At 40.5% G+C, this 143153-nt stretch overlaps 10 protein-coding genes across 24 annotated transcripts; 5 read left to right on the top strand and 5 right to left on the bottom strand.

The window, feature by feature from the left end:
• Positions 1–24086: 24086 nt before the first annotated feature.
• On the top strand, positions 24087–50154 carry rorb (RAR-related orphan receptor B). Of its 2 annotated transcripts, none has more exons than XM_058069980.1 (10): positions 24087–24472; positions 39539–39624; positions 39714–39855; positions 41170–41601; positions 42722–42843; positions 43080–43212; positions 43294–43401; positions 43564–43674; positions 43784–43896; positions 45863–50154. In XM_058069980.1, exons 1-10 carry the CDS (start codon positions 24466–24468, stop codon positions 46025–46027), a joined length of 1419 nt encoding a protein of 472 aa, XP_057925963.1. In that variant the 5' UTR covers positions 24087–24465; the 3' UTR covers positions 46028–50154. The 2 variants fall into 2 exon arrangements, with proteins under 2 accessions (XP_057925963.1, XP_057925962.1); XM_058069979.1 differs by lacking the exon at positions 24087–24472 and adding an exon at positions 36770–39018.
• Positions 49245–71289, bottom strand: trpm6 (transient receptor potential cation channel, subfamily M, member 6). Of its 9 annotated transcripts, XM_058069971.1 has the most exons (42): positions 70807–71289; positions 67281–70425; positions 67098–67177; positions 66870–66908; positions 66435–66624; positions 66157–66370; positions 65320–65444; positions 65051–65222; positions 63803–63977; positions 63589–63712; positions 63434–63506; positions 63211–63311; positions 61979–62113; positions 61387–61440; positions 61084–61218; positions 60921–61004; positions 60141–60409; positions 59817–60045; positions 59468–59620; positions 58087–58242; positions 57791–57919; positions 57466–57717; positions 57209–57383; positions 56814–56928; positions 56536–56732; positions 56296–56428; positions 55214–55643; positions 54476–55112; positions 54258–54352; positions 54048–54150; positions 53874–53917; positions 53695–53759; positions 53591–53616; positions 53467–53517; positions 53315–53380; positions 52905–53197; positions 52666–52748; positions 52386–52591; positions 52270–52321; positions 52086–52198; positions 50578–50638; positions 49245–50502 (listed from the first exon to the last, which is right to left on the bottom strand). In XM_058069971.1, exons 2-42 carry the CDS (start codon positions 67296–67298, stop codon positions 50463–50465), a joined length of 5892 nt encoding a protein of 1963 aa, XP_057925954.1. In that variant the 5' UTR covers positions 67299–70425; positions 70807–71289; the 3' UTR covers positions 49245–50462. The 9 variants fall into 9 exon arrangements, 8 of the variants coding, with proteins under 8 accessions (XP_057925954.1, XP_057925953.1, XP_057925955.1 ...); XM_058069970.1 differs by lacking the exon at positions 50578–50638; XM_058069972.1 differs by lacking the exons at positions 50578–50638; positions 52086–52198.
• Positions 71290–72041: 752 nt separating this feature from the next.
• carnmt1 (carnosine N-methyltransferase 1) lies at positions 72042–76411 on the bottom strand. The gene is made up of 8 exons (XM_058071021.1): positions 75914–76411; positions 75339–75534; positions 74933–75099; positions 74617–74757; positions 74350–74528; positions 74104–74217; positions 72990–73093; positions 72042–72914 (listed from the first exon to the last, which is right to left on the bottom strand). The coding sequence occupies exons 1-8, from the start codon at positions 76048–76050 to the stop codon at positions 72729–72731; spliced, it is 1224 nt and encodes a 407-aa protein (XP_057927004.1). The 5' UTR covers positions 76051–76411; the 3' UTR covers positions 72042–72728.
• A 962-nt stretch (positions 76412–77373) lies between these two features.
• LOC131128308 (alpha-1-antitrypsin homolog) lies at positions 77374–80467 on the bottom strand. The gene is made up of 6 exons (XM_058071022.1): positions 80376–80467; positions 78335–78932; positions 78177–78247; positions 77908–78101; positions 77681–77828; positions 77374–77613 (listed from the first exon to the last, which is right to left on the bottom strand). Exons 2-6 carry the CDS (start codon positions 78924–78926, stop codon positions 77419–77421), a joined length of 1200 nt encoding a protein of 399 aa, XP_057927005.1. The 5' UTR covers positions 78927–78932; positions 80376–80467; the 3' UTR covers positions 77374–77418.
• Positions 80468–80599: 132 nt separating this feature from the next.
• Positions 80600–82250, bottom strand: LOC131128310 (dual specificity protein phosphatase 26-like). The gene is made up of 3 exons (XM_058071024.1): positions 81989–82250; positions 81422–81633; positions 80600–81320 (listed from the first exon to the last, which is right to left on the bottom strand). Exons 1-3 carry the CDS (start codon positions 82165–82167, stop codon positions 81118–81120), a joined length of 594 nt encoding a protein of 197 aa, XP_057927007.1. The 5' UTR covers positions 82168–82250; the 3' UTR covers positions 80600–81117.
• Positions 82251–82540: 290 nt separating this feature from the next.
• bag4 (BCL2 associated athanogene 4) lies at positions 82541–86560 on the bottom strand. Its single transcript, XM_058071023.1, has 5 exons — positions 86276–86560; positions 85753–85872; positions 84890–85111; positions 84478–84747; positions 82541–83952 (listed from the first exon to the last, which is right to left on the bottom strand). The coding sequence occupies exons 1-5, from the start codon at positions 86276–86278 to the stop codon at positions 83488–83490; spliced, it is 1080 nt and encodes a 359-aa protein (XP_057927006.1). The 5' UTR covers positions 86279–86560; the 3' UTR covers positions 82541–83487.
• A 509-nt stretch (positions 86561–87069) lies between these two features.
• On the top strand, positions 87070–88920 carry lsm1 (LSM1, U6 small nuclear RNA associated). Its single transcript, XM_058071025.1, has 4 exons — positions 87070–87237; positions 87351–87419; positions 87560–87675; positions 88375–88920. The coding sequence occupies exons 1-4, from the start codon at positions 87192–87194 to the stop codon at positions 88543–88545; spliced, it is 402 nt and encodes a 133-aa protein (XP_057927008.1). The 5' UTR covers positions 87070–87191; the 3' UTR covers positions 88546–88920.
• Positions 88921–90553: 1633 nt separating this feature from the next.
• On the top strand, positions 90554–124790 carry grk5l (G protein-coupled receptor kinase 5 like). Of its 5 annotated transcripts, none has more exons than XM_058070096.1 (16): positions 90554–91064; positions 108848–108943; positions 110669–110784; positions 114482–114559; positions 115309–115406; positions 115529–115621; positions 117349–117412; positions 117889–118029; positions 119909–120099; positions 120173–120210; positions 120496–120585; positions 120658–120866; positions 120943–121080; positions 121361–121498; positions 121725–121852; positions 121946–124790. In XM_058070096.1, the coding sequence occupies exons 1-16, from the start codon at positions 91013–91015 to the stop codon at positions 121992–121994; spliced, it is 1719 nt and encodes a 572-aa protein (XP_057926079.1). In that variant the 5' UTR covers positions 90554–91012; the 3' UTR covers positions 121995–124790. The 5 variants fall into 5 exon arrangements, with proteins under 5 accessions (XP_057926079.1, XP_057926078.1, XP_057926082.1 ...); XM_058070095.1 differs by having other exon boundaries at positions 121725–121856; positions 121946–124788; XM_058070097.1 differs by lacking the exon at positions 90554–91064 and adding an exon at positions 91121–91142 and having other exon boundaries at positions 121725–121856; positions 121946–124789.
• Positions 124791–127589: 2799 nt separating this feature from the next.
• On the top strand, positions 127590–130203 carry star (steroidogenic acute regulatory protein). Its single transcript, XM_058070507.1, has 7 exons — positions 127590–127767; positions 127883–127990; positions 128061–128188; positions 129011–129169; positions 129246–129430; positions 129519–129612; positions 129680–130203. The coding sequence occupies exons 1-7, from the start codon at positions 127704–127706 to the stop codon at positions 129797–129799; spliced, it is 858 nt and encodes a 285-aa protein (XP_057926490.1). The 5' UTR covers positions 127590–127703; the 3' UTR covers positions 129800–130203.
• Positions 130204–131397: 1194 nt separating this feature from the next.
• Positions 131398–142400, top strand: elmod3 (ELMO/CED-12 domain containing 3). Of its 2 annotated transcripts, XR_009129679.1 has the most exons (14): positions 131398–131520; positions 132528–133278; positions 133775–133840; positions 133940–134014; positions 135673–135742; positions 136008–136070; positions 136157–136245; positions 137040–137163; positions 137240–137362; positions 137480–137610; positions 138602–138678; positions 138766–138893; positions 139144–141001; positions 141079–142400. XR_009129679.1 is itself a non-coding variant. In XM_058071728.1 (13 exons), exons 2-13 carry the CDS (start codon positions 133243–133245, stop codon positions 139392–139394), a joined length of 1233 nt encoding a protein of 410 aa, XP_057927711.1. In that variant the 5' UTR covers positions 131398–131520; positions 132528–133242; the 3' UTR covers positions 139395–142400. The 2 variants fall into 2 exon arrangements, 1 of the variants encoding a protein (XP_057927711.1); XM_058071728.1 differs by having other exon boundaries at positions 139144–142400.
• The last annotated feature ends 753 nt before the right edge of the window (positions 142401–143153 follow it).

The raw sequence follows: 143153 nt of genomic DNA, 5'->3' as shown, positions 1-143153 counted from the left end.
GTGCTTGAAGTCCCATCAAGAAACCCAGAATTGTATTCGCAGACGTAGACATCCGGGTCGTGACCAAAGCGGCACGAGAGATGAACTCCGTGTAAAGCTCCAGAGGAGGAGCGAGGTCATGACCAGAGCAGCACTGAAATGAACCTTTGACTGCCACCAAGAGACTAGGAGGGTGTGCAGAGAAAAAGAGAAGAGCAGAGAAGTATATTGCTAACAAATTAGTTTTGGCTCCTCTTTAGAGATTGACCATTTTGATTGGCTCCCCGAGTCTCTTTGGCCCACAGCAATTAGGAAGCATACAACCGCTGCCCTCCACAGAGACCGGAGCTGGACTCGCCCCTCTTACACGGAACCATGGCTGGCTTTACCAAAGGGGAAACACAGGGTCTAGTTTACATGTCAGTCTTTTCAATTTTCACAATATTTTTTCCCATAAGAAATTGACTTTTCTATTATTTTTTTAAACATTCTTACATTAAAGTGCAGAAAGAAGTTTGAACTGTAAAATATAAAAAAATAACTTATTAACTTAATTTTTAAAAATATTTTGGGTCAAATCCTGAATTGTACAACCACGAGGGCTTTCCGTGGTAAATGTAAACTGATAAATAAATAATGAATTAATTTAAAAAAAATAATGGATCCAACCATTTTCTTTTCTGCTGGATGTACTCGAATCCATAAACATTAGTTTTATGCATGAAACATGCCACCCCCACAATATTGTGCATGGATGTCTATTTGTCTTGCCCCTGATTAAATAGGTTGAAGCATGATACTGACAATATGCTTACCAATGATGTTGTTTTTATCATTGCAACAATACAATTACAAGATCACTGTTGCAATGCAGCATTCACGGCCCTGCAAATTTGCTATATTTTTTGAAGTAAACGCCACAGTTACGCCACACACAGTCTGCAAACTCACTTACTTTGGCTTTGCAGCATGTTTTGTAGCTTTTTCTTATTCGAAAATGAAAATAATATCACCCAGTTGCTGAAATGTGGACATAGTGTGCGTGTAGGTTGAGGCACCATTCTAATGTAATGCTAAAATAAAGTTGAAATGTTGCTGAATGGAGGCTTGCATGAGATTGTTTTGCAGTATGAAACATATGCTATGTTGAAGGTGACTATACTCCATGCACGCAGTAGCGTGTGTACTTGTCTGTGTGGGTGTGTGTTTGTGTTGCAGTTGTTGCTCATTTCCAGTCAGAGCCCCCGAAAGGCATCGCTGTGTGGTCACTGCAGGGCGTCCTCCTGTCCTCCGCTCACTTCAGCCACAGAGCCTCTAACCTTGTCTGACATATTCACTGTCCTGCTCTCGTGGGTACACTGCTTGTGTGTGTGTGTGTGTGTGTGTGCTCAAGCGAATGTGTGTGTGCTTGTTCACATACACTGTAGTAATAAAAGGAATTGTTGTCTTCTGATGCAAGCATTTTTAATTAATCACAATGAGTTATAATCTCTTATTTCTAAATTGATCTGAACTTTGGCCATGTCCACCGGAAAAAGGTCCTGTTTTTTTTGTTTGTGTGTAGAAGGGTAAAATTGAGCTTTATAACAACAGAACGTGACATTAGGGTCAGAATTAGAGGCGTTTGCATGCACTTTATAACATAATAATAACATTCATGATGTTTCCTTAGCTCTGTGTAAGTGTGCGCTGTTTTTTAAGATAATATGCACGTAAATGTACGTCTAATAACTTACTATATTGATGGTTGATGCGTTATAATGCATGACCAAGTCAGTTGTGGTTGATTTTTCAGGCTTCTGATTGGCCAAATTGAGCATGCCAGCCAGTGAGTATGTTTTTATGCGGATATATATATATTTTTTAACACCAAAGTTAATTATCCCTGCAAAGACGGCTTGTTCTTCCATCTGTGTGGTTAATAAATGACCCTCTCAAGCTGCTGTCCAGTGAGGTTCCAAAGTTGCGGGCATGACGTCACATATCAGCTGATATAACTCACAATAGGATTCACACTGTCTGATAATGTCTGTAAATACAACAGTATTTAATATAACACACTACACAATAATCCCTTCCACTTTTTATAATTATATTTATTAAGAGCTCACTTCAAGGTTAATTCCATCTAATGATGCGGCCATCATTAACGTTAACTTAGTCAGACATGATCATTGTAATCACTCACTGTGCTCTTCCTCTCAGCGAACAAGGAAAGTTCCGGAGAAAGTTTGCACAACTCCTGCGGCTTGGGTGGCTTTTAAAGTGTTCTTTATTAATGTGTTATTTGTTTATGTGGTTTAATTATTAAAAATTTGGTGCCTTGTACAAAGGTTCATGTCTGCAGATAATAATTCCTTTCCATTCTGTCCCAATGGGTTGTGTTTGTAATTTTCTTGAATATAGCAGTTGCATAATTCATGCATATCGACGGGCCACATCTATTAATTATGTCAGTCTTTTAGGTGTTTGCGTCTACCGTGCCTTCTTTTCCGTTCTTCCTCTCATCCTGTCTATCTTCTCTCACAAATTAAAAGAGCGCTAAAGAAGTGCTGTGCAATTTCTCCCTCCCCGCTGTTCATGAGTTTACAAGGGTCAAATGGACTGTGTCCAAGTTAAAAGGAGAAAAGATGAAAAGAAATTGTAGAGAAAAGGAAAAAGTTTGCAGTGGTGCTGTGATGTAAATGCCCTTATTTAGTAATTTATAGAAGAGGGAATTGAGCACAACTCTGTGGAGATTCATCAACTATTGATGTGTGTAATCTTTCAGATCCTGCCAACATGATGATCATGATCTGTGTTAGTGCGGGAACCCCCCCTCCCACCCCCACTCCACCCCCCTGCACACACACAGAGACTTGCAAACCTCAACAACAATTCTTATTACTTTCACTTTCCACCATCACTTTCACTCACATTTCAATACCGTTGGTCATCATCACATCTTGAAAAGGCCCATAATGTCTCTGCCATTTGCCATCCATCAGTCCCTGTTGAAATCAGCACAGATGGTACAGAAATTTGGCAGGAATCGCGCATGCAAAATATGACATTGGCAACATTTGCGATGAAAGTGATAAAGCCTCAGCTGTGTGGTGTACATGCTCCACATGCTATGTTTCATCTGACACTGATGCTATTTATGTAACATTTATCCTGTGAATACGATAATAAAACCAAATTTAGCCCTTTGGCTTTATCTGTATCTGTAAGACCACCTCGTTCTCACCTCGTTATTTGTGGTGACCAGCCACTAAATACATTTAGACCATTAATAAACACATTATAAGGGAACTGTCTGTGAATGTAGCTTGTTGTTAGAACTTGGTAGGTGGCATCGTAACTCTGTGTCATATGCCCTGGTCTGCCAGAAAATAAGAAGATGTAGAAGGAGGGAGCAGTGTTGCCAATGTTGCTATTTATATTTGGCAAGTGTTCAGATTGTGATTGTCAAAAAAGCCACTCGTGATTTTTTTTGGTGTTATTGGACACTTTTGGAGATTCTAACATGAAAGCACGTATCACTGTTCTCAACAAGCAGCGGGTCCTGCTGTGGCCCCCACCCTGGGCAGCTGCCTTTTTCTTGTGACATAAAACAAAACTACAAAAGAAACGACAGAAGAAAGTTAATCTGTATTTCCAAGCCTTTGTTTTGCTTTTTGCTATGTTTTTGCTCTCTCCCACAGCACCCACAAAAATGAACGTGCATAGGTGTCATGGCAGGTTATGCAAATTAGATGATGACATCACCTAAACCATATACAGATCGCCATCCTGTGGGAGACACTGCGATTATTCTTATTATTTATTATTATTACTACTTAAATGACCTTCTCAATCACCCAACTTAGCAGTTTATTCTACAAAATTCCAGCTGGCAATTGAAAAACAGAAAGTTATTGCACCATATTTAATATTTCACTATTTCATACACAATTTAAGCTTACACTGAGGTTAACCATGCTCACTAGAAATTCACTTTACAGCTTGAAAAAAAAAAGAAACAGATGCTACATAAGAATAGAAGAATCTATGCAATCTAAATAATACAACCATCAGTAAATGCCAAATCTCCCCGGCTACGATGTCCTCCCTAAGGGCGAATGCCTGCAGCTGATTTGTATACAAAACAAATCTAATGTATGCTTTCAACACATATTTAACATATGCCACTCACTGATACATTATTCAAGAAATCATGTTTTAATTTTTAATCATCAATGTTTCCTCATCTAAATAAGTCGTGAAGAAATGAGAGGACAAAGGGTCCAATAGAGGGAAGTGAAAATATTTTGTTGACATTAATGAAATGCAATAGTGATGTTAATGTAATATACGTGTGCCAATTGAGATGACTCCTCTGTGTGGATGTCTAATGAAGACAGACAGAGTATTTTGCAGTGAGTCTCCTCGTGATGCAGGAAATGAACAGCCAAATGTTGCAGATTAATGTTGCAAGTGTGCAATACACGCCACCCATTTACACAGTCGGGGTCAACACATGAACTCACCCATAAGTTGAATCGTGAAGGTTAGATGTGTTCACGAGCGGATTTGTAACACACAGATGAGTCAGAAATCAGCCATGCACACTGCTGTTCAGCATAATAAGCATTTGGATGCATGGCACTGAAGAAACACAGGCGGACGGGATGCATATTAGATAAATGCCTGTACATACACTACATATACGCCGCACATATGCATACACACACATGTGGAAACACACTCCACCCCACTGCCCCACCGTGTGAGTCAAATTGTCGTCAGTCCATCTTCTCCTGGCCATGAACGTAGTGTTTGAGTGGCAATGTCTTTGCCAGTGGCATGTTTACTCAGGCATATACGCTCCGTAAAGCACTTTGACAGAAAATGTCTCTCACACGCACACACACAAACTGTTGTGCGTATTTTGTTTTTGTTTTTTTGTAGTCATGGGGGGGCTGTTTCAGCTGTTATCTGCCATTGCGATCATCTCACAGTCAACAATGACCGGGAGGCCCTTATTCTCCCAATAGTCGTGACAGTCACATGATCCCATCTGAAACTGGTATTTAATGATTTGGATTTTAATACACAATTATCATGTGTCATGATACAACATTTTGTGTTACTACAGTACTAACAATACTAACCTTGTACTCGGAACGGGCAGGGCATAAACCGGATGTGAGTGTTTTTCTCTAAAGTGGGCGGGGCTAACGGGATATGTACGTTATTTTAATTCTGAAATTAACATGAGAAGTTGCTATATAGTTTATTAATCAGCTGTTTATGTACTGTGTATGTGTGTAAGTGATCTGTCAGACTTGTTAGTTTTTAGTATCAACTCTTCTACAACTTTCATTTTTTTTCTTAGTTACTGTAAGATTTGAGTTGTAAAAATAGCCTCTTACTCGACCAGGATAGCCGTAGCATCTGAAATATACGCCGGAAGCTGATGTTGAGAGCTCTTCATATTATCTCTTATTCCATTGGGTTTTCATTTCTGTGTATGTTAACCCCGACATTATAGTTAACTCCCCTCTTCCAGGTCAAATTTGGAGTCCAATCAAAGTGATGACATGCACTTGGCCTCCATGCTCCATGGGCCGGCCTCCATGCTGGTGCTACAACCAATCACCTCAAAGAAAGGAGAAGCTGATCAGTGAGCGAGGGTTGGCAGCTCCTTCACAGTACCATTCACAGGCCTGATAAAAATACCGTCCACAAATGGCTCGTGGGCCACACTTTAGATATCCCTGGTTTACAAGGCACACACACACACCGTGTTGAGGTGTGCTTCATTGGCAAGCCTGCAACAATCCAGTACTATAGTGTATGCATCTGATAATAGCAACTGCTTGCCTGCATGCAGCCAAAGTTCCTCCTTCACTCCTTTTACACATGTGGTGTCTGTGTTCTCCCAAATTTGATCCACAAATTTTGCACATTTTTACAAGTAGACAGCCCGCACTTGGAAGTACGGCGGCATGTGGCCGCCGTGTACACAAACACAATGCATACTTCTGGCTGCGGGGGCGGTCGCTGTGGGTGAATGGCCAATCACAGAGCATGAAGAGTGAATCGTGAATGGGACATTCATTTATTCATTTTCTACCACTTATCCTCACAGGGGTTGCGGGGGTGCTGGAGCCTATCCCAGCTGTCTTTGGGTGAGAGGCGGGGTACACCCTGGACTGGTCGCCAGCCAATCACAGGGCACATATAGACAAACAACCATTCACACTCACATTCATACCTATGGACAATTTGGAGTCACCAATTAACCTAATCCCTGCACGGGGAGAACATGCAAACTCCACACAGAGATGGCCGAGGGTGGGATTGAACTCGGGTCTCCTAGCTGTGAGGTCTGCGCGCTAACCACTCGACCGCTGTGCAGCTGAATGGGACATACATAACCCAATTTGGTTTTTTTTATAAACTTTATTCTTAATAACTACAGAACAATATACAATACAAACCCCTACAGATACAGATGTAAATGGAACACTTTTAACAGTTTTTTTTGTAAGCACTTTAGTGTCAAAATAGATAAGGATTAAATTTCCAAAAATAGTGCAATTTTCCTTTAAATAAAAGGAATTAATAAGTGCGGAAAGTAGTTTTCATTGTATGTTTTTAGAAGAGGAAGATGATTTTGGTTCATTAAGGGTCCAGGCATAATGAAAAGGGACAAAACAGTCATTTCCGAAGTGAACTAGTCAGTGATTTGAAAATATTCGGCTTTCTGTGGCCTTTTCGGCTATAACCAGTGCCGGCCATTGTGCCCCTCATGAACCTCCACATCCACTCATGTCTCACTACAGTGTGACTCAGTCTGAACTCCCCACAAAAGCCAAAGAACCAAAATACAAAGGTCAAAAAGAGGAAGAGTGATACACGCTTCATTACTCATCTGTGCTTCTATGTTACTATTAACCTTCCTCCCTTCAATTGGTTCAAACATCCTCTTTCATTAAATGCTTATCAATTCTCTCAAATCTTGTCTTGCTTTTCTGTCCCTCTGTGTCACTCTGGTGTTCTCTCTCTCTCCCTCCTCTCGCTGGGGAAGAATAAGGAGCAGCAGTGCTATTCACACTGGTAATTATCTGTCTGTTCTTTGTTGGAGAGGAGTGTTATTTTCCATTAATGGTGCAACATATTATATAAGAGAGGCTTTATGCAGGTGATAATGGTCGAGGACAGAGGTGATGGCAAGCTGGTGAATATAACAGTGTTGTTCTTTTTCATGCAGGGGGGGGGGGGGGGGGGGGGGCACAGCCGAGCTTTCATTAATCCTTCAAGAGTACGCATCTGACCCTTCTCACACAGCTCCACACACGCACAATGAAACACACACAGGGTGAGCATACACTCCCACGTATGGATACCGCTCACATACGCAAATGCGCACGACCACACTCGCCATTGAGAAAAGCAAAGAAATAGGCCACAGCGCCCGTGATCTGCTGATGCAGAGGTTATGCCCACTTTCAAGGTATCATTTATTTATCCCATGTTTGCAAAATGCTATATGAAATATGGATGGTCTGACTTTGTCTTTAATGTTTTATACAACCATGACTCTGGGAGCAGGAAGGATGGATGGAAGGAAGGATGCATAAGATACAGGTGGACTGCGTTTTACGACTTTTCATAGTTACGAGGCACTCATATATTATTATTATTATTATGTCAAATGTGTTAATGTCAATCTTTAATTAATTGCCTTAAAATTTCTATTGCAATTAACGCATGGGCATCATGGCAGGCAACAGCATCATGGCGTCCCCACAAAGTCACACAAAGACTGACCTCAGCACATCAACAGCAATTCAATTCCATCTGAAAATGAAAGAAAGGTTACCGCACAGGCCACACAGCTAGGAGACTTGGGTTCGATTCCCCGCTTGGGCATCTCCGTGTGGCGTTTGCATGTTCTCCCTGTGCATGCGTGGGTTTTCTCCGGGTACTCCGGTTTCCTCCCACATTCCAAAAACATGCTAGGTTAATTGGCGACTCCAAATTGTCCATAGGTATGAATGTGAGTGTGAATGGTTGTTTGTCTATATGTGCCCTGTGATTGGCTGGCAACCACTCCAGGGTGTATACCGCCTCGCTGCATTACTGTTTGTTTGAATTTTGCTATTGTAACAGTTAACATTTATGAAAAGGATTTTTACACATTTATAAGCTGTGTAATGTTTTGCAGCTCCCGACTATTTTTTTTTTTTACTGGAAAAAAAGGCAAAATGTCTCTTTTGATGCTAAAGGTTGGTGACCCCTGGTCTAAGCCCTTCAAAGAATAAAGATGGTCTTTTTGAACATGTGAATAGTGACTTCCTTCGCCCAATAATCCTGTCTGCACACTGTAAGGGGCGTAGCAAGGGAAGGCCCTTGCAATTTGGAACACCTACTACTAGCCAAATAATTATGAAATTATGAAAAATAAAAGTTTCATCCACATAGCATGACTAGCATCCTCATCATACTGTATAATCGCATGAAGTAATTGTGCTCAGTACCATACCATGCTAATGTACTGTATATCAGTGTTGAAACAAATGACAAATGAATCATAGTGTAATCTATATGATACAGATGAATAATTAGGTGCACTGATAAGGGAAATGAGTGTGATACGCAAGTCCTGCTTCAACGGTAGGATGAATAATGGCTATGGTTGGCTTGTAAATTGACCATCATTGATTGTCTGCAGCTGTGCTTTTCCCATGAGGCCTACTCATGAATGAATGGATCAATGTGCTTTGGAACAAGTTAAAAATATAAAGTTGCTGTTTGATGTGCACTAATGTGAATTATACTCTGACCACTTCACAACATCAATTGTGTGTTGGATGACAAAATGTTTTGAGTTCATATTTGAAATGATTGTGTTGAAAGATCACTTTTAAAAAAAGGGCTGATGCGCATCAAGAGATAAAACAATGTAAATAACCTTGCCCTGTCAGTAAAGCATACACCATCGACCACGCTGACACGTCGTCATGTTTGTTGCTTAAGCAAAGCATGATGGGAAATGACATTGGTGCCTGGAGCAACGTGAGAGAGGAAGAGGCGGCAGAGATGGAAAAGTGATTTGGAAGCGGGGGATGATTTGTACTGTTACATCAGTGTTGTGCATGTAGCATGCCCATTATACATTACATGTATGACTTCCTGCAAAGTCGAAAGCTTGTGACATTTTGTGTTTGGTTTATTAATGTGGTATTATTAAAATAGTTTTCATTGTACATTTGACATATACATATATGAGTATGTGAATCATTTAATTTTAAAAGTCAACTTTGCCTCACTGGGTCTCACTTAAACTTACAATAAAGTAGTACAGTAATTACTGAGGAACTAATGAGGAACTAATGAGGAACTAATGAGTAGTGGTTAGGGTTAGGCATATCCGTTTCTCATGAACTATTATAATTCTAATATAACTAATATATTAATATAATGATTAATATAATATATAATTTTGTGTACCTTTTGTATTGTTAGATGCTAATTGTTTATCTGGGCCTACGTATGATATTTTGTTGATATGCAATGTGGTCGTTCACATTACTGAAAAATGCAAATTGTAAATACGCAGTGCGTATGGTTAGTGATGTGAATGCACAAAACTGACATCATACTCGTTGCCATGTATTTACAGAAGTAAACATCGCCCCAGTTTGTGCCCTCCTTTGTGTGTTTGTGGCAGTTTCTAAGATGGGAGTGAATTTTCTCCAAAAAATGATTCAACGTTGGAGATTAAGAAGAAATTTTGGCTATGCCAATTCATGGAGAATTTGCCACAATGTCTGTTTTGAGGAGCCGGCCAGGAGTAGTGAGACATTGGCATGAGTACAGTTATCTACCTACATCTACAGTCACCCCTCGTTTATTGCGGTTAATATGACCAGGATCCTACTGTTACAAGTGATTCTATATTCATAAATGGAATACTTTCAGATTTAGAACATAGAAAACCTATATATGACCCTCTAAAACCAAATTTTTACATTATTAGAGCCTTGCAGACATGAAATACCATCCCTATAGTTACCTTTACACTCCTATTGTCGTATTCGTTGTTTACACCACATTGCACAAGTCTTAGGCAGGCTACGGGATCTCTGAAAGGACACAAAAGGCGGCATACTTCCATACTTATACTTAAGAAAGGGTTTGAAACTGAGTGGGGAAGAAGGATAAATTAGAAGCCAAAAACTTCCACATGGAATGGGAGGAGAAAGTTTTTTTTTTTCATTTTGTCGTCAGACTGCATCCCTGGCTGACTTATTATTATCTTGTCAGTTAAAGTAATGTCTGCTCAATCTAACAGAATACTACATATTTTTTGACTGGTTATATGCAAATGTGTCTCAAACACGAGACACACCAATCAAGTCCCTTTATGAGTAATCACATAATTGACCTTACAGCAATGTATCTCCTGAATTCCCCAAAACACATAAAAGTGTGAAAGTCGAGTTGTTTGAGCTCATACCAAGAGTGTGATGGATTCTACTAAAAATGATGTCCCTCGACTCTACCATTGTTGTCAGTGTGTGCAGGGCCACCTTAAACCAGTGTAATTTTAATCACATAAAGTATCTGCCTTATAATGCCTTGTAATGAGATTTGCTGCCCATCAACACCCTCTCAGACAGAACACAATGAAATGGGTTTTGACACCAAGAGGTTCTTGAAAAATATCAAAGACAGAGACAAAGAACTGATGCTCTCAAACAGTTTTGGTAAACACACAGCTGCCATTGCATGTGTGCATGCCCAGGTAGGTATGTATGTGTTAGAATTAGTATAGTCAAAGCTACGTTAAAGTTCATCCAAAATTCCAAAACACATTTCTTGCATTAAAATACATCAAATACACAAAGCAGCTCTTTGTGACAGGAGCCAATCATGAGCTATGAAAAGACTCACAACAAGCTTGTCAACCCATTGGAAATTTCAGGATGTCACAACTCATTATTAGTCTGACACACGTTTGTTGTGCGTCTATCTTACACACAATGCTAAACTCACCACACAGCAACTTCTATATATACTGGAGGGCAAGCGACATAGAAAATCCATGTATGGTGCTGCAATGCTGCCTCTATCCACCAGAGGGAGCCAGAAGAGCCCGGAGGGAGGCTGACATCATTACAGCATCGCAGCAGGCACCAATGAATGCATTGCTGCTGCATAATGCAAAGCATTATGAGAACACTTAAAATAAGTTTGATTTTAAACTTGTATTGGTATATGTTTGTATATTTTTCAGGTATACCGTTTGAATGTTAAGTTGCTGTGTGATGAGATTAGTGTTTTTTTGTAGGATGGCATTGTGAGTCACACTATATATTGTTATATATAATGACCTCCTGCAATTTACAATGGTTTGACAAGTTTGTCGTGAGTGCTCTGATAGTTTGAGATTGGCTCCTGCCAAAGAAACGGTTTCGCTACTGTTTCCTAACACTGACTTGTGAGCAGCACAGCTTTCAAACAATTAGTAGTAGTTCTGAAGTAAACAAGATGCCATGAGATTAGAACTTAGACATAAATTAGCCGCAACACGGTAATAGTTGTAACAGTTGTTGCGTCTTCCCGGGTATTTTATAAACACGGGTAGTGCTTTAGCATAACTGAGGACAAGAAAGTCAAGCAGAGTGAAAATAAGAGAAGAGAAAATAAGGACAGGTTGCAGTGCAGACGGGCCAGACAGCAGACATAACATTATTTATGGGCTGGGAGTAAGGTACCCTACTGCAGCCACATCACTGATTGGATATGTCCCCATGAAAAAAAAAAAGTAACACACGCTTGTCTCCTGCATCATCTCTTGCTTTGAAACTGCTGACAGCAAAAACACGCACAATAAGACAAATCTCAATGCCTGTCGTCTATAAGTATTCAGGAGGATTCAAAAGTTGTGGAAAGGATGTCACTGGACAGACAAATATGACATGACAAATAAATTCATGACAATGAAGTGTATAGACAGATAGCACAAGTTGCATGCTTTTACAGTATGTGTCCTTGGCATAGTAAAAAATAAATAAATAAATAATTTTCATACCACCATCTAACCTTAGTGGGTGGGTAGGCAGAGGCAGGCAGGCTGGGTGGGAGCACTCACTCAGTATCCAGGGAGAAAGGGGGTGGGGGTGGGGGGATCACATCTGGACCACAGCCTAAGCGAGAGGGGCGGGGCGTAGACTCACTTGAATGAATCACTGGCTTCAGACACACTCGCGTGCACACACACGCATGCACATCGTCATCCCATGTACCCTTCCCCACAGCACGTCAAGGCCTGCAGCAGCCACCGCCATACATGTACCGACGCCAGTTAACATACATTCAACTCTAGCGACCACATTTATACACCGTATAAAATTCAATTTGATACATTCTCAACAGTCATAACACCATGACCTCTGTGTCCAATTTACGTTTGTGCATTTCTGAAATTTTCTGTGCAATTCAAATCAGCACCCTCTGGTCATATGTGTCCATGCTGAAATATCAACTAGCAGCTAAATGACATTTGCAATGACATTTCTACCACTCTTTTTCCTTCACATATGGCGTTAATGTTTTTGGTAAAGAATGGCGTCCCGCAAAAGCCTCTTTAGAAGAACTCTTCCCCTCGGCCCGACTGCGTGTGTGCCTGTGAGCATGCACACGCTCACGCACTGCAAGGCAGTCAATGGAGCTCCAATGCGGTGCGCTGATTGCGTTGGTCAATGTGCTCCACTGTGTGACTGCATGCCCCCAAGACTGAAGCTGAGTCTAGACACGAGTCAGCCAAGCCGCCCTGCTGACCTATATCCTACAGTTACACTAAGCGAGAGACACAGGGAAACAGGCAGAGCGAGGGAATGGAGAGAACGATGAGGGGGAAGACACGAGAGGGGAGAGTGCAGAGAGTGAAAGGCTGCCACGAAGCACGAGAATAAATTGAGAGATGGGGACGCGATAGAAAAAGAGATGGAGGGAGCAAACGTGCAGACAGGGAATGCGGGGGGGATGGCGTTGGTGGAAAGCGAGGCAGCAATGCCGCTATGGATAATTCAGAATGAGTTAAAAGGGGGAAGGGATGGGAGGAGAGATTGAAAGTGGCAGCCAGGGAAGCAAAGTGAGGAGCGCCATGGCTAAGTACAGTACGGGAAGGAAAAGAAACTCGGGAAAGACAATTGAAAAAGAATCCCAGGTGGCAGATAGCAGACACATCCCATTATCACTGTAACGTCGCAGGCCTGCACTGAGAACATGCATCCAAACGCATTATTATTACCCAGTCCTCATTGTGATATTCATTGTTGCATATTTTACATACTTTAAGGAGGACAGTCATCGATTAACAATTCATGAACTTTTAAACTCGGCTGCATGGGCGCAAAGTCTGCATTTCTGCTTTCAAACTGTCTTTGTGCATGAATCTTTATTGTTGGAAAACACGATGCCAAGTGGCAAAGCTGTCGTGACAAATAAAATATCATATCATGTTAACTGGAACCTCTGAATTCAAAACGCAATCATTACTTTCCCTGGCAACTAATTACATTTATGAATGTTACAAATTCAATGAAAGTAACTCGTAACTATAACTACTTACATTTTAAATTTTATTTACCCAACACTTGTGAGCACATAATTTATTCCTTTTTTCAATACTTTTACTATACAGCGGTGAACTTCTTTTTACACTTGTATGACAACCAAGAATGTTAAACAGCGTGATGCATGAAGTCAACAATCCTGTCTCAAATTTTATTATATCTTTGTTTTAGATTTGTATTACAGTCAAAAACGCAAAAATCTAAAACGTCAGGTTAGCATGTTGGCCACACAGTCAGGAGATTGGGAATAGCTGGGTTTTGAACTATGCTTGGGCATCTCCGTGTGGAGTTTGCATGTTCTCCCACATGCATGTGTGGGTTTTCTCCGGGTACTCCGGTTTCCTCCCACATTCCAAAAACATGCTAGGTTAATTGGTGACTCCAAATTGTTCATAGGTATGAATGTGAGTGTGAATGGTTGTTTGTCTATATGTGCCCTGTGATTGGCTGGCGACCAGTCCAGGGTGTACCCTGCATGTACCCTGTACCCCAATGAAAATTGATGGATGGGATGGATGGGATGGATGGAATTGCGATTATGATGATGATAGTGCTGTTAATTTGTGTCAACAAAATATGGAAAACACAAAGTCAAAGCCATCAGGCACACAATTCAGAAAGTAAAAGAGAAAGGGGCCAAAGATAAAAGGTAATGCGCTATAGCATCACTTTATGTCCGCCACATTATGGAATGTATATGATCAAATAAGCTAATGTTACTTGATGGCTACATACTAACTGCTCTTTTAATTGTGTAATGCAATTGAAGGCGAGCTTGAGCTTGTGAAATAAGTAGCTTTCAATAGTTGGAAAAAGTTAAAGTTTGTTGAGATGGGAAGAAGGGGGGCATGTTGTTGATTGTTGATTTCTTAGTTATAAATTGAATATTTTTTAAAGTTAAAGCATAGAAAACCTGTTTTCAACCTTCTACATATAAGTTTTAACATTATTTGAGCCCTCTAGACATGAAATAACACCTTTATAGTCACCTTTAAACTTCTATTACCCAATACGTATAGTACACATACAAGCACATAAAGCATTTAATACATACTAATGCAGACATGAAGTGATGTTGGGGGAGCCATTTTTATACTTGGAAAATAAATAAAAACATAACTAAAATATTTTTCAGTAATAATAAGACGTATTCAACCACAGAACAACATGATGATAATAATATGAATATATTTTTGAAAAAGCGTGATGGAGTAAAGTGTACTATAACTTTTGAGTGCTGTGAAAAGGATTAGTATTCCACTGTATCATCTTGTATCAGGAGAAAACTGGAGTGTTGTTAGTGGAAAATTAGCAAATAACAAAATTATGATGTTGACTTTTTTTTCCCTGCAGTGTGCTCCTTCAAATGTTTATTTCCATTTATTTTGCCGAGTCGTGTCATAATCTACCAAATTCAAGGTTATTTACTGTAATTCCAGTCTTTTGTTGTGCTTTACACACATCCAGTGAAGCTGCTCTGAAATAACTTGACCATCTCAACTTCAATGAACAGATCATCATCTATGTCTTTCCAATTTTTTTTCTTTTCTCTTCTCCCCATTACTCTTCCTCCCATGGATGGGAGAATGAATGAGCCCAGACAGAAGAGGACAAAGACTTAACATGTTTTTCTCTCTTTTCTTCTGCGCATTGAGAGGATGAGCTGGACTGTACTAATAGTCTTTGTGTGTGTGAATGGGACAGAGGGCTTTTTGTGTGTGTGTTCCAGACAGCGGCGCATAAGGCAGGACTTAAGTAGATGTTCGCCAAAGCGTACGTAATGCCAGGGAAATATCAACTAATCCCTATACTCTTCTGCCCTTTAACACCCCCCGCAACATCCATTCTTGTGCTATACTTCTCCTCCATCATCAGCAGCATCAACATCAGCACCACCCAGCATGTTCTGCATAAATAGCTGCTATTTCTCTCCGAGCCCAGGAAGTGTCTAAATCAAAACTCAAGTACGTCCGCCGACTCACTCTCTCACTTGCACACACACATGCAAAACAGAAACTCACACACTCCATGGGGGATTGTTGTTGTTTCTTAATCCCGGTGGATTAACAGACTAACAGACTCATTTTACCTCAGCCCAAACAAAGAGAGACGTCAAATCATCCAACCCAACGCTAAAGGTGATGATCGTATTAACATGATGAGACGGCGGTGTGCGTGCTTGTGGGGCGGCGCAGGGGTGCAGGGTTAGGGGGTGCTGGTGGCCTAGCTGGCATCAGATCCAAGAGGAAGAATTAAAAAACAAAAAGCACCTGTTGTGAAGCACTTGTAATGTCTCCATGGCAAAAAGCACAGCCGGATGAAGCCCAAATGTGCTTCAGTGGGAATGATTGCAGCGTGCACCAGCGCTCTGATTGCATGTGAGTCATTAGCCAATGTGCTAACTCCAATATTCTCAGCGAGCTGTGAATGTAAACTGCTTAAAGAAGTAATCTTATAGGCACTGTCGGAAATGTAGCGTTGTGTCAAACAGTGGTGCTGCAGAGTGTCCACTAATCCACATGCTAGACTCCAGATTAACCGGAGGGGATGGAGATGAGGGTAAGGGAGGGGTTAAAAACATGCCGTCCAGACCCACCCCCACACCATCATCATCATCATCATCATCATCGTTGCGCACACACAATCATCCCCCCAGCCCACCATCCCCTCCTTTCAGATTATACTGCTTAGTGTTGCTTCTGTGTGACAGACAGTAAGAGGATCTCTGGGTGGCGTCCCCCTGGGCTCCGTTATTGGTCTTCTAGAAAAGCAACCCCACCCCCTCTCCACCCCAACTGAACACCTCCAGATATATAGAGGTTAGAGGTCAAGGGTCAGATGTAAGAGGGCTATGAAATTTTAAAAGATACATCTGTTTGTTTTGGTGAGGGGGATTACTGTACATCAACCCGGTGATCCCTGGACAGAATAAGGTAAAAAACAGCTTAAAATTCAATGACTATAGTGTGATTAGAACACAAGTCCAGCATTTTTAAATGGACAGCGTGCAATAATGCCCTGTATATTATTTTATTGTATTTTCACACCCGTTTTAGTCTTACTTTAGCTTCTAATGTATAAGAGGTGCGCTGCTATCATTATGGCTGCCCTTTAAATTAAAATACATTGTGTTGCTGTTACTGGAACCGTCATTTCCCTGGGGGCATAAGCCTAAGATATCAATAAATTTCTATCTATGGAATCTCCATGATGTGGAATAAGTCACAATAAGTGTGTAATATAAAAAAAAAAGATGTTTTGTTACCTGAAACGACCACTAGTCATACACACCAGTCGTCTTCAAAAAGGCCTCTACGTCAGTGAATATTAAACAAAATGATTTGTCCTCACTGTGTTCTCTATTGGTTCATATCATTAAAAGCCACAACAGAAAATCAACATACACTAACTATCAAGTAGCCCAGAACATGAAAGTCACGCACAGTTTCCAATTTCCTCTCCATTTGCACGCCAACATTTATTAAGCTCTCGCAAAGAAATCAACGACGACTAAATTATTTTGAGAAGTGCCTCAGGCAAGAGACACATTTTCAACACGCCTGCCTACTGAGGGAAATGTTTTACTGTATACTGTATGTTAAGAGGAAAGAAAAAGAAAATGACTGACAAAGTAAAATTATATTAAATATCCTAATGGCTCACTGTGCAAAAAAAAGGAAGAAAATAGAGACTTTGAATTAAAAACAGATGATTGGCAATGCAAGGCACGGCCATGAAACAATGTGTGTGAACTCTGTAAAGGCTTTGATTAGGTGATGCTGGTAAATGTAGCACATTGATTGATTGTACAATACAGTGCATATGTCTCAGCTTGCTATAGAAATGTGTTTGTTTGCCAATGGTAATAAATTATGGTCTGTCCGGCACAACCTTGACCAGCTGTATCTATCCATCTAGCTATCTATCCATCCGTTTTTTATGCCGCTTGTCCTCACTAGGGTTGAAGGTATGCTGGAGCCTATCACAGCTGTTTTGTGTGACAGGCACCCTGGTTTCCGGAGTGACCAGAGAGAACCGAAAATGTAAATAAAACAACTTCCTCACAAGAGCCCCGCACCTCCGGTTATAATGTCGGCCCCCCCAGATTGAAAACCACTGTACTACCGACACTGATTAATAGGATTTTGAATACACTAAGAAGTAGTTCTAGGTTCAATGTGCCTTCAAAATAACTAGTTTTGTGGTCAGACTGGAAAACACAATTCATTCATTCATTGATTTTCTACCGCTTTTCCTCACGAGGGTCGCGGGCGTGCTGGAGCCTATCCCAGCCAATCACAGGGCACATATAGACAAACAACCCTTCACACTCAAATTCATACCTATGGACAATTTGGAGTCACCAATTAACCTAGCATGTTTTTGGAATGTGGGAGGAAACTGGAGTACCCGGAGAAAACCCACGAATGCACGGGGAGAACATGCAAACTCCACACAGAGAGATGGCCGAGGGTGGAATTGAACCCTGGTCTCCCAGCTGTGAGGTCTGCGTGCTAACCACTCGACCACCGTGCCTTCCAGCTTCAGTTCTTATCTAATCCTATTTCAAATTTGATTTGATGATACTGCTCAACATTAATAAAAGGGACTAAAAAGCTTGAAAAAAATTTTTTTTTAACTAAATTGAATTATTCTCCTTTGTCTTGATATCCCATCACCGAGAAACCTGTATTAACTTAACTCCAAAGCAGTTCAATTCCTCAGTAGCCATGAACCTCACACCTCATCACTGGTTTTAACCCAAGACAATGTCAATATGACTATGCATTAAAATGAAAAAAAAATGGCATCATATGACTTTGCCACAACACTATTTTAACTGTAATGCACTCTTGGCACTGCACTCTATCATGAAAAATCAGATTGCGGTGACTTCATTAATGAAAGACATGAGATTTTATATGAATGCATAAAAGTGAACCCCTCTTCTGTGTGTGTGTGTGTGTGTGTGTGTGTGTGTGTGTGTGTGTGTGGTGGGTGAGCATTTCCCCTAATGCCTCTCAAGGTGACTTGGCCTCCCTCCTTCAGGGCTTTCCTTTCAATTCTTCTTGGGATTGAAATTATGATGAAGTAATTTTTCTACAGAAATTGCCTATGTCACTTGTGGTATCTCGGCAAATTTCTCAAGTGTATTTTCAATCTCTTCCTCTCCTTTCGCTTCATCTCCCGTCTCTCCCTCTTTGCTTTCCTTTCTCTTTCCCTGAGCTCTCACTTTACATGTCAATGTGCCAATGTCATATTACACGAGACCTTTGCTTCTTCTTGTTCAAATCATTGAAGTGCTACTGTATATGCTCATGTACAGTAGTCACATTCAAAAACGCAGTCGATCAGGTTGGTGCAAAGACACAAACAAAACAATTAACTCATAAACTCAAACTCACCCAAGCGCTCGTGAATGTATTTCTGTGTTTTTGCAGATATAAATCACCTGCTTGTTTCAGCGGGTAAAGGAGAGGCTGTGCAGAACATGTCAGATTGGAGAGGACGATTCCTCAGAGACCTGTGGCCTAATTTCTTATTTTCAAGAGGAAACTTATCTAATTATATTTAAGTTAACTTCCTGGTGGTCGATTCAAGGGCAGCGCTGATTGGTATGAATAAGGAGCTTTTAAAAATCTTTAGTCTCATCGCATAACCGCATACATACACACAGAGATGTGTACTTGTATGTGGTAACATTTAACCCGAATGCGTAGCGTCGCGCGTCGTAACATCGTGTCATACAATTACACACCGGAAGAGACCATGTCATGTATGCAGTACGTGCTTTGCGTGAATTCAGGGTTCCACTGTTACCAAGGTATCAGCTATTCAGTAATTCTATAGGACATATGTGAATTGCTATCATGATCAGAAAACACTACTTATGACAAATGTTACTTCATGTTTAAATGACCGAAAAAGCATTTACAAGGGCAGCAGGCATGGATCAGTGCTATAAGAGCAAGAAAAAGGTGTTAGCAGTTCCTCTTACACAACATTACAGGGAGTGCTTTCGGCTTCCCAGTATGTCTTGCCGCACCTCTTTAACAAAAGTTGTTAAAGTTACACATTTCGAGTCAACATAGTTGCAATATTATAACAATATTATTTCCCATAGCAGCAGTACTTTCCTATGTTTACTTACCTGCTATATGTAGTGTTTATTCTGCATTGCAGAGTTCCAAATGCTGCATTTTTCAAGGTTTGGGGTACAATGCAGTTGTAAATTACTGCAAAAAACAGCAACAAAAGCATATTTTTACATAATATACCTCACTGAACATTATTATGAGATGTATAAAGTTGAGGTTGTTCATGGTACATCTTCCAAAATATTAGTACTATTTTAACATGATAAGACACTAACATTTAATTTAAGTATCTGTGTGCATGCTTTTAAATGAAAATGTTTGTGGCTTCACTGTGACTGAGGTTATTTTATCCAAATGTATGTTTTCAATGACCATTTGGGGGCCCTGCAGCATTCATGCAGGCCCTAAGTTGGGTTTGGCCCAAATTTCTGGAACAAGGCACAATCAATGGAGAGGAAGGAAGAGTGAAGTTGACAACACAATCATGCAGGAAGAATGCCAATCAAATGAATCATTTTGCTGTTCTAGTATTGTCCAGACCTGACGATTTGGGAGGTAAGACGAAAAATGTATAGAAGTATAAGAAACCCAGATAAAAACATAAAGGCAGAGGGAACTGAGATTGCATCTCTATGCAGCGTGCAGCTTTTTTCTTCTTCTCCAAGTTGAGCCCTGAGGCATGGCCCAGTCTGCTTCTCCTGCTCCCTTCCTCCTTCTTACCACCATATGGACACTCCAGATCTCAAGTCCTGCTTCCATGTTCACTTCCAACACTCCATCTACATTCTTGGTCATGATTAAAGTCAATTCATTGTAGAAGACTGTGGAGGAACAGTGAAGAGTTGCCAATGAGGCGTAAATTCCTCTTACTGGAGTCCCCAACCGTCACAGCACACAGATCAGATGAGGACACGTTTTATCACTTTTGGGGAAATGTGATCATTTTATGTTGAAGTGCCAACCTTTAGTTTATCCCCTCTTGCTCCTGTCTCCTCTTTTCTCAGTTCTCTCTCTTCTGTCTGCCTGTCTTCAAGAGCGGTTTCATCCTGACCAGTCTGGGATTTGATCACGCTTGCTTTGGTCATTACATCACAATTATGGAGCTGTTGGTACGGGAGAAATAAGAGATGGAAAAAAAGGAGGAGTGGAAAAAAGCGACAGATAAAATGTAGGTCAGTGGAGATGTGCTCGGGGCAGTTTCTCTCTCTCTTGTTGAGTCTCTCTCTCCGTGGGCCACAGCTAAAGAGGCTAAGAGACTGAGGGTGAAAGTGCCTCCAACCCACACCTGCCTCTTTGCTACCTCCACTGACAGAAGTATCCACAGTGTTAGCTCTCAGACAACGACTCTAATGGCAGACGCTGAGCACCAAGCGTGATGGTAACCCTGTGTGACAGGAAGAGATCTTTTCAGCACCGTGGACTCACACTCATTTCTGCACATTCATGATATGATTCCCTTTTAACTTTTCTTAAATAGTTTACCAATAAAAACCCCTTGAGGTCACCAGGGGTCATTCCAGGGTTGAACAAGAGGTTACAGACCCTCAGCCACATTGAAATTTATTGATTCCATTTAAATTATTATTATAATAATAATTATTATTCTCATTTTTTTAACCTTTGTGTTGAGTTGTGGGCTCCTATAGAGCATCTACCCACGATAACCAACACACAAAGCTTTCCACTTCTTCCAGAATCTGCACCTATTCAGCTGTATTTCTTTGGATTTTGTGCTTCCCGCGAAAACGGTCTTTTTTGATGCATTCCACCCACAAACCGCCTCCAGGCATGCCCACTCCGCTGCGGTTGGTCATATATCCGAGTGCTTAAAAGGACTTCTGGTGTGTCACGCTAACTGCGAACCCAACTTATAGGAGTTCATAAATGGTATAGGAGTTGATAATAGATGACAATTTATGCCCGCTTTTAACATACAGCCATATGGACGAGTATCCGCCTCATCCCTAATAACAAGCCTTTGTCCATTCGCAAATCGTTTTTCCAATGGCTAACAATCAACAACAAATATAATAAATATGTGTACAATCCGAGACAATACCAAGGTTTTATTTTGAAGCTTATTTTGAACTAAACAGGAAGTTTATGTTTGAATGCTGTTTAACTCGACAATAGGTAGGCTGCTTAGCGACAATGACAAATTGACAATACTTTGAGCATGTTAACATACGTGTCTGAAAAGTTCCAGGACTGGTGTTACAAAAGATGAATTTCAAATAAAAAACTACAAACTAGAAGTTTTCCCCTTCAAAGTACTCTCCCTGGTGTCTAACATACTGTCCCAGCCTTCTATGCCACACCTTCATGCACTCCTGGAAGGATTCTTCCAGGATCCTCTGCAGCTCCGTCATCATGGCCAGCTTGATGTCATCCACGTCTTCAAAACGGATCTCCTTTACGAGCACTTTGAGCTTGGGAAAGAGGGAAAAAATCATTAGGAGACACATAGGGTGAGTAAGGAATTTTGTCCAGCACTTTGATATTCTTCTCTGCCAGAAACTGTCAGATGCTCAGAGCAATATGAGGACGCACGTTGTCCTGCCACAACTCCCGCCTCTTCTTGTGCACTGAACGAATGAAACGCCGTAGGATCTCTTTGTAGACGTGCTGGTTGATCGACTGACCCTGTGGAAAAAGAACAGAACAATTTTCATAGAAATGACCTCCTTGGCCCCCTTGGGCCTCAAAACCGGTTGACCAGGTACTGACTTTTCTGAGCATTTTTAAATAATAACAACAAGAATAATAACATGGTGGACCAAAATCAGATGAGTTTGACATAGACAGGTGGGCAACATACAATACGAGGGACTGACTTAAATGGGTTCCACTACAACATGTTGAATTTGTCAAGAAGTAAATGTATGTATAAGTACACAGTCTGAACCAGAAAGACACAAAGATTTCTGTCTCTCAAGGTACAATTACGCTAAAGGCACCCCATGGGCGTAATCACTGGTCTCCACGGTAACTGCTTGAATCTTTTCAAGGTCCAAAGGTGTACAGATATGTTTCCATTTAAGGTCAAGTGGTAAGGGCTTTAAATTCCCACCACAACGATAAGTCATTCACCCCTACAGAAATAAGGATGTACTTTTTTTCTAAGAGTGTATGCTAAGAAATACACAGGGATACATTTTACACGGTTATTACTCAGTCCATTACAAGTATTTGAGTGAGTTTCAACTCAAATTGATTTCTTGCTACTGTGATGCATTTTTAATGAGCAGTCAGAGTGTGGTAATTAAAATTACAGTGGCTCTAAACAGTTGTCCCATGATTAGAATCCCCTGAAGCCAGCAGCAGGTCAGTCATTGTGGACCAGGTTTTCCATTTTCCAGGTCAGTATTTGAGTGTTTCTCAGAGGAAGGAGAGGACCCCACCCTGAAAGTCATCCTGAACGACATCTGAGACAAGTCATGTCACCGGAGCTACTCTTATTTCTGTGACATAAGATCTATTAACCTCCATATACAGTATAACCTCAGTGTTAGTGTTTTTGTTGTTGTTACTGTATCTTTCAAAACTTCCACTGCCATATCCCTTGCAATGTAATAATGATCCATGTGATTATTTAATATTTTGATATTGTACACATGCACACTCCATTCTAAAGAATTTCGGATTGCAGGTTGCAGTGGTGACACAGAACTTCAGTGCAACAACTGCTTTAGTAAGTTTGTTACCAAATATAGACATGATAATTAAAAAATACGTTTGATCATTACATCTATCTTTATACTCCAAGATAATTATTATTACTGCATCTAATGGCTATTTTTATATAGCTTGTGCATTGGATTTTAGAAGATTGTGTCCAGTGAGTGTAAAATAACACTGAAATTACACCAAATATTGAAAATACTTAACTGAAACCAAAATATACAATTATATATTTGTCAACTTGAATGATCTGGCATATCAATATACTTATATTCTATATCTACATGGCACAAAAAGTGTAATAATTTTAAGTATTTTAGGACTAAGGACTACTCCCATGTTAGACGAGACTGCAAATGAATATCGCATGCAATATCACCTGGCAACATATTACTTATTATTATATTATTGTATTGCACATGAGTATAATGTGTGATCTGATAAATTACATCACAATTGGTTTCTTTTAAAAGTATGGAACCAGAAACATCAACATTTTGTTAAAGGCTTAACACAATTTCTTTTGTATGAAAACAACTAACAGTATATTGTACTTGGCTGATTAAATGTGGAGGGTGATGTATTAGAACCAGCGTGCGCTCAGCATGTGTGTGAGCGTGTGTGTGTGCGTGTGTGTGTGCGTGCAGGGCATGTGTGCAGGCTGCAGGCTGAGCGGGAGAGAGTGGGAGGAGCGGAAAGTGCTCCAGTCCAATCCCGGCTGGCGGGTAAAGCCTCTACTATATGCTCTTCCCTCTTCTGAGCCGGCAGAAAAGAGTGAAACCTGCCATCGAGGTGAGAGCGCAGATGTCATGAGAAGAGCCACCGCACGACCAGAGCGCGAGCACCGACACACCGAGCGACCTCAGCCCGCCTCCCTGTGCCTCGCTCTGGGATGCTTTTAGCGCACACACCGCCTCCAATCAGGGCAGCCAGCGGACGTCGACACAGATCATCGACACTTTTTTTTTATAGCTGTCAGTGTTGTTGTTTTTAAACCGAGGATCTTGCCCAACGAGACGCCCCCTTTTTTAGTGTTTTTGTTTGTTTCTTCATGACTGCTGCTTCGGGAAGAGAGCCGCAACAGCAACACCATGCGAGGTAAGAGCACACAACTCCAAGCGGACACGCACAAACACACGCTGACGCGGGATTTGTCACACCTTGGACCTTGAAACTTTATTATGGGAGTTTCTCTTAGCGGTTCAATCGTTTTTTTGTTGCTTTGCACAACGAATGTAGTGTTTAAAAGTTTATCACCAGTTTAAACACACGCATGCGTAAAAAAATGGGAATGAAAAGCCGTGCGGTGATATTTCATCAATCATCTGAGTCAGTCCCTACCGCCGTGCCGGAAATTACCACGTGATGAAGTTTTGCAGGGAAAAGTCTCATTTTGTGTTATTCTGATGCTAAAAGTTGACTGGATGTTCCAGGACCACTTGTGCGTTCCACTAACCCATTTCTCTGCAAGGCACCCGGCATGTTGAAATTCAGCGTCAATGTCAATGTCGTGTCTCTCTCTCACCCTCTCTCTCTCTCCTATACATACACACACACACACACACACGTAGCATCACTCTCACCAAACCCCATATATATATTTATATATAATATATCACATCATATAATATAAATCTATATATTTGTGTATGTATGTGACCATTTCTGCACATTTTTAGTGAGGCCTACAGTTTGGTGCTTTAGTATTATTATTGACTCTTATTATTGTGAACCTGCTTCAGTGAGTGACTTTATTAAAAAATATGTGTGGAAACATATTAGATGTATACATTTTTTGAAACATTTACATCAAACCTTACATCAAACATTTTTTTTAAAGTGCAGCACATATGTGTAATATTATTAGCATATAGAATATATATATATTTATACAATATAATCTATTTAATATAGAATTTCTTGAAAAATACTGTCTTAATAACTCACTAATTAGAGTGTGTGGAAGTGAATGATGATATATTTCAAACTATATTTTTGAATGGTGACTATATTTGATTAAAGTGATCATTTGTTATGTATAATATTACATCAAACTAATATTGCCAAGAAAATGTCGACATCACACAATAAATAGTGAATAATAATTTGATTATGAACTCTAAATGAAATTAGAACTGCTATGTGAATGGCTAAACCTGCATAGCGCTAACTTGTATATTTGGATGTCATATTAAGTTGTCTGCTGCAGCTGCAGGCCAAATAAACCAAACATGGCCCACCTCACTCTCTGTTATCTTATCCCAAACTCCTCTGTCATGTCTTGTATTTTATCCACATTGTAGCAGGCCTTATGACCACTTTTGTGCATGGGAGGATTTGGTGGTGGTGGTGGAGGTGATGGGGGGGTTTGGAAAGTCCTGCTTTCACTTTACAGCCGTGGTTAGCAGTGGAGGCCCCTGAAGCGTCTCTCTCACCCCTCTTTCTCCATCTCTATCTCTCTCCATCTTCCTCTCTCCCTCTGCACGCCCGAAAGGGTTTTGTCAGATAGAATTAAATCAGAGTGGGCTGCACGCCCCCCACTCTCAACCTGTGTGTGTGTGTGTGTGTGTGAGAGAGAGAGAGATAGTCTCAGCTGCCCTTACATAGAAATGTGCTCACAAGCACAAGGTTATAAAAAATAGAGCCCCTCCCCATTTGTGTTGTGGTAATTATCATTTAACAATAGCTACAACTTCTGAAGTTCAGACTATGATGTCACTTCATCATCAGTCAGGACAAAAAATAAAAAATCACCAATGTCTTTTCTGTATTTGTGAACATGTATATGTTTTCCCTCTCAATGGGGCTTTACAGGATAATGTAAATAGGAAAATAGTTTGTGTAATTAACTCCAACATGATGCTTGCAGGAATTAAATGAAGCTTTACACTCTAAAGCTTTTGACAAAATAGTTGTTGATATTTTTGTATGGATACCTTTCCACTTGCTGCAGTGTTATGAACGAGTGGGGAATTGTTTTTAAACAACACAAAGTGACCACATTAGCATGTATTGCATAGGCAAGAGGGCGTGTTTGCATCACCTCAGTGCACCTATAGGTCAGAGAGTTCAGCATGCAGTAACGGGGGGGGGTGAAGGTGGTCAAAGTGCCATTCAATCTTCTTTGTTAGCGATCCCAATCCCAATCACCATGGCAAACAATATGATGGAAAGAGAGGAACTGTACACGAGTAAGGTGAAGACAAGCTGAGGTCATAACAATATGTCTGTAAGGTGTGGTGTTTCTGTCCAATTTGTGTTTTCATTCTTATGTGCTCACACACAAACATCACTTAAAACGCACACACACACCAATACTATGCATGACGGCTTCAAGCCAATAGAATTAGTCCCATCATGCTTTGCTGTGGAGGCTTGTGTGAACATTGATCTGTCCGATTGCAACACATCCCAAGATCAATTTTTAGTCAAAGGCAGCGGAAGCAGTCTGTTCAGATATATTGATGGCACATCACTCAGATGAAATGAACTGGTCTGTATCCTTAAATTTAAGCAGTTTTCCAGTTGTCGTATGAGGTGGGACGAGTGTGATGCTGTTACAACCAATCCAAACAGAACTGTTAAACCAGGAGACTTGGTCTCTAGGTGAACTGATCACTGAAGCAGGTTCATTTTAGTCACATAAATCACTGCTAACCTTATTTTAATGCTCTAAAGTGCACTATGTCCGCTATTACCATTTCCAGGTTTGGTTAATGTCAATTGTGTTGTTTATTGTGTGTTTGTGCTGACTAATGGCCGAGTATTATGTAAGAAGAGAGGAGAGATTACCTCAAGCCCATGGATGCCACATTGTTAATCCCTCAACACAGCCCCACTGACTGAGCCACGGCCTCAGCGCTCTTGCAACACACACATTCGAGACTCATATGCAACTGGCAATATACTTCTAACAGATAGCCACAGTCTACTCCTGTGTGTGTGTGTGTGTGTGTGGCCCGACGGCAGTCCTGTGGTCCCACTGAGCCGCTATCATAGCTCCTGTTTGTTTAGCATGCCCTCAGCATAGACTCCATGTTGGTTTTATCCCTCAGTAGCTGTCTGGGGGGACTTGAAGCGAACTGCTTTGCCCTTTCTCCACAGTTGCTTTTTTTTTTTTTTTTTTTAATCTTCACACACACAAAGTGAGGGCTATACGGCACACTTGGGTTTGTGTCGCCACTTTATCTACGCCAGGAGGGATTTTCAGCCCCAAACCACTCCTAAAGTCTAAATCTGCCTTGAAGTCATAGAGTCAGTCCTCTTGCTGTGCCCGTCTGTTTTACCAGTTTTACTTATCCATGAAGGAAGTATGTCTCCGTGGAGCTACAATAATATTGAGCATTAACTTTTTAATCACAGAAGCATTACTGGATAAAAACTGGGGAAGTCAGATATTGGAATAAAATGAAACCAGATTTAACCAGAGTTTCATACTTTGTATACGTTACTTCATTCTACGGATGTTTGTGCCACATAGAAATGTGCAGCTTTCCAAAATGCGTTGTTGCTAGCCTTGTTTAAATTGATTATTATTTGTGAAGACTAACCTCTTTGGTGTATTTTAGTTATTATGTTATTTTAATAGTTTTTTTTTTCAACTTTCTATAACATTAAATATTGCAGTAGTTGTCTTATTTTGCTAAAATATTATGAAATGCTTCCAGTTTAGGGTTGGGTGATAATTTATATATATATGCTTTCAATGCTATGAATATGAAACATATATGGTATAAATGATGAACATAAACAAGCCGACTGCGGACTGTATTGATACATAATGTGAATGAAATGCTGTCATCGTGAGGGGAAGCACCATTCGTGTGGGAAAGTATTTACTCGCTGGACCTCACATTTGGGGACCAAAATCATTACAAACAGTAAACCGCCTCCTCCCAAACTAAACAGGTTGAAATGGCATTAAAAACCAGACAAGGTTGGTGGAACCTCCTCTTATGGAGCATGAATCCTAGCAAGTTTAGCTTAGTTTAGCATGCTAGTGTGGTGACTCGCGTTTTACAATGACGACATGTAACGTCTGATGAAAGGCATATTTATTCTTGCATCCAACTCGTACAGACAAGTCACTACCAGCCTTCAAAATAAGAGCACCGTTTGCCATCTAACTGTTACCAAAATAAGAGTGTCATAAAAAATATCCACACATGCAGTTGGAATTGCATGGGTGACTACATCTTCCTTAACTGCAAGCAATTGAAAAGTCACAGCTTGTCTATTTAATCTATCTAAGTCTATTTACTCTCATGGATGGCTTTAGGTTTGTAGTAGCTGTTTTATACAAGACTCCACTGAATTTTATTATATCATCATATTGTGATTGATGCAAAGGTCCATATTGCCCAGCCCTAATCCAGTGGCATCACGGTAAAATAAGGATAATATGATAATTACAAGAGATGTGACCTGACATTAGTTTGAAGGAATAGCTGCTGCCTGTATGAGTATCGGAAATTAAATGCCGGGTAATATTAGTAAGAAAGCCAATATCGAGCATCTCTAATTTTTTTCTGAACAGCTGAAAAGGAGTTACTTTTCATTAGTATTTGTAAAAAAATACGTTTTATTGTGCTCAGTGCCTTTTCAAGAGCTTAATATGTATGAACACAAAAGAAAATGTTGGCCACTTACGCTGCCAGAGGAAACAAATGTTAGGATTTGTTTCAGCAATTATTGTTTTTTTTCTTCATTTCAGTCAGATTATGGGTGAAATGATTCCCATTTCTACACTTGTAGATGGAGAGCCGATTTGAGGTGAACACATGTTAACGCAGGGCATTTAAAAGAAGAAGATAAAAGAGAAAGGAAGGAAGAGATAGTCACTCGGAGATAAGAAAGGAGAGCAATTAAAGACTTAAAAGTTATATAATCGAGCAAATGCATGTGTGAGTGTTTCTGTAAGCAGAAAATATGCCAAAAAGTAAGGACTTAAAATTGTTATATAGAGACGCCAATTTCCATGCACTGTGTAGGTATGAAGTCTATGTGGTGACTACACATGTACACACACTGTATACACCTTCGATACTGTGATCAGATTACACCTGCAAACTGTAGTTGTCGTCAGCAGTGCAGCCATACCAGCAGCATCCAAAGTCCACACTTGCAAACTTATCTAACACAAAATCAGATTAGCCGTTATTGTGCAGGTTTGTGTCACTTTTGATTTCTTCTTGCTTTATAGTGAATTGTTTTGAAAATGCGAGTTGAATGCACACAAAAAACTGATTTGTGTTGAAGCATTTGCCTATCTGGACGTATAAGTAGAGAGTAGATTCAATTAGCGATGTGTAACTTAAGAGCATGTCTCTAAATGTCTCTACTGACTGAAGGCTTTGAGTGTTGCCAGGTGCATAGCACGCACGTCGCAACAATAAGCCTGTGACTTTTCTTTTCTTAATGACAAAGATTAGCCTGTTTTAGTGCTTGTAATCCCATTGAAGAGATTCTTATTAGGCCTATCTTTCCTTCTCCTCATCCCTCTCTCGCTCTTGAGCAACCTCACTTCGTCCAAGTGTGTGCATGTGTGCATGTGTGCATGTGTGTGTGTGTGTCAACAACCACTGCTCAGGACACACAGTAGTTGATGTGAGGTCTCTTAATCTGTCCTTTGTAAAGAGAATGGAATTATGAAATCAAGACTGGCGCTGCTTTTACTCACTCAACTCTAATTCAGGGTTGCTAATGTATTCTGTTAAATCATGCCACTAGAGAGAGAGAGCGAGCGCGATAGAGAAAGCAGGTGAAGAGCAGAACAGGCTATGTGCGAGTCTTTGTGATCAATTTGCCTCTGCGAGAGATGCCCCTGGGGCCACTTTGGGGAGAACCTTGTTAGGCTGAGTTAAATTGTTGCCCGAGGCGAGCTATTAGTGGCCATCCCTGAGAGAGGACACACACATCGCATGCTTCCGCACTTAAACAGAAACACACGCACATGCATTGAAATACACACATCAGCTCCAACGGGCTCTCGTTCATATGCTGGCGTTCACTCTGGAGCAGGATACATAAACACACAAGCCTTGAGGAGGAACCTTAACTTGAGGTGTTAAAAGACTAATTTGCAGGTAAAACAAGCGATGACATTTGGCTGTGAAAAGTACTACAAACATCTTGTACTACAACATACATAGATTTCCCTTAATAGTTATATGCACTGTGTCACTGCAATTTATTTACTGCAGGCAATAAACACATTTTAAGGTTAAGTCTACAATGAAGCATAATGCAAGTTTTGCAAAAAATAATAATTAAGTGTCATTGAAAAATATGACCCTCCAGTGTTTCCCACAAGACAGTAGGGTGTTTTACCAGAAGAAATAGCTAGATTTCTTGCTTTTTAGAAAAAACTAATCTGAAAAGTGGAAAGTTGCTATGGCAACACTTATCTCTCCTGCTACATCTTCTTTGGCAGACCAGTTGTGTATGAGATATGTTAAAGGGGACCTATTATGCTTATTTTCGTCTTTTTGTATTGAGTTGTGGACTCCTATAGAGCAGACACATACAATAACCCCCACAGAAAGCTTTCAAGATCTTCCGGACTCTGCAACTATTCTAGCTGTATTTCCTTAGATTTCCAAAACGGTCTGTTTTAATTTATTCCACCCATGGTCCGCCTCCGGGCACGCCCACTGGGCTGTGATTGGTCCCATTCATCTTGTAGAGCGAACAGCTTGTACCTGAGCACGCCCACACCAGCAAGTTCTGTGATGTGTTTATGGGCAAGGGTGAGCAAGTAGATCTGTTGGTGACGGTCCAAATTTGTGGCACAAATAAATGAATGGATGGAAACACTGGTCACCTGTCAATGACAAATGTAATGTTGCAATTTACAGGCTAAGACACTGTATTTGGTACCAAGTATTAGTTGTACACTCCCAGCCAATCAGCAAAGAAAAGTCGGGAAAATCTTGAAATATTTGTAATACTGAAAGACAACGTGTACTATATCAGTATATCATTATTATAAACATGATGATCAGGATTAAGTCTTGTAATATTATATAGTGACTTTCTGGTGTTAGCATTATTCATTTCAATGTATTTTGCTGATTGCCTACACAAGGGGAAGTAAGACATAATAAGGGAGTCAATCGACAATATTACACTAAAAGCATCTTCAAGTTTAGGCTTTAATCAAGAATAATTGTGTTTCGTGTGTGAATAATAAATGTATTTTTTTAAAGGGTGTTGGATTTTTTTAAATCTAAAAATATCAATAGCCAATATGGATACAAAACTAACATTTTAACTTCCATGCCACTAATCAAAATTACTGAGGAAATTACCATTATTATTATTATTATTATTATTATTATTATTATTATTATTATTATTATTATTATTATTATTATTATTATTATTATTATTATTATTATTATTATTATTATTATTATTATTATTATTATTATTATTATTATTATTATTATTATTATTATTATTATTATTATTATTTATGATGACTGTTATATAATTTATTTACAGTGACTACAAAGCTTAACTCATTCCACATTTTTATACTGCCTTATTTTCTTATGTATTTAAATTTGACAAAGAGTACATTTAAACCACAGGAAGTGTACATTGTAATTGATGTGAAAGGTATTGAGGATAGTATTAAATAAGTTTTGCTTCTCCTTTTTGGACATGTGGAACTTTGAATTATACACACAGCCCAACCCTCCTTTTAGCATTCTCTGATTTTAGATTACCGTTTGCTATTACAGTAAAAAAAAAAAAAAGTATATTTACTCACTACTAATACATTTTACTTGTATTGTCACTTATTTCTACATTATTTTTTGCATGAATGATGGTGAAAAAAATAAATACAACTCTGAATCACATGCTGAATGCTGATTTGCGAGTATGTTTCCTACACGCTACGTGTTGCATTCATGGCTATACAAAGTTTGTGTCCTCCCTAAAAAATGAAGACTTTTCTGTTTGTCTTTCCATGGATGTCCCTCTCTCATCTTCTACTCTCTGGGGTAGCCACCTCTGCTCTCCCTTCCCCCCCTGAAAGACACACACACACACACACTGTCATCTACAATTAGACTCAAGAGAAACACCATAGGAGGAGCGTTGAAGGAGGATGAGGACATGGCCAACGCCAACAAACATTATTTTCCCACCCCAGGAAGGAGAAACATTGCTCAATGTGTGTAAACATAATCTCCTGTACATTCATTACCTCAATCCAAGCAAAATATGGACACTCCATCAGTGTTGCAGCTCAGCTCAATGTGGACATGAGGGCCAAGGTGTGACAGTGGGAGCTTTAAGCAAATCCTAATTGTGTGTGGTTCCTCTGTGTGTGCATTCTCATGGCTGATTTCAGGATGATAATGACCAGATGCAGACTTCACACACTTGGACTCGTTTGTTCCACTCCGATGGACTCACTCGGTCCTTAAGGAAAGGTCAAAGGCTGTCAGGGTCCTCCAGGTCACCCAGGGGACTGAAGGGCATGAGTGTACGCCTGTGTATGAGCGCGTACAGTGACCATGAGAGGCAGATCAGAGGGGGCAGATGGGCAGACTCCATGCGTGTGTGTGTGTGTGTGTATTTGTGTTGGGGCAGGGGTTGGGTATACCCTGTGGATTTTTTCCCACGCCTCCTTCTCTTATCCATCTGAGGACACATACTGCATTGGGTGGGTGGGTGTGTGTGTGTGTGTGTGTGTGGAGGGGGGAAGGGGGTTAAGCACAGAACGTCATACTGTAAAGCAAAAGCAGCTTGCAGTAATGTATGCATTCAAGCATATCTGCGTCTGTGTGTGTGTGAATCGATGCACTGGATAACAGCCAGTGGCCCCCTTCTGTTCCCTCACTGTGGTGTCCAATCACACTCCAGCACAATATTCTATGAGCAAACTCCAGCTGATCCCAGACCTGCTAGCTGAGCAATTACCCAGAGTGCTTTGTGGCTGCATGGCAAGCTGGACAGGCTCATGCCCTCTGACACACAGCATTAGGGGGAGGGCAAGAGAGACTGTTTTTCTGCCTGTTTGTACATATGTGTGAAGACGGTTGTACTGGCAAAGTGTGGAGGAGGGGAGGGAGTCTGATGACGATAGACTGTTAGGGGGTTGGGGGAAGCAATATGCACGCACAACACGCAGTGTGTGACAATCTGCATTTTAGAAGTGGGATGGAATCAGGGAAGGAGGGGTGGTGAAATATTGCAACCGTTCGGTATTATCATAATTACAGTAACGCACAGCAGGCTGCACATACACTGCACACACACACACAACTTTTACAAGGTTTTGTCAAGCCATACCAAAATCATACAAGAAATTCACTATTAAGGCACCGAGAAAGAAGGACAAAATGAGGGAGTTTCCTGGGGAAAACGGGAGGGTTGCTACGTATGACCTAAATGGTGGTGCTAGAAACAAAGGAGTCCCCTAATTGGGAGATAATTCACTTTTTATTCAATAATTCCTGTCCTTTTGTGGCAAGAAAAAAAACACACACAAAGCTAAATGCCTTCCATTGTTGACCTTTGTTTTGCATTTACTGTCCCAAACCATGACAAATAGAAGGGGACGGTACCGACTAGCAGAAATATAAGCGTACAGTGTTGTTTGGGAGAATTTTGGATGAAATATGGCGGTGTACGTATGCCCAGTATGGTAGTTTTATCCACATATTACTCCATATAATTGTCTGTTTCAGACCACACTTTCTTTATGTTGTTAATATTTAACAATTGAGGGAGATTGTGTTGTTTCATTCCTCGAATGAAAGTAACTGGGTATATCATAGTTTCCAGGTATACCAGACGACCAGGTTTAAGAAAAAAAAAAAATCGGTATCTCATAAATGCACAGTGTTCTATTGCAGGGATGACAGACATCCGTAGAACAAGGCAGGCATCTGAGTCAGAAAGAGGTAAAATAACACAAGCCGTAGGGATGAAAGTGACTGAAAATGAGTTTGTCAAGAGGAGCAGATAGTCCACCGCTCTTCACTGAGTTTTAGATGTTTCACACAGCAAGTAAGACGACTGATGCGCTGCTCAAGTCCATTTGAATCCATAGGCAGTGGCAGCATTTCATTGATTTTAATGGGACAGTATGATGTGCAAACATGAGAGGAGACACAAGGGAGATAACCCAAGCAGCAGTCGTGTGCGCTATTCCCAGCAGTGTGTCTTAATTCACTCAGCAATCACGCCACCAGAAGTTTTTGCGGTGTTTTCATCATCAGCGGGTAAGGGGAAAAAAGCTTGTTTCTCTCTCGGCGATATAAGACAAGGAAGAGTATTGCTGCGAGATGGAAATAGATCATGAAAAACAGAAGCTGAAATGATTTCCAAGTCACACAGCCACTTACAGCGTGGAGGAACACTCCGAGACGAGTGACGATGTCAAACAGACTGAAGTGGAAGGAATGGCGAATAGCGATAACATAATTCAGAGTATGTAGACATCTAAGACCAGTGCCAGACTTGTTCACATTTAACAAGGTTTTGGGGGGAGAGGCAAGTGCCGATCTTCTTCATTTCCCCACAAGATATCTAGTTAGCTTAGAAAGAAGCAATGCATATTTTTAATAAAGTGGAAATACCACCCACATCCATCCCGAATAAGTCAACCCATGAGACCTCAGGAGTTTTGTTTGCCTTTCTGAAGTGTCTCGCACTGACAAAAGTTAGGAAGGAAAGTGATTTCAACTGTTCCCTAAACTGCGATACTACACCAAGTGGCGTCATGGTATTGTCACATTGTGTTGTTCTGTTTTGGAGCCATCATCCTGAGGCTGAATGAATGAAACATGCATGTCCAGTCTGCCTCTTCTCAGCTTCACACCCAAGCTAAACATTTCCAGCAACACCTAGTGGACTACATTTGCTGTTACATGGTCTTTGTGGACATTAATGCCGTGGACTGTGTACATGCATTTCTATTCATAACCCTTAATGACTGTGTGCAATAAGATGAATTACTGAGATGATACTAGCACTAGGCTTTTTTTTTCCAGTAGTGCACTGTAGATAATTAGGACTCTATTTAAAGAGGGGCAGCCCAGGAAATACACAGGAGATCCTCACTTCATTAAAAATCAATTATAATAACACATGTGCTGGTGCAATACAGTATCGCCCTCATGGCCACAATCAGCTACGCACACGTGCACACAGTTAACACTACAGCTATTTGGCCTTGTTATCTCTGAAGTTGTCTTTCTCTTTCTCTCCCTCGTGAGATTGAGACTGATCCTCCTCTTAGCTGAGGAATCGCCAGCATTGCAGTCCTGCTCTTACATAACCTCAGGATAACGCTCACACTCCCGCTGGTCACCGAGGCTGTCCGTCACTCAGCTCAGACTTCCTTCCCTCTCAGTGGAGGAGAGCAAATCCTTCTCTAACAGCACAGCGCCCTTCTCTAACAGCACAGCGCACACTTCCAGGAAGGAGGAACACCACCGATATGTGCAGCTTTGTCAAGCTACATAACTATAAATACTTATATTCTGGCATATAAGAATCATAATAACGGGTCTGCATATCAATATGGCGAGATATTAGATATATAATGATGAAAAGCTGAGTTTTTAAAAACCAAAAAACAAATTTGCACATGGACAAGAGGCCAAAACACATCGCTAAACATTCATTCATTCATTAATTTTCTACCGCTTTTTCCTCACGAGGGTTGCGGGGGTGCTGGAGCCCATCCCAGCTGTCTTCGGGCGAGAGGCAGGGTACACCCTGGACTGGTCGCCAGCCAATCACAGGGCACATATAAACAAACAACCATTCACACTCACACATAGCTAAACATTTGTTATTAAAATATCTGTATTTGTGTGTATATGGCCTTAAAAAGGGAGGAAAAATGGCCTTCCTTCTTGTTGAAATTAAAACATAATCGTTCTTATCTGACACAACAGCAGCATTAAGTAAGTTATTTCTTGGTCCTTTGCAAAGTTTCAGCTGGGTATTTTTTTGTGTGTACAGCAATGGAAACATAATCTCCTTGGTGGAGGATAAAAAGCTGATTTACAGACTATTCTTTCTTTTTTTTTATATGTAGATGTCTCTTAGGAGCGGTTTGGAGAAGAGCTATGTTTTTTTGGCCTTAACTTTCCCTCTGTTTCAGTAATACTTACTAACTTTTCAAATAAGAAGTTCCCTTTGGGCACACAAAAATCTTAATTCTGCTATAATCCACCGTGCAGTGCAGCTCATGTACAACAAGACAGAACCTGAAAGCAAATATTGCTTATTATAGGAAGAAGTGGGAGTCATTTGCTTAACAATCCCTAAAACCTCAGTGATAGAGGGAGACAGAAAGGGGAGGGGGGGGGGGGCAAACAGGACATGCAGTGACATCACTTCCTTTAAGAGTGTGACAGCTTAGCACATCATTGCTGTGACAGCCAGACGAGTGCAGCGAGTGGGTGGTCACCCTGGCAACAGCAATGCTGTCATGACCGTCTCTCTGTATCCTACCTGACAGTCCCCACAGGCAATGAGCGCAGCGCACACGCACACACGTTTGACAATGCGCACACCCACACATATATTTGCAAACATGCACACGTGCTATACACTTTCCTCATCTCTTTATTTGTGGAAAAACTTACTCAAACCCTGTGTGGAAAACAAACGCTCACTGAAACAATGCACATGCCCACACGCCTCTGCTCCTTTGGGCATAATTATGTAGTACAAAGGGGACTACAATCTCCTATGGGGTAAGAAGGCATACAGTGAATATAGATATACTGTAATCACTGGAGCAGAGCTGTCAACACATACTCAGCCGTGGTAGAAAAGAGCCTTTGCAGGACATAAACACAAATGTTATGTACAGTATATTCACATCACAGCATGAGAAACCGTGTACTACGCTATAAAGGTAAAACGAATGGAAACACCAAACCCTGATTCAGATGAGATTTTACTGTTATTAACAGTCCTGTTTGGTCGTGGAGACAACTGACCTGCTTCCAGTCTATTAATACAGCACCTTACAGGCCATTTTTATTGACTTCCCCATAGTCCCCGTAGTCTGGGTAGTGTATCCAGTGTCCCAGTCCATGCTTTGCTCTGACCCATTTTGGAGCCAGTTGGGCAGGAATGGGTGGAAATGGGTCAGGACTTCAGCGGCACCACAACTCACAGCATGAGCAATGCTGGATTTAGCAAAAAAAAGTATGCAGACTTCCATGATACAGTGATAGTCACTCATAGACACGGGCATCAAAGTGAGGAGGGACATCAAAAGTACCCTCTTGAAAAACAAAACTAATTTTTAAACCTGATGTTCTGAATTACGGATAAAACACTGAAATGAGATGCACATGCCAGGTAATAAAAGTAGTCATTGCATTAGTAGTGGCCTGTTCCATTGTTGGAATGATCTAAATCTACGAACAGATCCATTGATAAATTCCGTGTAATTATCTTCATTGCCATGTTGAATTGAATTACCATGTTAATGCATGATCACAGCATGTATATCAAACCATGCTACATTGAGGTTTTTTTTACAGGGCTTCATAGTCAAAATAAGTGTATCCTAATGACAGCATTGTAAGATAGCTGAAATTAACACCTTTTCTTGTGTTATAATGCACAAAAAAGGGGAAGAAATGTGTTCATATTTCACATAAGTATTGGGAATAATGGGGAAAATCCCCCCACACCCTCCCCAAAAAGCCCCTTTAAATAAAAGGTCCCCTTTAAAATTTGATCTCTCCAAAAAAAACATTTCTTTATTGTTGCAGCCGTAGTCAGATCATAAATGTTAAGATAAATACATTTTGCTGTGAAAGTTCAATAATAAGGTTGTTTTAATCAAATTAAGACTGTCTGAGACTACTTACTTCCACCTTGCAAAAAAGGGATCATTCCATCTGGGAGGATTTTAATATCTATGGTCACTTGGGGACTATAAATAGGCAGTAGATGAATAACAGGCGTTTGAAAGCTTACAATAGAGATTCAAAATGTTAACTTGTGCATTACACTTGTGTAAAGTGAAAGCATCACTCATTTGCACACCGGAGTTGGAGCGAAAAAACTTGCGCTGCTTAGTCATCCTCATATGGGATTATCCAATTATACATACTGCACATTGCGCACACATTCAACCACACAGCTGTGTAAGTTGTGACCACATTTACATTTAAACATGATGTATAAATACCACTTATTCCAGTCTGCATAAAGAAAATGTTGGAACACTGACATGACATCACAATATAAGGTAGATATCATCACAAAATGTTGACAGTTTACTGTATATTAGCTGTAAAGGTGTGACAACGGGATGTAACAGTAATGTCCATTTGAAATTTGCTAAATTTCTTACTGAAATGTAGTCTAGAGCCATCTTGGCTCAGACTAAGACAGTGTTCAGCAGATCCAGCTCGTTGGGAAATAATTTAGGATTAGATAAGCAGCATAATCCCTTTAGAGAGTGTGCCATCTCAGCAGACACACCTGCCTATCTCTGGCTACATCTATCACTTAACTGGAACCGCAGCTTTCTCTTCCCGTAGACTATGGATGATACGCTCAAATACACAAACGACAGGTGCGCTTGGATGTTACATTGAAATAGCGTTTGTTGTTGCTGTACATGGAGCTGCCCATACACAGTGAGTAATCTTTTTAGGAAGCTTTTTAGGAAGTATAGTACATATTTTTGATTGTGCAGGACAGCGGTTAAACAGCGAGGTTAGTCCTTAAGTGATGTAATATGTTTTGTCATGACCAACATTACTAACCCGCGGGGGTGTTTCCTTCAAGTGGATCCCAAAGAAGAGACACACACTTAACGCTGTCTTGTCACCAAGGTGTTTGACTGGGTCTGTGCTTGTGAACCTGCATGCAGTCCTCCATGTCACAAAAAAACCTCCTCCAAAGACAGACCCAAGGTCCACATGTCACACTGCCCTTGTGAAGTGGTTTTTAATAACTCTCATACACACACATACATAGACTTGCAGCCAACTAGGTTATGTGCCATTTCTTTTTAACCTTCCAACAAAGCTCTAAAAACAGTACAACTCAAGTGGCCATGTACACATGCATACATGATAAATATATCTTGTGTCCTTGTGGCGCACTTTAATGCCCATTCAATGTTTAACATTGTTCCTTTTCCATTAATTGCAGCCCAAATCGAAGTTATACCATGCAAAATTTGTGGCGACAAATCATCAGGTATCCACTATGGAGTCATCACATGTGAGGGGTGTAAGGTAAGACTTCTTTTTTTTTTAATGCCCTTTTTTTTAATGCTCAGCTACCTGTGAGTTTGCATTCATTCTTTGCATGGATGTGCAACCAGGGATTCTTCAGAAGAAGTCAGCAGAACAATGCATCCTACTCCTGCCCCCGCCAGAGGAACTGCCTCATCGACAGAACAAACCGAAACCGATGCCAACACTGCCGCCTGCAGAAATGTCTCGCCCTAGGAATGTCCAGAGATGGTTAGACCCCATTTGTATCCTGAAGCTAACAATGCATGACAATACATAAGTACATACAGAACACACTATGGGCAATATGTGCTAAATACTCCAATCAAATCTTAATTCTTTATCTGGCCAAGACATTTTGGGGAACAATTTGTGGACCCTACCAAACATTTTTGGGTGAACTTGAAGTCAAAGATGACCAAGATGAGTGACTTTTTTTGACTTCACATCCACATCCTTCAATTATCCCACAGACATTCGAGTACTTTTGTCCATAGAGTGTAGGTTACTCAATCTTTACTTACATATATGGCAATTAACTAAATGTATGTGTGAAAAGTATTTTTTTTTAATGCTGTGATATACCATATGTGTATCAGGAATACAGGTGGTGTATCTATACAGATCACATGCATGGATGAACGCCACTTAAATAGTATATATTAACTCTTTCAATCCCAGCCATTTTCAAAAACCGTCCCTTTCTGTACCGACCATTTTTGATGATATGGACAGATTTTTCAAGCCACACATAATATTGTGTTCTTGGCAGAAATTAATATTAACTGTAAGGGCGATGATGCATTGGAAGATTAGAGGTTAAGTGGGTTTCTTGCTTCATTAACAATGGTATTGTGGCGACCCTGACTCTGCTTCATACATCATCATCTATCATATACGTACATATAGAAGACATCTGTGTTGACAATTTAGCGACATGGCTGCTATATTTAGCGAGTTGTGCATTAAAAGTGAAAGTCAGGAAATGTTTCTTGCCTTTATTCTGTAATTAAGTACAGGTAGTAAAAAAAGGTGAAGAATCTGGCAACCGGGAGTTTAGCTTCACTTCTGATTGTACATTAATATCACCATGCAGCTAAAAGTTGCATATACCCCTCCACAATACAACCCAACCACGAAACAGTGACAGAGGCCAAGAAGACAGAGCTTAGACACACTCCTCAGTTGGCTGGCAATACTAAGCCATCGTGATAAAATACCCATTATTGTTCAAAGTGTGGCCCGGAGGCCATCTTTGGAACATGGCCCCAATAAATAAAATACAATAAAATAGAAATAAATAATTAAAAAAAAGAAAAATAGAACAAAATGTGTAATGTAACTAGCAAAAGTTAAAATGTTGATACTAATAACTAATAAAAACAATGAAAAACGTTGGGTAAATTAAAATGTTAAAATCTCGTGCATCGTTTCGTCTTGTGAGTTGGGTGACTCGTGACACCCTTAGTATTACCCACAATATTAAAAGCAGCAGGATTTTGATATGGTTCATCAAAAAGTGTCTTTCTCTTCCTTTTTTGTCAGCCGTTAAGTTTGGTCGCATGTCCAAGAAACAGCGTGACAGCCTGTATGCAGAGGTCCAGAAGCACCAAGCACGACTCCAGGAGCAGCGGCAGCAACAGACAGGGGAAGCGGAAGCTTTGGCACGTGTTTACTCATCTAGCCTAACCAACGGACTGTCAACCCTCAACCACGAGATTGGGGGCACCTATGCCAATGGTCATGTTATTGACCTGCCCAAGGGTGGCCATGTGAATGGAGGTGGCCTTCCAGGGGGATACTATGGGATGGATTCCACCCAGCCGTCTCCAGACCAGTCAGGCTTGGACATGTCAGGCATGAAGCACATTAAACAGGAGCCGGTGTACGACCTGACGCCAGTACCCAACCTGTTCAGCTATGGAGGCTACCAGGACAGTCAACTGGGACACAACAATGTCAGCATGGGCGAACTAGGTAATCATCATTTGATCACAATGGAATCATGACAAATTTAGATGGGAAATCAGCTACAATGCAGTTCTAAAAACACTTGGGTAATAATGGGTAATAGGAGTGTAAAAGTGACTATAGGGGTGCTATCTCATGTCCAGAGGTCTCTAATAATGCTAAAAACATATTCACAATGTTGTAAACAGCGCTTTTGTCTTATTCCCTCTTATAATGTCTACTATATTGGGTAATGGGAGTGTAAAGGCGACTATAGGGGTGCTATCTCGTATCCAGAGGTCTCTAATAATGTTAGAAACATATTTGCAACGTCATAAACAGCACTTTTGTCTTATTCCCTCTTATAATGTCTACTATAATGGGTAATAGGAGTGTAAAGTGAGATCAGAACAGGAAATCCAACAGGATTATACAGATACCTGATAAATTGTCACTGTGTCTTGTTTGTGTATATCGAAAAAATTATAAATAATATTATAAATAATCCCAAAATATCAGAAAAATTCTAAATAGAAAGTACAACATCTGTTTGCTCTTACAGTATATGATGTCGTTTTTTGCTAATTTGTTCCAAAAGGTTAGACGAATACAGAAACATGCAAATACCCAGTGTAAATAATATAAATTCAATAGACCTGTATACATTTTCCGGACAATAATTATTGTTTTAATACGTTTTAATAATTAGAAATGATAAATAGATGGAACCAATTGTTGATGCTAGCTTCCAGAACATCCTGGCGAATTCAAATTCAATAGTTTTTCTCACCTTCTTTATCAAAGCACTTGCAGCTATCTTTGGCCCCATGGTGAGTTATTACACAGTCCCACTCAATGAAAAATGAACAGACAGTGAGTCAATGAGGGTGCTTTGTTCAGGCACGTTGGGGCTAGTTTGTTAAAACCACCAAAAAACAGTGTTCAAAAACACAAAATGTTCCGACAAAAACTGGGGCATATGAAAACCGAGGTTTGACTGATACATCGGTGCAATGGCAAATTGCTTGCTCCACTTAAAAGGTACACAGCATGCATTGCTGTACCAAATGTAGATATGCATTAGCCAATAAATTAATACAGTGAATGATAATCAAACAATACATTGACTTCCAATCCTCTCCTCCAGACCGCATTGCTCAGAATATCATCAAGTCTCATCTGGAGACATGTCAGTACACCACAGAGGAGCTACAGCAGCTGGCCTGGCAGACACACTCCTATGAGGAGGTCAAAATGTATCAGAGCAAGGTGAGATTCCTTTTTTTTTTATAATGACACAATCCCCATGTGTTGGATATAGAAAATGTGGATTTGAAGGAGTGTAGTTCCCAGCTGCTCCTGCTTGAATAGCTCCTGTGGATATGCTTAATATGTCATTGTCATGTCATACATTTCATATTCTTTATGAATGAGGTGATTTTAAATGTGTTTTCAATGAGGGCTAAGAATAAAATCATTCTAACTGCAAATGTTGTGTGGTTTAGCCTCGGGACGTGTTATGGCAACAGTGTGCCATTCAGATCACACACGCTATCCAGTATGTGGTGGAGTTCGCCAAACGCATCTCAGGGTTTATGGAGCTCTGTCAAAATGACCAGATCCTCCTGCTCAAATCAGGTGAGTCCTCTTCTACAGGTTTGTTATACTCAACTTGGATTCTTTTGTTCAGGCTCAAACAATCTGTCTGGCCCTTTTCAGGTTGTTTAGAGGTGGTCCTGGTGAGGATGTGCAGGGCCTTCAATCCTCTCAATAACACTGTGCTCTTTGAGGGCAAGTATGGCGGCATGCAGATGTTCAAAGCTCTAGGTAAGATATGTTTGTCTGGTGTGAACGTGACGGAGTATAAAAATATATAAAACCATTTGGGGTGTAAAAATGTTTCGTTCCTCTGAGCATTAAGGACTAGAATAAGACTAATGACTTTTTTTTGTTCTCTCCTCAATCCTCATCTTTGTGTTTGCCTTCAAGGTTGCGATGACTTAGTGAGCGCGGTGTTTGACTTTGCCAAGAGTTTGTGTTCCCTGCAACTGACAGAGGAGGAGATCGCTCTCTTCTCGGCAGCTGTCCTCATTTCCACAGGTCAGTGAACACCCCCTACTTCTATAATAATCAAAGAAGCAAAAACAGGAGTTACACCGTCAACTGCATTTCCAAAAATATCAGTTCAAAATATCAACACCTTTTACAGATCGTCCGTGGCTAATGGAGCCCCGCAAAGTCCAAAAGCTCCAGGAGAAGATCTACTTTGCCCTGCAGCACATTATGCAGAAGAACCACATGGATGAAGACGCATTGGCTAAGGTAGGCAAAATATTATACCACTAAACATACAGGAAGCGGCAGCAGGTGATTTACGTGAATGCATGAGCGGGTGTCATATAAGATAATTGCTAGATGGCTCTCCTCTGAAAGCAACTGACAATAATAGAGTGCTCAATTTTTTGATTGTGCTCATTGGGAAGGACTTTGGAAGCATGAAATATGAGATGAACACGCTTAACTCTTACGGTGGGAGTGTGTCCACAAGACAAGCATGACTGTGAGAGTTTCACTGGATTGCTCACTCTTGTCAATTGCCTCTCTTAAAATAAAAAATAAAAAAAATAATCGGTGCATCAGCCACTCTCAGAGTGACAAGAGCAGACAAGTCCTGTCCGACCCACGCATCTCCCCATGGGATCTAGGATTACAGTAATCCACAAACACATCAACGACAGAGGACTCCCAGATGTCTGAGTACAGATATTGTACTAGCAGTTTTCCTTATCTTACTCAATTAATATGAACTACACTTAATATAAACATAAGAATAATACATAAAGAAAATTGCACTGAGTTGGTTTATTTTAGGTATGTTATAAAAATAAGAATAGGTTACATACACTATCCATACATGCATACTTGTCTGTTTTAGTTGTTTGGCCAGGTTACAGATCAGCAATTGTGATGGAAGTTGACGGCAAAGGTCAATGTGATGCTGGAATGTTGTGATGTGATGTCAGTGGGATCTGGTCTCTTAAAAAAACACCAAGCTTCTATTGTATGACACGTTAACAAGAATTCAATATTTTTCATAAAACTTGGGCTTTGGTTTGGGAGTCTGATGACCTTTTTAGATGTATCGTCAATATTTTTTTTTTCAAGAATATATTGATTAATAAATCATGCTTTATCATGGTTGAATATGACCTGTTAGTAAAAGAATGCATATTTAAGCAAATGTTACATGGCTTTTTTTGGCATAAATTGCGGACTTTTAAGCATAATAACGGTTAAATGAACTAAAATAGAAATAGAAGGCATTAAGAACTGTGTGGATTGGGAATGTAGTATTCTACACTGGTGACTAGGTAATGTCAATAGTGTTACTTTAATGTTTCGATCAGACAACCACCATACTTGATCACCAGTACTACAGGCATTTGTTGCATGTGTTTTTATAGACAGACAATAATAATAACATCACAATGACAATCATCATCATAATAATAATAATAATAACACAGGCTGCTGTTGTGGCTGTAACCCATGCCTACCCATCCGAAACAGACACAAGTAGTAGTCTTATCTATGTCTTAAAGGGGAACTGCACTTTTTGTGGTTCACAATCATTCACAATCCTTATGTGAAACATGAACACTTATTTCTTTCCCTTTTATGTGCATTATAACACGAGAAAACAAGTTAATATGAGCTAGCTCACAATGCTGCCATTGGGATACACTTATTTAGACTATAAGGCCCTCTAACAACGTTGCATCGTTTTGTATACATGTTGTGATCATGCATTAACAAGTACACTGATCATAACATGTAATAGTTGCAGTATCTTACTGTATTTTCATGATACGCTGTCTTCTCTCCTTGGGATGGTTGTGTGTTGTGAATAATATGAGTGTAAAAGTGACTATAATGGGTGTTATTTCATGTCTAGTGGGTTTTCATACTCCAACTAAGAAAATTAAATTCATAAATATGGAATGTTGTCTATATGTGCCCTGTGATTGGCTGGCGACCAGTCCAGGATGTACCCCGCCTCTCGCCCGAAGACAGCTGGGATAGGCTCCAGCACCCCCCACGACCCTCGTGAGGAAAAAGTGGTAGAAAATGAATGAATGAATGAATGAATATGGAATGTAGTTCACTTCACGGAAATTCACTTATCACTGTCAGGTCTGGTACCAATTAACCACAATAAACAGGATTACTGTATTGCATGCACCAGTATATATGTTTAAATCTTCATTTTGTCCCTCTTCTCTCTCAGCTCATCAGTCGTATCCCAACATTGTCGGCTCTGTGTACGCTCCACACTGAAGAGCTCCAAGCCTTTCAGCAGCTTCATCCAGAAACGGTCAACGTACTCTTCCCTCCACTCTATAAAGAACTCTTCAACCCTGACCCGAACTCTGCCATGGCCATGCCCAAGTGACTGCTATGGCCCCACTGCAACGAAAAAAAACATCAGTGGAGGACCAAGACAACAAAAGTGATGTTTGACAATACAACATTGGCACTATCTACTATGTCGTCATCAGATCCCGAAGCTCTCTCCAGCTCATGTGAGATCGGGGAGGCGAGGGGTCACCTGCCAGAAACTTACAGTTACCGCCAACAATACTAGGAATGTCCAGCACTTATCCCATCCTGTTCACCGATACAGTCTGAAGAATGTATATATAAAAGAAACACGCCCGAGCCACAACCTTAGCGGGAGCGTCCGACTGTCTCCTGACCTGAACTGCCTGACCAGAAATGTACAGACTTTAAAAATCTAGGAACATTTTATGATCTCAATCTTAAAATATGGGTAAGTTACATTTGTTTTCAATTTAAAAAAAACAACAACTTTATGTTGGTTTTGTTCCAAGATGAAGAAATTGTTGGATGGGGGAGAGGAACGGTGGAATTAGAGAAGCTATTGTAGATATTCTTCTAGAACAGGGCGGATTCCAGTATTACTTCTGTTAAAATAAGTTAGTCCTAATTTAAATATACAGTCAACTGTGGCTGATTATTCCTTGTCTACAGTATGTGTTTTTATTTCAACGGATAGTTTCTTGTGTACAGAATTTGTAAAGTTGAGATTTGTAAAGGAATATTGGCTAAAACTGGGAGTCAATCTGGGTTTGCTGATGTATAGAAGAAGCCTTGTCTGGATTTTGTTCATATGTAAAGAAGGAACAGCATCCTTCTGTTGCAAACGTATAAAGATAAAGATGTAAAGAGAGCATATGAAGGATTTTTTTAATAACTGCTACTTTTCACAGTGAAGATGTATACAATTATATTCTATTTTGCAAGAAAAAAAATGATGATCAGATGTGCTGTTCTATCACAATTTTTTTGTTGCTGCAATAACTAGGTCCAAAAAAGCTGGACTGCTTTCGAACAATCAAACAGAAAGAACCAATCAGAAGCTACCACTTCAAAATAAACCTGATCTCACCTGGAAATTCCACCTACCGTTCCCATTATAATCATTGGGAATTGGTATTAGAGTGGTGAAGAGAGTAAAAAAAGAAGGAAAAGACTTGTAACATTCCAATCTTAAAAGACTTGCATTATTTCTGCATGCACTCATCCCTCGCATCACCATTTGCACAATCTAGTCCCTGGATGTCCTGGACCACTCCAGGATATGAATATGAAGGAACCCAGCGAGCAATAACTTTTACACTGCCTTTCTGATCGAGATGATCTCCTTTTCCATTTTCTGTTGTTTTGAACAGGGTAGCAGTTTGAACAAAAAAATTGCACTATACTTGATTCCTACTTCTACAAATTGTTCAAAATTCCACCACAGACTGGACAGTGTTCTTAACAAGACAATATATGATCTGTGGTTATGGTACACACCCGAGCACCAGGTTGCCAGGTTGGAACAAAAGTATGTGACAATTCATTCGGAAAAAATGTGATAGACAATCACTTATGTTGCTTTTTGTTAGCTGTTTCATATTGATAAGCACTTACAAAATGTCTCGTTTTCAATTAATCTGCCTTAATGTTATGTTAATGACATTTTGGTCACTGTGTAACATCAACTTACCGAAATTCACCTTTGAATTATTTGAGGTGGGACAGTGAAGACTGGCTTTGTGCAGTGCTACATTCTGCCACTAGGTGCTCCATATGCATTATTTTCATACTGAGGTAGCATATCACCTTTTAGAAGTGGACACTCAGAAAATGACCACATTAATAACAAGAAAAACATGCAAATGCATGATTAATATTTGTTATATTGGCACTATTTTTTTTGGACAGCACTTAATTGAATACTGCGTGTACACAAGAATTGGTCATATGTGTCTAATGTGACGTTTCCTGCTATCTGAAGACAAATGTTCCTTACACAGTGGCCAAATGTTGACCTCGCCTCGTTGCTCGTCAAATTAGTGCTCAGCGCTCACATCGGATTTAAGTGAAGGTTTGGATCCAACCCAGATCAGTTGGCCGGTGACTGTAAGACAATCACTTGCTCATTAAGACTTGATGCACTACATAGCATCTCTCAGGGAGCAGCTCTTTTTCTGACTTTGCATTAGAAGAGGGTTTGATATTTTTGCAAATTTACAAAAATGTAATTATAATAGAATGACTTTTTGAGATAAAACACAGCATAGGCTGGAAATGGAATCTGCCCAGACAAGGCTTTGATCAGTGTGTGTATGTGTTTACAGAGCATGAATTCACTGTCCAATTGTGGTTAGTACCCAGACTATACGATAAGCATTATTAGAGATATATTTGCTCGACATCGGTGTGCGCTAGTCATCACCTGTGTACACTTAGTTTACTGCTTATTTTGCTGCTTTTGGGATAGTGTGTGAAGTTCATTAGCAAACTTTGACTCGAGCACTGTTGCAACATCGCTGGACAGTGAATTCCGACTCTGACTATCAAGTTTTTGTGTGTGATGTTTTCCTTTTCCCTTGTTAGACTGTGAATCAGAGGGGTGGGATGGGGTTGTGAGAGAGGATGTGCTGGCAAGAACGAGTGGTAACGCAACACTGTAAGTAAGATACTGTAGCAATAAGAACTGGAGGCATTTACTACTGTCATGTTTGCATTGTAAGATTATTTTTTATTTTATTACTATTTACTATTATTATTGTTCTTATTATGTCTACTATTCTTCTATTACTATTAGCCTATTGTTGTTCTGTTCTATTTGCATGAAGTTTCATTGCAATGAAACATTTGGGGCATATTTGTGTTTTCTCTTCTCATGATACTGTGGGGTTCTGGGCGGGATCATTGGCAGGATCCAGGGTTTAGGACCGGATCCGCAATGGATTTGAGTCATTTTCCAACAATCTGAAAGACTTTTAAATAAAATGTTCTTATTTATACACAACCGATTTAAAAAAGATCCTGTTGAAATGGATGACCTTTTTTTTTTTTTCTTTAAACCTTTGAATGTGTGAGTTGCCATCACCAGTCAGTGAACGGCCCTTTCTATACTGGCCTTATTGAACCGGATCAGAGACCCTTACCCTGCAGACGGAGGGAATTTTCTGAATGTTATGGAGTAGTTGGTTCAGTGTTCAGACTGAACACAATACGCCTTTACCGCTCCATCAACACAGACAGACACATTGCAATGCGCACAATAAAAGTGACATTCCAAGCGATGGCTCAGAAAAACTGCACAGACATTGTAATACATTGTTTTGAAATACATCTTCTATACACTTTGTTAAACACACTCCACCCATAAGCCCTCCGACTTTTCTTGAAAAGAACCTGAGTGAGTGCGTGTGAGAGAGAGACAGCGATACTGTGAGACTGAGATGCTCGACCAATGCTTTGTAAGCTTTCTCCATGCATTACAGACGCGTGCAATTGAAGTAGTGTTGAACATTGTTAATTTATTGTTTAGAATGTCTTTGCGTTCAAGCAAGAGCAAATAAAACAAAATGTAGCACTGTAACCAATACCTCAATCAGGTCATTGAGCTTACAGAACCTCTTGTACACAGGACACATGAAACAAAACTCAAAAAAAGTATATATAAAAAAAGGATTTTTTTTTTCTGTTGTTTTTAAAGTGCCATAGCTAGTGAGAGCAGGAATGGTTGGAAGACTGGGCTGTAGATGCTTTACTGTCCGAGCTTACTTGAGAAACCAATCATTCAAAGCGGAAACTCCAAGGAAAATGTGCATTTGATTACACTGGTGAACAGTTTTTACATTTTATGCTTTCTTCATTTGGTAATGGAGGACTCTGCAGGACTCTGAGCTCTGACTCTATCAATCCAGGAGCTCCTCTGTGCAGTTTCATTTTCACATCAGAATGATAGTACGTGTGTGCGCGCCTGTGTGTGTGTGTGCATGTATAAATTTGCATTTAATTGAGTCACAGATACCTAATTGTGATGGATAAGAATGGGTAAAAGTTCAGAGCTATGCAGGGCCCTTTACTGAGTCCTCCTTTGATATGTGTACATATAATGTGAAGGTCTGAAGTGATTTTTGTTAAATTCTATATTTTATCGCTTTTGTAGACATTTTGTTGTGGGAAGAAAAAAATACAATAAATTTTATGGGTGCATTTCTGCCTTGTTTTTTTTTTTGTCTTGCACATGCACAATATTTTTGACATTTTCACATTTCTCACACATGATGGAAACTCATCAAATGTGATCCTTTATATATCAAGCAATTCCATCTTTCTTGATGATACTGAACACAACATTTCTGATTCTCAGTGACAAATTTGAACTCTTGATAGGAGGCCCGGTGTGACTTCAGAGTGGTCGGTCTACATGAGCTGATATGGTGGAAGTACTTCATGGCTCAAAGGTTACACGCCGGTTTGAGCCATCCTCTTGTTCTGCTTCTCCTGATGTGGTCTCTGCCTCACAGCTGTTCTTGCATGTGTCCAGAGGCCTCCTTAAATCTGAACAAGACAACATCAGTAAGCGACATGTTGCTCCGATATCACAGTCATTACCACAAGAAAGAGAATACTGACAGGGCTTTGAGGAAGTCCATGCATCCATCATGAATAATTTGGTTTGATTTGTTCGAGAAATCTTGGAGAGGACATAAGAGGAGGAAGAGGAAACACAACGTACCTTTGAAATATCAAAACAACTGTGACTGTATGTTTGTTTGCCACGCTTGTTTGTTTTTGAGCACAGTTTCTTTCTGAGCAAGTTATCCTCTAGATGCTGGTATCGTGTCTACCCAGAGACGTTAATTAATAGCTAATCAAAGCTAATGTCTCAGCAGCACATTTCCAGCACAAAGACATGATTAATACGTAATCAAAGGCTGCGCAGCGCAAACACACAAAGCAGCCCCCCCTACACCCGCCACTCCCGCCTCGAACGCTACTGTTGTTATAGAAATAAACGAACACTCGCGGCTTAATTAGCTGGCTGTGTGTTGTCTTCATTTGAAGTTGTGGATTTATCTTGGAGCCAACTTGGGCCTCCTGAGTGACAACACTGAGGTGACAGTGCATGAGCACGTGCCCATACACACAAATGGCTCGTGTTACCAGTGTTTCCCATACGTTCATTCAGTTGTGGTGGACTGTCTTTGAATGTGGCTTTGGTCACAACTTTGTACAGTAGATGGAATTGGAACTCCGCTTCTTAACGTACCTTCTATGCACCTGGTCTGCCAGAAAATAAGAACACGTCATAAGAGAGATCAGTGTTGCCAACCCCTCTAGACTGTATTTATCAAAAAAGCGCCTCGGGACAAATCTTTTTTTTTTTTTTTTTTTTTACAGTAGTCTTATTGCACACTTATGGAGACTCTTTAAAATGAAAGCATGTCTCGCTCCTCTCAACAAGCAGTAGGTCCTGCTGTGCCCCCCATCTAAAAGCACTCACAGGTGACTCTGTCTTGCTTGTGAAATTTTTTTAAAAAATCACAAAAAAAGTGAAATGTAATTTGTATTTTGAACCATATTTGTTCTCCTTTTCATGTTTTTACTCACTTTTTGCCTCTCCCACAGCTTCCATGATATTACATGCACATGCGTCATGCCAACCATGCAAATTAGATGCTTAAATCATCTAGACGCCCGCCCCACTGCCACAGGTAGCTTGTAGTCCTGTGATCCTGAGTACCGTATTTTCTGGACTATAAGTCGCTCCGGAGTATAAGTCGCACAACGCCAAAAATGCATAATTAGGTAGGAAAAAAACATACATAAGTCGCACTGGAGTATAAATTGCATTTTTTGCGGGTAATTTATTTTACAAACTACTTGTACCAAAACAGACATTATGTCCTCTTGGAAGGCAAGTTCTAACAATAAAAGAATAGAGAACAGGCTGAATAGGTGTAAGATATGCTAACACAATAGTTATTCAGCTACACAAAAAATAAACATGAACAGAAAAGCTATCCAGTGTTTATGTAACATAAACAGATTTTTCATTTATAAGTCGCAGGAACAGCCAACCTATGAAAAAAAGTGTGACTTATAGTCCGGAAAATACAGTAATTATGTAAGTTTCTAACCTGACAGGCCCAATATGTGGCAACAGGCACTGCATGAGTGTTTTTGCACAAAAGCGTTGATGGCAGAATCTCCTAAGTTGTCAGGTCCAAACAGCATCTCACCCATGCTACCACTGTGCAAAGACCAGAGACTTGGTCAAGAACTTGATCTTGAGAAGTTCTACTCTTTAAGTTGGTGTCATACCTGAGCTTTTCTCCCATAATGACTGTTGGATCAGTCAGCTCCTCACCTACTCCTGTAATGAGAAAAACAGTCTTTAAAAGTACCATCAAACGTAAAAGTGACAAAATGAGACTCACCTTGTATATCAAGCACCAAGAGTTCTCTGCATGAGTACTCATAAGTCCAGTGTGAGAATGCTAAGAGTAGTTCTTCCAATGAAGAAGAAGGTGCGATTTCCTCCCCGGTGTTGTTGTTGTACTTCCTGAAGTTACCCAACATATTCCTTTCTATAGTAAGCCACTCTCCATTTGAGTGCCAAAGCACCAATGAAACATCTAGAAATCTGGTGAGGTGACCACAAATAAATAACAAAGCAAGTGCAAGAAAAATCCCATGAGGACACTCCTACAATCATACCTTGGTGAATGATTGATTCTGACAGGTTTTATCTGGTTGAAAGCATGCATCATTTTGTGTGCTGCCCTCTGTTGCTGGATTTCCTTGAAACATGGAAAATATATCGAATGTAACATTAAATAGCAATGGACGACAACAGATATGTTTAGAATACGTGTTCATGACATCATCTGTGAACTTCAGAATTGTCTCAACTTGTCTCTAACCAATTTTTATCCTTTATTTTTCATTGAACTCACCCTCAAACAAAGCTGGAGTGCTGTACAACCACGAAAGTATCTTTGCCAGGCACACACCACCTCTGGTTTGAAGGCTTTGACCACATATACCAGACCAGGTACGAGTACATCCTGTTCAGCCCATGTGCACAGCACCCTGCAGCCCCGCCGCAGACCCCCATCCAAAGATCCTTCCTCACTGGGGAGGGGCTGAAGCAATGCAGACAGGCCCCGTGAAGACCATGATGTGTCGGATTCAGGGTCGGCCTCTGAACAAACCTCCTCCAAAGAATAGATGCTAACTTCTTCACCACCTGCAGAAAATGACAAACAAGGCGGAGGATCACACAAAATTCATAGTACATCCTGTATGTTTTACCATGTAGAAGGATGTAGGAGACTATAAACAACTGATGTGGATGAGCAAGTACCAAGAATGGATACTGGAGTAAAAGGGATGGAGTGAGCCAGTCTCATCAAATTGTTTCTCTCCATGGCTGTTGACACATACACAATACAATCAAAACTTCTTCTATCCCACAATAACAGGTAATATATCATAAGGAGAACTTGTCATCAATACCTGAATAATGTGGATACAATGTATCAGTGGACTGGAATGAGGAACTCTTGCCTGCAACAATGGAAGAACGTGAATTTAGTACAAAGATTTTCCACCCACAAACACAAATCTATATGAGATATACCTTCAGTGACAGCACAGCTCTGTAACCTGGAAAAAAGACATAAAAATTGTCTGTAATTGATCTATACATGTTGTGACAGGCCATAAGAAGACATGGAGACTTACGAAGACCTGCGGCTCAATGATCTAGCCCAGCTATTCCATGCTGAATGAGTGGGGCTAAACACTTCCTGCATGCCAAAGTTGAAAAATAATCAATTGCAATTACAGATTTCTTGATGACTTCTAACACCTTCCAAATATTGTATTTCCACAACTAGTAATGGCACTCAGATTTACAGTACCTGCCGTGAAAAAATGTGCTTCTGCAAATCCATGGGTTCCAAATCTAAAAAAAAAGATCATTTTAAAACCAAAACACATAATCAATACCACATGCAATTTGCTACCATTCCTGTTATTGTGCTAGAATGCCCATAACTGACTGAAAGCTAACATTATTAATGCCCTTTACTTACTGAGTTGACTAAGACTAGTTGACGCTGACCAACATGAAGGTTCTCCTTTCAATCTTTTCCATCTTTTCCAGCAAGCATCAGAGGATTGTGTCGGTACAGTTTCCTATTGTAAAATTGACATCATAAGAGGCCGCAACAATTATGCACGGTGCAAAGTGTATATGCATGAAGCAAAATATATATTTAACAAAACAATGAGGCAACTCTTACACTGTGCGGGCAGCTGTCTTGTATTTTGACAGTCTTCATGTTTGGGCTTCTTCTTCTGTTCAAGACTTGGGTGAAGTCAGATGACTTGGACCACTCTGTAGGATGAAATATTAGAAACCAGGTTTCATAATCTAAAATGTTACATAATACATATTGATCAAATGATTTGTACTATCAATGTTGTCCTTCCGCTCAGGCATCATACAGGAGAACTGTACCTCTGCCTCTGCTCCACTGTAATGATGTGTCATTGCTGAAACTTCTTTTTGCAACGTGCTTGTTCATTGGTTCCATAAGGGTAGGAACTGATCCCCTCGGACTCAGGGATCCCCCAGAGAATGTCATATTCTCTACACTAGATGACAGAGATCTGCTGTAGCCATAAGGGTGGTTTCTCGACAGATAGGGCCACCTTGAAGATTTTAGAGAAGGTCTGGTCTGGAAATCCAGTTGGCAATCCTCCTGACAGAAGATAGGCTTTGCTAAAGTCTTAGAGATGTTTCCATGTTCAGAAAGAACAATTGGCCCATATAGATGTTCATGGTCTTCTGCCTTCTGTTCTTTTTCTTCATCATCTCCTTCGCTTTCTTCTTCTTCTTCCTCCTCTTCCATGCCAATCTCCTCACGATTTAGAAGTGCGTCACAGCTCCACAATTTATAATGCAGTGACTCCAAGCCTTTGTCACTAAACCTGAGAGAAAGAGGAGACCCACAGCGAGATGGTCCATATGACTCATAAGGTGTCAGATCACCCAAACCACTCAAATGGCTTCCAACTGCATGAATGTGCAAACACGATGAGTGGGATGAAGTTCGAGAAATGCCCGGGATGGAATGGGGAGCGTCAGGTGATTCCTAAAAAAAAGAAAATAAGAAGGTTGTTCAACATACTGTGTACCAATTTACAAAAAACATCATAGTTAGGTACTCTACAAATACATAATTCCAAACAATACCTCCTTTTTTCCTTCACTTCTCTCCTCAGTCTGTCCTTCTCTTCCTCCACTGCTCCATCTGATTCCCAGGTGGGGCTCCTGTGATGTACATCTAAGTGTGTAGCCTTTGAGCAATGACGGAGGAGTACTTTTACAAGGCTTGGACCCCAGTCGTCTCATATTAGCCACATCATAGTCTGCACCACTTCTGTGGAAAAGAGTCCAGCTGTGAGGGAAGACGTGCTGGGATGCTGTGATCGGTCGGCACTGGGCCAGGCGAGCCTCCTCTTGTTGTAGGTTGTCAGAAGCAGAAAGCAGGGCTATTGTGTCCACCCCCAGAACTGACAGGTCCTGTAGTTGACCCAGCCGACAGTCCAGGTCCACAAGACTGTCATGAATGACGCTGACCTTTTCAGAGACTTCTCCCACTATGGTGCACATCTCTTCTGCTCTACATGTAGTGAGGCATACACAGGTATTGTATAAATCAATTTATACCACTGATGTTACATATACAGTAATATTCGTCTTGCAGTGTACTAAAGAGGCAGACACAGTAAAACAACTACTAATAGTTCTAATACTGCACAAACCATACAATATCAAAATCCAGTTTATATCAAAAACAGCGATCGATGTTAAGCGGGCCCTCACCCGTCATTTCCTATTGTGACAGTGACAGATAAGTGACAGTTGCATAATGCCAGAGTTTCTTCATCATCATTGTCATCATCATTATCATCATAACACCAATTACGACCCAAACTATTAATGTTTATATATTTGAGGCAAATCATCAGACTAACCATCAAAGTTTGTTGCCATGGCCTGACCAAATCAAAACAAAATACTCAACTTCCTGTTTGTCCTGTCTTGACAGGCATCACTAAATTTGGTGACAATCGGTGATAAGAGTGGCACGTTATATATATATCACATTTGAAATTTCACATTTTTAACCGGACCTGACATGCTTGCAAACTTCTGTGAGACGTTTCATGCATGTTTACGTCCCCTATCAGATGCAATAAGGGCCTTTGCACCACCTGTTGCTCATGCCCTAAGAATGGCACAAACTATGATTTATCTAAGTTATATCCAACCTGTCAGCTGTCACTCTAATCCTCTTCATCTGACTTTGGTGGGAATCTTCATTTTGCTCATGGATGAAGGCCTGTACAACTTTCTCCTCAAATTCATGGAGCTTCTTACGGTCATCGTGGCCCAAGTAGAGTTCTGGTGAAATATGTAAGAGCAGAGAAGCCAATGTTGTACCAAACATTTACTGTCAAAACAAAATTATGTGAGTATGACTGATGACTATTGCACAATCAAGTACTCACTAAGTCCAGAGCCTTTCTCCTCCCCCTCGGCATCGCCATTAAAGTGGCTGTAAATGGCTCGCAAACCAAGAGTCATGTGACTGAGGAGAATTAGGGGTGGCGGCAGCCACGGTCGATCCTGATACGTCATGATGTAGCGGTAGCGATTGTACTTCCACAATCTATTGGATGTTGATTGCATGTCAAAGTAGATGTTGCTAATGATGACAAAATAACAATCATGTTAAAAATTGTTTTGAAAACATGAGGCTGGATGTTTCTTTTGCTGATGTACTTACTTAAAAAATGCAATGAGAATGTTGACCATGATGACATACTGAAAGAACATATAGACCACCTGAAGGAATGCCGTGAGAAAAGAAGCAGGAGGACATGGATGACCATCATCACACGCTGTTAATAAAACAAAAGCAATCCATACATCAATATGGTAAAATTTGATCAAATTCAGTGTCATTCAGCTTTTTCATTTAGGTTATGCAATCATGTTGATTTGTAATTCATGTGCATCTATATTTTGAACACACCCCATCTAGAATCTCAACAAAGGTGAGTCCTACTACAAAGTGACCTATGTATTTTATTGTATGTATGGCCATAGTACTCAGGGATATCTGGTTGTATCAGTGTTGTGCACAAAGTAATGGGATCAAATTATTACTAAACAACTTACGATCTATCTCAGAAGCGTAGACCTCTCCAAAGATCATCCAGTAAGGCTGGAACACTACATCACGAGCTAAGCTCCATGATGGGGCCTCATCCGGTGATAAAATGGCCTTCCTGGACACCCCAAAGCTCAGCAGCACTATTGCCATCATGACCACAATAAAGAACATGTTAGACGTCTAAAGGGAAACATAGAGAGGAGACATAAGTTGTAAGTAACAAATAATACTGTGGTGTGTGTAATGTACAGTATAGGCACACCATCTTGGTGATCATTGTGAGGTAAGGACCAGCATGTTGATTGACAGCCAGCAGTTCCATAAGCCTTACGAACCAAAATACAATATCCAGACAATAGGTGATCCGTCCAACTGTCCGGTATGGCTCAGCATGCCAACGCATCACCAAACCAGCCAGGAAGACAATGATAGCAATGAAGTCAGATACGTTCCAGTACTCCGAGAACCAAATCTTCAGCTTCTGTCTCAGCTGCCTTGGTTCTGACATTAGTACCTGATAAAGGGGTTACATTCATTATTTCCACATTACTTTAAATGTAATATGTCTTCTAATATGGCTTCCTCACCTCTCTGGTTTTCTCCACTGCAGTCGACGTGATATACAAAATGACCAGCCACTCCTGGATGCTGGGTTCATCACCCATCTTTACTAAGATGGTGTAGGAGAACAACATCAGGAAGGTGAGGTATGACATCTACAGAGTACACAGTCACAGGAAGAAGAGAGTGATTAAAAGGATGTGCAAATCACTTCCATATATACTTAATATATAGCAGTAGGGGGGCATGGGTCTACTGTATCTATGACTGTATCAAACTCATATTTCCCATTTTTATGTCTCACACTATGCAGGTCACTTACTGTATGGAAGCAAAACTTAACAACGGGAGCTGTGTAGAATTCATAGAGTCTTGTGATCCAGGACACACAGTGCACAGTGACTGGGGAAAGGCATTCAGAAACTGAACCCAAACATCGGTCGTGGAATGGCGGTCCATGCTCTGCATCCTGGTTACCCTGTGAGATGGAATTGGAATTGGAATATATGACACATTCTCTGAACCTGCAGAAATCTTTCTGAGAATCTTCTATACCACATAACAAGCTCACAATCCGTGCTTCGAGCGATCTGAGTAAGATAGCAATTCCTCCGGTAAAAAAAATACAGTGGTATTTTGATTTAAAAAAAAATATTAATAGTATATAGCATGAAATTCACAACCATTCTCATTAATGGTGCCAGATTCAGACCAAAAGTACATGACTAAAAACAACAGCACTTCAATTACACCCTGTCTGGGGATGTATTATGCTCATTTTTAACCAGCACAAAAAGCTTTCTAGTTCTTCCAGAATCTGCACCTATTCAGCTGTATTTATTTGGATTTCATGGTTCCCATGAAAACGGTCTGTTTTAATGTATTCCATCCATGGCCCGCCTCGAGGCACGCCCACTCTGATGTTGTTGGTCACACTGCCAGGTGCATAGTTTGTGGCGGCAATTTTATAGTTGATAAACGGCGATTTGTCTCTTTAAAATGACCACTTTTAACATACAGTCATATGTTTGGATTCCAATTTTGATCTGGAAGTAGAGAGTTACTTCAAAACATCTCTCAAATGTAAGTAGCTTTAGCATTTTAGCGTTAGGTTTTCTACAGAATCGGTAACGTAATGTACGTAATGTAATGTGTTTTGCGGGACTACCAGTGCGGAAAAGAGTAAAAGAGCTACGATCCATCTGATAAATTGTTACTTACTGCTTGCCCTTTGCACGACCAAGTAACATTGGAAAGGCGTAGGGCTTCAACAAGTTTGGCGGCTTTTGGAATTGAACACTACTATTGCCATTTAGTTTGTAAATACAACTTCAAAAGAAAGTCAGACTCTGTGTGGGTCTATAAGTACATTATATATATTATACCGCAAGTCCCAAAAGTAAAAAAACAAACAAACAAGGATCTCCTCTCCCAATGCTACCATGTGTGAGTCTATATTATGTCTTATTATGTCTACTATACAGGGTAATACAAGTTTAAAGGTGACTACAGACGTGCTGTTTCATCTTTATAGGGGTCTCATAGTGTTAAACCCCTATTTAGAATGTCGTAAACAGGTTTTAAAATCTCTAACTACAAAAATATTAAATTTATAAAGAAGGAATCCTACTTTGCACTACTACTTTACTATTCACTCATTACGATACAATTAACTGCTATAAACGAGAGAGAGATCATTTTACCAGGTGATCAGGTTCTTCATGAGTTGCTCCTGTCTTTGGAGTGTCACGTACAAATGGAATTGCTTCATGAGACTGGGGGACATGGCACATTTCAGCTTTGCTTTTGAATTCCAGAAGCAAGATAGCAGGAGGCAGAAGAAGGCTCAAAATAATCTGAAATGAAATAATGAAATGACATAAAGTCCAAAATGTTTGACCCACAGCCTATCTGGTTCTAGTGGCAAGTGGTAGTTACATCATATTTCTCTTTTCAGTGATCACATATATCACAATTGTTACATGACAAATAAATGTGACTGTACTATGAATCTTACCAAGTTCACTACAAATCTAGCCATGCTCAAGTTACCTTCAGAAAGGAGTTTTTCCTCATATTGAGAGGACCGGTCCAGAGATCTGTGAGGAGGGTCTGTGTACAAGAGTGTGACACAAACGGTCGATGACAGGAAGAAACTGCTATTTGGAGGCAGGTAAAGTGGCTCCATGCCTCCATCTCCGAAGTGAGCAACTTCATGGCCATTTTCTCATTCTGGCGAAATGCACAGTCTAAAACATTCACCGCCAGCTGTCCAAATTCACTAAAGCATAGACAAAAAGACACATTGGGATATAATTAAATTATGCAACATTGAATTGTTACAAAATAATGATAAATATTTTCATTCAGACTTACAGGGAATATGCTTTGAAATTTTCTGCAATGTTGTCATTCATGGTGCTTTGCTGTGCTTCGAAGGCCATGGAGCGGTAAAGCTTGCAGGCCACTATTGCCCGAGCAAGTGCCTCCTCACCATGCTGCCACAGGAACATCGCCATCTGCTGCCGCTGCTGAAGCACGGCCCACACGAAGAGGTCGTTAAAGTTGAAGGAAGGAAGCGGTGCTTCACAAAGACCAGGGCTCCACACGGCCTCTCCACTGGTACCATGTGGCATATTTTGGTCCTAGATTGAAATGAATGGACACAATACAAAATTAGAATAACTCAAGGAATGGGTTACATAAAGAAAAATTTTAAAGGGTAAAAATTAGGACTTATTGTTACAAAAATTGGCCAGTAGGGGCACATGTGCAGCAATGTCCAAACCATAAAACAGACAAAAAAAACACATAATGCAAGATCAAAAACAAATGGAAAAGAAAAATGCTGCAAATGAGTTTTATGGTGTTTGTGTGTTTTTGATTTTGAATCGTTCCTGGTTTTGGAGCGTTTGGATGTTGTTGCCCTTCTTCGTCTTTCTCATTCGGCTTTTCCCTTCAGGGGTCGCCACTGTACATTACAATAACATTGAACATGCACAAACTGAAACGAAAATCTAATATGTACAGTGTTTGAATGCACTTTTGGCTACAGTTCTACTGATCTCAGATACCAGACATCATCCAGATAAGCATGCCTGACATGACAATTATCTTCCTAATTCATAGAAAATATTAACAGAATCTCTCACCTACCTGAGGACTTCTGCTCCTCTGTATGTTTGGTTTCAATCCCTTTTTTTGTTTGTACAAAGAAGAAGTACTGACTCGTCTTCCTTCCTATAGTAACATAAAATAACAATGAAAAGGGGAGTATAACAAGAAAGAATCACATATAGACAATTAATATGCTGTTCACTTTGTCTTGCAGCAGGTTGTAGGTAGCTCGGAAGTGTTTACGTGTATAAGTACTGCGGTATGCCCCTCCGATGAGGTACTCTATAACCAGGCCCATGTCAATGAGAGACAACCGGTAACCTAAAGGTAGAGAGGTCTGCTCACACACATACACACATGCAGTAGACATGCACACCACAATAAAGAGTATACATATCAAAAAACACATAAGCACATAAACACACATAGTATATTCTGCTTAAATCAGCTTCCTAACAAATTTAATATTTTTTTGATGTGTGACGGGTATCATCTGAATAATCACCTGCTTCACATCCTCAACAAGGTGGTGAAGAAAATGTCCTGTCTGACCCAAAGGCTGAAAATAAATTAAACAAAGTTAATGAACAACAAATACTTTTGTTTAGTCTGGACAAACAAACTATAATCGTTACTTTTTAATGATGTGGCAATAAGACAAATCTACATAAGTTCAAACGTCAGTATATGCAGCAGCAGCCCTGGCACCAATTTACTCCTTATGGGGACTTATTATCCCAACGTTATAAATAAGTAAACAAGTGTTAATACACAAAAGATGAAGGCAAGTGAAAATGGTGAGAAAGCAAGGGAACTCATGACAAAGAGTCCTATGATCTCAAAAGCATCTTCAACAACAGCTTAATGCAAATGCACAAAAAATCTTGCTAACGGGGGGCTGGTGTTCATCATTGTGATTTCAGTCAAAACCACTGTTTGAAATTTGCAGTTCAAGAGATACAAGTTCAAGAGCTTTCCTCTGTATGTGCAGTAAGAGAAGGCCAACGAGAAACAAAAGCGAATTCTGTTGAAAACATGAGGATGAGACCTGCAATTACTCAAAGATGATATTGAATATAATAATATTGAATAATAACCGTGTTATAAAGCTCCTCCAGGCGATCCACGGAGAGAAAGCGACTCATTGTCATGCCGTTGTCAATCAGCAGTTTGACAAAACTGACACGGTCCATCACCAAAGAATCCAGCATGACCTGTTCCAAGGAACCAACCTTAACATAGAAGATAACACAATTAAAGGCGCAAACTAGGTAGGTTAATTGAGAACCAATTCTTATTTCAAATGACAACCTGGTCAACAGACACCCACACATAATAGGAGCATTAGCAATCCACGGTAAGACAAGTTCATAAAATCTCACTCTAATGTAACGAAGAAAATATTTACATCATGCACAATGACAAAAAGTGTTATTCTTTGAGTTTTGGGTTTTTGTGTGGACGACCAGAGCAGAAGGTCTGGTCTGAGGTTTGCTGTGGCAATCTCAGATGGTTCAGATCTGCCACCAACTTTCAGTCACCTACTCCGCCAACCTGGCTCATGTCCAATACTGTGTGGACTTCAGCTGGTGTTGCACCTTCTTGGATGAATGCTCTTGCAGATACTAAATGGAATGGTGAAGGAGGCAGGACATTGATTTTTGTGCATCTGGTCTCCAGAGTAGCTGCTATGTACATGAGGAGGATGGTTGTGCCGCTAGGTGTAACAGGCTTGTCTTGCAGCCTACCAAAATATGTTTCACATTGGCTGCAAATGGGCAGAGGGGACATGTTTGATCTTCTCCACACCATTGGATGAAGTTAGAGGGGATAGGTAAGACATCATATGTGGCCTGTAGGAAGAAGTTGATTCGAAATGCTCCCCTCAGCTCCCTCCCATCTCATCCACTGTCCTTGCTTTGCTGGTGAGACATGCTTTGCACATCTCGTTACCTACTCCTGCTGCCGCACCTTCTCTTTCAGGGTGGTCTGCTCTCTCCAAAGGCAAGACCTCCTCGGAAGTGCCTGGAGGCGTGGTGGGTGGAATGCATCAAAACAGATTGTTTTTGCGGGAAGCACAAAATCCAAAGAAATACTGCTGAATAGGTGCAGATTCTGGAAAAACTAGAAAGCTTTGTGTGCTGGTTATCGTGTGTAGCTGCTCTATAGGAGTCCACAACTCAATACAAAGGGTAAAAAAATTAGCATAATAGGTCCCCTTTAAGTAATGTTTACCATAACATCGGTTGATAGTGATATTGAAGCCAAAAAAAAGGGATATCGACACAAGATAAAATTTTGGAATTAAGACTTCAGACTTGAGCCTTACCTGCCAATGTTGTCCATACAGTAGAACATCTTTCTGTGCAATGTCAGCCCTGTCCCATGCTAGAGCCACATTCAGCTGCTCTGCAGAGCTGGCCTTTGTGCCTGTTCATTACACCGATACATGGAACATTTAGACAATACTTGTTTTATAACTTATTGTTTCTTGTTACATTTACTAGATGGTTTGCCTGTTCTGTGTCAAAATGTTCTGTTCAGTTCAGTACCCTTGAGCGTGGCGGTCAAAATGGCTACATCTGGAGCCATGTGGTCTTCTGACTCAAAATCAAATATGGTTATCTGAAATACATGGTGAAATGGTGGATTCAAGGCAACCAAGTGATAGTGATAGCACGTCAAATACAACTGAGCTTTCACCTACAGATTGTCTGTGATCCATGCATTCCAAGAGCAGAGTGCAGAGACCAAAGGCCTCCTTTCTGTCTACTCCAAACACCTCTCCAATCCTTACAAGGAAGTCCTGTTTAATATCTTCATCTAACTCCCTAAAACACAAGTATTCAATGGAAATATGTTTTGCAAAGCAGATAACATCACAAGATTGTAGGTACTATCAATAGTATCAGTGTACACACCTGTCAATATCTGTCTGCTTGTGTAGGAACGCAAGCAAGTCAGCAGCCCTGCCAGATCCCTCAAACACAAATACTGGCACAGGGGGGTTATGGCTGACGTAGTCCAGCACTGTCGATACAATGGCAGGGCCTCCCTCAACTACGACACAGACCATCGGGACTCTTTGGTTCAATCCTACAGAGTGCAGATAATAAAGTAAAACAATGTCAAGTCATCATGCAGTTAACTTCTGGTGTAAGAAAATGCTACTTTTTTATTAAACTTTGAATCCTGCAGCTTAAAGAGCGGTGCGGCTAATTTATGGCTATGTCCTAATACCATGACATCTACTTCAGAACTACTACTTGTCATTTAAATGAATAGTAGGAAACAGTAGTTCTTTTATGCCAGGAGCTAATCGAGCTATAAGGTAACTCACAACAAGCTTGTCAACCCATTAGATACCATTACTCAATATAAATGTTTGACTCACAGTGTCATCTTAGAAAGAAAACTAATATCATCACACAGCAACCTAACATTCAAAAGGTAGGTAAGAAAAATACAAGACGCGCCAATATGATTTTAGAATAAATAACAACTATTTTATTGACTTCCCACTATATGCTGGTTCCCATGAATCATTGCAGCACCCCAGCAGCCATGGCCAATGAACTGCTATGCTGGGAAGCAATGCATGATGGGAAGCCGCTAAAATAGTTATTCCTAACTACAATTGGTATTTGTCTTTATATTTCTTATCTGCCTTCTGAGTGTTAAGTTATCATGTGAGGATTTTAGTGTTCTTTTATAAGATGACACCACGGGTCAGACTGTTATATTGAATAATTACCTCCTGCAATTTCTAATGTGTTGATGAGCTAGTTGTGAGTTTTCTCATACCTTATGATTGACTCCTGTCAAATAAAGAGCTGCCTGATCCTCATGGACTCATGCGGACTACATATTGTCTGCATGCTCCCAAATCCATACTTTTAAATCCGTAAATTTTGCAGGGATAGTACTGCGTGTTGGACACAGGGTCGACACAGTATAGCAATTCTTATTTCTATTGTTGCCATTCATGACAAGATAAAAAATGTATCTTTGTTTGAGATAATGCATGTTTTGTGGTCAATTACCGTTCAATTACCAATGTCAGTTATGACAACTCTACTGCTTAGGGAAAACAAGACAGTCAAGTGACATCAAGAGCACTTTTCTTTTGCCACTTCCTCTTTTGTTGTAAAAACACACACACTACTCACGAGGGTGGATCTTCAGCAGCTGAATGTGTTTCTCCAGCTTCCTCCTGAGGCCTTGTTGGCAACCAGATTTCCCCAAAGTTCCATCATCCACAAGGAGAAAGTGGGAGTGAAAACTATTAAAACAGGCCCTCTTGCTCAAAGGGTTCCCCAGTGGCTGGTAAGGCCTGAAGACCTAAATCATGATGAGCACAGTGCAAAAAAATGTGTATGCTAAACTCCTTGAAATAATATTGAATATTATCAACCACAAAATCAATTGGAGTTCTTACATTGCGTCCTATTAGGTCTATATTGTTGTCAATCACTCCCCATGGTGTAATCCCAACTGTGCTTCTCTTCCTCAGGTTGTGTCCACCAAATGTTTTCACTGCTTCACCTACATACTTGGACACACCTAAAGAAGTTAGCAAGAGTAGATGATTGCATCGCACCCAACCACAAATTGTACAAATGTTAACATCAGATACCCTTTTGTGCTCCATAACTACATATCAATGTGTAAGTGCAAAGCATATAGAGTCCATAAACCCCTTACAAGGCCCATACTGTATAACAAATTGAAGAGAATGATGATTCTTTATGAAACATCACTCAAAAATCTTTCTTGTGAAACAAATTGTTATAATTTCAAGCATATTAAAGCATTTTATAAAAATAAAAAAAATTAAAAAAAACAAGAGTGTGTGACTTGCCTGAATTTTGCCCATGCATCCATCCATCAATTGTCTATAACTTCGGGCGAGAGGCAGGTAGACCCTGGACAGGTGGCCAGCCAATCATAAGGCAAATATAGACAAAGAAGCATTTACACTCACATTCATATCTCCAGACAATTTGAGACTATTTGAAACTCCATGTGCTTCCAAAAACATGCACGTGTGAATGATTGTCTCTATGTGCCCTGCAATTGGCTGGTGACCAGTCCAGGGTTTACCCTGCCTCTTGCCCAAAGAAAGGTACACGCAACCCTAGTGAGGATAAGTGGCATAGAAAACGGATGGATGGATTAATGGTTCGTATTCTTGTCTGTGATAGAGGTGGATTAAGACCCCACTGAAGGCCCAGGTACCAAATGCATGGCCTGCGACTGTTAAAATAACACTTACCAGTATTGATACCATCAGTAAGTATCCATGCATCTGTGCTGCGAGCTGCTGTGATCAGGCCTTTACTGAAGGCTTGTTTCAGTTTGGTAGGAAGTGTGAAGTTTTCACAGCCTCCATGAACAGTAAGTAGGAGCTTGGGTCTTTCCATCTGCCACTCCCTCAGCATCAGTTGGAGAAGTGCCTCAGGCTTTGTGTCCACAGCCACGCGCACATACTGTAAAGGAAAAAAAAAACCTTATTGGCCTTGTACCCACATACTGTACTGTGAAATCGCTGACCTTGGCCCGACAGACACGTGTTGCACTGTCCTGAAAGTCTATGGTCCCATAGGCATCTGTGGGACTGACTCGGGTATGTAGCTCCATGGACCAGTCCTCTGTCCCATCCTGTCCAGCAGCAGGAGCGATGACTGTGGGGGGTGGGGACTCTTTCCAAGAGTGTTCAAGCATCAGGCGACCACAAACGCATCTAGACAATTCATTGTTTGATTATTTTGGTTGGCTGAAAGCTGTAGTAATGACACACACATTTAACTATTCTTAAAGGGGACCTATTATGCTAACAAACAGTTTTGTCAGGAAGCACAAATCCAAGGACTCTGGAAGATCTAGAAAGTTTTCTGTATGGGTTATTGTGTGTAGCTGCTCTATAGGAGTCCACGACTCAATACAAAGGGTCAAAAATGAATGCAATAGGTCTCCTTTAAATCATACCTGATCAAGTTTTGGCATACTTGACATAATGGATTGCATCTGTAAGAAATAGACATTTACACGTTATTAAAGCGTCCACATGAATACTGAAAAGAAGGGCTGTGTGCCAAATCCTTTCACTCTCAGATAAATATTAGCACAGATATACAGTAAATTATACAAACCACAGAGAATCACTAAATCTTGCACTTTTCTGGCAGGTCAACAGTGTAAAAAATTATTGTGTACCTGTGCAGATCCCGAGAGGAAGGGATAAACCGCACACATTCTCTCTTGGAGAACGTTTCTTCAATCCAAGACCTGCGTAACTGGAGTAAGGAAAGAAAATGTTTTGTTACACACATTCTACAGCACCTTACTGTAACATCCATATTTCTGAGAAAATGGCAAAAAATATTCCCAATAAATGACCTTGTCATTGAAGCTCATGGCAGCATCTTCGATCTCCACCAGCAAGGTATCATATAAAAGTCAAGCTGACTGTGGTATTTTCTTCCCACTTTAAACAGTTTCCCAAAGTCTGTATCTCTCCTGAGCACCGTTTCCCAGCAACATTTAACAATGGCCTGAAATGATGTATTGTTGGTCGGAAACATCACACATCACATCCCTTTCCTGAGATTTGTGTACATGTTTAGGGTTGGCGCGCTCCGTGTTTCTCTCACACACACACACACACACGTATGCACGCACACAAACATCCACTGCAAACCCCAAATAGTATTAATACAGTGAATGTGACTATTGAAATGAGTTACAGTATGTTAATTCCAGTATTGCCCAATGAAAATCACCATCAGTTAGAATAACTAAGGCATCAGCAAAAAATATTTTCCATGAGCAACCCAATAGGTTTTCTGTATATGCTATCGTGATGGTTTGGACTTTGTTTAACTCTTTTTTGGCATTATTACCTGTTTATTGCTTTTATTTTGTTAAGGCTGATTCCTATTTGGACTGTACGCATTACATTTACACTGGTTAGCAGTCCTAGATTTATAATTAGGCTCCCATTTAGCTCAGCAGGTTTTCTTGTAGTTGCTGGTTCATTAGTTCCCCTCCTGTTACCTGTGTATTGGATGCATTCCATTACATCTTAGCTATGTTAGCTGTTTCCTGGTATTATTCTTGTTTCCATCTCCCATAGTGAGTTTTATGCTAGCCTTAGCTGTGTCCCAGCCTTCTTTGTTATTTTGGTACTTTGCTTTTGTGTGCCACACCACTACGTGTGATCTGATCTTTTGTGAACTAAAGACTTTATTGAACCAACCTGCCACCATATCTGTGCATGCTGGGGTAACACTGCACAAAATCTTAGCTGAATGTGACAGAAGGCACCCTTTTAACGAACACTGTTCCGATTGTTACTTTGTTAAAGGTAGTCGTAGTGACAGCCAGAAGAGCATCACGTTTTAGCCATCAATTCACAAACTACACTTCATTCTAGCACTATGTAAAGTAAGTTAATAAGAATAATAAACAACTTACCATGGCTATATGTGAATGCTTTATCTTAAGACCGGTGCCCTAAGGTATTTCTTTATCAGCTATTAGAGTTCCAAAGGGCAATGAGAGTTTCTCAAATACTGCAAGAGTTACGCCTTCGAACAACTTATCTTTCTCTCTCCAAAGTTCTCGTCTTGCTCTCACAACAGAACACACAGCCACATTGCTATAGCTATACACTTGTGCAATCAAATAATAATTGCATCAAGTCATTTTGCCTTTATAAAGATGATCATGATCTAACTTAATAAGCTATCTGAGCTAGGGATAGTCCTCACTTGCCTCAGTTAAGGTCAGTGTTCGTGATTGCACCATAAGAAAAACACTGGACAAAAATGACCTGAATGACAGAGTTCCAAGACGACAACAACCTCTGAACAAAAAGAACTTTAAGGCTTGTCTCAATTTTGCCAGACAACATCTTAATGATCCCCAAGTCCACCTCTGAATGGCTGAAGAAAAACAAAATGAAGACTTTGAAGTGGCCTAGTCAAAGGCCCGACCTTATTCCTGTTGAGATGCTGTGACATGACCTTAAAAAGGTGGTTTGTGCTCGAAAACCCTCCAATGTGGCTCAATTACAACAATTCTGCAACGATGAGTGGGCCAAAATTCCTACACAGCGCTGCAAGAGACTCATAGGAAGTTATCAATGCTTGATTACAGTTGTTGCTGGTAGCGCCACCAGTTATTAGGTTTCGTGCCAATAACTTTTTAACACAGGACCATGCATCAGTGCTGCGCACACAGTACCTCAGGCCACTACCAAAAGCAAAACTACGTATTGGAGCTACGCTGTGCTTTTATTTTTGAGTTTGGAAAAGTTTCTCGGTGTAGTATTGGTTTAAAACAACAAAACATAAATAGTTTACTTGCATTTTGTAATCTGCAGAACATTATATTCTTCTGGGGAGCATTAGGTGTTCCATCCTTCTCAGTTTATGTTTACCTCGTCAATTTTCACTGGTACAGGAGTGACAGGAATAGCCCATACTGGCACGCAAGCCAAGGGCGCCCTCTCGTGGCTGTCAGTGTGCAAAAACACAAGCAATATATAGTCTATATGTTGCTCGGAGTATAAGTCGCAGGACCAGCCAAATCCTGAAAAAAGTGCCCCTTTTGATTTTGTCATGGGTAAAACATGCTAGACAAATGATAAACTATTTATGGCCAAAAAGCAGCTTTTTGATTATAAAAAAGTCCAAGGATACTACACACACATGTATTACTAAAATATCACATTTAAAGTAATAAAAATGAAATAGTTTATTGTAAATTAGGTGATGGGAAAATTTGCTCTGACTGGTAAAAAAAAATACTGACATATTAATCATAACTACAAAACAACAAAGGAATTAATTCATTCATTCATTTTCTATCGCTTTTCCTCACAAGGGTCGCGGATATGCTGGAGCCTATCCCAGCTGACTTCAGGCAAGAGGCGTGGTACACCCTGGACTGGTCGCCAACCAATCACAGGGCACATATAGACCATATAAACCATTCACACTCACATTCATACCTATGGACAATTTGGAGTCGCCAATTAACCTAGCATGTTTTTGGAATGTGGGAGGAAAACGGAGTACCCGGAGAAAACCCATGCATGCACGGGGAGAACATGCAAACTCCACACAGAGATGGCCAAGGGTGGAAACAAAGGAATTAATCTCTCATTTATACAACAACATAGCATGCACACAGCCCATATGTGATGTATCTAGAGATACTTGGAGATGGATAAAATAGCTGGCAAATGTGCTAATCACTGATCTACAGTTGCAGCATTTTCACATTTGAGTCATGAGATGCTAGCAGACCGTTTGTCTCTATGTGCAAGTATAACCTCGCTGGAACTATCTTTTTATCTTCTCGCTGCCATTCTTCATTTTCAGGTCTCCATTGGCTCAGAAGAGTTTTTGACATCTGAATTGTGTTTTGTTTGGCTCTGTCCACTGGACTCATCCAGCAGTGAAAAGTCAACCTCAGGCAAAGGGGCCCTCCAGAACTGAAAAGAGTTGTAAGCGCAAAACTCAGGATCAGTATCTGCCTGAAAAAACAAAGCAGAAGGAGATCGTGATAAGACACACAGATGTTCACATAAAAATAGAAAATGTTTAGTTTTTAAATGTTTTTTTCCAGCAAAGTACCCCCTGTGAAAAATCTATTTTAGCCAACTAGCCCACGGGTGGAGAAAATCATTTTTGGTAGGGTGGGTGTGGGAAAAAACACAATGCTGTAGCATCACTATGTAATTATTACTGTCCAAAACAGTGCTTATCTGTCGTTGTCCTGTCTGAAACATGCATTGTATGTTTTCGCGTTACAAGAGGTAAAGGCTGACATCTAGTGGTGCAGTTGTACAATTGCACTTGCTCAATAGCTGCAACGCAGATGAATACCATCTTAAAACGAGTGGTGTTCGACTTACTTGATCATTCATTATTGCTGGTGCAGTCTTTAAATCAGCTGCGTCTTGTCGGCGCCGTTTCCTGGAACATGACGGCGTGATAGAGACAGTTCTAGACGTCTGCGCACGTGACGCATTTTTGTCGCGAGAGTCAAGTTGTGTGGTCTTGTTGGGATACATTATTCTTTCGTCTTTCACGTCTGGATTCCCTAAGCAACACGACCTTTTTCGGCTATGACCATCCGACGAAGCTTGTGTGCACGTTGGGCTCAAGTCCTCGTGAATACCTATGCTCTCAAACTGCTGGTCAACCTGGCAAAGAGATCGGAAGCTTCTCTTCGCGGGTGGTTTGAAAAATAAAATGTCTTCGGCGTGTCTCTTCGCCATGAAATTACAATTGCACTAAACCACACTTACTGTCCGGCAAATCAACTCGCAAAACATTACAACGCGGAAGTGAACTGTTTGCGCCAGTTATTAATGGCCAATAGAAGCATCACACCAGAGCTTGACTCCGCCCACAAAGCTCGTATTTCCGGTGACGGAAAGTGCATGCCTCTTTAAAACGCCTTTTCTCTTAGGTACTTCTCAGAATCAGAATGCCATTTATTGTAATTCTACATAAAGTAGAATGGATGGTCAAAAAGTCCATAATCCAGCTGCATGTGAGAGGGGGGAGGCCGAGTGTTTAGAATGTCCGGGATGATGGTATTGAAGGCCAAACTGTAGTGAACGAAGGGTAATCTGGCATAGACCTGCTGCTGTTGAAGACATGAACCGTGATAGTAAACAGAATTACAGCGATAGAGTTGCAGTAATTAAAATATCACTGCTTGACATCATTATTACTGTAATAATAGCATACCAATAGCATAAAGACATCAAGGATAAGACGGTAGATTGTGTAGACAAGCACCCATGTGCTGTGAGTGTGCATATGGAGGTGTGCATATTCATATAGGTGTGCGTAAGTGTGCTCATATGTGTGAATGCGTGTGTGTGAACACGCCACCCAGGCCCCCGTCCCCACGAGCGAGATCAGGCCCCATCCCAACACACAGCCCGGTCCCCACAGCTGCCACCACAGCGCAGCAACCCCAAGCCACCATCGCAGACTTCAGGCCACCAGCAGCATGGACCCCACTGCCTGGAGACCGCTGAACGCCCCCCCACCCCCCAAGGGCACGGAGGTGCCCGCGACCCAGGACAGACCAAGGGAGGTACTGCCAACCGCGCCCCTCAGGCAAGCCCCAGTGTCAGCTGGTTTGGAGTTTTATTCAAATATTTAAAAAAAAAAACATGTTAAAACACTTTATTCCTGAAAAGCTGCAACAAGCTTTGATTACATTTGTCAGTGATGATCCATGCAAATAGAACACCATTGTTACACTGCATTGGAATAAAGCAAATATCTGCTTCCTGTTATTCACTCAGACACATTCTTCATGTACTAATCATTCCTCAGTAGTGATGTCATTATAGAGGGAGGTTTACCAGGGTTTAACAATGCCTATGCACAGCTCACCTTTATGGCAAAACACTTCAGCATGATAATATTGTACGGTTCTCACAGTGAGCATTTTAGAGCTGCTCCACTCATAGCTGATTGATAGTTTTGTAGATTTGTACAATTGTTATTTTTAAGAAGCAAGCTGAATCTACAAAGTTGTTTTAATTGGAAAATTGATCACTTAAGCAGATGTGCAAGTGCTCCAATCAGTTTTAAAAGCAGCTGTCGAGCACAATTTAAACACTGAAATTATGCATTAACACTTCAGTTACCCTCTGAGTTGATTCAATTTTTGGTGACTTATTACTAAAAATAGAACCAAAAAATTGCTGTAATTGTGTTTAATTGTTTTTTTTTCCTTTCAATCTCATTTTCTTGACAATTTTTTTCGCATTTGCTTGAAATTTTACAGTCCTTTGAAAATAAATGACACTCACGTAGGACAGCCTGAGCTGTCTTGACGTGGTGATTTGGCAGCTGGAGGTGAACTGTGTTGCTGGTCATCATCTTGAAATTTAGAATACGGTTTCCGGGCCACAAAAAATACACAGTCATAAACGTATCTTAACATGGAGCGCTCATTCTCTGTATAGGTGGTACGTACAGACTCATTCTCCACCTGCAGCATAACCAATAATTATTTTACTATTTGAAAAGCACAAAGTGAATGGACGCATGTAAATAATTGGCTCACCTCTATGTGGAAGCCAAACTGCACCATTGCCGCTCTGATGTCTTCATAGCTGAGTTCAACTGATTGCTCATTGGCCATGTTTTCAAAATGGTACAACAAAGGTCCTGATGGAAAAATGAAATATTATTGAAACACTCTCCCCACCTGCAACCCTAGTGAGGATAAGCGGAATAACAAATGGATAGCTGGACTACTGGCTGGATACTACACTTCCTGTCTTTCACATTTAAAGCACACCCCTACTTGCTAAATATAGCGACCATGTCCTAAATTGTCAACACAGATCTCTTCTATTTCTGAGGTGTGTTATGAAGTTGGTGCTCTTCCAAATGTAACAAGTATAGAATTACTATAGCTTCTGCTTGGACATTATCACAGTGTATCCGCTGGCCTCCAATGGAAAAAGCTGCCACAAGTCACTCACTGATGCTGGAAACACCAAGCATCATGTTTGGGGAAAAAACTGGATGACTTTTCTAATGGGATGTCAGCCCCAGCACACATTGCTACTAAATCCTCAACAAACTGTAATGCCTGTGCTTGTGATTAAAGAAGATATAGTCACCTATGAAATTCCAAATGTATATCTAGATATTTTTTATGACATTTATTTTGAAGGCCTGTACTATGTCCTCTGTGTGCTGTCATCCCGCATTGTGAAACACCCTTTAAATTAAAGCAGTGACGATAGACTCATCTAGCCCGAGTCACACATGCAATCACACTAGCATGCTTAAGGAAGCTAACCCCTAGCTTTCATTCACTCTCCGAGGTGCTGCCAACCTTTGCAGGTGTTTATCGCCATTTCAACCTTTGTTCGGTAGGAGGCGGTTTAGTGTTTATAGTGAGAGCGGTCCGCCGAGTATAAACGTTCATTCTCCTCACGATGACAGCATTTAATTCATTTTATGTATCAAAGTTAAATAATTTTTTTACATATTAAGTGAAATTGGATCATCTCCCATGTGAATTTTGCTTGGAGATGAATAAAGTATCTATCGATCCATCCAGCCATCAAACAATTATCTCAAACAAATATATGTGGCAGCAGAGTGGTTGGGAATTCCTGCTATTGAGGCTTTGTTCTAATGTAATACAACTGTTACAGACTCACCTAAATTGATCCACACTCCTCCAGGCTTAAGAATCTTCCAGATGGTCTCCACATACTGTATGATGTTATGGGCTGTGTCGATAAAGAAGCAGGTCGCCACACAGTCCCAAGAATCTTAACACAAATGTGCAATTTAAGCAATATGGTTTGTAACATTAGTCAAATGAAAAGCTGATAGGTGTGCAACTGTCAAATACAACAATTCAAAGTATCTGTAGAACCCAGCTTTTTTTTTTTTTTACTAACCTGCATCAGAGTAGACTTCCAGAAAGTCACCTGCTACCATGGAGAAGTCCGAATTTTGTGGTAAGCCCTGAGGGTTGACATCAGGAAATCGGACTGGCCGTGTTTGATCTGACGACTTCTTATTGTTGCTAAGCTGGTGAATCCAGGGGTACAATGTCAGACAATTCACCTTTTCACACCTGAATCAAACAGTCCAAAATAATGATGGTTACAGGGGAGTAATTAACAAATACACCTTTGTAGGATTTATGTCAGTTTATGATCTACCTGTTGAGAACAAAGTTGGAAGAGAAAAGCATGAAGAAGCTCCATTCGTTGCCCTGGCATATATAACCCAGACGAGCAATTTCCCAGGCTAGCCGACCAAGACCAGCTCCCGGAACCAACACGCTAACCTTGGACACATCACTAACATAATAAAACCCACATAGCACATGGGAAACACTCACTAGTATAAAAGACCACAATTATGACAAAGATACTGTAATTACATGTACACACTACACAGTAGTAATTGACATCACTTATAAACGGAATTTGTTGTTTTTTTTGGCAGATATGTGCGTGTATGAGTGCTTCTTACTATTGGTCACTTGGGAATAGTCTTTGGATCTCCCGGATGATGGGCTGGTAGCATGAGTCCCGCTCAGCCTGACCCGCCTCACTCCAATCTCTGACAAACTGCTTTATGGTGGACTTCAGCTTGTCCATGTCAAATGTTGAGGAAGGCTGCACCTTTCTCTGATCCTCCTGAATAGGACATAAAGACACATGTACAGCGCATCAGTTTGCAAAGCTGGACCCTGTCCCAGCTCACTTAAAAATGTGAACAGCTCACAAAGTTGACACATACTGTAAAGACACATAACCATTCAAGGCTAAATGACTTACATCCTTCTGGACAGTAGACAGAAGACGGAGTAACCAGAGGGAAGCCTATCCCTCACTAGTACAAAGAGAATATATTTGCAATACAACACAAGCCTTACCCTCTCTCCATACTCAATGTTCTCAAACATGTGAATGCTGTGCTGCACTATGGCCTGCAGGACTTCATGATTATGGTCTGCACATTGGCGAATGCAGGCCAGGTTGGACAGTACGGATGGCAGTAAGTCTTGGTGGCGTTGAGGTAGTCGAAGAAACTGACGCTCAGCTCGATTGACTTGCTCCTGGACATGGGACCTACAGGGGGTAGCAATAAGATCAACATGCTTTCAGTAAATGTGTATGTCAAAACAGAGAGCTCTATTTTATGCTGTGATGACTGCAAAATCCTCATTCTAAAAGAAAAATGTCACAATCCATACAATGAAAATCTAAAAATGGGCATTCTTCGAAAACTTCAAACGTGTTTATAACCCTCTCATATTAAACAATACGATATAAATTCAGTTGAGCGATTAAACAGCAGACAATTTATCAAATAACAAGTACAGGAGGCTACTGTAAATTAACAGAAATTAATGTACACTTTTCATTTAAGAGTTTTACGTACAACACGCTGTTAGTCGGCGACCAACGTTTGTATGAAGACGTATTTTACAGTAATATTTATTTGTACCTGTAAAATCTAAAAGAGTCGATTATCCTCCAAAAATGTTGCCTTTCTAGCCTGGATTCTTCCTCAGGGGTGAACGTTTTTCTTTCTTTGTGAAAATATTCTCCAGCCAACTGTGCCTGCTGTGTTGTTTCCGCCATGTTTGAGCCTACCTCACCAGCAAGGACACTAAAAAGACAGGCCTGTTCTGGTGTTACTTCCGTAGTACGCACTGCGTGGGTTTGGCCGCCATGACGGTGAGTAGAATCGACAACATTGCATTGTGACCATGTACTCGGCACATTGTGCAGCAGTTAATTGTGCCAACAGAGACTCTATAAGGCCAGCCATGTAATTTTTCTGTTTTTCCAACGACAAAGACAGGCATGTGTGATTTTAAAAACGTGTGATTTATAACACTGGCAGTTGAATAAACAGGACAGTGGCCAGTACTCCCGAAGTGTAGTACCACACAATGTAGCGTAGAGCCACTTAATTTCCGTGGATGATCAGTTGAATTCATAACGACAAGTGATGATGATGATGAAATGTATTAAATGACCGAAATAAACGTTGCATTGTGTGTTAAAAGCCGAGCCTGGCACTTTAAGTGGAAAATTGCATTGTGGGAGTTGTGTGCTGTAGTTCTGTGGTTTGGCGCGAGGGTTGTATTTTTTCGTGTGTACCGCATGCGGTGTGGCAAACAGGTCTGTATGCCTGTTCATCGGCTGTTAGGACATCCACTGGATAAGGGAAGAAAAGTAACATGTAAGTACTTAAATTATCCATACATACACACACATGTATGTAATTTTTTTATTTCTTAATCAAAATGTATGAAAACTGAAAATACATTTTACAGAATTTTGTTTTACATGCAGAAAACAATGCAAACCATTCTACTGCAAATGATTGAATGAAATTGATAAATCAATTAACAAATGAATTAACATCATATACTTATATTGTATACACATACTGTATATGTACCAACAAGTAAAATATAACATATTTGTTTATAATTTGTTTTTGTTTATAATATATTTGTTACGCATATCATATTGTACAATAACCAACACAGTTTAATAATAATAAAGGATTATATTTTATACATCACTTTTCAAGGCAACCAAAGCGCTTCACAATTAAGTGAACCCATTATTAATTCACTCCACAGTCACACACACACTGGTGGTGGTAATGCACATCTGTAGACACAGCTGCCTTTGTGTAGACTGACAGATACGTGGTTGCCAATTTGTGCCTATGGCCTCTCCGACCACCATCAAACATTCATTCACATTCAGTGTACACAAACTGGAGCAAAATTTTGCGTAAATTGTTAGCCAAAAACATCTGTAAGGTTCCCCTGGGCCTATTTCTCCATACCGATATCTACAGTATATCTATATCTACTGTATGTATACACATAGTATTGAACAAAAAACTTAAATGAATTCAAGTTAATCATAAAGACCACAGGATGACATTCTTTCTTTATTTTATTATGATGCACCAATAGTTGTCCATCACACGGTTGGGTTGATTATCTTTCCCATAAAAAGGATGTCGTCTGTGGTGTTTTCAGTGATGAGAACCATGAATGGACGGTTGAACTTCAACACTGGGATGTGTTGGAAAGACATCAAAGTGATGCCAATGCCTGTTGCAGCTGCGGCAGTGGCTCCAGCTTCATCCACATCAAGGGCAGCTTGGTGCACAACCTGGAGTAAAATGGAAGCAGAGTTGAGGTGCATGAATTTGAATAAAGAGTAGATAATGGATGTGTACCTCGGAGACTTTGAGTTTCTGCCCTTCTGAAATTCCACTCAAATCTGCTCGGCCATCAAACATGTGAGACATTCCCATTTCAACCAACATGTCATTCAGAGAATAGGAGGTCTTGATGGATAATTTTGGAACAAATACATCATATGTCCTAAAAAAAAAACAGGTAAATAGTTATCTGTCCATCTTCTGTATTACAAATTACAAATTGTAATTTGACTTCCTCAAACCTGGATTTCATCCATTTTGACCATTTAGCAATATGTTGTGGACAAATTTCCTTCTCTAGTTCCGCCATGTGTTCGGGCAACAACAGGAGCATGGAATAAGAGCTGTTGAAAGGAAGGCGGAGGATTGTTGTGTTGACTGCCAGGTCATGATAGACATCAAACCTATCCTCATTATTCATCATCTGGACAGAAACCTGGGAAACAATAGAAAATGAACTTGCAGAGCATGTCTCATATCCCGACATCAGCATAATAACTTTGCTTTATACCTTAGTATTCTCATCAACATGGAAAGTGTCCTCTTTTGTGAGCTTAGGATCGAAAGGAGTGTCCCACTTTCCTGTGTGACAGGGATGAGCAGAAATCAGACAACAGTAAGTTGGAGAGCAAATGGGATAAGCTGCACAAAACTAGTATTGCGGTATACCTTTGAAGTAGATGTAGCTGATGAGATACATTATCGTGCTTGGATCCAGTTTCTCCACCAATTTATCAATCTTGCCATGCGTCTTATCTGCTACGTACTTATTGATGGTACTAACACTGTCTGTTGCGTGGAAGTCGACATTGAATCCATCTGTGTAAAAGGACTCTTTCAAAACCTTCATGAACTCAGGTTTTGGCTCGAAGGTGTTATCCAGGAAGACAGCGGTCCCTTCGCTGATGTCCGGTGACTGATCTTGCCTTTTGAGGAGCATACTGAAGGCCTGATTCACATCTGTCTGCGTAACTTGGGTGCTGTTGTAACCCAGACCACTGAACAGTTGTTGGTGGGTCTCTCCCCGGGCTCCAACCGACAATGCAGCCAAGGCGACGGACACGCTATTCGGGGAGTAGAAGACATTCTTGCCTTGTGTGGTAGCGTGACCTGCCAATCTCCTGTACAGATGGAAGGAAAACTCCTTGTTTGCTAAAGTCACCTGTGCATGGCTGTCTTCAGTGTGACCTTCATGGTGGTGGCCTCTTCCCACGCAGACCAATGCTGATAAGATCCACACACACAGGGCTGCATGCATCATGGTGGACTGTGACAAAAGTTTAAACGTGCAACATTGATCTTCTGCTTTCACAATGTTTGCTGAAGAAAATACACAACATAGTCCACAAACCCGTTAGCCGTGTTGAAGGCCCTTCACCCCGGTTTCTCAATCAACAATCAAACATACACTGTATAATCACATATACGCTGTACCCCTCAGGGTACAATGTACATTATTGCATGACTAAATATTGAACTAGAAGGTAGCTACTGGTACCTTTTCTGGGCCCAAAAAGCACAAGCACCTTTTACATACATTCACTTCTATTTCTATTTACCTGACACCATGACATGTGTATGTATTAATTATATGTATGTCTGTGTTCCGTGTAGTTATCGCCCTCCCCCCTTTTGGTTTACATGTGCTTCGCAAACACTTCAGTACTGGACAACATTCTGTCATTGTTAAGAATGTGTGCCTTTGCAATAAAAAATCAAAATTATAATTTGGAAAAGTCTACCGTCTTCCCTGTTCAACCACTGCTGCTAAATAGTTGATAGCTGGCATTGATTATATTACAGTGACTTTCATCTGATTTTTAACAGTACCATTTAAAATGGTTGGGTACTTCTGGACTTGATTTTAGGACCACCAGAATAAAAACCAAGCACTCTACAAGCTGAGCTATACATCTTGCAATTGATTCACCAGAATGTGTGTGGTCATAGGCTCTGTAATTCTATTGCTAACTCCCGTAATACACTGCTGCAGCCATCCATCCATTTTCTATACCGCTTATCCTCACAAGTGTACTCATTCCATGGAGTATTGGTAGATGACTTGTGTGTACTTATATTTACTTCCAGTATTTATTGACTATTTACTTAATGTTAATGTTATTATGATTGTTCATCTGATACCATGACTATGCTCATGCCCATTATGGCCATTCATTTTCAAATGGAACATTTTCACAGAAAATATGAAATTGCGGGCTGCACGAGTGGTTAGAGCGCAGACATCACAGCTAAGAGACCTGAGTTCAATCCCACCCTCAGCTATCTGTGTGGAGTTTGCATGTTCTCCCCGTTTCCTCCCACATTCCAAAAACATGCTAGGTTAATTGGCGACTCCAAATTGTCCATAGGAATGAATGTGAGTGTGAATGGTTGTTTGTCTACATGTGCCCTGTGATTGGCTGGCGACCAGTCCAGGGTGTACCCCACCTCTCAGCAATGGATGGATGGATACATTTAACAAAAATTATATATGGTTAAAACTGAAATTATTATCATCATTACAACTTCAGATAGATTATCACGGTGCCAAAGGAGTTCAGTGAAGTATATTTTGTACTTGTTAAGTCTTGACTAACTTCATAACTTCACAAAGAGAAGCTTTGGTAGGCAATTAACACAATTCTTCAAACATATATAATTTCATAGGTTTAGGAACTAGAAAAAGACAACCGATATCTGAATAACTTACCAATTTGGTGGTTCTCTTGTCTCAAAAACCACAGCCAGCAACAAGGTAGGCAGGACAGAGGAGTGTCTTGTTTATATAACTTTGTGAGTGGGATGACCCCATCTTTATTGACCTGCTTAATGTTACTCTTTGGCCCCTCCTATATTTGCATAGAATAGTAGAGGCCGAATGGGGATCATCATGCAGAACACTTACACTTGCACACAGACAAAAAAATTAGCACATTTCATTTCAAAACCTTTCATATTTCTCAAGACGTTTCTTACGTTAAAGTTCGGCTAAATACATACTTTCCTATTGTATATCCTCTTCACTCCAATGTGCTGTTTTGTTTGCATTCTGTAGCCACTATGTCTCATTATGACTCCATGTAATGTTTGCTGACTGTGACAACAAAAAAAAATTTAAGTAATGTGTGCATGCATAACATCTGTAAAATATACAAGCATTGTTTATAAAACAATATGTCTTGACAATCAATTAATCTAAAGATTTATGGCTGATTAATGATAAAACATTCATTCATTCATTCATTCATTTTCTACCGCTTATCCTCATGAGGGTCGTGGGGGTGCTGGAACCTATCCCAGCTGTCTTCAGGCGAGAGGTGGGGTACACCCTGGACTGAATCTGGCAACGAGGACGTTCCACACTCAACCTGGCCAGACACTAATTGTCAACAGGTGTGTGCTGAAAAAAATGGCAGACAGGCGGCATGGGCACGTTCCTGGGAAAGCTTTTACTATCTTCGGCAATGTTTGCCAAAAAGTTGCCCGTCTAGATGGATAAGTTGTCGGAGGAAACCACGGTTTGGTATGACCCCCCTGTTCTCTTTCACAGCACAAATAGCCTCCACAAGGGTGAGTTTCTGCTTCAGCATTAAGTATGCGAGGACCAAGGTGGCAGAACGGCTCACTCCTACATGGCAATGTACCAATACTTTGCCTTAAGAAACACAAAAAAACACACAAAATGAAAGCAGGTTAATATGTCACTTTAAATGTTATTTAATCATTTTAACTGTTGGCGTCTTTGGCCATTCTCACCTCCCTTGTTAAGAGCCCTGTGGATAAAATTGGCAGCTGCCTCGAAGTTCACGCTCATGTCAAAGCCACATGAATCATGAGCCTCTATGCCCATATAGGTAATCTGTAATCCCTGGTAGATTTCAGGACATCCTCGACGTTCACTGTGAGCTGCATTCAGGATATGAGTGATTCCATGCTTGAATAGATCATTCTGGTTCTCTGCACTGTGTCTATGGAAAACACAAAGCTGTTCACTGTGCAGACAGAGCTGTTCATATGAACATTTGTAGGTGTTTCCAAACAAAGAGTAGTTCACTTTTCACTTTGGACTAGTGGGAAATGTCTAACAGACTTAAAGCCAGGCCATTGGTGGAAAATCCCACATGGCTCAGCTGTCACAATGTGGAATGTAACTTGAGGGGTCTAGAGTTACTTGTTGGGCACTTAAATATAATTTATGCATGTGTGTGGACTCAATGAAACATTTTCTTAATATTTGTGAATAAAGTCAATTCTAAAGAACATACTAGGACAGGCAAGTATCATTTTCACATTTTTAAAGACATGCTACGGAGGTATACTTACTGATCACCAATGTAGATCGTTGGCCACACTTCATCAGCATGGCTGATGATGGCTTTGCCAGTAAACAAGAGTCGTTCCAACTCAAACACGGCTAAACCAGGGGAACTGAGGTCAATTTCCACCTTCCTAGGAGTGGGTCTGTCGTTCCAGGATGCAGGAAGTTTGTTTGTATACGACATCTTTTTTCCAGTGCTGAATTCAAGTGGTCCTTGGACTTGGAAAAAAAATCTTTCCTGGCTCTTATTTCCAAGTGTGCAGTCACCACAGTCTTTGACAAAACTCAGATACACTCACTGCAGCTTCCCCTTGTGTTGTGAGAGCATCGGACCCCTGTATCAAATCTAACCCCCCCAACACTTGGGGAGCTGCTGTTGTGCTTTTGCATCAAAATAGCAGCCTATTTAAAGATCTGACTGCTTGCTGCCAATGTACAGTGCAAAGGGCCAATGCAGCAGTTTGCACAGCATCCATTTCTCTTAATTATTGATTATTAGAACATATCTATTGCACCAACAAAACCAGTAACAAATAATACAGACTTCAGCAGTGTTTAAAAATATACTCGCCATTTATTATTTCTGACAGAATTCTCAATTGGAACTTTTTTTTTCTGAATCAGGCAAATATTCCCATCCTGCGCTGGAAACATGCATCACACCTGAAATTGTACAGTTGGGCTCCAGGTAAAGCACAAGAAAATGAACACAGACAGGTGATTGTTTTTCATGCAAGACTTGCAATATTTTTTTCCTCTAAATATACTGAACATCTCAGATGCATGGAACTATGTAATAACATCATGAATGTTCAAGGAAAAATATCTTGTTCTACTTGGAAGTTAGGCATGTGGGGCATTTTGAATGTGGTAATGAGGATAGTTGTGACAGAACAGAAACAAGTCTATTCAATTCACATTGGATTTTAAAAATACACTTTCACTACTAGAAGTATGAGGAAAAAGGAATGTTTGAATATATCGTAAGTAATTACTATTAATTCATCACAGAAGCCAGAAACAAATAATTGACAGTTATTTCCAGAGCTTTTTACTTATTTTATTTGTTTAAGGTCAAATCATGAGTTCATAGATGATAGAAAGTATTGTGAACATGCAATGCAGGGAGCTCTATGAAGATGAAACATACTGAACCTGTACTGTGAGTGGTGTGAATGAAATAATGATCGTGCAATTAGGACTGTGACAGGCAGTTAAGGCAATGTGAATGTTGCAAGGGGAAGAAGACCAGATTATAACTGACATACAAGAAGGGGCAGCAGGATGATGAATGATAGCGGCAATTAATAATTCCCTTTTACCGTTCATAATCAGTCGCCGACTGAACTCAAGTTCCCTAATGATATGTACAATCAGTTTGTTGATATTTTGGCACATCACCACATACTGAGCCTACGGAGTCCTTTTTGAGAATCTGTTGAGAAGGCTCTAAGTCAAGGGAGCTCAGGAACTAAAGGACCAACAAACAGATACAGAAGCCACTTTAGAAGGCTTTCTTCTCTAGCCGGTCCAGAATGGCCTGGATCCTTTGTACAGCCTCCTTTCGGGCTTGGCGGACATTTTCAAGTCCCTGAGTCTCCACAGAGTCTAGCTCCAGCAGCTCTTTGGTCAGAAGTTCCTCCAGGCATCGATAACTCTTGTCCGTTTTTTTGCCCACAAACTCATCAACATCTTCCTGAAGCAGAAACACTCTAGCCATTACTTGTTGGACCCGAGCTAGACTGGGGTTATCACTCTGGGGCTGGGGTCCAGCATTTGTTGGAGCAGGAGATTGCGTTGGGGCAGAAGGTGGGGGCTCACTTTGTGAGGGATTAGGATCACTTCTCCCTATTTTGTTGTAGATTTGGTGAGGTGAACTAATTTCTGTTGGTTTACCATTGGAGCGATTTGGGGATGTGGTCGGCTTGGGTTTTGGTCCAATTTGTGGGGGACGCTGATGTGGCTGGTCCTGTAATGACAAAATAGAATGTTGTGCATTTGTGCTGTGTTCAGGGACAGGGAAATATACTGCTCTTAAGCAAGGCATAGAGTGCTCACACTAGTCAAGCAGAATCTGACCAGAACTTGTTTCAGGACATGAAGTGGGGAGTGAGTCGCTGTTGACAGACTTCACTGCTTATGGGGGTGTCATGCAACTTCATGTCAAAAAATCCCAACTATCCCTTTAACATATCAAGAGAGTATTCCTATCTGTACAGGCCTGTGTGTCACACTTTAAATGAATAGGAGACAACATATTTCTAAAAACGTATGTGCATGTATCGATGCCTATTTCAGGACAAGATGCAAACTTTAATATACATTAACCAAGAGTATAAAAAGTATTTTCACCTCATGTCACAAGCTTTGATTCCTAAAAAAAAAATCAAGATTACGAAAGCAGGAATTTTTCTTTTGTGGTGGCGGGTCTAAACCATCGTTCCACCGTGCTGCCTCTGTATGGAACACAGTTTATCTTCCCGTTGCTTCATACCTTAGGCTGATAAGGTGGCGGTGCACCAGTCCCAGTCCCTGGCCAAGCTGGAGGGTGTAGTGGACGAACAGGATTTCCATAATGGCTCTGGGGAGGCTGTTGGCCTGGCTGCCACTGCTGCTGTGAGGATGTATATGCACCAGGGTGTGTCCAAGCTTCAGCTTGTGGGGTGGGATGCAGAGACTGGCCAGTGGGATATAAGGTGTTTGGAGTAATTGCATGACCACCTTCACTGTAGTGAGAATATGGCCCTTGAGGATATCCAGGACCCTGAGAACAGAGAGATGACACACAAATAGGGCAACGATTTAAAACAATAAGTATAAGAATGTGATGCAAAAAACATCCAGACTTTACTAAAGGCTGGTATTCTACTCCACACTAGACCCTGGCGCTACTTCTTCTTACTTACCCCTTGACACTGCATACCAGCATAGTGCTGGTTTTGGGAGTGTGGTTGTCCAGCTGGCCCAGAGCTTTGCTCGGTTGGACAGTTCTGGTTGGGGTAAGGTGCTGGAGGTGCTCTCTGAGGGTCAGCGCAGTAGAAAGGGTTGGATGGATGGAAACCACTTGAATACTGACTCTGCGCTGGGCTGTAGACACCATGTCCATTTGGAAAACCTCCAGGCAGTACCTTGCAAAAAGAAAATTAAAAAGGAAAACGTCATTATTGGGGTATTCAGGGTCACAGAATGTTTCCCTTACAGAAAACATGTAACAACCCCAATTTATATTTTTCGAATCAAAAAATACAGGAACACCACTACCAGCTATCATGTTACACTGGTCGCAGTAAAAATTTGAAAAGCACTGAATTAAAGTGTATCTGTGCTTCTTAAAGTTTTCCATGGCATGCTTAAGTCCTATCCATGGACCATACCTATGTGTCTGTGGTTTATCTTGTCCAGTGTGCTGAATTAGAGATTGGAGGCAAGTCGTGCGTGTAATAAATTAAAACAGACCATTTTGGAAGGCCAAGGAAAGACAGCTGGAACAGGTGCAAATTCTGGAATATCTAGAAAGCTTTCTGTACAAGTTATATTGTGTTGCTGTAGGAGTCCACAAATCAAGACAAAGGGCAGAAAATGAATATATAACAGGTCCCCTTTAAGCTGTTCTTCTCATCATTGTTGGGATACAATAAAGGGTGCATTAAAATTTATTTAGAGAACAGAAGCTTATGGTTAGGTAATGTAAATGAGTGCTGAAAGCACTTAAGAGGATTGTGACACTCCCGCACCTTTGCAGCCGAGTATGTGACATTGTGAAGCGTACCTGTGGATTATACTGTGGCTGGCCATCAGATCCAGAGGGATAGGTATTTGCATAGTGTCCAGTGGAATGAGACTGGGGGTACCAGTAGTGTGAAGGGTAGCCTGGATACTGTGGAGCGTCCTAAGAAAGCACAACACAATCTCACATGTTTCAATGGTTCAATAGATTATACTGTACGATGGGAATAGTCATTCACTATAATGGAGCAGTCATTCTTATATGGCCATCCAGCGACTATTAGCCCCAGTAATCAGTCTGTGTGTGTTTAAGCCATGGTGAATTATTTACAGCGACGTTATCACGCAAAAGCTAAACGTAACTAGGTGCAAACTTAGCAGAACAAGCTGGGAACCGCTAGCTATTACATAACTCCGGTTAGCTCGTTAGCCACTCAGCTAGCACGGGCATAGCTTTATGTTGACTCGTTGTTTACTAGTCTTGCGTCAATTTTGTGTAAACATATAACATCTCAAAGGCAGCATTTAGATAAATGGAAAGCGTTAGTTTGTATCCACTCACTCACCATTTTCTTTAAATGACAGTTTCCCGAGGTTATGATCAAAGTTGCGAGTCAAGGAAAGGCCAAGCAGATTTCAGCTTTTACTGCATTTGACGGTGATAAAGCCAGCTAAACGCTAACAACCACTTCTCATAATGGCCGACTAGAGGAAACTGATAACCACGGTCTTTCCGTTGTTCCCAGAAATAGAGCTTAACACCAAAATCAGTAAAGGATTGAATGGCACTGTTCTCGCCTCAGCCTTCCGTGTTCTCAATGAGGATAGTGAATGAAGGGGAGGACCGCTCACTCTGACGTTTTTAAGGTCAGCGTGTCCATCGTGACCAAATTAGTATATCCGTTTGTTCACAAAAACACTACTATCCATATGTATGTTTACTTAAACTATGTTCAAACTACGTTCATGTATGTAAGTACTGCATGTGTATGTATGTATGTATATATGTGTGTGTATTGTGTACCCCGCCTCTCGCCTGAAATCAGCTGGGATATGTTCCAGCATACCCCGAGACCCTAGTGATGATAAACGGCATACAAAATGGATGGATGGATATAAGCTTTATATGTAAGATTTAATCTTATATACAATGGAAATTATCACAATGATCACAATTAACATAAACAATGTTAGTTTTCTCGGAGCCGCTTTAAAAGTAATTCATTTAACTATACATGTATTATTATTTGCAAAGTAATGACAAAAAAGGCATTCTAAACAAAATGTAAACGAAATAAATTCCACATAATGTAGCTGTTACGCGATGAGATTGCGGCCGTTAAAGAGTTAAACGTCACCCGGAAGTTTATCCCTGGCGGCTATAAAGACACTTCCTGTCAGCTTCCTTCCAAGAAACATTTAGAAATGTTCATGGGATGATGCAGCGGCATATAGGAAGGTACTAGTAAAGAAGGGCCCAAGATGAACTACGTACCTGGGACAGCTGGTCTCATCGACGAGATCGACAGTAAGTTGCAGAAGAACATCGGCTTTGGTAGAAACACAAAAAGCTGTGGCATGGTGTCGGACACACGATGCTGCCAATGTTGTTGTGTAACGTCTTTTACTTCTACTTGGCAGAAAAACACCTGGTTCTCCTACGAGATGGCAGAACACTGATCGGGTTCCTCAGAAGCATTGACCAGTTCGGTAAATTAGTGTTTTTCCTCAGCTACTACTCTGTTCTCGTAATCATATGACTAACAAAAACAATGCATTACATGTATCATCAGATACAAAGGTTGGTGTGCAAATCACGCGCATCCTAATTGGTTCCTCTTTTCCTTCAGCCAATTTGGTTTTCCATCAGACAGTTGAACGCATCCACGTGGGGAAGAAGTTTGGTGACATCCCCAGAGGAATCTTCATTGTGAGAGGAGAAAATGTGGTGCTTCTTGGCGAAATAGTAAGTGCATTTTACTAATCTTGTGACCATAATACAGCTGGCACTGTACATGTACGCACATCCTCAAATGTAGTTTGTCACGTGTTTTTAGTAAAAACACTTGAGTGACATACAGGCAAAATCACAGCAACATCCAAATGCTCCACACACGCACCATAAAATAGATGCGTCAGGGAAAATGCTGCAGATATTGAAATCAAATGCTGCAGGATTAAAAATTCACAAGAGAAATGCTGCAAATTCTTAAAACACACAAACCTTGCAAAAGGCTGACATCAATCAGTAAGATCTGGCTTCCTTGGTGTACTTGGTGACTTTCGTAATGTAGCATTTCTCTCATGCAACTTCGGTTGTGATTGCAGCATTTTCAATTTACAATAGTTTTATGGTGTTTGTGTGTTTTCTTTTGGATAATTCTGTTTGAACATTGCTATGCATTTGCCTTGGTTGTTTACCGTGCGCTTTGAGCCATCCCAAACTTCTCTCAGGGCTCACTTCCAAATGTACAAACCTCATTATCTGAAACTTTAGTATCGTTTAACATGAGAATACAACTTTGTAACTACATTCATAAGGTTAGACAAGTGGAGCATAGTAGGTCCCCTTAAAATCTTTTGGATTGCAGGTTAATCTAATATTAATCTATAATCTTAATGTTATCTTTGAAGGTATTCCCTATGTGTACATGTCTCATTGCAGGACATGGACAAACCATGTGACACAGTCCTGCAGCAGGTTTCCATTGAGGAGATCCTGGAGGAGCAGCGACTAAAACAGCAAACCAAACAGGAGACCGAGAAGGTCAAGATGCAGGTTCTGAAAGACAGAGGCCTCTCTATCCCCAAAGCAGATAACTTGGATGAATACTAACGGTGTAAACCCCGTCAGTTTGTATCAGAATGATATCTTAGTTGACTTTAAGAGAGCATGATTTTATGAGCACTAGGCAGCGTTATGATTTGCCTCCTTACTGTAGAATTTAATTTAAATTATCTGCTCCGTTTCACAGACCAATGGCCGCAAAACACGACATGGATCACTCTGGTAGCAGTTATTTTACAGCAGCACTTTGTATTACTCAGTCACGCCCATTGTTTTATTTGGAGATGTAAAGACCCGCTATTGACTTGCATCAAATGGCTATGCTGCATTTCAATTTTCTTTTTTTTAACCATTGCTTGTTTACGTTCCTATACAAATGGTAGCTGGCAATTCTAAGAATAAACTACCATTCTGTAAAATGTCCATATGTTTCTTACTGACAACTGGATGCATGTTTCTTCTTAGTCTGAAGCCCTCAAGTTAGTCCTACTATAAACAAGCCACCAGGGGGCAAAATTCAGTGTGTAACAAACTCATAAGGGGTGTCCAAACATTTTGTACCCAGGCCTGCATAGAGAAAAGCAAGCATGTTGGTCGCCACTTGGTCTATTCTGCTTTAAAAGATAAAAAAAAAACTTGGTTACTTGATAAACCAATGCAGAGAAGATTTTAACTAAATTGTAGTTGTAATTCACCTTTGTGCAATAGGTACCTATCTTTTTTAATTCTGTGTTTAGAATATACTACAGGCAGAAAATGAGCTGTTCACGGCCAACTTGCTGACGTTGGACAGCTAGATAGATAAAAGTATCCAGGCACACTTCTTAATAATTTCAGCTTCAAGACGTACACTAGACCAGTGGTTCCCAATGTGGGATACGCCAATTTACATGGTACATGAATTAAAAATGAAAAAGAATTGGTGCCTAACACTCAAGATTACGAGTGTGCGGCAAGTTGTTCCTTGCTCTGTGTGCATCATAAATAAGTTTGAATCATTACTTTGTGCATTAAGAGTGTTTCATCTTTAAGATTTCATTTATATTGGCATTCTGATTAATCCCCACACGGCCCCAGTGGTGAAAACCTGGCTCACCTGGTGAGTGGAGATTCACCTGAAAATAAGGCTTATTGGTGGTTGCATGTATTTTTGTATTTCAGATACTTAGAGGGGGGCAGTGGTTCTTTTAGAGTTGGGACATCATGGACAGATACCAGTCAGATAATAGACACTTCATACTCAACAAGCCGGATCAAAACTAGCACTGCTGTCAGTGATGCACTTGTAAATCACAGCTAACACACCCGAAGTAGCAAAGACAATATTACAAAATGTCCTACTTGTACAGTAACAGATGTCAATGTTAAACAAACCTTTGAACAGTTACTGCTTTCTCATGATTGTTCAACTTTGCCCTTCTATTTGCTAGGAAATGAATATGCAGACTTAAAACATAGCCATCCTCAGTGGACAAAAAAAGCGAACCTCAAAATTAAGTCCATCGATTCAAAGAGCGAAATAAATGATATGTAGGATGATAACTTGTCGATCAGTGCTCATGTCAAACTTTTCTTACAATTCTATGCTTGTAACTTTGTGGGAACAGTTTAAGAAAGGATAACACAGATAACATAAGTGTACAACGCAACATCCATGAGCAATTAATAAGTAAATATAGATCTGGCATAGAAGAATCACTGTCCATCAAACATCTTTGGAATGAAGTTGAAAAGAGGTGATGAGTCAGCAGTACCTATGTTACCCTGTGACCTTATAAATGCTTATACAAGACTTTTCAAGTAATTACACAGTACTTAAAGTATACAGATCTAACGTCACAGAAGGCCTCACGTTTCTGATAATGTAGCTATGGATTTTCAAGTTTCATACAAGGCATGTAATTTGAAGCCATGTTATGTCCCACTATTTGTCGCTGTGCAACGCGAGCCAACACCGGAAATAGTAGCCATGTGGGGCTTTTATTCTGAAAACCAAGTGGTGTTTGCATGAAATTGTCTCTTGGGCTTGACGCAGCTGGAAGGGTTAGGCCGGCCCATTTTGAAGACGTACAAACTGGGGAGAGAGACGCGCTGACGTCGTTTCTTGCGGCACTCAGCCAAGCCAACCTCTACCTTTCAATCGTAAAACTGCAAAACTGCTGGTGTACCGCCGTGAACAATCCACCGAGGGGAGTTGCCTCGCTAGCACCAGTGGTTCCAATCTGGTTCTTCTCCACCCTGGGAAGCTTCTGTAGCCAAATCACGCATGGAACGACGTTGCTGGAGTAGAAATGCAGAGGCGCACTTTCATCCCACAACAAGAACCATGCCCATATTGCACTGCAAGCAGACCCATGACACTCTTTCATCTCATACGACTTTGATATGAGTGACATTGTCTGGGATACCAACGAGGAGTGAAGACTCTTTTTACCCGGACGGTGTGATCCCAAAGGACGGTGGGTCCACTGCAGACGTTCCTGTACCGTCAACCTCTGCATTCAGGATTTTTTTGATGGAGCTGGAGAATATAGTGGCCAACACTGTACTGCTTAAAGCCCGAGAGGGTAAGTGAACGGCACCAAAGATGAAACTGTCAATGGGCCTTGCTCGGTGAAATAGATCATGACGTCTCATTATGGCAGGTAAAGCCCACACCTTGTGCAATATTTGGGCCAGTATTGTCAAAATTAATGATCATTCTTAAGCCATCCACATTGCTCCCATCATTTTGAATATTATAGTTTTTCCTCCACACCCGCTTTCTCTCTCTGTGCAAATGAATATACTCTTTCGCAATAGCTTGCTTGGAGGGACACACACAAGCACACACACTCATACAGATACATAGTTACAGGGAATAACTATATTCTGTTGCCTGGTTGTCGTTTGCAAGGTGATCCAGTGACGTGACTGGTGTTTAAAATGCACACCTGGGGCCTGCACAGAAATGTAGCAAGTGCATACACTGAATGAACTGCACCAGTTGGGTGTGCAGAGGGCACTGTCATGATTTTCTGATTAATGACATGATTGGTGAGTAATTGTATGTAAGACTTCCAAACGGATTCAGTGTCCCACAAAAAAAATAAATGCATCACATTACAAACCAACAAACATAGCAAAATACTTGTTTTTGTAGTTTGCAACTTCTCTGTCACTACTTTTTACCAGGGCATTCTCAATATTTTTACAGCCTAATATGCCGCTATAAAACATTACAACTTACCAGTATTTTAACTGTCTAGAAGAACTTAATGGTTCTGATTCTTTTTTTCTGCTTAGGTCACATGGTTGCTGCAGCTTGTTGCTAGGCAGCATCTATAGGACTCGGTCATAACTGCCCCACAGGCTAATGGAAACAATGTAACGGCTAGACTGTTTGGATGGCAAACTATGGCTGACAGTGCTATTCCTCTGAATGAGAGCCTTTAAGGTAGACCCACGACCGAGTCACTCCTCTGTATTGAATATAAAACTGTTTTGACCAGCAACTGTATTTTCCAAGTAAACTAAAGCAGATTCTACTTAGAGTTCACTTGTCTTTAATCTACTCTGGTTTCAAAGTCGATCTGTTGTGTCATGTGTCAAAATCACCCTTCTGCCACAAATGCAAGTGTTGCTGCAGCACATGGATTCATGTAGCAAAAGCCTCTGAGGAGTTACGGCATGACGCAGGAGGAGAGAGTGTGCTTCAGGCAGCCCATTTATCTCGCAGTGATGACATACAGTACTTTGGAAGAAGAACAGTAACTTGCAGAGTGAGTTTTGTGGGAATTAATGGAATAACAAAAGTGAAACAGGAAGCTTCCATGCTGTGAAAACCCATTCAATGGATGCATTTTTTATACAGGTCAGACTAGACATTTGTTTTACGGAAGCAGAGCATGACTGGGCCGGGTGAATCAAGCTTTACAAATTGATAAGAGCAGTTAATGACCCATGAACGATCTTGCTTGTCCCAGCTGCTTCTTTGGTACTCATCCAGTCTCCGGCTGTGTGTGGGAGAGGAAAAGCCGTGGACAGTCCCGCATACAAGGGAGAGATGGCCCTTTGAGTTACTAGCTTGGCTTGAACTCAGTATTCTCAACAGCTTGTGTACTGGAACTATGTGACAATGTGCCAACCTGGATAAAAACGTGTTATTGCCATGTGTCCTTTAAACATCCAAAATATGATTTAACTTGTATTTGACTTTGTATTGCGTTGGGCAGCTACACACAATAACCTGCACGGAAAGTGTTCTAGATATTTCACAATATGCACCTATTCCAGTTGTATTTCTTTGGAAACCGTCTGTTTTAATTTATTCCACTCATGGCCTGCCTCCAGGCACGCCCACTGAGCTGTGGTTGGTCACACCAAGTGCTCAGGAGGACTTCCGGTGTTGTGCTGATAGCTGCCGAACCCAACTTTATATGCGTTGACAAACGGTATAGGGGTTGATCTACTGCTGATCCGGAAGTATGTATTATTAGTGCTTTTCTAATATTCCACACTATGACAAAAATAATCACAGTATGTATGACTCATGTTAATATCGAACCAATGCCAGTAAAAGCCGATATTCAACACTGCAATAATATTGGTATGATATCGGAAATGAAAAGGTATCCTATTGGAAGTGAAAAAGTTGTATCTGGAAACCCCGAGTTAAAATGCCTGACCAAGTCAGCTGTGGCATCTGCGTATGAGGTGTGTTAAGTGGCAAAGTTACGGTGCTATCTACTATATGGCTGTGTAACGACAAGCCCCACAGACAGTCCCATTATGATGTGTTTGTGTTGGTGAGGATGAGAAGGTAGCGCCAAATTTATCTGTGGCAGTCCAAGTGTATTTGTGGTGGGCTGCCACAAATAATTGAATATATTAAATGTACACTGAAGTAAATGAGAAAAACATTTTCGCAATGGAGTTCATGACGCAATCAGCACACTCAAACACGTAACTTTTCCACACAACATAACGACTTAAAATACAATAGGCGGCAATTGTGAAAGGTGTGTCATCTTACCAGAGAGTCGTTTTATCCGTCAGCAGCAACTATTGTTTGCTTTCATGCTGGGGTTTCATTGTTGCTGCACAGTGGACGATGGCGAATCACTCAGGGAATGCTATTGTGGTACGTAATTCCTGCATCACAACGGATAGACGTCACGGTGTTGCACTTGCTGTTTAGCCACATTTTCCATCTGTTTTTTTTTCCATTTTGTTTTCCTTCTCTTTCATCGACTTGTCACTTTCTCTACCCTCTTCAACCTTCCTGCATCTTCAAACACTTGCTTCCTTCTTTGGCCTCTGTGTGGTGACATTGGCAACGTAAGCGATTCCAGAACAAAATCATTGAATACTTTTTGGAATCAAGGTACTCAAATAATTCAAGTAATTGTTGCAGCCTTAGTGTGAACATAAACTAGGCGTATCTTTCTTCACTATGAGAGCTATACTATACCTTGAAAAAAGAGAGGTGAGCGATTTGAGATTAGTTGTATTTATGTGATTGGCAACATTTAAACTGTACATTTTATAGGAAGCAGATATTTACCCAAACAGCGCGGCCTGTCTTTTTGTGATTTTGTGGTTTAAAAAAGATAGTAGCATAATATTTGAATTGAAGAGTTGAAGCAAATATTCTTTTAGCCTTTGGTGAGCTACTCAAAATCAGGTGGCGAGCTACCTGTTGGAGAACCCTGCTCTAGATGGTCCACAGTTTTTAAAAAACACTCATGGATTTTTATCTGATTTTGAAGAAAATATGACTCATTTGCTATTTCCAGTTGCCCACTCACCACCAGAAAAACAAAGCAATCACGACTGACCACTGTCTTACATAAAACACAGAATGGTATTGTGCTCTCTCTGTCGGTTAGATACAGCCCATAAGCTATCTAATCAGATTGATTGTTACATAACAAACTGAGTGGGCAACTGCCATCCGATCTCCATCTTCCTGTGGAGCCGCTCTCCCATCTCTGCACAGAATACGTTATGGATGATGAGTGCGTGCGGTGAAACTCCAATCATGGTCATCTGTGTGTCAGTTGACTGCCACTGTCAATGCTGTGACAATGCCATCACTTTGTGTGTGTGCGCGCACTACACATTTGCTAAGGAAATTGACTGGTTGAGAGAAACAGAAAGCAACTTAGGTCAGTCCTGACATGTTTTTTTTTCACAGAGTGTGACAGACTGCTTGGACATGCCTCTATAGTTTAATAGCTGTGTGTATGGTATCTGTCATTAGATGGAGGGTGATTTCCTTTGTTCCAATGTAACCACAATCCTATCTGGTGGAATGTGTGATGAGCCTTCCCATTCACGGCTCCTACTGGCGGTGGTTGTAGATTTCAAAACCAGTTAACATCATCAGCTGTTTAAATGAATGAAAGTGTGTGTGTGTTTTTTTTTTTTGGGGGGGGGTAACTGCAGTGCTGCATCCAGATGGCCTCACTAAATTATGGAAACAGAGCGGGAGTATTTAGTTTGGGCCACTCCACTGAATTACGCTATTCTGCTGCCTGCTGGCATTCTCCTCCTTCTGCCTCCGTTTTCCGTTTTGAATGTTGAGTGACACAATCAGATCAAATAGCCCTCATGTTGAGCTGCTTCACCTCATTTTCTCAAGCAAATAAATCTCTGAGGGGGATGATTTTGTCACTTCAGCCAGCCAAACTGAAGTATAGACCTGTCCAGAATATCTTGGTAAGGTGGCACATGTTAAGGTGAAAATTCAGGGGGAACTAGAAGGTCTAGCCCACCACTGATTGGCTAATTAAGAGGGGTGTCTCTCTACGTCTGTCCATGAAGTGTATCAGCCGACATTGTTCGATCCTCAAAAATACAGCAGATAGAACCCCGAGCCCTATCCTGAAGATCGGATTGGGATACCCCTACGTTAATTCCTAGGTGTGTGTATCACCCCTGCCCTAGAGATACCCACTTACGTTGGTCCTGCTTATGTTAAACAACTCATGTCTCAAACAAGCATATATATTTTTTGGTTTAAAACAAAAACACATTTTGAGGCAGTGACACACAGCAGGCAAACTAGCAGACAAACGCCACTGCCCCCTGTAAGCCCAACCCCTTTATTGATTAGGGGCCATGCACGTTGCAGAGGTAGCTTGCGTAACAGATGCAACATGTAAGGTGACGTCATTCTCCAGATACACAATGTGAATGGTGATGTGGTGGGTATTCTCCAGCACAGGCAACATGGTGCCCATGCAGCTCAAACATTGGAAAGTTTTTTCAGTGACGCGTTTGTTCTTTTTTTAGAAAATAAAAATCGATAAAAAATCAAGAAAGAACTGAATTGTAAAGCAGAATCGACAATGAAATTGGAATCATAAAAATCATAATTCCCATCCCTAAGGCCATCGCTGCAACATCATATGAAAACTGAAGAATGAAAATAAGCATGCACAAATAGAGGAAACTCCTGTCAACAAACTGCCTTAGATTAAAAAATTTATCGGTAATTCGCCTTACATCTCTGGTCACCTTAATGTGCAAGCAATGTCTTGGCATCTATTTCGATTTTGTCGACAACCGCTTATGTCAGTCAGTCAGCTTGTCCAAGAAGCATCAAGATGAGGGGGATCCACTATATAATCATAACATTGCAACTTGTCATCTTATCAAAGCAACATTCAAAATAAAAATCACATGCCATATAATGTCCCTATGTATGGCTCATCAAAATGAAGCTTCATTAAAGTTGCTGTCAACCTTGGTTAAGTACTGCACATGGGTTAGCGCCCCATGCCTTGAAAAATGTATATTCCGGCCACTTCCTGCTCTAAAGCTGCAAGCCACGAAACACACATGCACATACATTAGCCACGTTAATAGACAAGCATCACAAATTATAGAGAGAAAATGACCTAAACCGCTTGGTCGAAACCTGGCTTCAGAGTACTATTTATGCTTGGATTACCTAATGGCAGGCCTGGACAGACCCGTTTTCTGTCATAGTAATCCAGCATCAGCCTTGAAATCTGTGGCTTTAAATGAAGCACGATGCTGAACCCAGATCATAAAAACCTGATATGATGCGTAACATGATCATATCCAGTCATTTGCATCCTGTCATGTGCAATAAAGAGATTGCACTATGTACAGATTGAAATCAGTTGCGGAATTCATGTTTTGTGTGTCATGAATGTCATGTTTTTGCCCTCTCAAGTGGATCTTTTGATTGGAAGTAACATTGTAGCGCAACTGAAGGGCGGAGGTCACCTGCGATAACAGGAAAACAAGATAACACCCGTGAGGTATTTGTCCATACTTGTGATCTTAGCATGCTTCAAACAGACACAGTGTCCTCGAGCCTCTGCATCAGGAGGTAGCAGGGAGTAGCAGGGAACAAGTCTCAACAAGAATTGAGAAGATACTGCCAGTGGTACTGAATACTCATGGAAAAGGAGCCCTGCAACCTGGGCAAAATAAATCTTCCCGATTTGATCAGTAGGAATGATATACAGTGTGTCCATGTGTACATAAACAACGTTTATCCAACGTCAATCCCTGTGAAAGGTTGTTGCCATGTCATGATGTCACAAGGCACCCAAACTCACGAGACAAGACAATTCATGAGATTGGGTCCACAAGAACGAGAGACATGGCGAGATTTAAAAACTACTTTTATTATTATTATGCTTCTTCCACTTTTCTGACCTATAAATGTTGTTAGAATGCTGTATTCTTGTGTTAAATGATGGCAAAGTTTCAGATAATGAGGTTTGCGCATTTGGAAGTTAGCCTTGAAAGAAGTTAGGGATGAGGGAAGTTAGGGATTAATGACAGTTTTTTCTAACACCAACTCTTTGTGACCTTTGTGACCAGACCAAACAGGAGGACGGAGACCACCTGTCTCGGTTTGCCTTCTCGCGGACTATGGTGTAGAGTGAGGCTCATGTGAACACCAACAGCAGCAACAGACCAAAACACTGGATATGATGTAACCAAATGTGAGCGCAATAAAATAATCCAACAATTGCTGTTAATTATATTCAAATCAATAAAACAACAAGGGGGCCCAAATTTTGCTGCCTGCTTTGGTTTAAATAATTATTGCACACTTTCTGTAAATCCTAGAAACTTCACTTCACTTCTTATACATCAGTGTTTGTCTGCTATATGATACTATATTTAAAGGGGACCTATTATGGTTTTTCCACTTTTCTGACCTATGAATGTAGTTAATATGTTGTATTCTCGTGTTAAACGATACCAAAGTTTCAGATAATGAGGTTTGCGAAGTTGGAAATGTGCCCAACAAGAAGTTTGGGATGGCTCAACGCGCTCGGTTAGAAAAGGCATGATAAAACCGTTCCTTTGTGACATCACAGAGAGGCGGACTTCCTTACATATAAACTCTCTTCCTTCCCCCAAGCTCTGCTTACCCCGCCCTTACCCAAGCGCTGCTCCGCTGTTTATGTTGCTAGCAATGCCTCTAAAGGGAACGCCACATTTGTTTACAATTCCTAAAGACACCACCATCAGGTAAAATGGTTGAGTTCCTGATTCCCTACCAGCAAAAGAAATGCATTTTAATCTGTCACTGGCATTTCACACTGGACTGTTTTGTGAACATGAGCCAGTATGTAGCTGGACTAGCCGACAAACTTGCTGAAGCTCTGCACCTTTCCATTGTTACTTGGTCGTGTGGAAAAGTCAGAAGGACAAGGAGTAACAGTTATAGAAATAACAGTTTATCAGTGTCCTGACTGTGTTTATTTTGAGTAAGTCATGGAGCAAAAATGCTTGTCTGTGTAGCATTATAGCATAGAGGAAGCAGGGTTGCTAATAGCTCTAAAATGCTAAAGCTACATACCATTGAGAGACGTCTTGTAGTAACCTCTTTTCTTGAGAAACTTACAATCTCTGTACAGTCTCTACTTGGTATGTTAAAAGCGGGCATTTTAAAAAGATAAATTGCCTTTTATCAACTCCTACAAAGTTGGCAGCACAAACCGGAAGTGTTTCTATGCACTTGGCAGTGTGACCAACCGCAGCAGAGTGGGCGGGCCTGGAGGCGGGCCGTGGGTGGAATACATTAAAACAGACAGTTTTCCGTGAAATACAGCTGAATAGGTGCAGTTTCTGGAAGAACTACAACACTTTCTGTGCCGGGTATCATGTGTAGCTACTCCATAGGAGTCCACAACTCAATACAAAGGGCCGAAAAATGAGCATAATAGGTCCACTTTAACTGAAATTTCTGATCAAAACAATCAGTGATTTGTAAATGAAAATCTTGAAAATGACAAGGGTTGCCCAAACCTTTTCATACCACTTTAATATCTATATATTTATGATATATTTTTATATTGCTGAACGACCAAAAGGTGAATTTAGTACTATGTTAGGGACTTTAAGAACTTAACATGATAACTTTTTTCAAAAGTGTTGGTTCACTTCATTTTGTACTACCAGTCGTACATGAAGGCATCAACCAGAGAAGAAGCAAAGTATCACAAGGCTCTCTGTATTTTGAGTGGGAGCATGACTCATTTTCTTCTTGAGTGGAAATATTCAGCTCTGTGGCACTTGCTGTCTTTATTGTTTTTGCTGCCTCTGCCCACACATACAATATACATAACTCTGGATCCACCAAATCCACGCCTGTTCGTCATGGGGGGGTTGTTGAGTGGAACTGTGGGAAATAATTACCGTATTTTCCGCACTATAAGGCGCAGTTAAAAGCCTTTAATTTGATTAAAAAATCGACAGTGCGCCTTCGCTCTGTTGGACCATTTTCTGCTGAAACAGGGATATACTACGTAAGCTGGCAGCGATCAACCAATCAGAGAGCATGACTTAATACCTACAGTATGTAGGTATACTATCGGTACATTGCAAAATAACATTGTGGCCATCTTTCTGCTACTGTGAAAAACCAAGTATGAATTCAGAGCTTGCAATCATTCCAGGAGAACAAAGAACTCCAACCGCTGGACATTGGCGTAAACAGGGTGTTCAAAGTGAAGTTGCGAGTGCCGTGAGAGCGATGGACGAAAGACGGCGAATGCAGCTTTACTAAGGCTTGGAGGCAGTTACAACACCATATGTGAATGGATTGTGGATACTTTTGCTAAAGGATCTACTGTAACTCTTTAACAGCCACAATTGACTCCGACAATGATGAGAGGGAACCTGGAAATTGCCCAGCGAAATTTCCCAGCTGTTCAAGTCAGATACAGAAGATGAGGACTTTGATGGCTTTGTGGGAGAAGATGAATAAAAAAAAACAGGGTCTTGTTAAATAGACTCACTGTTTTGCTTCTGTTTCCCTATTTTTTGGTTTTAGCATGCACCTTATAACACGGCATGGGTTAAGGTATGGGTTAAGTACAGAAATAGACCCTGTAATTGAGACTGCACCTTTTAATCCGGTGTGCCTTATGGTGTGGAAAATATGGTATCTAAAGTAGACATGATAGGTGGAGAGAAAAAAGAAGCAGAGAATGTCAGTTATGTAAGTATAATAGATCCAGTAATCACCCCATAGTACTCAAGCATCATCTTGAGCATGTGGTCCTTGTGCTGATCCCATATTTTACTGGAACATCCAATATCCAATAATTGATGTGTATTAATCTGGGAACAATCAATATTTCCAGCATGTTTGCAGCCCCCTCGCTAAAGTCAGCTGATGCATGTAAGATTGTTTTTAGACACACAAGGGCTTGGTATGGCACTCCATTTTTCTCATATCTGCTACAAGATAAAAAGTATATTGTTTACAGTATGTTTATTTACAGGACCAATATTATTTATAGTGCATTTGTAGACAAAATTACATTTAATGGTGTAAAGTCATCATTATTGTCTGCAAGAAAAGAGAAGAAAGTAGAAAGTATATATTGAGAATAGGGAAAAAGAAAAAATCCAACAGTTCTAAAACAGAAATAGTTGTATAGTTGTCCCTTACTACATCGCATTTCAAACATCGCTCCCTCACTCATGCTTTTTCAAAAATTAGTCAATGATTACTGTTCCATACTTGATTATGGCTTATTTTTAGTAAGAAAAATATTGAAAGACAATTCATATGTAGTACTCTGGTTGCTAGGCATCAGTGATGACACAAATAATGTACGAGACAGGATATTACTTTACATTCATGTTGTCAGCCATGGCATGTCCAACATGACAGTGAAAAGTTTTCCTCCCATTCAGTGTGGAATTGGTAGATTTTCGGTTTCTTACTGCGTACTCCTCCCTCACTCTATTTGATTAATTAAGTTTAGACTAAATAAATTAACATGCTATGTCTCTTGTGTCCTTGCAGTGATCCCATAGCCAGTGCATTAGCAATGTAGTGTAAACAAACAATATGAGTGTAAAGGTGACGATACGGGTGTTATTTCATGTTTGCGGGGCTACACAAATAGTTTTTTAGAAAGTCACAAATGGGTTTTCTATGCTCGAACTACATTAATATTCAATTTCTTAATATGGAATCTTATTAAGAGCATTAAGATGAATAATTATTATAAGTAATTATTTTTATCTTAGTAAGATCTTATTAGGACCCGACCACTTATCGCGGTGAGGTCTGGAACCAGTTAACGACGATAAACAAGGGACGAATGTATATATACATGAACAAGAAACATCAGGTTTGTGTCAACAGTTCAAGTCCACAACAGAATCTTTTGTGGATTTATTTTGCAGAGATGTTGCCATAACAGGGACAAAAGCATTTGGAATGTCAACATAGTGACAAAATGTCGAACAAACATATTAATGGTGTGTGTTTGTGTTGTGTGTTGTGAGAGCAGCTTCAGAGGAAAGACCCAGCCAGAGAGGGCCAATGTAATCAGGTTAAACCTATTTCAGGGGCACACATATTGTAATCTGCGTCATTTTAGTAAACTGGCTCTGTTGTATTTATTAGCAACACTCGCCCGAAGTGCTGGGATAGCTGGGATAAGCTCCAGCACGCCCACGAAAATTCATGAATGAATGAACTTCCCTGAATGTTTACTCACCTGTGATATCACTGAGTTTGAACCCTGGATGACAAATAAAGTTATTGATCATACAACTACAGATTGCACTGTCATAATGATCACGACATTTATGAGGTGTGCAAACACAAAGGTTGAGTTGTGTCACTCTGCATGAGTGTCTTATTATGGACAGACTGTGCTCCATCTTTATGAGCCTGTGGGTGAGCCAATAGCCGCTATTGCCCACCATGCCCCACTGCATGTTCTACTTTGATTGGACAGGTATATAATTACATAATACTGAACGTGTTAGCAGACGTAATGAATTTTCCTTTCTGCATTCCAAATTTCATGTATTAATAGAACAGGAAACCTGCATCACCTGACTTTTCGTAGACAGGAAATATGCCTTGCCTTGTGTTGCTCTTTGCTTGCAACTTTTTCCTCCTTATGAACACAAACAAGCGCAAAATCACTCTAGCGACAACTGTGGCCTCACTTGCTGCGAGGTCATGGACCGGTTTGACCACCTCAGTGTGTATTAACACACTCGTGCCCTTGGGCTGGCTGCTATTTTTAGCTGCAGTGACATACAATGACTACAAGGACATGAAGAAAAAAAAATGGCGCAATGTAACAACAGGTTTCACACTAAATGTATGGATGGATCATGGCACATGTAGTTCTATGGTAAGGTTGGATTGGATGCGACTGCATTCTGATGGAGATAGTTTTATGACTTGTTTTATGATGCGGGTAACCCCTTCCCAGCTGCTCAGAGAATAGGTCACAATTTTCAGGTGAAAGGTGTATATTACCAGTGTTTGCTTTTAGTGCATTAGCACATGTGCTTATTGAGATAAAGACAAGTACGTGGTGGGAGAGACTAGTTCAAAGATGGTAATAAGGATACAGAAGGACCAAATGACATCATTGTGGAACAGAACAACAAAGAGCGTCTTCCGGCCATAGTCCTCCTTTGCGCTCAAATCTGGGCAGTGTTTCCCTCAGCTTCCTGTGGCATACAAACATAAACTACAGTTAAACAAAACCTCGGGAAGTTTAGGACAGGCACTAATACATCTTCTTTCAATAACAAATCTTTGAAGCTTCCGCAGGGATTTTATTGCAGGTGCTGGACAACGTTGTTTTACAGATTGATTGAGTTTTTATTGTTGTTGATATGAGTTAGTGCCATTATTATTGCACACATACCCTTTTACAGTCTGGACAGCTTAACTTTAAAAAAAAATTAAATTAAATGCAATTAAATTAAATTTTAAATCATACAAATGTACTTAAATGTTTGACAATGAGCTTGTTGTTATTTACCTTTTAGTCAGATCCCTGCAGGTCTTTGCCAATGGTTTCTATCTCTTTGTGGGGGAGCAGGAAAAGGAAGACTTTGAGAACAAAGCCATTTGTATCAAGGCGCTGCTTTTTATGACTGCATCAGTACCTTGCTGACCACCCGGGTATGACTCAACTGTGAGGACGACATTTAACAGATCAGACTAAGGAGGTGATGTGAGAATCTGTAAGAAAGAGATAATCATTGTTGGATCCGTATTGGTTGGGAGCAAAAAATGTTTTTTTAAAGGATTTAAAGGTTTTTGAATGTACACAAAAGGCCCATTTTATCAAAACAAGGGGCATTAGGATCTCTTCACGGTATCTCCGCATTGAAAATGCATTGAAAATGCATTGAAAATATCGATATATGGCTGGGCCATATATCGATATTTTTTAAGTATCAATATATCTGTTAAGTATGATATCAACAACAAGCATATCTTTCATATTGATATAGACAGGATTTGATGCGGGGTTCTTATGTTTCAAGATGGCGCCCCCCGAGTGCAAGCTTGTTAAGGCAGCTCCGTGTGTTTATTGTACTTTATTACTTTTTTGTGTGAGAGTGTGCCATACCGATCCCTTGAGCAAGTGTGCAGCTCTGGATGTGTTGCATTTATATTTTTGTTGAGTATAGTTTGTTTAGAGAATGTTGCGACTCGGAAATCAGAGTATTAGTCGTGCACTCACACACACAGAGGCACATTCAGTTATAGATGTGGTCGGTCTCATCACACACAAAATTAGGTACAACTACACAATTTTATGAGCAAGAGCGGTATCACAATTATTACTAAGTTAATAATATTATTATTAAGCTAACAGTGTTTGTTATTGCACTAGTAGTGTTCAGTGCTGGAGAGCTACACTGCATCATAGAGAAGGGTTGGGCAGAACCATGCAAGTAGGATGTTCCTGATGAGTGTTTGCCAGATGTAGTTATGGTATTGTCTGGTAAGAAAGAAAAGGTGGCTGCTGATGGGTGTATACAGTATGTGGTGTGTATGCGCATAATTGTATGAACATGATGTGTGTGCGGCGCCCCCCCCCCACTTGGTTAATGGTGTGAATTAGTTTCTTTGTCGACAGTTTTGAACCCCACAGTCGTTTCAGTGTGTGGATGGATGAGGCCTGCAGGAATGACGGAGTTGGTTAAATCGAGCATAAGAACATTGTAAAAGAGAGGTAACTGTACAATTATGTGCATGTCAAGCCCAGCCGACCAGTGGAGAAAAATAATCGTAGTGTCAAAAAGATAACTTTTAAGGTGTTTAGGTAGTATGTGTCTCAAGATTGTGAAAGGCAGTGGAAAAAATGTGCAAAGAAAATGGTGAAAGTGCAAAGTATTTACAAAAATATGTACATAGATGAAAAAACAGGACTTCATTTACTGTGTATTAGGACTGACGCTACCTTTTTATAATGCAATCCCAACTTTTGCCATTCTCGCCAATTCCACCAACCTACCTAAGAAAAAACATAAATAAACAAAACAACACAAAACACATTATTCTGCTACTATCAGAATTCAAAACAAACAAAATAGCACAGTTACATAAACAAGATAACTGCTGCTGGTAGTGACATCATGGAAGTGTGCTGGCAATGATGCCTTAAAAGATGTCTGGTAACATGTGACTGCAAACGTGTTTGAATGCTTATGTTTTGTTGGAACCAGAAATGAATGCAATGGTCAGAGTGGATGCGTGTGCATGTACAGTACATGGTGCTGTGTGTGCGGTCGTGTGTCACCTGCACGCACACACACACACCCACAGTTGCACACATATTTTGGATGCTGTTTACCTCCTGGTGTTGCGCCAGGAGGATGTCGTCCCCTCTTTAACCTTATTTTTACTCGACTTGACATGCCTTGATGATGTCAGAGCTGTTAAGGAGGAACATAAATAAAGGGCAGTGACTACACCGCCTGCATGGAACAAATTAGACTGGCATGTTCCTCTGTGCAGCAACGCCTCAGTGCAGTTTGTATTTCTGCTCCTGTGTAAGTGACGGGTCCTTCGAGCATGAGCTCGGTTTAATAGCCAAAGTAAATAAGTAGATGCTGGGAGCAAGGACAAAATGGTTCATAGAGGACATGGCCTTTAAACAGCTTTGTCAAGCAAGCCTACCCAACTGCATGCCTGAAATAAGATGTATGTACAGGATGTGTATGTCTCTCTTTGATCAGTTTGTAGTGATATTAACGTTCCCTTTACGTACTACCTTCTTTGTTGTATCCTGCTTCAATATTTCCCCTTCAGGGTGTAGAAATTGAATTTGCACTCCTGTTGATTACCAGGAAACTACACATTAGACACAGGCAGATGAATCTGTCATATGAGGTTGAATTATTTATGCACATTTGTGTCTATGTGAAAATGAGGACACAATCAAGCACAATAGTTAAAAAAATAAAATACGGAAAGGAGAAATAACTTTTTCACTTTGAGGCACATTTCTTTCACCACTTCATCAGCAGTGTTTCAAAGACAATAGAGCAGGGCACAACGGATGTATGGGGATCTCTTTGTCAGGCTCAAGGAACAGTTATGTGACCTTAATTTGACTTGTCAGTAGAACATCCTCAATACAGGCTCAAAGTTGACACGTTTGTGGAGGCCTTCAGTGAGGACTTCATAAATCGGGTTAGGCAAAAGATTTGTGATTTAAGAGAGATCGGATACAGCTCCACAGCTGGGATAGGCTCCAGCATAGCCGCGACCCTAGTGAGGATAAGCGGCATAGAAAATGGATGGATGGATGGATGGATGGACCCAACTCCAAAGAAGCCATTGTGTAACAGCTGATTGGCAGGGATGGGTGACTTATTTGACATGGTGTTGACCTTCCACAGGAAGTCATTTGTCAAAAGCGCCCTGCAGTAGCTTCATTTTTACATCAGTGGCCGCAGCGGGGATTGGCAAAGTGTGGAATTGAGTGTTCGCTGTGCAGACGTCATGTTTTCAGTGGAGGAAATTAAATTATTGGACCACACAGGAACACAGTATGGCACACAGATGTGGAACATAGCTTTATATATTAACTGTTTTCCACCAGCTTAAATTGTGGAGCGTGGTTGCTTATAGCTTATGGAGTCTACAGCAATGTTGATGAGGAGCAGGTGCTGGGAGTTAATGATTCTCTTAGGGGATATTTCGACTTGAGTTATTAATACATTGAAGCTTGGTGTCTGTCTGGGGACACATGACCTCTTTTCTCTGGGTTTCTACTGTGGTGAAGTTGGGTCCTCTACAAAGAACACTTTTACTTAAACCACCTTGACACAAGCACAAATATTTCCCCAGCGGTAGTACGCTATGTTGCGTTTCAGAATATTGAATGATATTGCCAATAAAAATCATGTAAAAGCATAATTTGTGCTGTATTTCCCAGACTGTTTCCACAAAGTTGGGAGCACAGCGTTCTTTTGATAGGGAATGTGAGCCATAAAATCACATTCAAAAGTTCATTGTCAAACAAATGAAACAAATAAGTCAGAGAGATCCCACAATAGTGTGTTTGAATGTGGTGGCCAAAATCTATGCTGGAATTTTAAAAGTGCTTTTATATACCCTACAGAGATTACACCGTTTGGTGTGTCTGTAGCTTCACTGCCAATTAATTTGTCCATTCCTGTGTCACTTATCAAATATAATAGATGTCATATATCAAAACAATGGAACATTATTGAGTGTGGGAAGACACTAATGTCTATGTGAGCTACCGGGATAACATTATAGTCATATTTCCACAGAAATATGCTGACTGACTTCAGACTTTATTTAAAGATAATACTAGTCATGCCCGTTTGGTAGAGTGGACAGAAGGAAGCCATTCCTTTTGTAAAGGGAACATAGCACCCTGGCTGGGATTTGCCAAAAGGTACTTGAAGGACTCTGAAAAACAGAATTCTCTGGTCTGATGAGACAAAGATTGAAGTCATTTGCATAAATTCTAGGCATCATATTTGGAGAAAAACAGGCACCACTATTTTGCCTGGTCAATACCGTCCCTACAGTGAAGCGTGGTGGTAGAAGTTGTTTGGTGCATGGACTGCATGGAAGACTAGTCAGGATAGAGGGGAGGATGAATGCAGCAATGTACGGAGACATCGTGGTTGAAAATCTTCTCCGCAGTGCTCTTGTCCTCAGACTGGGTCGACAGTTCATCTTTCAGCAGGACAGCGGTCCTAGGCACCCAGCCAAGATCTCAAAGGAGTAGCGTCAGGACAACTCTGAATGTCCTCAAGGAGCCTAGCTGGAGGCCAGACTTGAGTCATGTGAAGAAACATCTCTTCCCATCTGACCTGATGAGGCTTTAGTGATGCAGCAAAGAAGAATGGGCGAAAGTGCTCAAAGATAAGTGTGCCAATCTGACTTATATAATGTATTTACTATGTCGCTTGTCGCTTGTTTGGCCGTTTGGCTCAGTAGGAGGCGGTTTAGCGTTTATAGTGACAACGGTCCGCCGAGTAAATACTTCCCCACACGAACGTTGCTTCACCCCATGATGACAGCATTTCATTCATCCTGTATGTCTCATCATGTATCAAAGTCTGCCGAGGCCCGCAACTTGGCTTATTTACGTTTACCATTTATATAAGTTGTTTTCTTATCATTGGAAGACTCTCGACCAGTATATAAAAAATATCGCCCAACTTTATTTTTATTTTATTAATTTTATATTTAAATACAACTACACAAAATTTTTGATTTATATTATAATTTATATATATTATTTCATATATATTTGTTTTTTTTAATTTTAAAAAGTTATGTTGTTCTTTTTGGGGTATTTTGTCAAGAATTTTGAGGGAAAAAATGAATTAAATACATTTTGGAAAAAGCCTATAACATAACAAAATATTAGAATGGCATCCAAGTACATACTTCATACAACTAAAATAATACTCGACTCGTCTTTTTAAAAATCTTTTTATCCATATTGATCTGGGTCTAACATGGTTTCACATACTTACTGTAACTTTATAGAGCTGGAACACCATTTTGTGAAAATTTGATGTTAATATTGGCAGTATGTTTTCCACATATCGTGGATTTATCAAGCTCTGTAGACAGCCAGTCGCACACAAACAGAGCTGTGCCAATGAAAACATAACCTTCTTGATGCAGGTAACAAAGGAGTTATAGTTGAAGTGGAACAGCAGTGGAGGGAAGGATGAGGTGGTAATGTGAAGACAAAAGTGCTGAAGCTTTCCCTCAGAGGCTCCAGCATGACGTGGTGCCGCTTACATTCCAGGCTTATTACTTGAAGATGTTTGCTTGTCATTGCCTTTCCTGTTCTCATGCTGGTAATATGGCCTCTCGCAGTGGTTGAGACGCTCGCATCCGTTTTCCACTGTGCTTAGCAGTTTCAGGAAATCTTTGTCAGTTCGTGAGAGAGGATATAAATCAATAAAGCAGACAAACATGACATTAGACACAACAGCTGGGATGGATAAAAAAGCATTCATGATTATGCCTGTATCCCTTTAGGGAATGACAGCCGTGACGTTAACAAGGTTTGGATGACTACACTGTGAGCCGGAACGTCACAAGTGTGAAGGGCATGATTAAGCCATGCATTAATCAATAATATCGCTATAATAAAGCACTATGGCGTCTTTAAAGAGCGAAATGAAGTGGACACAAATGATTTGAGTAGTTGATGCGGGTGGAAGCTGATGCTTGATTATTCACAGCAGTGGAATCCAGTCTGGCAGTCATGTTTTGGACTCTGATGGGAAATGAGAAGGTCAGAATAGGCCTTTTGTCTGTGTAGACACACACAATCACACACTTTAAACACACACAAAACCATTCTGAGGAAAGCTACTGAGAAAAAGCCAGTAGAGAGATGAGAGTGGAAGTACAATGTAATCTATGAATTATAAATACAAGTTGAGACTATGATTTCATTCAGTGAAGAGCCTGCAGCAACCCCACCACGCCTTTCTCTGTTTTCATCCTCGCCTTCATTTGCACTTTGCACTTTTTCAAAATGATCCCATCTTTTTCTTGTTCTTGCTGCAGGTGGAGGAGGAAAGCGGAAAGGAAGAAGCAAAAAATGGAAGGAGATCCTTCGCTTCCCCCACATAAGTCAGTGCACTGAGCTGGGCAACAGCATCGGTAGGGTTGATGTGTGTGTGTGTGTGTGTGTTCCTGTACGCTCCTTTAAAGGGACTGTATGCAGCTGGCAATTGGCTTCATGTTGTTTTATGGTGGCTGTACTGGGGTGTCCAAACTTTTGCCCCCCACAGCCGCTTATGGTCCAAAAATTTATATGTTGTTGTATTTAGGTTGAATTTTGATACAATATATATATTATACGATATATATCCCAATATTTTGTACACAAAGTGAGTTCAGACAAAATCAAAACCAGATATGCATGTCAAGTTCCATCCATCCAATTTCTATGCCACTTATTGGGGTCACGGGTATGCTGGAGCCTATCCCAGCTGACTTTGGGCAAGAGGCGGGGTACACCCTGGACTGATTTCCAGCCAATCACAGGGCACATATAGACAAACAACCATTAACACTCACATTCATACCTATGGACAATTTGGAGTCACCAATTAACCTAGCATTATTTGGAATGGGGTAGGAATCTGGAGTACCCGGAGAAAACCCACTCACGCACTGGGAGAACAAAACTCCACACAGAGATACCCAAGCAGAGAGATTCGAACCCAGATCTTCTCGATCTCCTGACTGTGTGGCCAACGTGGTAACCGCTCCGCAACCATGTGACTCTGGGCCATTCCTTTTTAAATAAATATAGAAAAAGTCAAACCTTTAGATAGGCTCAAATCCTCAGCTAATAACAAAATATAAAGGAGGTCCTGTATTGGTGCCCATATATTAACATTGTGATAGGTTGCTTTTCCTTTCATGAGGAACGCAACAGGAGCATGGCAGACATCGCACACATTCCTCATATCAGAGTTTTAAGGTCGTGAAAATGATTTTTTTAATGCTTTGGTTTTTAAGTACCCCATATTAGTAAGTTACTGCTTATTCCTTGCTAACTTCTTTCCGTCACGGTAGCCTGTTAGCTTCAACTGAGCCTGCGGGCTTCTGCTCCGCCCCTCCTCCTTTCTGCACGCAGGCATGAGGGAGATACAGCTCAAATCCAGTCTATCGATCGCAACGATATGGTTGGTTTTGATATTGTGCTTAAAGTAAATATTGATATTTAATAAATATCGATATATCGCCCAGCCCTACTACATATACAGTTTTTCAAGAAAATGCAGTTCAGCTTTGTGATATGTGTAAAAGTGTATTATTAGTATGAACTTTGGTGTTTGCTGGTTTTGGCCATTTTTGCTGTTTTTGTTTTGTTGTTGTTTTTTAAATTTATATTAATTAATAACTAATTAATATCACAACTTTAAAAAAGTCTTATTTCTGTAATATTTCACATTTGTGCTAATAAAAGGACTTTATTTTTCCTCAATATTACATTATTGTTGTAGAAACTAAACTCTTTGTCGTTATATTGCAACTTTTTTTCTCTTAATATTTTGGATTTATTCTTTTCTGGTCAAATTGTATTTTTAGAATGTGCTGCTAATTGTGCCTGGGCCCCACCTTGGACACCCCTGGGCTGCAGTTAAACTTTGTCAAATCGATTTCATTGGCTGACAACATACAGTACAGCCTACAGTACAGCAAGGGCACATGTTGCATGTAAGTGGCTTATGTACTCAAAGGACAGGATGTAATGTTTGCATTGCATTCAAACACAAGTGCCTTCTGGGCAGCTGGGAAAGCTGCTGCATACAGTCCTTTTAAGTGTCACTAAATTATATCTGTCTGCATTTTAACGTACCGTTTTTCTCTTAGTTGAGAAGGACTATGTCAGTATATGTGAGAAGCAACCTATTGGAAGGCAACTCTTCCGTCTTTACTGTGAGACCAGGCCCAAACTGCAACGCTGCATCCAGCTCCTGGACGCAATGGTACACGCATACATGCACACACACATAGAGTGGAGCTTCTTCTTAGTATAAACCCTCCCTGTCAAATCTGGGAAACAACAGCTTTCTTTTTTCCCATGTAATATTTAATCACTAAAATTCAGAAACAATTTTTTTGTAAAGATTTTGAATGTGTTTACTATAAAAAAATGAAGTTACACCCAGCAGCTGCCTAGCTCAAGAGTAGCAACAAGGGGGACCAAATGCAACACTTTGGGATTTTATTGGCATTCCTGACTAATTCTTTTGGGATGCAGTGACTTCCTGGAGTCTTGTCATCATCGAAAGGTTGCCTGGTAACCAACAGCAACTGCATATCATGTAACACTTCTTGTATTATACTCATCTATATTTTGGTGGACGACTTGCCATCAAATCGTTAAAGGGGACCTATTGTGCTTTTTCCAATTTTCTGACCTATAAATGTAGAATGTTGTATTCTCATGTTAAACAATGCCAAAGTTTCAGATGAGGTATGCGCATTTGGAAGTGAGCCCTGAAAGAAGTTTGGGATGGCTCTGAATGCTCGGTTTCAGAGGGCGTTCTAACACCGGCAATTTGTGATGTCACAGATTCCTGGGCTTCCAAATAGGGGCGCGCACCGGAGCCCAGATACACTCTCTGCCCTCCCCCAAGCTCTGCTCTCTGATCACGGTGTTAACAATTTATGGGAATGTAAGGGAAAGCGACATTTGTTTACAATTCCTAACGAGGAAAACATCAGGGTGAAGTGGTTGTGGTTCCTGATTCTTTACCAGCAAAAGCAAAATATTTTAATCTGTCAACTGCATTTCACACGGGACTGTTTTGTGAACACGGGCCACTATGTAGCTGTACTAGCCGACAATCTGGCTGAAGCCTGACAAATTTCCAACGTTACCAACGTTATTTTGTGTAAGTAATGGAAGGAAAGCGGTGTAGCATTAGAGAATGCGCATACAGGGAGCAGGGTGCAAATTAAAAGTTCACTGAGTCTGGGGTTGCTAATAGCCATTTCCTACCACAATTTTTTAAACACTTGTAGTCTTGCAGTAGAAAACGCTAAAATGCTAAAGCTACTTAACATTCAGAGACGTCTTGAAGTAACCTCTTTTCTTGAGAAACTTTAGACTGTCCAGTCTTTACATCCGGACTGGAGGTACATCAACCCGTATACTGTATATCAACGCCTATAATGTTGGTTTTGGCAGTTAGAACCCAATACTGGGAGTGCGACCAACCACAGCAAAGTGGGCATGCCTGGAGGCCGGCTGTGGGTGGAATAAATTAAAACAAAATGTTTTTGCAGGAAAAGATCCAAAAAAATACAGCTGGAATAGGTGCAGATTCTGGAAGATCAGGAAAGCTTGATATCGTGTGTAGCTGCTCTGCAGTAGTCCACAATACAATACAAAGGCCGAAAAATGAGCATTATAGGTCCCCTTTAGTTAATACAAAGGAGCTAAAATAAAAATATGTTGTTTACGCCACTATGTTACACTCACCCAACATCTTGGCTGTTTGCGTCGAGGTGGAATACCTCCTACATGACACGTTTAAGTCTTTATCTATGCCCAGAATATCTTTGCGGCCATGTGACCACACAGAAAGGGCAGCATTGTTTCCCACAACACACCATCCATTTCCAGCATATACACTCATATATCCCTTCTCTCTCTCACTGTTTAGCCACCATGAGAGTGACCCTCTTTAAATGCAGTCATACCAAACTTATGTTGTAGATGATTCTGCACAGGCCACAAGCACCTTGACTGTCAACAAAGAAGACCCGGGTGATTACAAACATGCTGATGTTGACCTTAAGCGACTAAAAAACTCAAATAATTATGCTTAGTACATTATTCTTATTGATCTGAGAAGGAAATTAGTGAGACGGTGACAAGGATTGTTTTGCTTTCTTTATATAGAGCAGTAAAGCTGTAAAAAAAAAACATGAGGAGAGAAAGGGAACGAAAGCTTTTCCAGTTTGTTTGACAGAGGAAGGAATGTGCTCAGGGGTTCCACGAGAAAGAGCGCGTGTATTTTGTGCATGCGTGCTGGATCCCCCACCAATGCTGCCCAAAGGTTAAAGGGGCACCTTTTCCATTTGGCCGAGTCCCTACAATGTAAATGAGTACACTGTAGAATGAAGTTGAGGTCAGGTTGAGGTATGATCTGGCCAAATGGTTGAGGTTACATGTCTTGGGATTATATAAGTTAGAGGAAATGAAAGCACTATCAGTCTTGTAATAATGTTCCGTGAAGTGTTTCTAATATAGTACGTTGATAATGTTGACAGTAAATGCTGCATACCAAATAATAATGAGTGCATACACATAGTATATACTGCACAAGTCGTATGTCCTTTCTGCCTTGTTCTGAAGTGTCGGTAACGCTGCTGCTTTTTAAAGCCTAAATCTCCAGGCTTATGTGTGTATGTACTGTATGTATACGTGTGTGTGTGTGTGTGTGTGTGTGTGTTTTATAGTGGAAAGCTGGTGACGCTGGTGTGACACACTGTGACACTCCAGGACCTCGAGGAATCCTGCCGTGTTTTCTGTGCGGTTGCCAGGCAACACAGGGCCTTGTTGGGGGGAAAAAAGGCACAGATAGAAAGAGTCAAGCTAGTGTGCAGCCTGGGTTTCTTGTTGTCCTCCATCTTTTTTTTTTGTGTGAAAGTTAAAAGTGTTCCCTCTGAAATGCGTCACGGTGCTTTTCATGTCTTTGTGACATCCAATATGGGCAGCGTTTAACAGTCATACCTGTCGGTGTGAATGGCGACATATGTTCACACACATAGTCAAGCGCACCATATGTTTATGTGAGAGTGACAGTAACACATTTAGTGAGTTACAGTTTGTGGAATAACTAAGCATCAGCTACTCCACCACAGTTTTGAAAGGAGATAAAAGCATTGGCTGATTCTAGGATCTTGAAAGTGTTGAAGAGGTAGCCATTTTAACATTTATATGTATTCATATACAGTATGTACCGTGAACTGTAGTCATCTTTCTATTTTTAAGGCTTTTTGCCTCTCAGACATACAGACACTATTATTCGTACCCGTCCATTGTCATTCAAAATGACAAAAGTCACTTCGTAATAATTATACTTTTGTTTAGGGGTGCACGCATATTGGTCCGACATGATGTATTATGGCATTATATTATTATATATATATATATATATATATATATATATTATATATTATTATATTATATATATTATTATGCAGTAGGTGGGGAATGTGAACAAATCGAGGGCTCCTTTTCAGTGACATGCTACAAACAGCCTGTTGTAACTTCCCCCTGACCTCACTTGTTAATAAACTGCTGCGGTGGAGGGAGAGGAAGTGATGTCGCAGCATTCTTGACGAATAATAGGCTGCATTTAACCACGAAACAGCATGGTTTATTAATTAGTATATTTTAGAAAAACTATGACAGAGAGAAGCCAAGAAATTCACAGAGCAAAGTATATTCTGTAGCTTTTTTCTTTCAAGTATCGGACAATACTTGCTTTAAAACGTAGATCACCTGCGCCGATCAGGCAATTGTTTTGAGCCTACCATGTTGCTACTCTGTTGAATAATCCTGGACCAGCATATTTAGTTGTATTTCAAATTTGTAATCAGTTGTTTTTTTAACCAAGAGATTGGTGATGTTGGATGATAGAATATTAATTATATTGTGTCATACAGGAGGATTATGAGGTGACGCCTGATGAAAAAAGAAAAAGCAGAGGGGACCAGATTATCAAGACTTTTCTTTCTAAACAAGTGAGTATATACTATTATAGATGCTCAATATTCTCAATATTCAACTCTTCCCTCAACGTTAGGTCAGGTGTAATGAATGAACACATTATCCTCCTTTTGCATGCATTTCACAAATAAACACTGTTTGTGCAAATTAGATAAATACTGCAATATACAATGTAGGTTATAAAAAAAGTGACCAACATTTTATCTCAGCAAAAGTTTCTACAATTAAGACACAAATATTGTCACAAATTCACAAATAAGAATCCAATTGGAGCAGAAGGGCAAAATCTCTGGCAATGCTGGCAATGATACTATTTGGATTTGGAAAGCTGCAAACACCCGTACAAGAAAAAAGTGCAGATTATGAAACTCTGGACTAATACAGTCACTGAAATGATAAAGTGGGCTCATTCAGCATGTCACGCATGTGAGCAGCATCAACAAAACATATTAGATTGGAAGTATTCAGTGAATAGTTTGCATGTTCTCCTCGTGCATGCATGGGTTTTCTCCGAGGACTCCAGTTTCTTCCCATATTCCAAAAATATGTTAATGGTTAGGTTAATTGGCGACTCCAAATGGTCCATAGGCATGAATGGGAGTGTGAATGGCTGTTTGTCTATATGTGCCCCGTGATTGGCTGGCGATATGGCTATGGGATAGGCTCCAGCACCCCCGCGACCCTCGTGAGGATAAGCGGGAGAAAATGAATGAGTGTGTGCTTTAATAAAGACTGATGTATATGCTTCCATGCTGTCTTGTAGTCACTTCAACGAGTCGACATAGTGGAGGTCTTTGCAGATCAGTGCAGAGAGAACCTGGAGCTCAGTCCATGTAAGGAGATCTTCAGCAACTGCCGCAAGTGAGTGACCTCTCCATCTTTACTTCCTTTTACCTGGGTTTTCCTCACCCTCTCACCCAATGCCTACGTGTAGTGTAATTGTTATTTGCTGACTTGTTACTGTATTGTATTTTTGTTACTAGGGCCGTCCACGATTACCTGAGCGGCGCTCCATTCGCAGACTTTGAGAATAGCATGTACTTTGACCGCTTCCTGCAATGGAAGATGCTGGAGAGGTCAGTAGCATCTAGCATTTACATACTCACAAAAGTCACAGCTTTTTCAGTGGGCAAAATCTCAATCTAAGAGTAAACTTCACTTGATTGGTTTTTAATTTTTTTTCCACATAAAACCACAATATATACAGTAATTTACATAAAATAGTTATGGTGCTGTGTGTTCTACATTGGCTATTCTATCCAAAAACGGAAGTCATCTCCACTTACCCCTCAGCAGTTGTATACTCATCATCAAACATGCAGAGTCAGCATTAAGATTGCTGACGTTACATATAGAACTATTGATCACCATTCAGGACGGTAACCGTACAAAACCAATCTTATCCACGAATCTTTTCTATCACAAAGATCTGAAAGTGAGCCACTTAGTATTTAAAAAAACGTGAAAAATAAAAGGAAGTGAACATTTGTAACTTATAACTGATGGAATAATTAAAAAAAGGGTATGTGCCAGAATCAGAAGGCCGGGCTTTTTAGACATCAGTTAATCAGCCAGAAAATGTAATCGATGCACCCATAATCAACAGAATTATACAGGGTGAAATTCTAGTAATACATCAGATCCATGCTTTTCGTGGGGTGGGGCTTACAATCCGAGATCACCAGAGAATGGCAAAAAATGTTTGGAATTGATACACCCATGAAAATATTTCACAACCAGACAAAAACAATCCTATTTTCAATTAGGAAAGTAATATAATATTACATTAATATTACATTAATATTATTTATTTAATAAAAATATTTTGTGCAAATATCTGCATCTTTGCGGAAATATAAATGCAGAAGGACCCACAGTATACAGCCATCATTGTAAAAAAAACAAAACAAATGGTGTCAAGTAGGGGTGTCACAAAATCTCACATTATTAAAACGTACCAAGATTTCTCTTTAAAAAAATGTCTCGTCAGCACTTGCCCTGATATGATAATAAATAAATGAAATAATCACTCAATAAATGAAAATGAACATAATAATTCTAATTGATATACTGTCATGCGCATTGTATTCCTCATCTTTCACCTCCAAACTGACAGGAGAAAAGTTCCCTGTGCATTAGTTTCAGCACTTTGGCATGTTTGTTCAATAGAACAGCGGCATGAATGGAGTGAACCCTTTTGTCTCGGCGGGTGGAGGTGGGGTCGGTAGCAAACGCACCAGGTGCAGAAGAGTGTAACGTATTAGAAATTTGTAGATTTATATAGTTTGCAATATATTTGTTCATTGTACTTTTCTCAAAAGTAATGTTAAAGTAATTTTAAAAAATCTGGTCTTGTCTCATTGTCATAGACCCAATCTCGTGTATCGGGTTTCTCGTGATACTACTACTAATAAGGCTTTTGTACTGTAGTTGAAATAAGGTGGTCAGCATTATACAGAGTAATATTCTTTTACAGACAAAGTATAACATACAACAAGCAGTTTTAGAAGGCAAGAGCTAATATGTGGAAACCTGGACTTGTGGAGGGTTCTCGGAGGAGTTGATCACTCTTGGCACGAACATCTCTGATATCAGATGGAGCCAGAAGTAAACAGCAGGCTCTCAGAGCATCCTTGATAATATCCGTCTCTGGAAAGTAAAATTGCACACGAGAGGCCGCACCCTGTGCACAGGAAACAGACTCAGGATGGTATTGAGTTTTGGAGATAATATCTTTGCCCTAATCAATAATACTGCATATGAGCATGTATTAATGGCCTTTCCTGTGTCTGTGTTTTGTCAGGCAACCAATCACTAAAGATACTTTCAGACAGTACAGAGTGCTCGGGAAGGGAGGATTTGGAGAGGTGAGAGATACTACTTTGTGATATACTATGTGGGCACAAGTAATGGGGCACTCCAGGACATAAAAATTGACAAAAATAATGGCTTATAATTTTCTGGAGGGAATATCTGCAAGATTTGGTAGTGTAGCTGTCTGATTTTTTTCCCATTCATCCAGAAGAACAGAGGTAACTGATGGTGGGCATGAATGAGAGGGTCTGGTTCACAACATACAATCTAATTTAATCTGGTTTGTGCAGTAGGGCTTTCCCTAAACTGTTCCCACAATTGTCGAGATGTCTTGGTAACATGAATAATTAAAATAAAAATTCTGTGGGAACTAAGGGCTCGAGTACAAGTCCTGATTATAAGATAAAAATATGCTGATCGGTAGGTGTGCCAATACTAAATTACTCAATATTTGTCCATGTTGTGTACTGATGATACATTCACTATTGTGTTATTGTAAATAATGTGTGATGCTACCTGTTCATCTCAGGTATGCGCCTGCCAAGTTCGAGCAACAGGAAAGATGTATGCCTGCAAAAAGCTGGAGAAGAAGAGGATCAAGAAGAGGAAAGGAGAGTCAATGGCACTCAATGAAAAGCAGATCCTAGAGAAAGTTAACAGTAGATTTGTTGTGAGTAAACACTTCAAATCATCAGTGCATCATTTCTCAAATGGTAATCCACAAAGGGTGAATCGAGGTAACTGGACTCTTAAAGGGGACCTATTATGTGAATTTCTGACCCTTTGTATTGATTTGGGGACTCCTATAGAGCAGCTGCACACAATAACCAGCACAGAAAACTTTCTAGAGCTTCCAGAATCTGCACCAATTCCAGCTGTATTTCCTTGAATTTGTGATTCCCACCGAAACGGTCTGTTTTAATTTATTCCACCCATGACCCGCCTCCGGGCAAGCCCACTCTGCTGTGATTGGTCACACTGCCAAAGACTTTCTCATATAGTGGCTATAGGAGTTGATAATAAATTAACAAAGTCCTTGGAGAGCTAGTTGAAAAGTGGTACATTGGTAGTGGAAATCTGGTCTTTACACGTTCCATCGGTGAGCACTGTGGTTCTCTCCACCTCCGTGGATGCACAACGTGTCTGACATTAATGAGACACTCTCTCCAAGAGTGCTGCTTCTGGCTTCAGCAACAGTTTGTCGCATATTTCACATTCATGTTCACAAAAACAATATTAAATGCAGTTGACAGATTTTTTTTCTCTTGCTGGGAATCACCAACTTCAGTAAGTTCTGCCTGAGCTTGTTTTATAAACAGCGAAGTAGAGCTTGCAGGAAGGCAGAGAGCGTATCGCTCCTACAGCCACCCCAATAAGGAAGCCCGCTCCTCTGTGACATCACAAAAGAACAGTTGCAACAGTTCATTACCATGGCAACGCGACTTCAATCAGGCTTTTATTCCAGCGACAGGGCGAGAGAGAGGATGACAGCACCTAGCGATGTGTCTGCTCATGCGACAGTAATTATTGCAGGTTAATGTGGCTCAAAGACTGCCTCTACTCCCTCAAAATGAAGGCACGTTCGCCCACAAGCCAAAAGACTTGTACTTCGCTCATATCACTAGATGCCACAAGCCCAACACCGACAAAGAGCCACAAAAGTAGGAGTTGACAAAGTGCGGCCTAGGGGCCATCTGCGAAACATGGCTCATTTGTTATGGCATCACTGCAAAAATTAAATAAAATATATTTTTTTTAAAAACAGTAAAAATGGTAAGAGTAAGAAATGTTGATGCTAACAACCAATAACACAGTTTTAATGTACTTTAAAAACATTTCTACAAAACAAATAAATATATGATAAAGATATCATATATAGTTAACAGTGTCTGAGTTGTTTGCATGTTGGCCACACAGTCAGGAGATCCTCAAGACACGGGTTCGGTTTTCTCCGGGTGCTCCGCTTTCCTCCCACATTCCAAAAACATGCTAGTTTAATTGGCGACTCCAAATTGTCCATAGCTATGAATGTGAGTGTGAATGGTTGTTTGTCTATATGTGCCCTGTGATTGGCTGGCGACCAGTCCAGGGTGTACATCTTGCCCGAAGACAGCTGGGATAGGCTCCAGCACACTTGTGACCCTACTGAGGATAAGTGGCATAGAAAATTTTAAAAAGGGCCTTTTGTCAAAATAAAAAGGCCCTGTCTAAACAGGAAGAGGCGTTCCAACATTTCTCTCCAAGATTGTCTGATCCCACACGAGGAGTGACCATTAACGAGTTGTTTTGCACTAGTCAGGCAAATAAGCTATTGTTATCAGAGCGGCTGTTCACCAGCCACGCCGGGCAACAAACACAACAACAACAACCTGATTGTGACCACCCCCAGGGGACAAACCGTACCTAAAATTTTAGAACCGAAGAAGCCTTTGAATGAAAGGTGAAACGCCTTCAACGAACAAGAAGAGTCAATTTGCCTCGATTCAGCCTTTGCAGATAATTTTTCCTCCCGTTTTTCCTAATGTTTAACATACTCTCCTGGTCACTAGGTGAGCTTAGCGTATGCGTACGAGACCAAAGACGCTCTGTGTCTAGTGCTGACGATCATGAATGGAGGAGACCTCAAGTTCCACATTTACAATATGGGCACACCGGGTTTTGAGAAAGACAGGGTCCAGTTTTATGCTGCTCAGATCTGCTGTGGTCTCAGGCATCTCCACAGGGAATCTATTGTCTACAGGTATCAATCTCAACAATTTCACTCCTTTAATTCAACCACACTGATTCATTTGGAGTTTCAATCATTTTTGCAGAGATTTAAAGCCAGAGAACATTCTACTGGACGACAATGGTGAGTTTTGAAGCACATTTTTGGTTATGCTGCAGAATATGTACAATTTTAGGCCGGACAGCCAACAAAACCATTAATATATGGTAAAATACAGGCAATAAAATTGAAAGTAATTGGACATTTGCCTTTCATTTTAATTGTATTTTTAAGATAATGGTTGACAAATAATACACAGTTTCATGAATGGGGGTTGCCTAAGTGTAGTACAATATCCACTTTAGCTTTTTCAATGATGATTGTATTTATGTAAACCATCTCAGGTGCATTGCTGTTATTGTACCGTAGGACACATCCGTATTTCTGACCTGGGCCTTGCCATAAAAGTGCCTGAAGGGGAGCTAATCAGAGGAAGAGTGGGGACAGTCGGCTACATGGGTAAGTCTCAATATCACATCTCCATTCTACCATCCAAGTTCTTCATTGGACATTTGCTTTCTTTCTGTCTAGCTCCAGAGGTGATCAACAATGAAAAGTACGGGATGAGTCCTGATTGGTGGGGGTTGGGCTGCCTCATATACGAGATGACGGCCGGGCGATCGCCCTTCCGTGCCCGTAAAGAGCGTGTGAAGCGGGAGGAGGTGGAGAGGAGGGTGCAGGAGGAAGAGGAGGAGTACAATGACAAGTTTACAGAGGACACCAAGGACATCTGTAGAAGGGTGAGGAGTTGATGGTAAGCAGTTTATCATCATAATAATAATGTAGAGATTAATCGCTGCTTCTAACTTAAACTAGCTGCTCACCAAAGACCCAAAGCAGAGGCTTGACTGCCAGGGTGACAGAGCGCCAGGCGTCAAGGCCCACTCCTTCTTCAAAAACATCAACTTCAAAAGGCTAGAGGCTGGAATAGTGGAGCCTCCGTTTGTGCCTGATGTGAGTACTTTGACATACTGCACTGACCATGGCAGGCCAGCACGTTGGCAAACCCGATGAAATGATGAAGTTCTACATTTAGAGCAACAGAAATGACGCTAGATATATAAAATGGATCTTTCATAGTTTGCCTTGTGCACATTTGGATGCCATGATGGGAAGCAGAATCGAGAAACACTGCATTGTGAACATGTATTGTTTCCCTGACAATTTTACCATAAGATCAAGTAAAGTATGTTTGCTCGCCCGCATGCATTTCATGTTCATTGGCTTCTTGCAGCCTCGGGCAGTGTACTGTAAGGACGTGCTGGACATTGAGCAGTTCTCCACAGTCAAGGGAGTGAATTTGGACCAAACTGACAATGACTTCTACTCCAAATTTGCTACAGGCAGTGTTTCCATCCCATGGCAGAATGAGGTAAGCGTGTCTGCCTTGACAGACAATTTTTTTATAAAAATACTTTGTGCAGTACGTGTCACTTTCGGGAAGAGCTCTCTTGCTAAAGTTTTATTATTATTTTTTTTTCTCTTTTTAAACCATCTGTTGTTTCTTTATTTGTGATGTTAAAAAGCAAATGTTATTATCCTGTATGTCATCAACAATAGAATCAATGTTAGCTAAAGGTCAAAGGTCTCTTTTCCAGATGATCGAAACAGAGTGTTTCAGAGATTTGAACGTGTTCGGCCCTCAAGGGGCAAGACCTCCAGATCTTGACTGGAGTCAACCGCCAGAGCCCCCAAGACGCAGCTTGCTCGACAGGATCTTCAGGAGGCACGTGAGTAAAACCATCAGTCGTGTATTTCATGATTTTAACAAACATGGATGCAATTCTAACTCATACGCACCTTTTTTTGTCTGCATTAGCACCCAGAGGTGCCTATTTCCCACAGCCGTGTGCAGTCTTCCAGCGTAAACTCTGTGGACTCCATGTCCAACTCTGCCCCCTAGTGGTGCAGTGACAGCGTGGGAGCCATACACAAAGTGAAGGAGCTTAGAGGGCTTTTCTGCTGCTGATTGGTTCAGAGCTAGAGCCTGAGGCAGCCAGTCTAAAGTCTAACCGGCCAGCCCATAATGGGGGATTGACCGGGCCCAGAGACCCGGGCCATTTTTTTTTAGTGAGATGTTCATAGACATCTGGAAATATTTGGACAAACCCTCTTATCCTCAGGATTGTTGGACTACAGAATGGAGCAACTCACGCTGATGGAAGCGTTGATGAAAGGACAGAAAACAAGCATATTCAGGGCATCTACAGTATAATAAAGACCCATCACACGAAACAGAGAAGTGGGTCGCAGTGATGTTTCTTTTTCTTTTCTCCCAAAAAGTTCTGGCCTGTATCATGTACCAATAGTCACCATCTGTATATCACTCATGATACCTTCTTTGTGTTTCCTCCTGTCTTACCTCAAATCACTCCTAAACATTCAGAACAGACGGCCTCATTTGTGACCTCAGCACATAATGGACATCGCCTCGCGTACACTCAGGCCAAAGATTACAGTTAATTTTTATGATACTGTCGTCATGTTTAGTTAGTGTTCTGAAGTCGTCATTTAGAACCACCTGGAATAGTTATGTGCTCAGATGAATACACACATTCTCCATATATGAGCCTGCAGGCGCGATGCTATAGTTCACATACAGACACGTGTCGGACAGCATTGTGAGAATGGTGTTGTGTTGTCATTGCATGGACAGAGTATACGTAAGTACGGACAGCTGTATCCCTTTGCTTCTGCATACCTCATTCCACTGATGTTATTGTATATCAAGCAACATGGACGTCTCCCTCAGTTTACAGTGTCATTTTATATTTGACAAAAAATACTATGCTGTATAGCAGTGGTTCCCAAAGTGTGGTACGCATACCCCCAGGGATACGTCAATTGCCATAGGGGGTACGTGAATAAAAGTACACTCACAATTACTAGTGCGCCTGAACGCCTCACAGTGAGTGGCAAGTTGTTCCTTGCTCTGTGTGCACCATATCAACAAATAAGTAAGTTTGAATGATTACTTTGTGCTTTATGAGTGGTTCATCATTTATATTGGCGTTCCGATTAACCCCCACACTGTAGCACCGTGAGTGGAGATTCACCCGAAAATGAGGCTTTATTGTTAGTTGTATAAATTTCAGATACTATTAAGACAGGGTAGTGGTTTTTTTAGAGTTAGGACATTATGGACAGATTCCAGTCAGATAATGGACACTTCATACTCAACCAGCAGGATCAAAACTAGCAAACTGCTGTCAGTGCTGCTCCAGCTTTTTCTAAAATGGTGCATTCATGGGTATCACATAACTCCTCGGACACAAGTTGACACTTTTGTGTAGGTGATAGACAATGTTACTAAATGTTGCACTTATAACGGACATCAATGTTAAAGAAGCATTTGGACGGATACTGTTTTATTATGATTGTTAAACTTTCCCCTTCAATTTTAGTATGAAATGAATATGCAGACTTAAACCGTAGCCATTCTGGTTGGAGAAAAAAGTGAAGCTCAAATTAAGTCTATTCAAAGGGAAGGATGCCAACATCAGAGTGGAATAAAAGGCATGTGAGATGCTAATTATTTTTTTTATCTCATGTCAAACTTTATCCTAATGTCACCATGCAAAATACCCCTTTTCACTTGGAATTACTATAAAATGAATGAACCATTTAATTATGTTCAATATTTCAAGTTAATTAACATAAGGTTTATGTTTCTTAAGTGTGCAGGAGTCGGGGGTACATGGCTTCACGTCAAGTATCTGAAGGGGTACGTGACTAAAAAGTTTGGGAACCACTGCTGTACAGAATTCTTTTCTGCACAGTCCCCATGAAGTTGAAGAGGAACACATGCACATAGTCTGACTTAAATGTTGCACAATTTAATATGTCATGCTGTTTTTTTGGTCGCCAAAATGAAAAAGTTTTACCTCTTATTAAGGCACATTATAATATTAGTATTGCCATGCATTGTATGTTTTCTACAGCTGTATTTCAACATCTGAAATATAAGTGTTCTTGCTCCCTTTATGCCTTTTCCATTTCAATAATATTGCTGCATAATTGTTACATGTACTGGTTTTTATATTTTGCTCCTTGATAATTTTTAAAATGCCTCATGTTGTCGAAAGGTCCTTCCTCTTCTTATATTTCAAAGACAAAGAGGATTTTCACGATGAATGGTTGATATTATCTGCATTTTTATTTATCTGTTCCACTTCATTTACGTCCAGAAGAGTAAGACGCTGGAAGAAACTTAAAACACAACTCACAAAGATAAAGTGGCCTTCCTGCAGCAGCAAAGCCAGTTCAAAAGGACAAGCATCACCTTGTCGTATTGTGTTTTAAGAATGTTATTGTGTTTTTTGTTTTATTTTGAATGTCTGTGAAGAAATTTATTTTACCCATACCGCAGGCCTGACCCCCCCACTAGCTATGTCATATAAAAACAAGAAAAATCAGACTGAAGTGCCTCGTATGCATAATCTCCCCGACAATACCCATCAACACTTTGTGTTCCTCTGACTGTCACTCATTCGCTGGGGAACATTGGTTAAATAGTCAAATTACAGAAGCAGATAGGAAGTTTGTGTGGTGACGGAGGTGTGCTGAGTGCATGTGAAAGCCAAGCCCATTGTGTCTTGTCATGTCCCAATAAAATTTGTGCTTTAGTTTGAGTACTCTCCTGTATGCCCGTCTCTTCACTTGACGCCATTTCCTATTCATTCATTAAGTATACATGATAATAGAAAGTGTCTTCCTGGAAATTGAAAGGATGCAAGGGCCACTTTCATATTTCTTAAACGATATGCTGAGTTATACATTTCTAACTTTGTGATATAGTAGGTAAAAAAAAACTTTATGTAAAATAACTATTTAGTTTTTCTCTAATACTTTAACTCTATGCTACTAAAATTACATTACTTTTCCTCATATTATGTTAATTCTCATAAAATTACAACCTTTTTTTCCTCATTTGGAAACAGCTTTTTTCCTTGAGAATGTTTCCTTTATTCTTCCATTTCTGCTTTTGGGTTTTTTTAAATACATTTCCCAACTATTTAAACTTTGTTTAAACTTTACTTTTATTCTCGTCATTATGACTGTATTCTCGTAATATTGTGACTTATTCTTTCTTCTTATTCTTTGTTTGCCGCAACCTAATTTTCACATGACAATTTTTGTCCGGCCTATTTTATGTGTGCTACTCAAAATAATGAGCTTGATAAAAGTTTCCCCAGAAAAGTGTGCATTTGCTGTGATCAGCAAAGACTCAAATTTCCATACACAAATTTCAATACGTATAAGATGAGTGAGTCAATTAAAATACCCTTTTTGATAAGACATGAGTTGTTTATGAGTGTTTTTGACGGAATAATAGTTCTGGTACAGTGGTGGGATTTTTTGTTTCCATTTTCAATGAGAAAGCTCACCCAGCAGAAGGCCACAGAGACTGATGGTCAATCCCTACAATCCAGCTGGTGTGATGCCAGGTTATAGGTCAAGGGGTTTTTCATTGGGATTTCCTACGACATTCCTGATTTATTATGCATGTTATAGTGGTGTAGTGGTTAGCATTCTGGATTTTGTAGCAAATGCCCTGGGTTCAAATCCCCACCAGTAAGCATCTTTGGTATTTGTCAGGAAGAGCATCCGGAATATAAAGTGCTCAAGCCAAAATCAGGATGCGGATCCACTGTGGCGACTTCGTAATCAGGAAAAAGCGTAAAGAAACAAACAAAAGTTGTAGTACACCCATCAGATGACATGCCTCTCATTTCCATTGCTCTTCCTATATGCAGTGTTGACGAGCAAACCTTTGAGACAATATTACTGTTAGATAGTTTTGCTTTTGCTCGCAGGGCCGAACAAGGTTGTCAAAACATGACATGCTTGACAAAACAGAGCGCCATTGGACATTCATTATTCGGAGCGTGATTGAGTCGCACTGATGGGAAGGCTCATCAGGGTGTTAGTAACATGAAGTGACATGATGGAACAGGCTTCCACTTCAGTACTACTTAACCTCACTCTAAATTTATAAAGCAGCACACTACCAAGGTAGTATTGGTATCAGATTGATGGTCCTATGTTTTATTATGTAATAATTAGGGATGCGCCGATTGATCTGCCACCGATTGGTATCGGCCAATATCAGTGGAAAAAGCATGATATCAATATCAGTTGATATCAACTGCGATCCCCTCCACTCCTACTGCAGAATCTGTAACAAGCATGTCTGCGATGTGTGGGACTTCCTGTCTTTGTGAGAGTGATAGAAGTTTTGCACTTTCAAAAACATGCCACAAAAATGTCTCACTCGGCTGGTGTTTTAAAAAGCTTTAAATTGGTGCGGCATTTGGGGGTGAGCACTTGGCAGAGTGTAGTGAGTTTTTGAGGCTTGCGATGTGATCATCTGTCGGACGGTGAATAAAGCCCCGGTCCCAACCCGTTGTACTTGCAAGTATGGGCAAATGGGCATTTGGGGTAGTACCGCCTCAGTACAGATTTGGGAGCATGCAGACACTATGGCACTTATAGTGCAGGAGGAACTTTCATTGTATGCAGGGCTGCTAGGTGGGACTAGTGTGCTCTCTGTAACCACTACTGACTCTGTCAGCACAGTCGTGATGGGTTCACATCAGTACGTCTCGGTACTGTTTCGGCTATGCAATGAGCGCACACCGCTTGCGTGGACGGTAACGAGTGAGCAATTGCGGCAATTTTGAAACACTCATTGTGCACACCGATTTCAGCAGTGGTGCCAATCTCACGGACATTTGGTCTCCTCTCCGGGACACAGAGGGTACAGAAGACGTGGTCAGCTGCATCTGAGGTTCAGAAGGCAGCAGATGAAGGGAAACCTGCTTTTCATTCAGGTTTTCAGTTAATAACATGAGAAGATATTGTGAAATACAACACGTGAGTTGTGGATACCAGAATTGTTCTGTAAAACAAGCATATTGGCTTTTTTTGGATTGAAATATGCTATGAAAATATATATTAGTAGGAATGATTTATGACTTAATTATGACTTAAGTCATTGATTTTTGCTGTGTTTAGACTTTTGCCCACAGTGAATCAAGGTGATGTAGCGTCAGACACGTAGACAACGTCAGGGTTAATGGCTCACCATCAATTACAAGTGACAAGTGCGTGGAGCTCAGGGCAAGATATCAGTCATGATGAAGGTTAGCCGGAAAAGAGCCAAACCAACCACAGACTTTCTCCCCAAATGTTTGGACAGTTTCAAACCATGAAGGGATAAGATGAGTCACTCCCCCACTGACCTCTCTGAGCAATCCGGTGGGCTTTGGGCACTGGACGTTATCTAACAACGTGTTGAGAGTTGAGGAAATGCTCGTTGTGTACAGGCAACCTTGGCAAAGAGTGAGGTGATGTGTGTGTTTGTGTGTGTGTGTTTATCTTTGTGGTGATAGTGCAGTGGCCTTGTGGGCAAATTATGTATATATACAGGCGCAGTCAGACATCCTCAGTCAGAAATCTAAGTCCCTTTAACAACGGCGTCATCGACTCAATTATATTTTATAAACCTGAATATCATATACTGTAAATATTGCAATATATTTGCTTTCATAGGTTTTTGATCTCTTCAAGCAAAAATGCTGCCTGCAACCTTTAAACTGTGTGCTGGCATCTCCTACCGCCACATGAGGAACATGAGAGGTGAGTGACTAACACTTTTCTCTTGTTATGCTTTATAAAAAACATGCTTTCTTCATGAAACTCTGCTTTGAAATCATTTGTAATCAAAATGTGGCCTTTGTGTATCAATCTCAAGGTCTAAGAAAGAATGCTATTGTGGCTATTCACCATGAGCTGGACCGACTTGTGGGTCCAGGCCAGAGTAACTGGATCACCCAAGTCCACAGACGGAGTTCCCTTCTTAGTGAGTTATTTCATTCTGTCTCTAGAGCACAAGCTAACTGTTTTTAATTTGAATAAATGTTTGCTCTAAGGTTCTCAGATTAGAGAGAATGAATACAGTGAGGAGGAAATGTCCTATTTGAAGCAAGGTGAAAATGCACTGCAGAGGGCTATCAGCATCCTCGGTGAGCAGGAGGGCTGGACCGTTGAAACTGTTGCTGTGAGTATGATGAGTACTATAAAAGCCCTTTTATTTAAATATGTTATGTTTATATAAACACCTTGTAAAAAAAAATAACAAAACAATTGCTAACATTTTGCTGTGACAACAGTTTAATAATAAGGTCGCCTGAAACAAATCAAAACAGTCTGAGACTACTTATACCCACCTTGCAAAAATGCAGAAGGGTCATTACACCTGGTAGGAATCACGAAAGGTTGTTTTAAGGGTTGCTATTACAGCCTGCTGCTAAGTGACTCATTGGTACACACTGCTCTGGGTGATGCAGCATGATGTTCCCCTCAGAGAAAAAAAATTGGCAGAGAAAGGAGAGACAGCAGAGGGAACAAAAGCTACAAGTCGGCAGCCAAGCCAGCTATGTTTTTTCAGAGAAAGGTTTGGTGTAGAATTTGTAGAATGTGTTGATGTTTATTGTTAATTGATGGAGAGTTGTAACTTTGAAAGCTTTTTACATTTCTTTTGAAAGTCAAGTCTGACTGCCTGCTGAGTCTTGTGTGGTTGTGTGAGGTATCCATACTGTGATCTTAAACTGAACACAACACAATTTACAAACAATACTAAAGCAACTTAAGAATAAACAACACTGTTAGTATAGGAGGTGGCTCATGGGGGTTGGGCTACGGTGAGGTCAAATATTCGGTACTGCCGCCCTGCCTGTGCTTGACTGGCCACATATGCAGAGTGTACCCTGCAGTTGGGATAGGCTCCATCTCATCTGTGGCCCTGAAAAACACAAGTGGTAGTATAAGATAGAGACTGAAATAAAACTGATGAAGTTGACTTGCTTGTGATGTTCCTCAGGAAAATGGAGACAAAGTCCTGAGTAAAGTGTTGCCTGACATTGGGAAAGTGTTTCGGCTGGAAGTGCTGCTTGAGCAACATCCAGACAGTCTTTATGAAGAGCTGGTGGGGAACATGGAGCAGATGGGGGAGTGGAACCCAAATGTAAAGCAGGTCAAGGTAAGCTTATGCTTCTGCAATAATTCTGGATCTCCTTTCACTGTCACAGGATGTGCTAAAACTTCTCATCCAACAGATCCTTCAAAAGATCGGCCAGGACACAATGGTGACGCATGAGATAGCTGGAGACACACCTGGCAATGTTGTAGGGCCTCGGGACTTTGTCAGTGTTCGCTGTGCCAAACGTCGCGGCTCCTCCTGTTTCCTCGCTGGAATGTCCACTCAGCACCCAAAGATGCCTGAACAGAGGGGTGTGGTTCGGTGAGGAATGACTGGCAGAGTAACTGACTTGCACCATTATATACAACATATTGTTGCATTAACGGATTACCACATTTGCATTTGCCAGTGCGGAGAATGGTCCCACCTGTATAGTTATGAAGCCCAGCAGTGAAGACCCGAATAAGACCAAGTTCACCTGGTTACTCAATATAGATTTAAAGGTAGACAACAGTCTTTTCATAGCTATTGATTCATTTTGTGAGACTGTCTTGTGTTTGTTGTGTGCAGGGCTGGATCCCGAAGACCATCATCAACAAAGTGCTCTCTCAGACACAGGTGGACTTTGCCAACCACCTCAGGCAAAGGATGGCCAGTCATGTTTCTGTGGCGATGTCTCCAGCCTGCTGACACAACATGCCTCAGTAGTGGCAAAAGAGAAATGCTTCATATTCCATGCATCACAAATCATACACACTCTTGATCACAGTAAGATTAGATGACTAGTCTGAGCCGACATGTTGTATCAATTGATAAATGGGTGTTTCTATTACTTAATAGGCAATCTTTCACTGAGATTTTGCAGCTCTGACACCAATCATACATTATGTTCCCTGACTATTTCCATCATGTCCATTCTCATTGAACTACGCCTATGCCTTCAGTGCAATAAACGCATTGTTTCAAAAAGATAAGATCTCGGGTAATGCCCATTATGCTGCTATGAAATTTTATTGCAGTGCTTTATTTATTGCTATTGTGCACTTGCATTGAATTACAATGACTGCCGTGTGAATAAACAATTATTTATGGTTGCTTGATTTTATTGTGTTGTCACAGAAGCAAAAGGCACCAAGGAGAATGAGTACTTTTAAATGCTGTAAGAACAAGCTTCACATTGACATTAAATACTTTACTTACAAAGGAGAAAGTGGAAAGTGTGCAGCGCAATTTTGCATGCACCCTTCCTCACCTGGAAGGGGAGCGATCCGAATTCTAGTTTAAAAAAAAATAATAGCCAGCTGAGATGCTCTTTGATAGCTTTTTAGACTGACAGCCTGCCAGAGAGTTTGTCAAAGCCAGTCGGTCATTCGCTCAGATGATCAAGTAACAATGGATTTCAACCCCAACAGCAAATCAACTAATGGATATTTGTATGACCTTGCAGCTTTTTGTATTGAACCAATTGATCCACACTGTCTAAAGCTTGCAGCTACAGCAAATATTCACCAACAATATAATGCTTATTTGTAAAGAGAACAAATGACCTTTCATAAGCATAAATCATTTTAGGTCCATCTATTTCCTATACCGATTATCCTCATTAAGGTCATATAGGTGAGATGAAGCCTATCCTAGCTGACTTCAGGTAAAAGGTGCCTGGACCTGGACATAAAGATAATATACATTGAATTGTGATTAAGGTGCTCTGAAAAAAAGAAACTCCTCACATTTGTCACATGCATTAAAAAAAGGCTAACATAAAGACATTATTTTTAAAAAAAAGGGCAAACCACTGCTTGTTTGTTATTAGTATTAGTATATATTTTTGTTCTATTTTCCCAATTTTTACTGGGTTTTCGTTGTTTAATTTTACTTTTACTACAATGTACCACAGGCCAATAAAGACATGAGCTGCTAGTAGCAAATGTCCTAACTTTGGACATCCCTGGGTTACAGCTAATACAATCCAAAAATGTTATCAGTATCCCATCTAATTTGATAATGGGCATAATATTCAGTATGATTTGCACCATATTCAGCAAATGACCTGCAAAAACATCCTGAGTAGTGAATCAGTCTAGCCTAAACTAAATCAAAATACCTTTTGTATGATTCAAATTTATTGAGATGCACCTGTTTACCATAACATCCATCCATATTTGCAACATTCTGAAAAATAGCTTCCTACCAGGAAAATGATTTTTTTTTTTTTGCTCTGAAGTGTGCAGAAACGTGTGTCCTAAAAAGGAACACGCCATCTGAGCTAGCATAAAAATATCAGAGACCAATGACGTAATGAATTCAGAGCGCCACAGGAAACGACAATTCCCATGATGCATTGCACTATAGTGGCCGCTAGACGGGGGAAGGGAAGCTGAGATTGGAGGGAGAAACAATCAGAAACTGAGGTACTTTTAAATTTTTCATACTTGACAATGTGCATTGGCAGAGTAAACTGTGTCATTTATTGTTGCGTCTTCATGTAACCAAGATAACGAATTACATTTACTTGCATTGGGATTTGGCTTCACACTCCATCCTGTTACAGTTCTATAGAGCTACAGTTAGCCCTTAAGTTAGCCCGACAGCTGGCCTTTCTTGTGATAGCCAGGCGGTTTCAAGCACTCCTGCACACACTTTTCATGTCACGGCTTTCTTTTGCAATGCACTGTGATAATGGACAGCTTTGTTTTTAAGTGTCGCAACAGTGGCTTCCATTGCAGGAGATGAAGCTCTACCTGCGTCTTTGTGCCTGCGGGGTTGCTAGCTGACATATTGCTAGCTTGCAAGCTAGCTGTCAGCTACTGTACTGTGTCGACGTTACAGCTGTCAGTTTCTTCTCAATGCTTAATCATACTGTCTTGACACAGTTATTTTAATTTCAGTATCAACCGGGCTATTTTACAGTATTGTTTTATTGTCTTTTAAAAAATATATGTTTCAGCAGTATTGGTAGAAGTACTTCCTGTGAAAGGTCTTGAATGATGACTCTGGTAGTTGATAACAGGTTACAGGTGTGCGACATTTCTCATTATGCACACACAACTTTACCGCCATCAGCCTTTCTCTATGACTTATGTTGATGCTCAATTATTGTTACTTAGCACAGTGTGAGAGACAGTTGAACAGAATGTTTATTATTGGGCGTGCAGTGCTGCATTATAAATGATAAATACAGCAGTAATAATTAATATATCGTGAAATTCATATCTGTCTGACATATCTGTCTTTGTAAAGGCAAAAATTATAAGTGTACAATTGGTGCATAATTAAAATAAGTAACATGGTAATCTGGTGTTACCGGATCTTACCTCAAATATTACATTTTCTTCTATATTGACTATTTTGTGTCTAATCTTATTTAACGCTACATCTATGTGTCCCAAAGTGAAACTTTTCCAACTTTACGTTGCAGATTTTAATGCATGTGAGACCACCTCCTAAAGATTCTGGCACAGAAGAAGCCCACCCATGCTCCATCTTCCCGTGGACACCTACACTTCTTACGTTGGACGTGTCATTGTTTCACATGACGCTGAAGAAAACACAGCTTTGTTGCAAGTCAATTGAATTGTACACCTAGCTCTGAGTCCTTATTGGATTTATCTTGATCGCCAAAGTAATGAAGTGTCTGCTATGAGGAGAGCTCAACCCTGAAAAGCGATGTCATTATCCAGCTTCTGGGCACCTCTGATGGTGATGAGGAGCAAACCCACTGGCCAAGCAGACCTGCGGAGGGGAGGAAGGAGGGAGGGTTTTGGGAAACGCGCCATTTCCTCTAGGCGGTAGACTGATATCTGCACATTCCTCTGTGTGCACACTCAAGGTTCTAGCTTTGGAGGAGAAATAAGGCAAACATTAAATCCCAATAATCGTTACTATTGCAAAGGAAAAAAAGAGATGTGCACTACCTGGATATCTGTTGCCAGTTTGGTGAAGTCTAACTTGTGACAGTGGACGTTTATATATGTGAAGAAGAAGAAAAGAGCTAAAGCAGTCACTACACATGTTCACTAAAGAAACCATGCTAGTCCTTGTAGCAGCTTCCCGGCCCATCTCAGTCCAGGATTTCACAAGCCTTTAGAGGCCACAATCAGGAAGACGCTAGCCAGCCAACCCTCTCATATGCAATGGAAGAAGACACTGATGTCACTTTCCACCTTGAGGTAATACATTTGACCTTCCAAATATCATGTCACCTTTTGAATTGGACTGTTTAAGGAAAGTCAATGCTGTTTTGTCCCTCTTTCCCAAGACATTTTTCCGTCTTGCACTGCACTTTTTTATGTCAAGCAATTAAGAACTCATTTGTTGTAAGCAGTTCAGCCACATGTGTTTAATTTAAGACCTAAGGTCAACAGCTCTCTCCACTACTTTAGCTGTAATCTCTGGTCTGGCTCACTTGTTGCATTACCATGGCGGCAGCTGACAAAGCACTTCTTATCCTCAGCTTGTTTTCTCGTTGTAACTTTCCTTTTTCCTCTGGCCTTCACTACTATCCTGTATATTTTTCATACTTTTTAAATTTTTCATCAATTGGATGAACTGGCATCTTATTTTAATGAGATTTATATAAGTTCTCAAAAACAGCTCTTGCTCTGTGTGTAACTTGTGTATATTTCATAACAATCTGCTGTGTGTTGCACCACCTTTTACTCCTAGGGCCAAAATGGTTTGTCTCATGAACCATCAGACGAGACTACCAATGAACACTTGAACCAAAAGCCTGTGAGTACTGTGCCATGATGCATTCTCCTGTTGTAGTCCCACCTTTTGAATCTCTTCCTGCTATATCTTTGTCTAAAACCGTAAAATTGTTTGTTTCAGGTCATGAATGGATTGATTATCAGTCATAATGTCAAAGACCACACCAATGGCAATGCCTCCCTCACATCCCTGCCGGTAATTTACCTCACAGTTTTCACTACTGTTTGAGAGTAGGATAGTACAACTGGCACTAATTTGTGTGGTACAGTGGAATACATCACATAATCCACTTCACAGTTCCGCATGTCCAGAAGGAGTAGGAGTAAACAAAGCTTATTCAATTCTACCCCCCCATCAGTTCCACATCAATTGCAGTACATTTATTCACTTCCTGTGTTCTTTGTGTTCTTTTTTTAATACATAGAAAAGTACATTTTAATATTTGTGATTTTAGAAATAAGGGATTTGTATGTTCTCTATACGCGGTATTATGGATTATCCTCACTGATCTTTTTTGCAGCACATTAAGCAAGTGAGGATTACTTTTATAGTTATTATGCCATATTTTCACACAATAAGTTGCATATGGTGATACCAGGGAGCAGTAAAGACTAATGAGTGATTATTGATTAAGAACAATTTTATCTTTATTCAATATTGAAGTATTTCTTGCCACCTTATGTTGAATATTTATGATGTGAGATTTCCAGCTCTTATTTTCATCCAGTATGATCCACAGAAATTGGACTTTGTTCACCCTTTCAATGTCCACTCTGTCTATTTGTATTTGCTAGTACGTGTCCTTTCTGCTATTACCAAAATAGAATTATTTTAGTTTTTCCAGCCACCTATTTTCTATGCCGCTTATCCTCACTAGACTGGGAACCTCTAAGTTTGACCATAGTCCTTGTCCTTTGTTGGTCTACTTCAAATTTGTTCATATTTCAAGATGATTTTTACTGCAAGAAATTGAAATTATTATCTTAAAAGTTGTACTAACAATGTTTTCATAATTTTAACTTTTACAAGTGTAACATCTATATCTTTGACACTCGACTGCTAGTCACTCTGCATAAAGACTACGCGGCGGCTGTGATCTAGGCTTTGGAGATGCACCTATACACATGTTTTATTTATAATCCAATCTCAATACCTGAATTTGGATATCTGCTACTACTGATACAAATCCGATTCCAGAGCTATTTGCTTTAATATGCAACCATGCCAAAAGATTATCAACGATTCCAGCTGTCTGCACACATGCAGCGCCAAACATACATAAGCGCCCAGTCTTGCCACTTTCACGGCTTCACAGACAGGACAACACGCTTAACATCGCACTTAATGTCGTGCTGTGCTACATTATTGTTATTGTTTAGATGAGGCTGTAATAAATTATTTTCTACAAGGAAATATGATATTGCAAGTAGGATATTCGAGCGACTCCGAAGGTTGTGTTGTAGATGTCCATTGTGGGACATCTACAACACTACAATGGGGGCATGGAAGGAGTCAGGCGGTGCGCTTGTGTGTGCAGCATGAGTGATACTCTTTTATGTATCTATGTTTGCTGACAACATTGAAGCACAGATGTGACTCATGAATCGGCATTGCCGCTGGTATCAGACCCCGTTACCTACATATAATGGATTCGAACCCGATACTGATATTGCATTGGATCGATGCCATCCTTAATGTAGTGAGCAACCAGGACAAAGATGTGATTATTTTCTACCGACTGTGGTGGTAACTCTCGTAATAGATTTTACTCACTTTTTGTATAAGTATAATCACAAAGAAAAAAAAGAATATTTTTTCCATGGAAGGTGAATATTTTTGTGCTTGTGTTCCAGATTTCAGCACTGAAGCAGAATGGTCTCCTGCAGAGTCTGGCAGCAGGAGGAGACCAGCCTAAACCTGCAGGTAACACAACACAACACACACACACACACTTTTGTTTAACATCTTCTTCCCACAGGAAATAGTTAATGTATCCTAGATACCTGGCTGCTGTGCGGATAAAACATCTCCTGGGATGTAGGTTGTCAGTTTGGAGAAAGTTTAGGGCCTCTGAATGATACAGTGCTTCAGATATGGAGGATGGCTGTTGTGTGAGGAGTGCATTAGACTATCCGGTCAGTGGCCATATTTTATTACCTATCACTTATTTGTATGTTCATCTTCACAGAGGAAAATGTGGAGCTGGAAAAGGCGAGACAGGAGTGGGAGGCCTTGGAGAACATCCAGCCAGGTCAGAGGCATCACACAGTTTCATCTGTTTGGATCAATGGATCAATATGGCAAGCTAAATAAAATACTTTGTCAAAAATCTCACAGCTATCACCGAGGACTCAAACCCCACACCACTCATCTCTTTCAATGAAGCCCTACAGTACTTCCAGACTACAGATCTCGGGGACTTGCTTGTAAGAAACTCCTTAAAATACATTTGTTAATGGCTCCATCTTTAGGTGAAGGTACGGCAGTGTTGCGCTGGTATTTAATACTGAATGTGGTTTGTGCACATTTGTGTGATTGGTTTGTGTTCAATTTCACATGACTGTAGGCATTTGTTTCTCTTCTTTTCTCCGTTTCTTAAACCGCTGCACAAATAAGGATCAAAGTTTGGCATGCACCAACAAATACACCACATGGTGGCACTGTTCTCAAACCCCAAAGTTTCACCTCATAAATCGGATTGACACACACAGCTCAATGCTTGATGCAAAGTACCTACTGTAATTTTAAAGTGTTGAGCCACATCACCAGGAAATTTGGTCCTCACCTTTAGGGGACTGTCAGGCCACCATCAGCCAACACATCTTTGCTGGGGCACAGGGGAGAATAATTGTCCATAAGTCATTGACAATTTGTCTAATAATTGTAAACTTAGATATTTTGCATTGTCCTTATATTTTCACAGTGCTGCATTGTGATGCAGAATGTAGTAAATGAAGAATTTTGAAAAACTTATGTGCCCACTCCATGACTTTGTCAGTGTGAATCATTGCTTATACTAGCATGTGGCTTGAAGTTAGCTGGTATAGACTCAAACTCCCCCAACAGGATAAGTGGTGTCGTAAATGAAAACATCTATGTAAATGAGAGTAAATCAGAAAAAAAAAATTGGAGTACAATAAGAGAAACTATTGTTTGATAGCGCTCTGTGTCACAGTACATATGATATATTTAGTTTGTTTTGTTTTCATACCAATTTTAGAAGAACATCCAGCCAACTATTCGCAGAACAGGTCTCGCTGCGATCACACACTTCCTGTTTGGACCCCCTCGACTGCACAGGGAACTCCTGGAGGAGCGAGATCTTGTCTTTGCCATTGCGCAATGTGAGCATCATTCCTGTTTGTGCAGTCATTTTTGGGTTGAGTTGGTAACCACAGACCTTATATCTGTTTACTATAGACCACGTAGACAACAGCCAGACAGTCCACATGCGAGTTCTCCAAACCATTTATAAAAGGCTCATCGGCTGCAGGCTGGACTGTCCTCGTTATGGGACGCACTGGGAAAACATTGGCTTTCAGGGTAAAATGCCTCAACACTGCATATCATTTAACATCCAGGGAATAGGTTTATATTAAAACAGCATCTTCACAATCGTTAAAGATGTAATGATGGTTATCTGTACTGTTTGCATTCTAGGTACAGACCCAGCCACTGATCTGCGTGGCACTGGTTTCCTGGGACTTATGCACACTCTGTACTTTGTGATGGACCCAGAGACTCTGCCATTGGCTCGAGATATCTACAAGTTATCCCAACACCCTACTCAGGTATCACTGCCTCATCTTACAATTCCAATATACCTGTATGTTTTCTTTGATACTGTCCGAGGGCTATTGTGGTTGGTGAACAGTTAACAGCGGTAGCCTCATGCTTTTTCCTCCTGGACCAAAAAATTTGAACCACATTTTCTGCACACGACAACCATCTTAAGAAATGTGAAATCAAGTATTTGTTTTAAATTTTGATGTGTTTCACTTACGGGGGATGCATATTTTTTGTGTGCAACAGGACATTACGTCACATTCTTGTACAATTATTACATTATTATTACAATTATTACAAACTACTTCTCAATATGAAACAAAAATGATATACTGTATATCTTTGATAGATTTATTGCAGATTTGTCAAAGGGTTGAAAAAATGGTAATCTACTAACTTCCCACTAAGCTTCTCTAACTGTTTCATCCATGTACATATTGCATTGGATGAGAAAATTTGAAAGATGTCTGGTGGGATACAGTGTTAGTCGTGTTTCCCACAGGACTGCAAACTATTTATGGCAGTTTTGGGTTGCCAGGTTGGGGAATGACATAAATCGTCAAATAAAATAATAATAATAATAAAAATGACATTGTCAAATCTGCTTAATTGTCCACAGCGCATTAGAAAAGGTGACAAGCAAAACAAATACAGTATGTTTACAACTACAAATTAACTTTCTCCTGTTTCTTCTTTTTGTTGTTTTTTTCAATGTCTGATACAACATATGTTTTTAAATGGGGTAAGTGGCCTGTGGCAGCGCTCTATGCTAATTGAAAAGAGTGATACCTGCTATCATGTCATGCCGCCCAAAGTGTCACAAAGTCCCTAAGATGGCAATACCACGGTCTTCTTATACTTTGGCAGACCAGGTGTGTATAATATGTTTATGAGCAAACCGCCACAAATCAATGGATGTATAAGACACACTGAAAGAACATTGTTTTCTAGTCTCTGCAACGGTTTGTAAATTTTGGTGTGTCTGTGTGTTCCTAGAACTTTCCATTTAGTGTGATGTCAATCAACATGACCCGCATTGCTCTTCAAGTACTCAGAGAAGAGGCCTTGTCTAAGTGAGTCCTCAATTTCTTTTTACACATCCTATTCTTCTATAGCACATCAGCCATGCAAACCTTTTTATTTACCTTTGACCTCAACAGGGAGTGCAATCGTCGTCAGCAAGTGGTTGGTGTGTTGAATGAGTTTTATGTGGCCACATATCTGCACCTGTACCAACTGTGGAAGACCCAACAGAAAACTATTGCCGACTCTGGCTTTGTACTAAAAGGTAAGTAAAACTGCATCATCTGGTAACTGGAATTGAACAAGTGCGCCAGTATGACAGCTTTTGTACTACATTGACCATCAAACAGTATGTAAGCACAAGCAGTAGATTTGCTGTGGTGCTAGGCAATATCCAGCTTTTAATAAAACATTATAATATTATTATACTGCACATGGTGCCAGACTGCTTACTGTTATTTTGCAGCTTGTCCTCTCAATATCACTCTCAGTTGATGTACGTTCTAACCTTTCAGAAGTGGAGCTGTTTGCCAAAAAGAACCCCAAGCAGATGCTTCGCCGACTAGAGGTCTTCCTGAAAGAGAGACGGGCAGGTGGTATCCCCCGTGGGGCATCGCCAGAGCCACAGGCTCAGCAGCCTTCTCCCAACCTGGGAGAGCGAGTGGCCAAAGTTGCGACGGCGCAGGGAAGCAAGGGAAAGGAGATGCATTTTACAGGAGTGTGTGATCTACCATCTGACGTGGAGGGTGACGCCAGACTCATCTAAGCTAGAGTCGGTGTATGTTCGGGTGCTGTATGTGTGTGTCTGTAATGTGAGTGTGTAACTTCCTCCCAGAGAGCTCGCTGAAGAACACTCCTCCCTGTTACCAATCTATTCACACGTCCCCCTTTCTGTGATGCTGGGGTGCTGCACTTTTCTCTCTCTTTTTTTAAATTTTTTTTTTGAGGGATGGGGGGGCAGAGCTATATTATTTTAATTATTTATTTTAGCACAGAACAGTCAACTGTCAGGACAGATTTTTTTTCACAAATCAAGAAAGTGAATGATTGCACTTTTCTGAGAATTAAGTAGCTAATTAAATAGCTGCCATGTTCTTGTGGTCACACCTCCGCCTGTTTCCGGTTTGTTGTGGACCTCAGCCTGCTTGTGTTGGCATTTCAAAGACCAGTGTGGCATGAGACTCACTTGCACTCTCCCACCCATCTGTGATGCAACAGAAGGACGTCAGGCATATTGTCAGCGCTATTCACAGGGTCAAAACAGCAGCACAATAGGTTACAAGCAGGAACCGTTGAGCAGGGAACTGGCTTCACATTAGCTTGCCATTGCGGTCTTGGTCTAGAAAGGACACCATAGTCCAGACAGACTGTCAAGGGGCACGGTCTGATGGAATAGGTCTACAGGTCAATCATTGGCTATATTTTCAAGTGAGGAAAAAAAGCTATGTTTTTGTTTGGTTGAACAACCATTTCCATTTTTATAGAATATGAGTGAAGTCAAGATTTTAACTAAATCCTAAAACTATACTGTTTTTCACCATTAAAGCTTGATATGACTTAAGCTGAAGGTCTAATATAAGATTTGTGGACATTCCATTAGTGAGCATGTGATTGTATTGCTTTTGGCTTGTTAAAGCATGTATGTGTGGAAATGACTGAGCTGACATTGATGAGGTGCGCTTCTGTAGGAGATGTTTGGGACAGTATGCAATTCCAGCTCTCAATGATAATCAAAATGTCAGTGCTGTGTGACTAACTTCAGGGCTTGTGTGCTTGTGCAAGTTAACAAACTTGCGATGTGTGGTGAGGGCGTTTGGCCGTGGTTGACTCGTCTGGCTTCTCCTCTTGGGGCAGAATGAATGACCTCACAAGGTGTGCATGTGTGATCGCGTGTGTCTTGTATGAGATGGGGTGCTTTCCTCCACACAATAAGCCAGCTTTACTAAGTACTTGATCTAGCTGCAAAAATGGTACTTTCATGGGTTTAAGGTGGTACTAAATACTGGAACATAAGTCAAATTCTATAAATAACAATATGGCGTCAGCCAAGAGTGGGTTAGGACTCCTCAGCAAAGCTGGTTCGTGCTTTGTGCTTGTGTGAAAGTGTCTCAATCTGTAGCATGTTCAGGTAGCACTAGTACTGTAGCATCCTAGCCTCCTCTTCCTCCATGGTAAAGCTTGATGATGTCATGTCGCCATTGGTCTGTCATGTCGCCATTGGTCTGTCGTGTCAATGAGTGCGCAAACCTTTATTCCTATAGCACATTCATAGTTCATCACCTCTGTAGATACACATCAGGCAGCGCAGCTGTTGATCGGCGCTTTTGGAGATGGCTTGACATGTAAATGAGCTCCACTTTGTCTTCTAAGAAGGTAACGGTAATGGTGCCTACATCACATATAATCATGTAAGCTCAAGTGCTCGCCCACTGCTTTTTGTTTGCTTTCAGCCTCAGCCTCAGTGCCACGGTAGCCCTCTCCATTCTTGCATGGTAGTAGACAGCTGACCTCAGGCAGGTCACGACTACTGACCTACTCTCGTTGTTGCCAGAACATCTTCATTCTTCATCAAACGCAGTTTGGCCAGTTGTTTTGCAAGCGTTCTGCGACTGACGAGGAATTTTGCACTGTTGTAGATAAACTATGTGTCGTATGCAAAAGAAACAGCCACCTTCAGGAGCCATACTGTTCATTAGCGGCCACCTCATCCAGTCAGGTCCTCCTCCTCCACCTTGCTCCAAACATTGCACCACACTGATCGCACGCTTTGCTTTTCTTCTATTTGAAGCTGAGGAGCAGTACAGTGTATGTAAATCAGGAAGTTTGTATATAGAGAATTAATGATTGTAAGATGTATGATTGTAGGGCATTATACTAAAACACTTTGCTTACCTCAAGACTTGAGACAAATCTCACCTTTCTCTCTCCTGATGTTCATTTGGCCTCACAGTACCTATTTCTATGTCCGCTTGTACGCTGACCTTCTCTCAATTGGACTCATTATATAATGTGCATTTTGCAGCCGAAGCACTACATATTGGCAACTTATCCAAGACGCAGGTCCTTGTTGTGTGCACTAGACATATATGAGCACGATACAGGCCCGTACGCACTCTGGTACACATGGACAAATGTACAAAAAGTAGCAGTTTATAGTCAACTTTTTTAATTTGTATTAAAAGACTCATATTGATCATGTTGGAATGAGCTGGTTTTGTTGTGGCTTCAGTGACAGTGGAGTATAATTAGCTGTGTTTTTAAGTGTGAACACTGAGAAACAAGTCTTACGAGCTACAAACCGCTCACTATATGACTGTAAGGCTAAGGCTGTTATACTGTATGCTTTGGTCATGAGTTCTAGCAAATATCCAACCATGGCCGAGTAAGTATAACCAACTATATATTCTACAGCAGCTGTCCTAGATCATATTTTTTGTTTTCAAGTTCTCGGTTGCAAAAACTATAACAAGAGAGAAAAGAAAGAAACGGGTCTTTTGCAGGCTCTCAGATGCTCTGAGAGGATGTGAGGTATGAAGTTCTGCTTGCGATCCAGCAGTGGCTCAGCAAATACAATCATGTCTCTCCACACCCTGCGCTTTATACTGTATGAAGCTGTTTTACCGTCGCTGTCTTTGTCATGTCCCTCAGAGCATTTTATGACTGTAATTGATTGTAGACGCCCTATTTTATACTGAGAGTTCTTTCAGAATACAGTATGTGCTGTTGTACATTAAATGTATTGTATGGAGAAAGCTAAATAAATGCTGTTTAAAATGAACCCGTGTTCTGTGATTTGTGCTGCAAAAAGCCTGTGGATCACTATATTCGCCATTCAGCACCCACTGCAGGTTTGCAGATTTGTGTTCAAAATGTTTATTAAAATAGGCTATTTTCTGCACAAAATACACAGGTACAGAGCTCTGTGTCCAATCCATAAGTATGAATGTGAATGTGGTGTGAAAGGTTGTCTATATGTGCCCTGTGATTGGCTGGCGACCAGTCCAGGGTGTACCCCGCTTCTTGCCTGAATACAGCTGGGATAGGCTCCAGCACCCCCGTGACCCTCGTGAGGAAAAGCAGTAGAAAATGAATGAGTGTTTATTAAAATAGGCTATTTTCTGCACATTTTTTGGCAAACAGGTACAGGGCCCTGTGTCCAATCCATAAGTATGAATGTGGTGGGAAAGGTTGTCTATATGTGCCCTGTGATTGGCTGGCGACCAGGCCAGGGTGTACCCCGCCTCTTGCCTGAAGACAGCTGGGATAGGCTCCAGCATGCCCTCGAGGATAAGCGGTATGGAAAATGGATGGATGGCTGTTCCAGGCTTCTTCAATGCTGCAATCTAAGCACCAGAGGGCACAATATGCTTGTGCTGTAAACAATTATGTGCTTCTAAAGTAAATAATGCTCAGTTTTGATTGACACAGAGAGATATCCATTTTACAATGCATATATGTTTTTGTTATTGTTGTATTGTGATCGGTGCACTGCATCATCTTCTAGTCAAATATAACAAGTCCATTA

This window comes from Doryrhamphus excisus, chromosome 4, assembly GCF_030265055.1.
Source record: "Doryrhamphus excisus isolate RoL2022-K1 chromosome 4, RoL_Dexc_1.0, whole genome shotgun sequence".
Lineage (NCBI taxonomy): Eukaryota > Metazoa > Chordata > Actinopteri > Syngnathiformes > Syngnathidae > Doryrhamphus > Doryrhamphus excisus.
This window is presented reverse-complemented; position numbering and strand designations above follow the sequence as displayed.

Bases quoted from the DNA above. Each gene is read 5' to 3' on its own strand.
- rorb (XM_058069979.1), top strand. The intron at 39,856-41,169 runs GTTAGACCCCAT...CTTTTTTGTCAG, and splicing joins CCTAGGAATGTCCAGAGATG to CCGTTAAGTTTGGTCGCATG. The intron at 43,402-43,563 runs GTAAGATATGTT...TTTGCCTTCAAG, and splicing joins GCAGATGTTCAAAGCTCTAG to GTTGCGATGACTTAGTGAGC.
- trpm6 (XM_058069970.1), bottom strand. The intron at 61,005-61,083 runs GTGAACAGCATA...ATGTTACTATAG, and splicing joins ACAACCTGCTGCAAGACAAA to GAAGGAAGACGAGTCAGTAC. The intron at 53,518-53,590 runs GTATATCTCATA...CCATTGTTGCAG, and splicing joins GAGCTGTGCTGTCACTGAAG to GCAAGAGTTCCTCATTCCAG.
- carnmt1 (XM_058071021.1), bottom strand. From the start codon at position 76,050: ATGGCGGAAACAACACAGCAGGCACAGTTGGCTGGAGAATATTTTCAC. The intron at 73,094-74,103 runs GTGAGTCTGTAA...TTTTTCCATCAG, and splicing joins AGGAGTGTGGATCAATTTAG to GACCTTTGTTGTACCATTTT. The intron at 72,915-72,989 runs GTGAGCCAATTA...GTTATGCTGCAG, and splicing joins AGTTTGGCTTCCACATAGAG to GTGGAGAATGAGTCTGTACG.
- LOC131128308 (XM_058071022.1), bottom strand. From the start codon at position 78,926: ATGATGCATGCAGCCCTGTGTGTGTGGATCTTATCAGCATTGGTCTGC. The intron at 78,102-78,176 runs GTATAAAGCAAA...ATTGTTTCCCAG, and splicing joins ATGTTGATGAGAATACTAAG to GTTTCTGTCCAGATGATGAA. The intron at 77,829-77,907 runs GTTTGAGGAAGT...TTTTTTTTTTAG, and splicing joins TCAAAATGGATGAAATCCAG to GACATATGATGTATTTGTTC.
- LOC131128310 (XM_058071024.1), bottom strand. From the start codon at position 82,167: ATGTCGTATACAAACAAACTTCCTGCATCCTGGAACGACAGACCCACT. The intron at 81,634-81,988 runs GTAAGTATACCT...TGTTTTCCATAG, and splicing joins ACGATCTACATTGGTGATCA to ACACAGTGCAGAGAACCAGA. The intron at 81,321-81,421 runs GTGAGAATGGCC...GTGTTTCTTAAG, and splicing joins CAGGGCTCTTAACAAGGGAG to GCAAAGTATTGGTACATTGC.
- bag4 (XM_058071023.1), bottom strand. The intron at 85,112-85,752 runs GTACGCTTCACA...TCTTTTTGCAAG, and splicing joins AGCCACAGTATAATCCACAG to GTACTGCCTGGAGGTTTTCC. The intron at 84,748-84,889 runs GTAAGTAAGAAG...CTCTGTTCTCAG, and splicing joins CTGGTATGCAGTGTCAAGGG to GGTCCTGGATATCCTCAAGG.
- lsm1 (XM_058071025.1), top strand. From the start codon at position 87,192: ATGAACTACGTACCTGGGACAGCTGGTCTCATCGACGAGATCGACA. The intron at 87,238-87,350 runs GTAAGTTGCAGA...TCTACTTGGCAG, and splicing joins TCTCATCGACGAGATCGACA to AAAAACACCTGGTTCTCCTA. The intron at 87,676-88,374 runs GTAAGTGCATTT...GTCTCATTGCAG, and splicing joins TGGTGCTTCTTGGCGAAATA to GACATGGACAAACCATGTGA.
- grk5l (XM_058070095.1), top strand. From the start codon at position 91,013: ATGGAGCTGGAGAATATAGTGGCCAACACTGTACTGCTTAAAGCCCGA. The intron at 108,944-110,668 runs GTAGGGTTGATG...TTTTTCTCTTAG, and splicing joins TGAGCTGGGCAACAGCATCG to TTGAGAAGGACTATGTCAGT. The intron at 115,622-117,348 runs GTCAGTAGCATC...GTGTTTTGTCAG, and splicing joins CAATGGAAGATGCTGGAGAG to GCAACCAATCACTAAAGATA.
- star (XM_058070507.1), top strand. From the start codon at position 127,704: ATGCTGCCTGCAACCTTTAAACTGTGTGCTGGCATCTCCTACCGCCAC. The intron at 127,991-128,060 runs GTGAGTTATTTC...GTTTGCTCTAAG, and splicing joins CAGACGGAGTTCCCTTCTTA to GTTCTCAGATTAGAGAGAAT. The intron at 129,170-129,245 runs GTAAGCTTATGC...CTCATCCAACAG, and splicing joins CAAATGTAAAGCAGGTCAAG to ATCCTTCAAAAGATCGGCCA.
- elmod3 (XM_058071728.1), top strand. From the start codon at position 133,243: ATGGAAGAAGACACTGATGTCACTTTCCACCTTGAG. The intron at 134,015-135,672 runs GTAATTTACCTC...CTTGTGTTCCAG, and splicing joins CCTCCCTCACATCCCTGCCG to ATTTCAGCACTGAAGCAGAA. The intron at 137,363-137,479 runs GTAAAATGCCTC...TTTGCATTCTAG, and splicing joins GGAAAACATTGGCTTTCAGG to GTACAGACCCAGCCACTGAT.